Source organism: Pezoporus occidentalis, unplaced genomic scaffold (assembly GCF_034315485.1).
Source record: "Pezoporus occidentalis ecotype Australia unplaced genomic scaffold, CSIRO_AGI_Poc_V1 ctg31, whole genome shotgun sequence".
Classification (NCBI taxonomy): Eukaryota; Metazoa; Chordata; class Aves; order Psittaciformes; family Psittacidae; genus Pezoporus; species Pezoporus occidentalis.
Genome location: NW_026915052.1, coordinates 3,702,495 through 3,818,471, shown reverse-complemented (window position 1 = coordinate 3,818,471; position 115,977 = coordinate 3,702,495). Strand labels below are relative to the sequence as shown.

At 40.6% G+C, this 115,977-nt stretch overlaps 1 protein-coding gene and 1 long non-coding RNA gene across 11 annotated transcripts; both read right to left on the bottom strand.

Moving 5' to 3' along the window:
- Positions 1-2,125: 2,125 nt before the first annotated feature.
- On the bottom strand, positions 2,126-73,075 carry TRAF3 (TNF receptor associated factor 3). Of its 10 annotated transcripts, XM_062627986.1 has the most exons (13): positions 72,798-73,075; positions 71,649-71,704; positions 50,601-50,742; positions 36,159-36,415; positions 33,121-33,172; positions 30,091-30,195; positions 29,021-29,188; positions 24,060-24,140; positions 21,299-21,373; positions 19,406-19,498; positions 15,005-15,145; positions 10,243-10,417; positions 2,126-9,144 (listed from the first exon to the last, which is right to left on the bottom strand). In XM_062627986.1, exons 4-13 carry the CDS (start codon positions 36,398-36,400, stop codon positions 8,573-8,575), a joined length of 1,704 nt encoding a protein of 567 aa, XP_062483970.1. In that variant the 5' UTR covers positions 36,401-36,415; positions 50,601-50,742; positions 71,649-71,704; positions 72,798-73,075; the 3' UTR covers positions 2,126-8,572. The 10 variants fall into 10 exon arrangements, with proteins under 10 accessions (XP_062483970.1, XP_062483967.1, XP_062483966.1 ...); XM_062627983.1 differs by lacking the exon at positions 50,601-50,742; XM_062627982.1 differs by lacking the exons at positions 50,601-50,742; positions 72,798-73,075 and adding an exon at positions 72,383-72,505.
- A 1,128-nt stretch (positions 73,076-74,203) lies between these two features.
- On the bottom strand, positions 74,204-85,225 carry LOC134168378 (uncharacterized). Its single transcript, XR_009966527.1, has 2 exons — positions 83,850-85,225; positions 74,204-74,817 (listed from the first exon to the last, which is right to left on the bottom strand). It is a non-coding gene; the product is annotated as an uncharacterized LOC134168378 (long non-coding RNA).
- Positions 85,226-115,977: the final 30,752 nt, after the last annotated feature.

Sequence of the window (115,977 nt, the reverse complement as noted above, 5' to 3'; positions counted from 1 at the left end):
TATCATTGCAATTACCATTCATTTCTGGGGGAAGGAGGAACAGGGAGGAAAGAACTGGTGTTTGTCTTCACGTTTAAAACAATTTGTTTCCTCTCCCCCTACCCTGCTGCACTGTAATGACACAGGTATCATGCCTGAGCAGCACCAAGCAAAAAAATCTGGCAGGAGGAGCAGTGTGGGCGATAGCAAAGGTTATCCTCCTCTTCCTTAGGAGGGCTCTACTTGAGGATAACCCACTTCATTAAGGAAACAAGGAAGTTCACCATCTCTTCACGCTCCACAGTGAGGAGACGTGAAGAGCTTTAAGCGCAGTCTCGAGTGCCGGATGTGGGAGTGGAAAGTGTGACGAACAGGGCAGGGGGTGCCAGAGCATCCAGAGAGTCACTTACCAGTGACTGCTGTCAGCAGCAGAAAGGAACATCCACCTCAGCACATCCCGCACGTGGCGATGATGGCTTTTCATAGCCACCCTTCCCTCTCACCACACCAGCCCTCCTGCATTTGCTGTTTCTCTGGCGTCCCCATTTTATCAAAAGGCAGTTGGCCACCCAGCACTTCTCCACTACCTGCTGCAAACATCAGTATCGGCTGGCCGGGTCACACTTGGACTGGGGTGCCAGCAGTGGGGCTGTGGCTTTGCCAAGACTCTGTGGTTTTGCCTCTGAGCACAAGCAAGATGTTCCCACATTGCTAAGCCCAGAATTACTCCTGCAGTGACGTGAAAAGAGGGGAAATAGGAATTTCAGTAAGAAAGGGGTCGGACAGGCTTCATACAGCAGCCCTGGGGATCAGGGTTTTCATCACAAGGCTAAATCTGAGTTGTGGTAGAAATACTGCTGCTGCACTTATTTCACAACAGCATGCTGCTTTCACAGACTGCACTGTGCTCCACGATTTCAAACATACACCTGAAACACATTTCTGAGTGGATAAAAGAGTCACTAACGACACTGGAGAAGGAAGAAAAAAATAAATTTCCACTTCCAGACATTCAGGCCATGTCCTGCCTCACCTTTCCCAGACCTCTTTGAGGAAATGGTGCACCACAAACGCATGAAAAGCCATTTCAATTATTTCTACTCTATTTGCACAAGGACTCCTGACACTGATGTTAGGATGAACACCATCACCTAGTTTATTCTAGCAAAGTTATCACATGGAAAATAGGACTCTGATAAAAGTTATGGCAAGTTTGCTGTGAGGAGGAAGGGAAATGCCACAATAAAGGTCTATCGGGTGCACAAGCATAAAGCACTGAACAGCCAATGTACAGTGGGTTCAGAGAAGAAGAAGGCTGCACCCTGCCCATCTGCAAGTCAACAGCAGTCATTCAAATTCAACACACCACGTTTTTTTAAAAAATATGATTTCCTACTTAGATTTATTTTTCCTTTAATAACACATTTTAGCATTTCAGAGTTTGGCATTCTACACTCGCACACACCGTCCTTGTTTATTAGCATTTAAACACAAAAAAGACATCGCAAGACCTCCAAACACAAATAAATACAAAAACACAATATACAAGAAACTGAAATACAACATATAATAATGCTATTGGGAAATTAAGACATGTTGCTAATTCCTTTTTTTTTTTTAATCATTATTTTAACAACATGGTTATTGCTGAGCAATAAATTATACATTTTAAAGTTGTTTTTCCCCCCTAAAAGAAAAGGACGAAAACCACTGGTTACCAGATCACTTGCACTGTATCCTTACAGCTACTGATAATTAAGACAGGCAGAATATACACAATCAAATGAGGCTGGCCTTCTTTGGTCTTTGTTTTTGATCATAAAACTGAACACAAGTGTACCGTTCACTGAAGAGTATGAGATTAAAGAAATGGATACACATGTTTCAAACACATTAATTTGTACATTATTCTCAGTCACTGATGTTTTTTTTTTTATAGATAGTTCTCACAGAATTTCTTGGAAACAAATGTCAGCTTTAGTTTTACCAATTATTATGTTGTTTCATGCATTTTAAAGGTTATCCTACTTGTCTAAGAGAAATGGACCTACCTTCAGCCCATCATCTCCTAATGGAGTATTTTTCACAGTCACCAATAGATCACTGGAGTTTTATACCTTGTAGAAAAAATCCTGAACTTCCCCTGTTTATTATAAAATAAAAATTAAAAAAATAAACCAAACAATAGCTATAAGGAAAACAAAGGTGGATCACATGATGCATCAGCAACAATGGAAGCTTGTACCTTCCCATTCCACAAGTACAGATTATACAACTCTCTGCCAGTGATGCAGGTCATAGTTGGTAGATGTGTCCTTTCTGACATGAGCTATATTCAAATCCAAAGCTCAGAACACTATGCAAGAAAATGACCTTTACAAATGATAATGCTGGTTTATCTCGGTAACCCTTAGACAGAGTCAAATTTTATCACTACGCATCGCACTGCCAGCAATGGAGCGTGTGAACACCGGCATTGCTAAGAAGTTAAAAAGTCCTTGCAGAACTGGCAACCAAATTAAAAGCTTAGTTCCAGAGGACCAAAAAACACAGACGCCACATAGAGACAACAAACCCTTCCCTAAATGGGTAGGTTAGTAAGCCACAGAGCTGGGATCCAGATTTGAATTTCACATCAATTCTGGGATTTCTGGATCCAGGATTTTGGTTCAGGTGCTTCTCTGTGAAATTTAGAACTTATTTGAACCCTAAGGAACTAATCCTAACTTGGAGAGAAAAAAACTAAACAAACACAGTCTAGTATCTACACTAAGATCATGAAATGGAAGACAAAAGCTGCAGTTTTGACCATAAATTAGAAGAGAAATAGGAATAGTCAGATCCCTTACATGTTGTATATCTCTACTCTTCTAAATCTTAAGAGGATGTCCCTGAATCAGCAGTCCAAAGTTTTCCACAACTTCCTACCTGGTGCTTCTCACCAAAGGCCTGAATTAGGAGGCAGGAAAGAATTAAGCCCTCCGTATTTTGGTTTAAAGGAAAAAAGGAGAAAGCCCCACAAGAAAGAAATGGCCAGTCACACTACAGGCTGGTAGAACAAAGATGAACCCACTTCACTTTAACTGAAAGACAATACCGTTTTAAAAGGAGCATCAAATGAGACTTAACTTTGTTGGGTGATTCTAAACAAATAAAGCAGGACATCTGCTGCTATTAGACACATTGCACTGGCTTTCCACTCTGCAGGCTGCGCAAAGCACCGCCAAGTAGTGAGCAACGTCTGGGCTACCATACATGTACAACCCCAAATCACGACAGCTTGTATGTTTAATTCTAGCCCTTTCTGTCCTGATGTGGGTCTTTAAGGTATGTAAACTTGTTTTTCAGTTCCTTTAAGGGACAAACATATTAGAAGAGTAAAACCTACTGATCTGAAGATAACACTAGGGAACTGGAACCTCTCATTCAGTCCCAGCTCCAGAAGATTCCTTTTGTGACTCTGGGCATGTCACTTCACAACTCATCCTTGATTTCCTTTTTCCAGAGAACACAAATAGCACTTGCTGTAAGAAGAACATCTTTGCAAATGCAAAGTGCTTCCTATGCTGTACATAGCACTAAAACCAACTCTCCGACTCAGTTCTCAAACCAACTGTCTTTATTGCAGTAGCTATGGTTTCTAGGTCAACCAGAATATAGAGGTATTGACTGAACAGGATAGGAATTCCAGAAAGAGGTCTAGCTGCATTTTGTATCTTTTGTTCCCAAATTAAAGAAAAGAATTTGCAATTAACAAGTTGCCCATCGCTACGTTTAAAATACAGGAAGCTCCAAATTAGAGGAGTATGAGGAAGGACATGTGCCCTAGATTACATTCCAAGGTCTTCAGAAAGGCTAAACAAACTGTTTGTTTGCTATTATACAGGTCTTCAAACCTGGAAGATGCAAATCCAAAGTATGCCCTTAGCCAAGATCCTCCCTTAGCAGCAGCAAGTTATATTTGCACCAATCAATCAAGTATAACATGGAGAAAAGGGTTTTGTTTCATCACTTCTACATGAAAAACAAACACAACTTTGCATATATATGTGCATGCATTGTCTGTGTATTATGTATGTACCTACACACGTACGAGTAATTTCCAGAGCAAAAACTAAGAGATTAGATATGCAACCCAAGAATTTTTCCCCTTCACCTATTTGTATATTTGCATAGTTAAATCATATCAAGGCATCAATTCTGCAGTCACATTTTTCACTCTTATGTGGTGCAGGCAACTCTTCTTGTCACTTTCTACACTTTTCTGTCTTGGACAAAGCAGCACCAGTGTTTCAAAAATGAAAGGAAACAGAAGCCCTGCATTGTTGGTGAAATGCCTATCCCATGTGATGGAATACAGATACAAATAGGTGGTAGCTATTAAACTCCATCTCAACAGCTGTAATTGCGGCACGCTGAGAAACACGAGCGATATAATCACAACCTAACATTCATGGGTTCAACACTTAAATTACAACTAACACAAATCTCTATTACCTTTGCATTCGAGAAATTCACCAGGCACAGAATCAGGCACGGATCTTCAACTTTCCTTTTCCAAGTAGGAAAACCCAATGGAAAGGAAATAAACTGTATTTCATAAGAAAGCTAGCATGTTACCCACATTTTTTTTTTTTGTCAAAATTATGCCACCAATCATCCCGTTTTCCTATTGCACATTCTCTTTGTGAAGAACATTTACAGTACAAGGCTGAAATTAACATTGCATATTGTAAGTCAGCAGCTGAAGGTGTACCACGTAGATAGTAACTGAAACAAGACCCCTTTAATTAGATCAGAGAAGTAATGCAGACATGGTCATGCACCATAATCGCAGGTTGGTCTTTAAACACCCAAATAGTTTCATCCTCTTTAGAATTCAAGACTTTCTGGGTAACAGACACACTCATCCTGTACTGAAGAGCGTACAACAAGGGCAACATCCAGACTGTCACACACTGGAATCTCCCTAGAAAAGGCTGAAAACGGAAGAGGCTTGTATGTAACTCAGAATGTCGTTGTTAAGAAACAATACCAGCGAGAGATTTCAGTTGTGTGTTGCTAAGAATTACTAAGTAGAAGAAAAAAAGGTTCTGTTGAAGAAACTCTGTTCAAAGTAATGCAAATACTCTTGGACCCCCTTGCAATCAAACACACTGCGGAGTTAGCTGGGATTCAAGAGTACATGTGTGGGCAGACTGTCACCCCATGAATCACTTTGAACAGACAGACCCTAGAAAACTCTGGATCTCTCAGTCAGGAACATACAGGAAGAAAAAGGGCATTTCAATGGTGAGAGTTAAATAATTTAAAGTGTTGAGTAAAGCACCAGGTAATCTTTTTGTGGCCTTGTTTTCACAAAATGCTACATACTCCTTGCTGGAAAGCAGAGGAAACCGATTTCTATGTACACAGTAAGAACTCTATAGAGATGGCCCACGAGTTCTGCGGAGAAAGGAGTGTTACAGTCAAGGCTTCAGGTATTCCACAGCAGGCGGTGTCTACATTTGTGTAGCAAGATCCTGGATTTCACAGTACGCAGGGCTGGCAAACTGGAAATTCTCTGGCAGCTTCATGTAGTTTAAAAAATAAGTGCAGTAGGCCTCCATTTTATTAACTGTGATAAAAAGCACATATGCAAAAATATTTTTATATTGATAGCACATTACTGCATTATAAAAGCTGCCCAAGTGAAGCTGAAGATTCTGGCAGCTGGTGCTTTTGGCACTTGGGAGATGTGGAAAGCAGCATAGAGATCTGTGAAATACAACAGTGACTGATGTTTCTGCTACAGTGATCGGCATTAATATAGTTAGGAGTGTTCATATTTAAACTTCTCTATGAAGTTTCTGAGTCAATATCCCATTAAGAAGAGATATTCAGATCTCTTAAAGCTACTAGTTTAGGCTGTGTGCAGACTCAGGAAGACTTCCCTAATAGTTTACACTTTCATATGTTTCAAAGTCCACTTTCAATCACAAAGGCTGGAAACACCTTTTTCCTCCTCTTTTAAAGATCCTGGATTTAGAAGCGCAATTCTGTCACAGGAGTTGGAAACTGTAGTCACAAATCTGCAGAATATGCTGGCCCTGCTTATTCTAGAAATCTCCTCCAAGTCCCAGATTGAAACAGGATATAAACTGTTTTGAGATGGCCAAACGGTTTCATTTAAGTTTACAAGACATGCATTAGCAATGGGAGGAGAGTCCTTTGGACATTTCCACTTGGGAATCCTGTTTTCAGTAAAATTCTGTGATGCACAAACACAAAAGCTCAGCTGCCTACATTCACAATTATTAAAATGACACGAGTTGGACGAACCTTGGCCCTAAAGCGCAAGTGATGGGTTTGCTTATGCAGCCTGCATAAAACTGCAAGTGCCATACAATTATATCTAGAGATATAGATGCGGGTATATCTATAGATATTTATGTCTTGTGCAGAACATCCTCCTTCTGTGCTAGAAATTAAATGCTAGCACATGCCTCCACATTTGAGCTTGCACCTGTTGACAGCAATGTACCATAAAGGGAGTACAGTACCTGGACAATGGAAGGCAAGAAAAGGAAGACAAGTTGCTGCTGACAGTTGTGACAGTCAGCAGCAGGCAGTATTCTAGCAGGTGCCTGGAAAACCCATGAAGACCACTTAGCATGCATTGTATATTCAGAAATACTTCTTGCAGGCACTGTTGTGTGAAGGCACAGCCAAAAAAGACAACAGCAAAACCAAGCTGAAATACAAAGGCATGAATTCAACTGCAAAAATTGTGACTATGCCTCAAAAAGCAGAAAACTGACAAATCCTGACATTAAAGGCTGAGATGCAACGTTTTAAGCCCACATAGGCTAAAAACACAATGGTGCAAGTCTGCTCTGCTTAAGCAGTTCTTAGATTTTAAAGAGCACCACAGTCAGGCTGTATCTCTAGACTTGCTTGTCACACAGGCTATTAAATAGAAGCAGATGAACACAGCAGGTTGCAATCAGCATGTTTCAGGGCTAGCAAATGCCTTCTACTACAGTTCAGGCTGTTTTTAAGAATGAAACCCATGCATTCCCTGTTAGGATGCTTGTCTGCTATGAAAGCTGTAATGAGCATATATATTCACAGCCCCCCAGAGTTCTTAGATGGTCCGTTTCAAGTGATGCCACCTTACAAGCACAGGCATTAGAGGAAAAATGTCGCCTGACTTCACAGGGGCCATGGAGACTGTCTAGTCCAAGCTCCATAGGAGCACTGAGCATAATGTTTTGGCACCTAAATAAAATGGATTCCACCATGGCCAAGTCATAGAAGCTCCAGAAGCCAAAGAAATGGGCTTTGGCTTCTATTTTGTACATTGCAAGGTACCTAAAGGCTCTGAAGACATGGTTAAACATTATGCCTGATGTCCAATTAAACTACCATTTCATACATCAGAATTAATCTGAATAAAAAGCTATGGTTTATAAGCAGCACAGCACATCTAAGGCACATATATGCATGCAAGCCACCATCACTGTATTAAGACATTGCTGGTTTGTCCTTAAAGAAGCAATGGCTGCTAGTACAGAACAAACATACAGGCTTTTTTCAGCACTAATCCTCCTCCCCAATACTGAAAATACTATATACTGCTGACAGCATAATGTGCAACATATATAGCTTGATTGGAAAGCATGGGGCAGAACTTTAAAAAATGTACAGGATTCCGTTTAGAACTCCAAAGTTCAACAAATGCCCTATTTTAGGGTGAAAACAATTATAAGTCTGATAATGATGCACAGCATCCATGAGTGATTTTTCCTTAATTTTGAAATAGTGTCATTAACTACGACATATATTGTAGGTTTACATTTCTAAAGAGAAATAACAGAATTGAATAGTTTTTTTCCTATCACAAGTGATAACCAGTGTTTGGCATCTTCTATTTTTCTTCCAAGAAATATCAGTCTATCAACAGTTTTAAAATAAAATGTTTTCTGTAACAATATAACTTTAAATAAAAATATGATTTTGATTCAGGTACTTTTGAGAAGACATGGATACTTTTCCAACATCTTCTGACAAAGTAAGTATTAAAACAGAGACCAGATGAGGCCTTAAAAAGACAATATACTATATTTCAGACAAGATTGCACCTCAGTTTTTCAAATAATATCATAACTGCAACATTACTTCATTTCTTCTTTTAACATGCTGACAATTTCCAGCTAGCCCACATGTGAAGTTTCTGTTTTTGTATTCTAGCTTAACAAAACAAAAGTCAGTAATTTAATCAGCACATACTGTATATGTCTTTTTACCTCCAATTGACTAGATCATTAATAAGTTAAAAAAAATCCTCTCTGACCATAATCATTATCCTCATGAGGGATAAGTGATTCTTCAGAGCTTAAGTGTTGCTAGTTCTATTAAAAAATATATCATGGTATGATTTCTTAATGTGTTGCTACTTTCGCAATTGGACCCTACGCAGTTATGCCTTCAAACTCTTCCATCTGTTCCACAAGGTGGTTCTGTGAGCTTTAGGACCTCTGATTGAAGACAAACTGATATAAAACCCCCAAACGGAGTTGTCTTCTGTTTAATCTGCCTCCCCTATTGTATGTCAGGGGTCTGGTAGATCCGATGTATCCACTATGACTTTAATAAAAATAGTATCATCTTTAATATACGTTCCATTCTCTAGAACAGTTTGAGCCACAAAGACTGGGCAGCCAGATGCAATGTTCATTTCTCCAGTTGGCTTCTTGAAACTGCTGCTGTTTGGATCTGGCTTGAAAGCATCTCCTAAGTGGCGTCGAGACGGTCCCTGATCCATCAGCATGAGAGTCACTTTCTGTTTAAACGGCCAAGGAAGCAATGCATCGTATTCTCCACGCATTATGACAAAAAACAGCGATAGGTGCGTCCCCTTTCCCATGCCATCTCCATTAAGGTAAACTCTGGCACACATCTTGTAGCCAAAGTATCCAGTATAAAAGGGTTGGCTGTACAAGGACAGGGTCTTCCCCATGACTGCCTCTTGCTTCCGACGTTTATAATCTCGAATTTTCCAAATTAATACTCCATTGTAACTGGCAGTTTCCAAAACTTGGAATCGGAGATCCATGTCAGCCAAACGGATATCATGAACACTCAGCATCTGATCATGTCTGCTCAGCTGTGTCTCTAGCAGGCCTGTAAGAAAACGGAAGGGACTATGGTAAGAAAAAGCGGGTTTGGTTTTTTTTCAGAAGACTGTGAAAATCAATCATACGTTGTATATCATAAATTTTGTCTGGCAATGTAACTACAGAGGCTTCCCTTTTTTGAGAGATGACTTGGTAGCATTATCTGCAGATTGCTATTAGCAGCGAAGTCTCTGGAAATGGTCACACATCCTACATAATCCCTTTGAAATTCAGAAGCACTGCTGATCACTAAAATTATCCTTCTCAGACACTACTTGTTTCAGAAGTGCAGTGCTGTTACCATGTCTGAATTTCATCATAAAACCCCACAAAAATCAAGCTTAGATCTGTATTTTATGGTCATTTAGTTAGTTTGGAGGAAGGTCTGTTTTTAATTTCCCCTTTCCCCCACATGAGAAGGCTACTCCCTGTCTTTGCACACTGGCAAAACTGGCCAACATAGAACACTGAGATGCAGACGAGTTCTTAAGAAATGTTTGTTTTATACAGATCTAATTAAACATTAATTATTTAATTACTTATTTTTAATGATTTAAATGATTTACCAATCATTTAAACACTTACATATGCCCTACACTATCTTGCTAAATCCAAGTTTTCATTTCATTCAGCAAGCATGACAATAACTTCATTCTGAAGCAGATCTCATACTCTTCTTTGGATCAAATATACCTCTAACAGATATCAGTACAGGTGGTTTCAGGCGGATAACCGTACTGTTGATCCATTCATGTGGTAGAAGAGTAATAAAAGAATACTAATCAATATACCAATACTGTATTTAAAGAAGCTGCTGAGCTACTAGATGTCAAAGATTGACTGGGAAACTACTTATAATGAACTAAAACGGTAATCAAGATACAGGTCAAGAAAACAAAAGAGACAAGGGGCAAGCCTAAGAAACAGTGTGGAAGCAATGCTTCAGAGGGACTGTAGTTTTATTAAAAAAATAAATAAATAAAACCAGAAGAATCAACAGTATTGATGCTTCCACAAAAATCACAATGGGAGTGCCACTCAAAGGACACCATTCTTCTCTTGACAGCACTGCTTGAGTACTTCAGGCCATTGTGCTAACACTTACTTGTATTTCGAGCTCCTTGCCCTGCAGTTTTATCAACACTTTCCAGCTCAGTCACTCTGTTTTGGAGGGATTCTACACTGCTCTTCATGCTGTCAGCCTCCTCCCAGTTCTGTCGGAAGGGACGGATTTCTTTGTCCAGTTCTTTGAGTTTTTCTGCTTGACTGTCTATCACTCGCTTTATAAAACAGATATGAGTTAAAATAAGAAAAATACATTATCTTATGCAAATTAAACAGGGATTATAGATCAACAAGATGCATTTTCAATATAAACAAGTTTCACTGATGTCAACTGTTTTAGTAACAAAAACCTTGAAAATTTAGAGGACTAGCCCAAGTATTTATAAAACGCTTCTATTTATTGCTGCATAAGTATTAATATTAGAGCACTATCAGAATTATCAACACAATTATTTAAAAGAAAAGGAATTGTGCTCATCTAAATTTAAATAAAAAAACAACCAAACAACAAACCTTCAATGGAAGAACAGTATTCTGAATGTCTCTATACTGATGTTATGGGCTGATACTTGTTGGGTTTTGTCAGAGTACTCAAGCAACAAAGCATGGGCACAAGAACTTACCATGGTGTGAATCAAATGGCTGCTTATGTGCTCGTGTTTATCCTTGGATAACAGCAAAATAACTTACCCTTGCAGACATGGAGCAGCAGTATGTATATGTGAGGATACATAAGCATTAGCAAGCTCTAAGTTTACATAAGTCAACTATCAAAGCCTAAGTTATTACGTGCCCATAACCATAGCAGAAGCCCTCAAGAGTGTAAGCAAAACTACCACTTCTGTCCACTTAAGCACTTTTAAAATACCCACCATTATTTCCTAAAATGAATAAGCCATGCATGCTGAAGGGGCTTGTTGGCTGATTCATGTTAAGAAAAACAAACAAATACCATACAATTGGTTTTTGGAAAGGCATAAAACATAATACTCAAGAAAAAAAAATATGAAGAGGAACCCTGCAAGCACCTCAGTATAGTACAAATATAAAGGAGAACATATTTCCTAGTCTGCCCCAAATCTGATGGAAGAAATACATAGCACTCACATTATCACAGCTAATTTGGACTAGCAGGAATTTTAGCCAGAACCCCATAATCAATTGTGAAGTTCACGTGATAGAAATATTTAAGACAAGAAACTACTTTTGCTACCACCTACAGTTAAATTTCAAGTCTAACTTTACATTTTATCATCATATAGTGCCAACATGTGTAAAAATGATTTTCCACTTCTTTCTTAAAAAAAAGTAGCAGTTGAGTACAAAACAAGAAAATAAAGTTATTTTGCACTGGCCTTCTGGCTAGCCATGTGGATTTGATGCTCCCCACCGATGGGGAAAACCCTTCTGCATCATGCAACCTTCATTTCCCCTTTTAGGCATTTGCTTTCAATCATGTGGTTTCAGATATACTGAAAGTCTGTAACGATTAACTGAAGGCCATCTTTGATAAGCCAGCTAGTCAAATCATGTTCTAGGAGTGTTTTATTTTGTTGTGTATCAAAACCACGGAGTAATCTAACACATTTCAAGATTAACTATTTCTGTATTAGTGTTTTAAAACAAGCGCATTGCAAAATTACAGCTTTGTGAATGAAAGTTGTGTACTGAATCATAAATACAGGGGTATGATCCTATTAAGTAGATAAAGCAACTTGCTTGGATGTATAAACTATCCACTACCAACACAGTTATTTACTTTCATCACTTTGACTGATGGTAATCATAAGATAGGGAAGGGCTGTTAGCTATACATATAAAAGGAAACACACCATAGAATGGCCTCAATGAACATTGTAAGAGCCAAGCCACAAGATTCGTACATTAGCTCACAGTTAACATGCTGCAGTAAACTTAAGCTGTGCCCAGGTCTGGTCTTTTTCCTCTACTCACACAAAATACGAACTTTGCAAGGCAAGAACAGTAACATAGTTATGGGTTTGTTCAGTGCCTCAGCACAGAGATGCTCTAATTTCCAATTGGGACCTCCTGGAGCTAATACAGTATTACACAAAATGAATAAATACATTTTTAGATGAACTGGGAAAGTGGTACAGATGCAGAAGAATTGTAAGCTATTCTTTTGGGATAAGTTTACTAAAAGTTGTTACTACGCACCAGCTTCTCTTCACCAACCTGTGTGCAATATTCTACCTTTCTACATGCAGAAACAATTCTGGTTTTAGCTGCTTCTACTACACATTGGCAAGCATGTAGTATTTTATCTCCTCTACCTCTTAATAAGAATTCAAAAGATACAGAATAATCAGAAATAAGACCTGAACTCATTTTTAAAAAGCATTGGGATCTTTATCTTTTTACCCTACAGGGAGTCAACATCCCTCATGCTTGGAGATACTATGTGGAAAAAAACAAAAAGCTAAAGAACACACTGGAAAAAGGAATCAAAGGCAGTACTTGACTAGGAAAACAAATCATGTATCCTCCTCCTTTGAAGGAATGTACTAGCAATCCAATCATTCTATATTGATATGGTCACTGCTTCTTTTGTCTTTTAAGTACCTCATGCCCACACTCGGCTTCAGACTTTGCTCACTACTATCATTCCACGTTCTACCCACACTAGATGCTGGATGTCAAATTTCCTTTCCAGAAGGCAGCAGTTGAAAAAGTATCATGCAAACTCTTAGTAAAAATACTTTCCCCTCGAGAGCAGTGGATAGAACATGAATCTGAATCAAAACATCTCAAGGCTGAGGTTGCCAACAGTGCCCAGACCCCTTTGATGCACCAGTTGTGTTAAATGTCCCACAGTATGGATGATGCCAGTTGTGTTCAGTGAAACAGCTGTTCCCAAGCCAAAGAAGGTTACGTGACAAGTAATACCAAAAAGGTACGAGAAATTATTAGCATGCTATAGGACTTGGGGGAGTAGGCAAGCATTGCTTGCCCAGACCTGAAATGGCTAGTTCTACACTGGAAATATCTGTGGCTCTTACAAAGCCATGGCTGTTTAACACAACCCAGAAAAAGAATGGCTCAGAACAGGTAACCAGTTCCTTCAGCACCTAGTAGGTAACAGAGGCTAACTATATTGAGGTGTGTTTCCAGGATGCCCTTAGCAACCTGACTGAACCAGAAGTTACAGTAAGTGGAAGGAATCAGGTTGAAACACGTGTAAAACACAGTTTGGCTTAAAATAACTAAACTAAAATAGCTGGTGAGAAGAAGTAAAAAGGGTAGGGGAAGAAGAAAGAGAAAAGAAAAAAAAAAACAAAACAAATCCAACAAAACCCATCCTCTCTAGTATTTATTACCAACAAAAAGCTACCTGTTGGAATCTGACTACCATATTGTTCTGTGGAGTTTTTTCTAAACATACACCATTTGAAAATTGATTTTGCTTACACATACAGCTTGAGGAAATCAAAGATACTGCAATCTGTCATCAAGGCAATCATGAAAAACTCTGTTCTATGTGTTTGCCATTTCCCCTCTCATCACTGGTTATTGAGACAGCATGTGTAAAAACCCCAGGGTTACAAATTAACTTACCTCCTGGTAGATTCAATCAGCAATATCAATACATACAAGGATTAGCTTTCCAGTGTCAGAATGCAATATTGTAAGTATGCAGCCATATCCCAGACTATCATCAGACCAAATAACAATGACTAAGGCAGGCTAAACTGGATACTACGTGGGCACAACATGGAAAACAGTAAGTACTATAAAGAGAAACGCTGCTGTTGCCAAACCTAAAGGTTTCCTTATAAATCAACATTGAGGGCCTCAAGACACTGAGCTCTTGAACGTGCTATCCTTTGAATTTAGCCTTACTCTAGGTTGGGTAACTATATCTTGCTTGAGTATCAACATTTGTATTTTCATATGAAGTGAATAGTAAGTGACAAAAGATCATTTTATTTACATTCATTTAAGCTAAATGCTGAAACAGCTGATAGTCTAGCAGGAGGCATACCAAAATAACATGTAAAGGATACTTGCACAATAGCTTGTTAAATATCTCCTGAGGTTTCCCTAATTGTGGTAACTATTATGCAAACTAGCACAAAATTCCCTGCATCCACATTTCAGGCCAGCTCTGAATGCAAGGTAAAGAACTTCAGCTTGGGTGAAGCACCACACTACAGCATCCAGCGAATTTCTAGTTTGATGCTGGCTTGTAGCCAGGTGATTCAGACCACAAAATAAGAAACTGAGACCTACTAGCAAAGGAATAATTAGATACATTTTCCTCAGATGAAGGACAACAAACATGGATTCAAATGCATTGTACTACATTTGGATTAATTCCACACTAGACTGATCTCAGTCATGATTAATAGTTTTTAAAATAGCAGCAAGTAGAAAAGAAACACACATGATATATATGACAGTTTTAAGGTGCTAATCTTTTTCTCCAGTTCTCCAGTCTGACAGTAGCTCCTCAAGCAGTTATTTTTTTGGAGAAAAGACAAAATAGTTACGATTATTCCTCTGATAAGATTTTTTATTTTAATTTCAATCTTTCCCCTTTTTAAACAGGGTGTTTTGTTTTAACATAGGCTAGGCAGCTGCAGTGTTTTAGTGAAGTATCTTACTCCAACAGACCAACCAGCTACTGACCAGGGGCAGGGGGAATAATCACAGTAGCTTTATAATAGGGTAAACTCTGTCCCCCCCCTTTTTAATTGGAACACCTAACTTCACAAGTGTAAAGGCACAGAACAGAAGCTACTACCATTTCTGCTTCAATGGGGAGATTCTGAATTTCTTACCTGTAAGTGAAGTATTTTAGATTCATTATTCCGCAGCATTTCCTTCTGTCTTTCAATTTCTATTTCAAAGCTACAAATCTGATTATGTAAAGTTTGTATACTCTTGTTCTTTTCCAAACTTTCATTCTGGAGCAAGGCCACCTGGAAAAAATTCTACAATTACTCCTGCCAAAGTTTATTACAAATACCTATAACTTTGTTAGTTTTAAACTACCTTACACATATGAAAGGGATGAGATCCTAGTAAAATCTCTCTCATATCTTGCAAATAAATAAATAAATAAACAAACCCAAACTTTCTGATAGCTACTTTTTCACTTCCACAGTGTGGTATTGGTACAACTTTGGCTAATGAAACTGCAGATGGGATACACAAGCAGCAAAATAACTTGTCTCTAAGCATATTATTTTCTTTATTCAGTTTGTTATTTAATGTCTTGGTTTCCTGGTTTCCACTGACTGACTTGGGAGTTGCTTGGAGTTTGGAAGAATCAACCTATTTAGCTCTAGACCAGTGTAAAGAACTCAAGCCCAGCATAGAAGGGATACCAGAGGAGAATCTGACCAAATGAAAAGCTGGTCGGGAAGGGGAATATTAATCTTCCCCACCTATCACAATCTATCCTGAGTGATAGCAAATTTAAGGAAAAACATCATCTGCATGGGATTGGCTTGGCTTCACAAAATATGGTGATGAAAACTCCTGAAATGAGTGAATACAGAAGGGATCCATGTATTTGAAGGAAAATCCAATGGTGCCTACTAGTACTAAAGACTAAAGAGCTACAGGCAGAGGATTATATTCTCTCTCTGTATTGACATTTTATGAATTCATTCACTAGTGACTCATTCTGATTTTAAAACATGAGCCTTGTTAGAAGAGTATAATATAATACCTATTCCTTGGGGATGAAAGTAATACAGTAAATATTCTGTTACAGTATTTTGTGCTCTGCTCATTAATGTGGTTTGAGGAAGGGGGTCACTTGGTGGTGGCTTGCTTTTTTTTCATTAAAAAAAAAAAAATCTTTTTTTTTTTTTTTTCCCCAGGTAAGATAATTCAGTGGCAAAAACACAGAGAAAATACACTTGACACAAAATTACATTGGAAATGCCCTGACTAGTTCCACACATAGATCTTTATATGGATAAGAAGCAGCACCATTTCTGACCCCGGAAAATCTTGGTAAATGCTCCACATTAAGACCACTTAGGATGTGTCATGTTCCCCCTAAAAATATACACCACCACTACCAATACAAGTGCTACCTTGAGGTCATGCCACTTATACTACTTCTGATGTAGATACCACTGTAGAATTCCACCACCTTAACTGCCCTCTAATGTCACAGTAGAATCACTATTATTGAGTCATATTCCTAGACTCAAGAAGCAAGCCTGTTCAAAAGGGCAAGTAATTTCAATCTCTATACTAGCCTAAACTAGACAAGACCTGTGAAGTCCACAGGCATTCAGCAGGTTCATCACAGGCCCAAAAATACATAGGCCCATAACACATAGGTATCTAGTTTTCAATATACCATAGCATGTGTGCATATATGCATATACATTAGTTCCCCATTTTATATATGGAAAAACTGGCAGAAGAGGCTCAACAGAAATGAGACAAACCTATTTTTTGCCACTGCAGAGAGAGAAACAATCTTGAGGCTGAAGGAATGCATGCCTAGGTACTTGAGAAAATTTTCAAGAACAAGTTTAAATTTAAATCAGCATCCTTGCCTTCCACATACTTCAGATCTGCTGGGTAGCCACTTTTAATTTTCTGCATCCTCCTTTTCCTTAATGAATCAGAGTTCTTTAGTTAACTGTGATCTTTACATTCCCCTTTTCTCATTGTTTCCTCCCCAGGCCTCCCAGTCATAAGGCAGTTACACTCTGTGTCACTAGCATTACATTTCCATTTCTGTACTGAGTTATAAAACATGGGCCTGTCTTGTACTGAGATTTTCACGCAGTTTTACAGAACACAAGAAAAACAGAATTATGTCCTGCAGCCCTTAGTCATCTGTCATTGCTAAGTTAGTAGCTGTAGTTAGGTGGTAATTTGTGAATAAGAAATCTTTAAATATAATCTCTTAATTGCATCTGACACAAGTCTTTGGAACTCTAGTTAAAAAAAACATAGTAAAGGAAACAGCATCTGTTTACAAACTGCAACATTCAACTTCCCTTACTTCCTTGTCCTATTTTAAATATTGCTAGGACAGAGCATGCTCTATTCTGCAGTTTTTCAGATTAGCTATTCCTTATTATTGCTTACTAAAAAAGAACGGAAGAAACTTCACACCACAAAGAAATGGATTAAAAAGGCCCCGTGTTTAAGTCGTGTATTAAAAAAAGAGAAAACAGTTTATACCACATTTCTTTAAGAATGTGACAAAGTCACATGAAGAGAGACTTATGTTCAACTCATTACTTCCAAGATCACAAAACCCACGGGAGTTCAGTCTGTCCCATCACAGAGTGAACAAAGCATGAAATTTTAACTTTACCCACAAGGTTTTGATTCAAGATTTTACATTTGACCTTCTCTTACTGTTCTTTGCCAACAGCACCATTAAAATACTAAACTGGTAACACAAGCTTTGCAGCTCTGAAGACTTTCAGTTTGCATAATCCACAAGCACTGTTAAAGAGCGTGGTGACTGGGAGCAGGCAACTTCTCCTTTCTCTTCCATACACATCACAGTGAGTACCCCAAATGAAATCTTGACACTACAGAAAAAACCAACCTGACTTCCACTGACTTCAGCAAGGCCAAGATTTCTGTGATATTCATCAGCTAAACTAACTTTGCACTGTTATTGATTCATTATTTCTCAAAGAAAAGAACAACAAAGTTACAATCATTTTGTTACCCCTCTCTAAAATAAAGTCACTGACATATGATATGTGGTTAGCTATTCTGGTAACTTGGCACAGTCTTGGGATTTCCAGTGATTCAACTCTTTATTATGAATAGGAAGAAGTCTACAAAGCAGGAAGTGAAAAGGAAAAAAAAATAAATATATATATATAAATGGACAAACAATGATAAGAAGTTATGTCCTAAATGAAAGTTAAAGCAAAAATTGAACATAACAGTAGTAAAGTGTATATTCTGTTAGCTCTATTAAGAGACAAACATAGAACTGCTAGGCACTTTTTAAATGACAAAGAACCTCTCAGGACACTGACTAAAGGCAGAACAATCTATATGGAAGTCACAGGGAACTTGTGTTTTTTTTTTTTCCTAGGATGTAAAATAAATTGTATTGTTTTAATCAAGACTAATGAAAAAAGAACTAAGGATATGAATTTGTATCTGTCAAAATCAAAAAGTGTATAGTTCCTACATTAACAAAGAGATTCAAGTGCAAAAGCAAACTTAAGTATTGTTATTGATCATCAAAATTAAGACCTACACATGTAGTAAAATTCTACCCAAAAAAAACAAAACTACACTAGACCATTCCCAGGTTCAGTGGTTTCCTCATGGGACCTTAAGTTCAAAAACAAGCAGTCCAGGGACAAACTGTGCTGGGGACAAAAACCAGAATCGTATTTTGCTGTTGCTGTTTAACTTCTGTTTTAAAACTGTACTTTCTGTAGCTGTAGTAACTTGCTGGAAACCCATGCACATGGGATCACTGCAGGTCAAGAAAAGAATACGCTTATTAGGTAGAGTTTGCTAACCTCAAAACAGTGATTTGTTCTGAAGTTTTGCATTTGTATATCAAATGCCTTAAATTTTATTTGCAGACAGATGGCTAAGTCATCTACATGATAGATCATAGCCGATACTGATACGATTTCCAGCACCTCCCAAACTGCAAACAGTCTAAAACCAGGAGCCCCAAGGAAGCACTGCAACGTGAACTTCACTGTGGTCTACCACAAAACTAGAAATCGTCATGCCCAGGAGTTATAGTATGTTTAATTTCATTAACCTTTGCAGGTCACTAAGTTTGGAGAGCAAGAAAGAACAAAAATAAATAAAATTACTGATTTATTACATGCTATTTCTAATAATGTTATCTCTGGAAAAATACTGAGGTAGCAAAAATACAGCTCATAGCTGCCACAGCTTTTTGAAACCTCCCCTTTTGTGAGAAGGCAGCTCAGAGAGGAAATTTAATACTGGACTTTTTATCTACATGAAGATAGTGTTTTAATTAAATTACCAATGAGGAAAATTGTATATGGAGTTGTGAAGCCAAGTTTCTCACAGCATTTTGTTTAACAAAGGTACCAGATATGCTAAATGGCTTTTGGAGCCTACCGGTGCTTTAGCTGTACCGCTGAACAGCTGTTATACACACAAAAAAAGTGCTTCTTCCAGTACTTTTATATGATGTAAAGAAATCAATGAAAATTAGAAGTGAGTAGAAGATATACCTTATTTTCTAGAGCATTGCTCCACTCTTTCAATAAGTTAACATGCTGCACTGCTGAGCTGGCTTCATGTGCTTTAATTTGTTGGTTTGTTCCCTGTGACAACAAAGAATTTATACATTTTAGCCAATTCCACTCCTTTTAAACCTATAAAGAAAGAGTATATCAAGACATAGAGCCAACACTACATATTTTGGTTCACAGATGCACGTTGCAGAACTGTAGAGAGAAGGGAAATCTACTCAGGAATTTGCAAGTCAGGAACACATTTAATACTGCATGTGTTTTATACAATTGCCATATATCTCCATCCACTGTGCCTGATACATCAGAGACAATAAAGATGAAAAAGATTTACAAAATGAATTGTATTTTAGAGTCTTCTGTGTAGCTTTACACTAAATAAAGCACACTAAAACTCTTGAGTCATACAAAACCTAGAAAGTCCAATTCCCCAAACTGTAATTTAAAACTTCTGCTGTATTTCATGAACAGCTTCATAAGCATTGAATTTTCCCTCAGTTGAGTATTAAAGACAAATATTTAAGATAAATTTATCATCACTGGAAGCTGCCAGCTTTATAAACTATTTTGAGATATTACAATGCCTAGTTTGTCATCTTAAGATGTTACCATGATTGCTCTATGATATTCGGATATGCTGCCTCTGCACAACCTAGAAATGCTGTTACAAATAACCACTATATAAAAAGTTTACAGAACACACATAGATCATATACAGAGTACATAAGATGCAGACCATATTACTTTAATTGTATGTTGCTGCATTACACCTACTTCTATTAGTGTTTTGCAATGCAGAGTATATTAGCTTTGATGGTAGATATGCTGCAGAACAACTGAAAGGGTTTCAATGATCCTCAAGGTATGTACTCTATATAAATTACTAAAAATATATATGTGGATATATGTACATATATGCACACATATACATACATAAAATGAATGGCAATACATACGACATAACAGTGGGCAGGGTTACAGCATTGATCAGTTCTACCATGAAGAGCATTACTGTTAACTCTTAAAATGATGAATGCTCGTATTTAAGAACCTGGAAATACCTGCAGGAAGTAATTTATTGAGAAGTGTTGCTGCTTACAGTTTTTGTCTCTCAAAGTTGTCATGGGCTAACAAATGAATCACACTGTCAGATAAACTCCATATTTTCCTGTCAGCAGTTTCTGAAGGTTCCTAATCTCTTCATTATATAAGCATCCAAATTCCCCAAGATATATGACAAGGGAAGGAGAATATTGGAAGAGACTGAAATAAAAATACTGAAACTAAACTCTGAGGTCTGGTTTTCTTACTTTTTTTTTTTTTTTAATATTGCAGGGATTGCCAGGATTAAAACCTACAACTTCTTTTTTTAAATGTCAAGCTATGCTTTGATTATACACCTATGTGCACAGAGACATACGAATGCACATAAAAATACATGTTAAGTGTGTTAACCTATGCTTAACCTTAATAAAAATACTAAGACACACAAATGAGAGAAAATATAAACATACTTAGCTCAAGAAAATTATATATTTTCATAGAAACAACTGAAGTTACTAGTCTATTTTCTGAAGAACAAAAGTAACTTCCCTTTTATTCTAAGTTTAAAAGTTCTTCAAATGTATCATCTTCCTATTTCAACATGATGCACATAATAACTGAACTCCCAAACCACTGCAGGAATGTGTGGGCTTTTTTATATTGTTTATTTTTAAAATGCAAAACCAAACATCTGCTGCATAATCACTTGGTGCAACTGGATCACTTTTTCTTAACCAAGACTACAGAAGTCCAGAACTTTCATGTCAAAGAGTTAGGTTCTATTTGCAGACTTTCATCAATTGGGAAGTATAATTGTTATATACTGACCTGAAAAGTGCAGCCATAACGCTTAAAACTACAGGTACTTGGGGCATTAATACATTCTGACAAATGTGCATTCAACTGCAATAGGAAAAAAATGTGAGTTTTGGCAAAAGACGTTTGCATGATAATGCTTAAAACATAAAGGGCACAGGTTATCAGGTTTGTATTGTGTGCCATTTGCAGAACATACAATACACGTGTGTATATTTTCTCCAGTCTGAAGTGCAAATACTATATATACACATATGTAAACCACACGCACATGCCAATACAGTATACAGTGTGATACATTTAATATACAGTGAAACTTTTACTAAAGACTATTTCAGTAGGCAACCCAATTAAAAAAAAAAAAGCAAACAGAAAGAACACACTACTATTATTTATATGATTTCATTTGACTTTAGAGAATGGCTAATCTCTTCTCAACAAGTGATTTTTTACTGCTGCTCTGAGCAAGTCTGAAGATCAGTTTCACTGTAGTACATTTTTTCTAATTCTAATTTCATGAGGAATCGATTTTTCAAAACATAACATGCAATTCTCTCCATGCCTGAATTTAACAGTTAAGTTACACAAAAAAGACTAAACAAGTACTGTATGAAACAGACAGAGTTTTAGAATAGGTACAGTTCAGTAATTTTAAAGAAAATGCAGTACACCGGAGTAAAACTGATTAGTAAAATGCCTGCATTTTTCACAGATTGAGATTTATTCCAGTATCTTGGATTATTATAAGCACAGACCTCTTTTCATTTAAAAATGAACCAATTCACAGAAGCATATACACATATACAGACAGAAGCCATTGCAGCACAGAGGGCAGCAGCTGGATGCGAACTGCCCGAAAGTTGGAGCAAGAGCCATTTCTGGAAGGGGTAGTGCAATAAACACTCCCTGTTCAAAAACATGATCTGCAGTTCATATTTCCCTCAAAGCAGACAGGAGCTAGAGTGCAGCTCCTCAGTTGCATCACTCTTTAGGGTTTCAAAAACTCATTTGAAATTCCCACACCATAAGCCCCCACATGACTCAGCTCATCCACCTCCATGGGAAGAAGTAGTGAACCAATGCTGCTTTGGACACATAGCTGTGGTAAAGACAGGTCTGTCTCTAAAATCTGATACAGAGATGAAATGGGTCACTCATCTCTGATATACACCTATTATGTTCTAAACACTACCTGCAGAAATTCAGAGTGTAGTTTCAAGACAGGTGGTTCAGAAAAAAAGTAAGACCAAATAAGAGAGAAACATGTAGTACAACAGGCTTCACAAGAATGCCACATTTTCAACTTCTTAAACTAGAAGTCTGCCAAAGAGTTATGAATTAAACGTTAAAAATTGCCTTTTATTCTACAGTAAGATAGTCATTTGTTGCACGCTACAGAATTTTCTCAAACTGTTAGGCAGGCATTTTCCCATTTTCCACATTAGTCATTGTCCCTAGCCATGCAGCTAAGTAATATCACATTTTCACAGTATCAGAAAAAAATTAAGCAGCAAACAGCAACAGATGATGCAGGGCAAGATGACTGTTTAAAGTTCTGTTGCTAATGGTCGTTTCAGAATCCACTTCTGACTATATGTGTAACAACCCAGCCTTTAATGGGTCAATTCCTACTAGCACTCAGATATACCTCAAAGTAACCACTGAGGATGTAAGAATATGCCCAAGTGTTCCAGAACCAGGATCTAAACTTGGAAGAAAGCACTCATAGAATTGGCTCAATGTACGTATTTTCTCTTTTCTTAACTGCTCAATTTCTCCTAATAGGTACAGTATCTATCATGTATTTCATTATCATGGGGGAAAAGACTACCCCCGTGTTTGGCAGGTGCCTTATATCCCTTGAGCACTACAACTCGATTAATAGTTTACAAGTGTAACTGAAAAATCTTATAAATCCAACTAAGGAAGTAAGTATCAGAGAAAAGAGAAAAGCTTATCCTCAGATCAGAAACTTAACTTTCTTTAAATGAGGCTTACAGAGAGCTGAAGACTTAAATAAGCTCTTCCCCATCCTTGGAGAATAAGTTCTATTTTAGGAAAAAAAAAAAAATAAACACATCAACTCTGACAGATGCTACTTAAATTGTTTAATGCACAAGAACATACATCTGCTCAAACAAGAAAAGATTTAATTTTTTTACTCTGGTCTTTATAATATTCCTACAAGCTTCTCTACATTAAGAGACATTTTTATGCATTGTTGCATCTGGCTGTTGGAACTTTGCACTGATATTACTTTGTATCTTACACTAATTATGTGTGTCAGTTATTTTTTCTCAAATTTAACAGACTTAATAATAACTTAAGTTTTCCCACTGAATGATTCTACACATTTATATGATTTTTCCAGTCTTTACTAACTCCTGTCCATGTGCACTAAATATTAAATCCCTCTTTTTATTTTAAGATAAGCTAACTACCCAAGATCCTGCTCTATTACACTCAACAAATGCTTCAAATGGGGGAAGTGCAGGGGAAGAGCTAGTAAAAATGGAAGCAGGAAAGACATGCGCTAATCTTGGGCAAGCAAAGTGTAATAATAACACAAATCTCAGAAATTACATCTTTTTAAATAGTTTTTCAAGAAATCATTAAAAATATTTGGGTGTTATCACACTTAACTGTGTGGTAGAAAAAGCTTTTCTTTAGATCTCACATTTTAATAAAAAATGGCTTCTGGCAAAATTCTTGCGAGATCTTACTAAAAAGATATATTTAATTTTTCAGCACAACACTAAGCATGACTTCTTACCTCGCTCCTCATGAGTGTTTTAACACTACATTTATGAGGACATGAAACCATGACACACGGGCAGTCTGTATCTTCATGTTTCTACAGAGGGGAAAAAAAAAAAAAAAAAAGGCAAACAAACCACAAATCAACTCTCACTCTGAAATTAAACAGAGCACTTACCTGCAAAGAAAAGCATCCCACAGTAATTAAAAACACACACACAACCTTTTTCAGTGTTTACCCCAACTGTGCAGTTACAGAACTGTAATTGCTTAAACGTCAGTTTATGCTTTCAATAGATATGCTTGCATTCTGAAGCAAAAATTAAGGGGTGGTTGTATCTTCTCATGCAGGGTAGGAAGTTATTTGCTTCCCATTTTATTGTTTTCACTTAGAGCAATGAAACAACAAGAAGTCTAGTTTTCTTGCCAAAGGAACACTGACAAAAATGGGCATCCTTAAGAGTGAGCAGCACCACTGCAGATACCCTTTCTAGTAAGGGTATATCACGCAGCTTTAGGAGCCTACTGCCCTACAAACTTTAATGGTTTACCAACTACAACTAGAAAAATAGAAAAATAATACTCCCTTCTATCATCTATTCCTTAATTTTTATTTCCCTTCCTCTCTTCTCTAACCTACTCAAAGTATCTGGCAAAGGCTGGAACACTGACTCTCAGTTCATGATAAAAAGACAACATGCTACTTCTCAGCCCTCTCTCCAGTTCTCTTCACTCCACATTCCAGGGCCCATCCACTGAAACCATGGGGAGCCTTTCCAATGACTTCAAGATATACCAGAGTAATCCCATTCCAGTGGCAGAATCCTCTTCCTACTGACCACAATAATACTACCCAAGTACAAATTTTAAAGGAGAAGCACTTTTAAGTAGTTTTTTGAATTATCCAGAGAAAACCTGTCCAAGTCCATCTACCTGGACTCATGTGAAAGCATTTGATGCTGTCCTGAATGACATCCGTGTTTCTAAATTGAAGAGACATGGATTTGAGGGATGGACCACTTGGTGGATAAGGAATTGCCTAAATGGTTGCACTCAAATAGTTGCAGTCAATGCCTTAAGGTCCAGATGGACACCAAAGGTAATGCTCCTCAAGGGTCACTATTGGGACTGGAGCTGTTTAACAGCAGCCCAGAAAGCCAACTGTATCCTGGGCTGCAAAGGGAGCGTGACCAGCAGGTCAAAGGAGGTGATCCTGCCCCTCTACTCTGCTCTTGTGAGACCTCACCTGGAGTACTGCGTGCAGTTCTGGTGTCCTCAACATAAAAAGGACACGGAACTGTTGGAACAAGTCCAGAGGAGGGCCAAGAGGATGATCAGGGGACTGGAGCACCTCCCGTATGAAGACGGGCTGAGAAAGTTGGGGCTGTTCAGCCTGGAGAAGAGAAGGCTGTGTGGACACCTCATAGCAGCCTTCCAGTATCTGAAGGGGGCCTATAAAGATGCTGGGGATAGTCTATTCATTAGGAACTGCAGTGATAGGAGAAGGGGTAACAGGTTAAAACTTAAAGAGGGGAAGTTTAGATTAGATATAAGGAAGAAGTTCTTTACTTTGAGGGTGGTGAGGCTCTGGAATGGGTTGCCCAGGGAAGCTGTGAATGCTCCACCCCTGGTGGTGTTCAAGGCCAGACTGGACAGAGCCATGGGTGGCATGGTTTAGTGTGAGGTGTCCTGCCCATGGCAGGGGGGTTGGAACTAGATGATCTTGAGGTCCTTTCCAACCCTAACTATTCTATGAAAGCCAACCATGTCCTGGGCTGCAACAAAAGGAGCACGAGCAGCAGGTTGAGAGAGGTGATTCTCCCCCTCTACTTGCTCTCATTAGACCCCATCTGGAGTACTATATTCAGCTCTGGAGCCCCAGAAATAAGGACATGGACCTATTGCAGCAAGTCCAGACAAGGACCACCAGGATGATCAGAGGATCTTGGAGCACCCCTCCTGTGCAGAGAGGCTGAGAGAGTCGGGCTTGTTCAGTGTGGAGAAGAGAAGGCTCAGCGGAAAGCTTCTAGCAGCCTTTCAGTAACAGAGGAGGGATACAGTAAATCTGGACAGACACTTTTACAAGTGCATGTAGCAACAGGACAAGGAGGAATGGCTTTAATCTGTAAAAGGGTAGATTTAGATTAGTTATTAGAAAGAAATTCTAATTGAGACACTGGAACAGATTCCCGAGAAGTTATGACTGCCCTCTCCCTACAAGTGTTCAAGGCCAGGCTGGATGGGACTTTGAGCAACCTGGTCTAGTGGAAGGTGTCCCTGCCCATGGCAGAGAAGTTGGAACCTGATGATTTTAAAGGTCCCTTCCAACCCAAACCATGGTATGATTCTATGAAAAATAGAGTAATTCAGAAGCATTTCAGGCTGATTTCTGATTTAAAAACACACCATCTTTATCTGCCAGAAGTATAGGATGAAAAAAGAAAACCCAACTTTTGAGATGATGCAAACAAAAGAAAAGAAATTGAGAAGTTATCCCACGTTGTGGCAGTGCAGGCAAGACAAATGCAGTCTAAGAACCAGTGTACTAATTCTAACTAAAGAGTCTGCCTCCAATGATGGGGATTTCCTACCCCATGGGTCATGGGATTCTATGAAGATAGGAACCATACATACTCTGGTAAAATTATTTTTGTTTCCATTTGCATACCGTTTTCCTCAGTACGCTTCCTTTATCTCCATTTTCAGTTCAAGTCACTGAGACCTGATTTAGTCATTATTACATTAGAGAAAATTTTAGGCTAGAAATGAACTTAAGCTCTGCATGACAAAACTCAAATGAGAATTCAATAGGAGCCTTTCTTACAAATGTACAGTCTCACTCAGCTTTTCATTCTCATTACCAAAGTAGGAGGTAACATTTTATCAGGCCACAACAAGAAAAATCTGTATTTCTATGGTAACTGAAATTTTTAAAATCTAGGAAAAAAACTAAAAACAGCAGCCAATTGCTAATTTTCTAATTGCAGAGCTTTCTACACCCTTAAAGCAGCATGGAAGCAAAACTGTCCTTTTTCTTCGTACTGAAACATATTGATTGATTGATTGATTGATGGCCTGGCTTTGCGAACGAAGATTTGGGAAAGGCTTTACCCATGCTTACTACAAACACAATGAGGACTAAAAGGGCAATGTGGGATAGGCAAATCCGGTTGGAAAAAAGGCTGCTTGGTCATTCAGGATGTTTCTGAACATGACTGTCATCATAAGCCAATGATAACATGAAAACACATAATACTGCTTGGAAATGTTCTGATTTACAAATGTGGATTTGTTAAGAACTCTTAAGGGCAGGTGTACAGCGGTACCAACTTTAATACAATCAGTGACATCTCAACATAAAACTACATTTTAACCAACCTCTTTGGCTCTCTGGATAAGCCATTTCTATTACCTCTTAAAGCAACTCAAAATTCCATCACCTGGGATTTTGGAGAGCAGTTACTTTATTTACACACATTCTGTTCTCTACTTCAGAGTAATATGCCATTCTTGTTTCCAACGTGTATGACTAAATTAGGCTTTGCTGTGAACTAAAAATCTGATAGACTAAAGCTGTCTCAGCTTCTAAGTATCTTGAAAGGTACCACTAGTTCAAAGATTTCATAAATGTTAAACCCATCAACATCTTACAAAAGAGAAACCTCTTAAACTAAACCAGAATGCTATGTTCCTCACAACCTAAGAAGGATTTCAAGACTCTGACAAGTTTAACTACATTGCTCCTATAAAAAGAAATTGCCAAAGAACCTATGAGCATGTTGCTTAGATATGGAAATCCAGTTTGTGTAACAAGACATATTTAGTACTCAGTGATTTTGTCTGTTAAGATACTACACTTTCTTTAATGTCACTCTTTTGCCTCACATCGGTTCCCAGCCTAAAGAAAACCCTGGGAGAACAGCATTCACAACCTAACTAAACGCAGTTTCACCTCTGTATCAGAGTAAGAATAAACACAGTATAAGCTTGATTTTCACATCTCATACCTTATGCTAGGTAAATGCACAATAATTAAAGTACCAGCCCTTGCAAGTATACACTCAAATAACTGAAAGCCAGATCTAAATCAGAACTTGGTGTGATTCTACCTACACTTTTTTGTAACAACATCTCTGAGCAAAGAATGCTTTTTTATTGTTGTGAAACTTCACCTAACAAACAATACACAAGAACACAAATGAAAATTAAATTCTCATCACTCTTACTATACTGAAAATCCAAGACTGTCAAACTATGGAAACTATACAAACAGAATTTCTTTCAAAGTGTTAAAATTACAGCAGGAGAGGTTCAGCATAACTCGGTTCAATGTGAAATAACACAAACACAGTCAAGTTACAATTCTATATGTAAAGTAGGTATGACTTTCTCAACCTCTGCCTTATACTTCTAACTCACAATATGCTACTTGTCTGACAACCTACTTATATGCCAAGAACAGCAGTAACTCTGCCTAGGCCTGTCAGGTATCATTGCTGGTTATGCCACAACACAATTTGTTTTTACACTATTTCCTCCTTTCGTCTCATAACAGACCACCCAAAAAGGATTATACAGAAAGATACTATTTTTCCAGGCAATTGTTACACTTATGCTTGTCCTGCACAATATTTAATTGTCATCATGGTAGTTGCATTTATTATATCTATTTAAGCAAAATAAAAAAAACACAGCAAAAATTACTTTAATATCAATATAATGCAGTGGATCTGATTTATTTTTTTAAAATGCAATATCTGAACAGAAGAGAACAAAAAAAAGAAAGTGCTTCCCACTCAATACAGCAACTCTTTTCACAGAAAAATGCATGTTTTGAGTGTCAGCCTACTTTTTTGGCTTACTAACTGTGGCTGAGAGGCCAAGGCTCTATGGGCAGCTACACAGAAGCACAGGAAGAGTTACTATTCCACATTAATATACGGAATTTTGGTCTATATACACACGAAAATACCGCACCTGCAACATTATCATTGGGACTTGGCTTTTACAGTATTTACAAGTTGTCTCCCGGTATTTACAGGTCTTCTCTACATGGTCTGGCAAATCTTTTCTCAGTATTTTTTCTTTGCAATCAGCACGAGGACACAAGAGCTCTTCAAACTGACAATCAGTTTTCAAATGCATCTGAAAAAATTAAAATATTAGTCAAGCCAACTAAGTTTTGTGTATGTCTTCTATCCTGTGAAGACATCCCACATTAAATAACTTCAGAAACAATGAAAGCGAAGTTATTCTGTGCGCTATATTGTGCAAGAACAAATACTAACAAACCTACTCAGGAATGCATTTCTGGTTTTACACTCCCTTTGCTTAGACAGCAGATTTCACTGTATTACAGATGTACACAAACTACTCTTATACCAAAAGCATTTTAACACAGTCCAAAATTCCACACAAGATATTTGAACAAAAGGTAAACATTCTTCTTCAAGGTGTATTATTGCACATAAACATAGATGCTGTTTTCAGTTGTTTAAGTACCTGAGCTTGCTCATTTAATGCAAGTACCTACACATCTCATTGCAAACTGCTGTGGAATCATACCTTGCAACAGTTAAATTACTGGATTTCTGCTATAGTAAGCCTTCATGAAATAAAGCTACAGGTTATTTTGTGGAAGTCTGGAGAAGTCAAAGGTTTAACTCCACACATAAACTGCCACTTATGTGACAGGATTAAGACTAGTAAATAAAACCACATAAAAAAGGAATTAAAATTTCTCACATTTGTGAAGCACACATTTTTTCCCAATTTTAGTTCTCCCTCCAGTTCTGACTTGCTTCAGACATTTACACTGTCATGCTTTAACGCTGCACAAGCACATGATTTCTTTTTTTTACTACAACTCCTTACAGCTGATAAAAAGTTAAGTTTCAAAATAGTTTAACTATTCTGACATTTATAAATTCTGACACTTATAAACAACTAGTATGAGCAACTCATGAAAAGGACTGTGGTTTTAATTTGCAAGATTTCTTCTCATTCTTTAACTGACAACGCAGTTATGACTATGTTAGATTACTCACCAGTAACTGACCCAAAGATAGCTGTTCCTTACAGCCCTTGTTTTCATTTCTGCAATATATTTGAAGGGCAAGTAGTTCTCTCCTGCAACAATTATCTTTAAACACCTGAAAAATTAAAAATCACTTCATTTTAGACATTTAAAACCACTCAAGAATATGCAACTTGAAATAAAGTAGAAGCCATACGATTTGGCCTACAGCAGCATCATTTAATTCTAGCTTTATGTGCCAGAAATAAAATCCTACTTTCAATTTTTCTTGAACATGAACATCACAGATTCCTCCATCATGAAGCAGCCCAGTGAAAGAGAATATTTGGACAATTACTGTTTTACTACAAATACAATAAAGGGAAAGGTAGAAAAAAGGACTAATGTTTTTGCTATTTGCTTGCCAAGAAAAGGCCTGCATAAACTGGAACTCTACATTGTTTGGGAAGCTGGTGTATTAGGCACAATACTGTAAGACAAAGAAGAGCCAAAGCATAACGGTGCAGGGAGAAAAGACTTTATGGAAGGCAGTCCTACAGTGACTAGACTGGTTACTTGGAACTCAAACTTGCATTTCGGTGGTAATGTAGCTCAATTAGTTCACATAATGAAAAGCACTTTTCAAGGTCTTGAGCCTCCTCCAGTCTATTATGTCACATAGGCTTCACCTATTTCCCAATTTTACTGTCTATAAGGATTTTTTGGGTAGGGGTTTCTTTCGTTTGTTTGGTTTTTGTTTGTTTTAGGGTTGTTTTGTTGTTGTTTTGGTTTGGGTTGTTTTGGTTTTTTTTTACGTAATAGAACTGCAAGAAGTTGGAAATAACTTGGAGTTCCGATTTTTCACTTTTTACGGATAATAGCCCATAAAAGATAGAGACATCACAACTACACTCTCAAGTCCCGCTGCTAAGGGCAGGAATTAGCAGATAAAGACTGAAGAGCATTACTACTATTTTGAAGTCCAAAACAAAGGGATAGAAACTTCCAGTTATTTTGCAATCGCTTTCATGACCATTAAGAAACACCAAAGAACCAAGCCCAGCCTCTAACAAACGGAGTTACGTGATACTGCATACACTGCAGGGTTGCTGTAATTACAGAACAGTTCTGCAGGCTAACTTTCAACAGCAACAAAGAATTATGGTGACCAGATCTGTCTACAGTGACTATGAATCTATCCCCAGTATCAATGACAAAGGAAACTCTGCAACCATCTGCAAACATCTGACACAGGTCATTGATTTGTTTACTTTCCAGATGCACATGTGAAGTTTAATGAATCGACAAGTCCCATTTGAATAATCAGTTGCCAGTACTGTAGTATTTTTTGCAAATTCACAGGGTTACCAGGCACAGTTTTGCTGACTGAAGTTAAGGTAAGGGGACAATTTTAAACTTTTTTTCCAAGACCATCTGAAAGCTCTTCAGCATTCTCTGGGAAGAGAGGGGTTTCCAGTTTTCTGAAAATAACTTGCATAATTAGTTAACAGATTTTTAATGTTGGTTTAGAGAGATCTGAAGTTTCATAACAAATGTATGTATTTAGGTATACTAGGAGCCAGAAAGAGTTAAAAGGACAAAAATGTGGACATGATTAGTGGTCTGAGCTCCTGGAGACCTGTCCTGGTTTCACCTGTAACAGTTATTTTTAATCCTGGTGCAGTAGCTGGTAGCTGGTGCAGTGCTGTGTTTTTGCTTTAGGATGAGAACAATTCTGATAGCACACCAATGTTTCAGCTGTTGCTTACCCTGATAGAGGGCTTTTCAGTCTCTCATGCTCTGACAGTGAAGAGGGGCACAAGAAGCCAAGAAGGAGCCAAGACAGGACACCTGACCCAAACTAGCCAAAGGGGTATTACATACCACAGCACATCATGCCCAGTATATAAACTGAGGGTGAGTTACCTGGAAGGACAGATCACTGCTCAGGTCAGGCTGCGTATCTGTCAGTTGGTGGTGAGCAATTGTATTGTGCATGACTTGTGCGTACTGGTTTGGTTTGTTGGGTTTTGGTTTTTTTTTCCCCTTTTAGTTTTATATTCGCTCCCCTTGTTATTTTCCTTATCATCAGTATTAGTAGTAGTTTTATAGTATACTTTAGTTATTGGATTGTTCTTACCTCAACCCATAGGGTTTACATTCTTTTGATTCACCTCCTCATCCCACCCAGAAGGGCGGAGGGAAGAAAGAAGGGTGAGCGAGTGGCTGCGTGGTGCTGAGTTACCAGCTGATCTTAAACCATAACAAGACCCCATGCCAAAACTGAATTATGCTGAGTACTGTTCATAAAACTATTCTGAGTTAAAAAAAGCAGAGATTAATGTACCTACTAATCTTCTATCAAAAACTGTTACTATTACAAGTATTTACTTAGGCAGGAAAGACTACCAACACACAGAATTTACTACACATTTCAGAAAAATCTAATGTAAAAACTGCATAAACCATGTACTATGTCAAAAATAATTTTCTCAGCCCTTAACCTTTCAAAGGCTAAGGCTTTCAAAGGCAACACAAGTTTTGCTGTGAAAAACACTGAAGAGGGTATCAGCAAGGTAACTTATCCATATAAGCATCTGATTCTATTACAGCTACTGTAATTCTATACTGTTGTTCCAGTGTGGTTCACAAAACAACACACTGTAAAAACAAATAAGTTTAACAGTAGACAGTGGAGCCGAGGAGTAAGGTTTGCCTAGATCTGTCACATCTCTTCCTCTACAGGAGATGCAATATTTCTTACCATCCTCCCAGCTGATGGGGAAACAACTGCAATGTGTTCCTGCAACTCCCAGCTATGAAAACAAGTTGTGACACCTGGCTGGACCATTAGGATTGAAGCTGACATGTTTTCTACCATGTGATTAACAGTAAAAGTGAGCTGTCTTCCTACATAAAATACATGGTTTATGTTTTATAACATAATTGTCTTGTTCAGATAGCTTATCAGGCTTACAAAATAATTGCCACAAAGCAGTAGCACATCTTATGCATACCACACAATTCAGTACACTTGAATAAGAAACAATTTTAACAATACCTTATCTTTTACTATGCTTTCTTGACACGCTGTACATTTTGGACTAGAAGAACTAGAGAGAAAAGAAAACAGAAAAGCTATTGTCACTCATCTGAATTGCTGTAGTACAAAAATTTCTCTTTATGAGGCACTTACGATTATTAAATATATTTTATAACCATTAATAGTAGATATAGTTCAGTATAAGGAGATAATATGATGTTATTTAAAAAATTAAACACTGAGTTTTCAGTGGGCAGTATCTGACATTCTTCAGGAAATAAGACTACCACAATGTCTCCAGCCAACTGTGCAGCAGTTTTCTTCAAGGCTGCACAATTAATTCCCTATTTTACAGTCTGTGCCCCACCTGCAATTTTAAACACTTCTCAATCTATCTGTGCAAACAGGCAAAATATTGTCTTTTCAATTATCTAGTCCTTTTTCAAACAACATCTCATTAAACTTTACTCTCTCTGACAATCAATTATACATTTCTTTTCAGGGTAAAAAAGAAAAAAAAAAAGTATTTATATCCATATCCTTAGAGTCTGTTCTGGTTTTAGCAACTGTTACAGATCCTTGATCCCTCTTTTATCTGAACTATCGCACCACAGCTGTCTTGGTAATCTAATTACTAAACTTGTGATCTCTTAGAGAGCATGTAGGTTGAAAACAGAGCAGTCTATGAATAGAAAGTGGAGTATAGGAAACCTGGGCTCCTACAGCTGTTTCTGTCTCTGACCTGCTAGGTGTCATAGTGTAAAACTCTCAATTCCTTTTTAGCTGCTTTTCTCCACGTAAAATGGGAGCAGCCACACTGATCTCCCCTGTAAAGCACCAAGATGTATGGATGAAAAGCACTAGGTAAAAGCCAGGTAAGTTCTTTCAAAAGTGACTCACTGACAGGCTACACCAGTTGAGGCTGCTAGCAGCAGTGCAAATCAGTGTCAAAGGCTGAACAAGTTTGATTATGTTATATAATCTGTGCGGTTATTTCAAATCATCTCAGTGGTTTCTGCTCCTTGCACTGACCATTCCATGTCTTGTCAGATTTCTGAGCATATGAACTACCTTGCAGCATCCATATTTTGCAATATTTTTATTTTTAAAAAAAGGGGGGGAGGGGATAACTAATCTACTTGAGGGCATAGAGTGTTTAGTAGAATGTCACTCTTTCCTGCCTCTTACTGAATTTAGTCAAGCATACCTTTTGCTTTTTTAAACTACTGCTGCATACTGAGCAGACATCTTTACCGAGTTATCTACACTAACTCCCAATTCTTTATCCTCAAATAATCCTGTAACAGAAGCTGCTAGCATATAATCAGTGAGTATGTGTGCAGCAATGTATCAACACTGAATGAAAAATTTTGTGCCAAATACAGAAGCAACGTAAACTTACTTTGCTTCCACTTTTATGGCACACTTTTAATTTCTAAAAAAAAGGAGCTGCAAATTTTCATAAAGGATTTGTCTGCAACAAGCACTTAAATACCATGAAATAACTGGTCTCACCAATGCATTCTTTTCAATACCACACAGGTTGGAAAGTCAGGAAGGTAAAATTACACATACTTCAGCTGCACTATAATAAGCACATGCACACATCTCACAGCAAGGAAGAAAAATTGCCCAGATTGCAGCAATGCCAGAATTGTTACTGCTCAGATTGTTAAGGATCTGCTCTGTCCATCCACACATACCCGGGCATGGCAGGTGTTTGCTTTTCTGCAGTCACTGTTATTAACCACATAAGAGTCTTTCAAAAACATATATTCAGAAACAAATAACTGCATTTCTTAAATTTAAATTATACCTCACCTGAAAGGATGTATTGAAAGCAAACTTGGTAAGGTTTTTTTGTTGTTGTTTTGACATGCTGTAGCACAAAACCTACAGGAGTAGATTAGTGAGCTCTAGACCCTTGTAATTGCCCAGTATAGAGGTTACTCTTTATCATGAGACAGAGTAACATAATATCCTTCAATCTCTTTTGCCATGCTGCATGTAGTCTTGACTTACATCTACCTGAAAATACAGTATTCCTAAGTTAAATATAAACTAATACCTAGAGTCAGGATGGTTATGAAAAGTAAACAGGAGATCACCAAGACCTTCTGAAGTCAAATCCTCTCTGCTAGCAGTGCAGAGTGCAACGTCCAGTGAGCTCAATCTCTTCTATACCTCTGCTTTCCAAGTAGCAGATGGAAGTACTGTTTATTTACCCCAGCTTGCAGAATGGTCTTCAAACATTAGACCAAGTTTTGAAATCACACTGCCAAATGCTATCAGCAGCAATGCATCAAAGTTGAGATGCAAAGAAATACGCTTTAATTGATGCACAGATACTTCTTAAAAACTAGAAACTCCTTGAATGACTGCACTTTTTTTTCTTACCTAGACCAGGAAAGACTGCATCCCTCTGTGTTCACCATACATCTCTAACACCCAATCACCCACTTTACACTCTGGCCCAAACATTCCAGGAATAGAGAAGCAAGCCTTCCAGACCCCGCTGGACTCCACAAAATATACAAGCCCCAGCACACAGAACTAGAAGGGTTTTGGGGAAAGGAAGCTCAGTTACACTTATCCAAGGGTCCCACCACTCAACTGTAAGGCTGGGTCCACAGGTAGGTTATGCACTCCAAGGAGCCTCTGCAGGCTCACTTCCTCACACAGACACAATTTACTAAGTATATTCTACACCAAACAAGCCATGTCAGCAGTCAGGTGAAATTGCTACTCAGTCTAGGCTCCACAGGCAATGAAATTATTACACAATACATTACTACATGTTATTAATCCACTCTAACAACCATTGCAACAACACTGATGGAAGGCTTAGTTGTCTCATCCTGACCCAGAGCAGAACGGCAATGTTCACACCAGCATATGGATAACAAAAAAAATCAAGCAGAAAAAAAACAAGCAGAAGGCTGCTTCAAGCCAGGGCATTAGCTTAATGTATTCCTAAGACAATGCCGTTCACACTATTTTCAGCAGTTCACAAGATTTAAAGGTATCAACATGTTCGATCGCAACAAAAAACATACCTTAGCAAAGCATTCATGCAGGTCTCACAAAATCTGTGCCCACATTCAGTCTGCTTAGGATTGCATAAGATGAGGTGACATTTTTCACATTTATACTTATCTTCCACAGCATTTACAAATTTCTCTTTGTAGCCACCTTGCTCTGGAACATAAATCGATGCTGAAGGACTGCGGTCAGGATTGGCTCTTTGTTGTACCATTTCTACAGATAAAGGCGGTTCTGTCTTCTTACTGGTGTCCATGCTCTAAGGTAGTTGCTGCGAAGCAAAAATGAGAAAACTTCTGAGAAATTAAGAGTTCTTTTTCCATTCAAATAAACCAAATACAGCATCTCTGAGAGACTACATAAAAACAGAAAGCACCAAGAAAAGACATTATGTGAACATAATGCATTCATAACTGCCTAAGTATATTAAGTATAGCAAGTCTATAAAATATTCTACATTTTTCAAAGCCTCTACAAGGTCAAGGATTAAAACCCATTTCTGAAAGCAAAGTGTTAGTTAAGTATGGGCATCACTCAGAAAAAATAAGAATGCAGCTTGCATTCTTCCTTATCTTTCTCTCCAAAACATATCCTTAATATTGAAGTTGTATCATTAGAGGAAGCAGCAAGGAGTGTGGTGGAGAAGCTGCACTGGTAAAGGACCACACATTACGAAATTTAGATGGTACTGTAAAAACAAACAAACAAACAACTAACAAACACAACCACCAGTGTCTTATATAGGGTATCTGGAGTCTACACAGCTCCACTGTTACCTTTTCCTGTCTATTCCACGCAACAGAAAAGGGTAAGACATGCTGCTTTAAGTCTACTTTAGAACAACACAACAGGTTTTTACCTATTAAACACTTTCCAACTTTCTCATTATACATCCCCACCTGAAGACAAGAGGTGATACAAGACTAGCTGGCAGAGCAGAAAAGCCTACATAACATGGCTACTTGACAAATTCACCAGGACTAAGAACAACTGACAGGCAGCTGAGAAAATAACGCAGTTGAAGACTGAATTACAGTACCTATTAACTTGGACTACAATTCTTCTAGGTCAGCATGCAAAGCATGAGCAGAGCAGCAGAGGACTAATACCTCAGGCTAAATTTTAAAACATGTTTTCAATAATTTCCTTGCTTATCTTGTATCCAAACAAGTGTAAATGGTAATAAAAAACCTCAGCACATGCAAGAGAAAGCACAGTTGGAGGATACAACACTTACTACTGGATATTTACAAGAGAAAGGCATACTTCAATTCTCCCTCCGTTAACTGACACTTGAAATATAAAGCTATTCCTACAGTTGCCTCAAGTGTTACTGTTAAAATTCAGTTTTAAGAAGATGAATGAAGAAACGAGGCCCAGTTCACTTATAAAAGTATGTCCACCAATGCCACAAGGGAAGTCAAATGCCTCACATACCAAATTCTCAAACCTTCTCGTACGCAGTTCCTGTGATCTCGTCTTCCCTTGCTAAGCCCAAAACAAGTACTTGTAATTAAAAGTATTTTCTTGTAGACCATTTTTGCATCTATACTTCTGGTATAGAGTTCTCCATGGAGACTAAACAGAGAAGGGAATTTTTTTCATTTCTGCTGCCAACTACTATTTCTAGAAACAAAAAGACAAAATCATTGAGACTTATCTCTGATTCCATTTTATGTCTTTATCAACACCAGCTGAGCAAGGGTAGAGGTGTTCAGCGAAGGATCCCCACTTCATTGCCCCCTTACCCCAGGGGAAAATGTCTATCACTGTCAATCACAAAGGCCACAGAAGCCATCCTCGTATCTTGCTACACAGATTTGATGACTTTTTTTAAAAAAAGAGGAAAAAAAAAGCCCCACAGAAAAGAAAACCAAGCATCCCAACCACTGCACCCCCCAAAATCCCAAAACAGTTTCTACAATAACTGAAAGGGAAATAAAAATTCTGGCCTATAATTTGAATTAATGTCTGCCTGTTCCTTGTCTACTCTTCAAACACTGCAGGGTCTAATGCCTTGGCTGGAGGGGAGGAGAGGGGAAATGGGGGAAGAAACAAAACAAGCCCAAAACAAACAAACAAACAAAAAAACACAAACAAAAAACCAAAACAAAAAAAAACAAGACAAAAACAACAAAAAAAGCCACACACACACACACACAAGAAAAAAAAAAGAAAATCTGCTGAACCAACCAAAAGCAACCAAAAGTCCAGGGAAGTAAGTAAAGCCTCAACTTAGAGCTTCAGCAGCAAGCATACAAAAACCCAAACCCAAACAAACCAACAAAAACCAGGTAATGATGACACTGAAGAGGCAATTCAAGAGAATGCAATCAGCACACAAGAAGTGAGATGTGATGCTGAGAATTAGAGTCTGAGAGACAGGAGGTTAAGAGAAGTGCCCTGGGTGAGAAAGGAAAGCAGCTGATGAAAGCAGACTAGCTTTAGAGACTACCTAAGGCATGACTGCCACTGCTGAACACCTGTGGCCAGATAAGGGGAAACCCAGTCAGGAGCTTAGGCACAACCACTGCAGTTGTAAGAGAAAAGGGTATTAGCAAGACAGGAAAAAAGTGCAACTCCATAAACATCCAGACTGGTGAAACTTATTTACCTATGGATCTGTTTCTTGTGGGTAACTATGGGAAAAGTTTCACTTACAGCTTGCTGTTTAGAAATCTGTTTTTTCAGTTCTCCAATTTATAATTTGTATATAGATACTAATGGCTCTTTTCCCTCTTCAACTGTGATTTTGTTTCATATTCAATACCTCTACCATTCTGTCAACTCTTGAAGTCAAAAGCCAGCTTCACTCATGCTGACTAGTAAGAACAACACAGGGACATGATTTTCCTTACAGTGCCAGAATAAAACAAGGCATGGCCTGATTCTAACCCACAGAAGAAATTAAGAAAAAGAGACACTAAAAGAGATGCTGACAGAACTGGCAGGTCAACAGAGCACAAAGTTCCTCAACTTGGAAGCCAAAAGCACAATTTCTTTATGGAAACTGAGTAATTAGTCACAAGGAGGCAGGCAGTGCTGAGAAAGAATATCCAAGATTTAACTAAGGAAGAGTACCAAATGCCAAATGAGCAGCAGGTGAGAGTTTCAGAGAGATAGGAAACTGCTCAGGGACTGGACTGTCAGCTGTCAAGAGAGATTTCATAACAAAATAAAACACACAGGGCTCCATAGGACACCACTTTGGGAATTAATGTGTTGGATATCTTGTCACAGGAAACAACCAGAAAGCTATGATAAATGGTAAACAAACATTTCCACTGCCACCCATTTGCAAACAGCTTTCTATTATGGTTTTCATCCCACTGCAGGGTGTCATCTGCAATGTCTTCTTTTCCTTTTCAGGAACCTTTAACAGCAGGACTCAGATTATACTCCCACAACCATGTTTCAAACTGCCAACAAGAAGCAGTTCTGAAGTCACACCTCAGTAAGACGCTATGCACTTACTGCAGTGAAGATAACACACTTCCAGAAAGCAGGAAGAGGAGCCTGGCTAGAACATTCAAGATAGACTGGTTCTGGTGGGGCCCTCCAATTCCTAAAGGCACAGCAAGCTGCCATCAAGTCAAAGACTGATTCTTGTTCAGCAACCTAAATCTTTACTCCTAATTCACCACTCTCTGTTTCTTAAGCTCAAGTTTCTTATCCCTGAGGAAAATAATCACAATAAAATGACTTTTAGACGTTTTTTAAAACTGTTAAATCTTGGACAGTCACCTTTGAGGACATACAAGCACATAAAAAGCATCAGTCACCAATGTCAGTTCTGTCCACTGTTGATTACATTCTTTCAGGCACCTTTCCTGCAGCCAGCATATGCTGATATTCATGCTTCTGCAGAGTAAAAGATACTCTTCTGGTCATCAGACTGGTGACAATACCTTCCCCAGTCTGTCAAGTCTCATCAAGCTCCATTTTTATCAGTACTCTTTTCCAGCACCAGAGGAACTCATGTATCTGAGGCTAGACTTCATAATATTTCAACCTGTACATGTTGTAGTAATTTTTTGGTTACTTAACTCATACTAACATTAGTACAGAGGGTTAGAAACTGGAGGCAAAAGTGAATTTACTTAAACAGGTGTTCCAAGAATTAGAAAGCATGTGAGTTCCCAAACAAAAAAGCATCTTGCTCTGTCCTCATTTAAGCAAGGATGCTGTTCTCACCACAGGAGGCAAATATCACTTTCTTTTGTTATTATTTGCTCTTTGGGAATAAAACCAATTTGCAACATAGAAATACAATAAAGCTGCTATAAAAAACAAACAAACAAACAAACCCCCAAATAAATGTGCATCTTAAAAGGGAAAAAAAAAACAAAACAAACAAACAAAAAAATTAACTCTTACATAATCTAAAGCGCCCCCCAAAATTGGTAGAAATAAGGACCACAGGATTTGGAATGTAGTAAGCTCTGCATGAAGACAGTTTCAATATACTGACAATACAAAAAAAATAAGCTTCTGTCAAGCTTTAAAATTCAAAAAGATCAAGAAGTTATTTAAGTAAATGCTTTTGTAACATTACCAGAGGATAACAGAAGACTCAATTAATTTGGTTATTACTTAGAAAATCTTTATTGATCAAATTACAATTTGCACTAAGAGCAGAAGTTACTCAAACAGAACAGCACTGCATGCATAATATCTAAATTAAGCTCTCAATAAGAAACCTGAAGTTGGACAGGGACCTAAAGACTGCAGCAGCAAAGAGACCAACAACATTCAAAAAAGTTGGTATTTTTTTATCTTAAAAGCTTAAAACCAAACTTCAGCATCTTATCCTAATCAGATCATTTTGCTTATTGGTAGCAAGTAGTATGTTATATTAGTCTAGTTTTTAATGAGATACAGCTTGTGATTGTGCCATCTCTCCTCCCAGCCTCCCAAACACATATGGGAACCAACTAGACAGACAGGTTTCATGAAAACGAGCAGCTATGTGAGGAACAGAAACTTAGTGTAGCACTCCAGTGAGTAAAAGGCTGTTAAAGTGCAACCTCAATCATCACCACTCCTGCGTGGTCTATCAGTTGGCCAGTCAATACACAATTACATTTAAACCAGCCAAGACCACCTGATCCCTCTCACCCAGGCAAACTTCATGGTCTTAGTCTCCTCCAGTATTACAATGACAGAGAGTGGGCTGGAGGTATTTTTTCTTTCTTTTTTTTTATTAAGTACAGGGGAGTATGGGTACAAAAAGGAATGTAGAGCACAGATTAGTCTGAAAACAAACTTCATCAGTTTCACTCTTCACAGAATTCTCCTCTGTGTTTTACAGGATACCCTCAGAGAACCAGGTGACCAGGTACCTGGGCTGGCATTTCCAGCTTTTCAGTCTTCCCAGCCAACGTGCTTTCTATTGCCAAGAGTTACTGCTTCAGGTTATCACACTGAAATCTCTTATCTTAAAATTAAATTTTTATAACAATCTGAACTTTTCCTTTGTCTTATATTTCAGCAATTCACAGTGTCTAATAAACTCCTAGCACATACTTACATCTGTCTTTCACCATCTTTTAGACAAGTCTCCTGACTTGGTTCTGCTTCTACTTCTGAATGAAATTATAACACGCAACGTATACTGTCATACCTTGGTGCCTGGTTAAAACAGTAATGCAGGCTGAAAGCAGTATATTGGTGACAATGTATTATCAATTTACTCAGTGCACACATGTAAAAAAAAATTAAAACTGAGCAGGGAATCTTCACTCTGAAGCTCTTAAGCATGAAGGTGTCTACTACAAGGAGCCATTCTCTCAACATCCAGCTGTCCCTCAGCCTGGCATTCTGGTAAAAGCCGCAGTGTTGAGTCTGGACAGGGGCACCCAAGAACAACTGAGAAATAAAATGCAAATACTCCACAAAAATACCTAGGCAGTGAATGAGGCAATACTGGGTGGCAGGTCTGAAAGCAGAGCACTATCCATCCATTTTGCCGTGTGTGAGCTCAGAAGTCTTTGCACTTCCACCCTTCTTTTTTGCATATGGGAACTACTTTTATTCCTCCCCCCCCTCCCTGTCCCTCCATGCACTAGTCATGCTTGAAGCACAATTCACTGTTTCTGTACAGCATATACAGGACCAGCTAACCAGCGCTGAAGTATTTCCAGCTTTAAGATAAAATCCTGACAGAGGGCAGGGGAGGACAGGGAAGGGTTGCTGATCACTAACACTGGATATAACTTTACAAAGTGAAAGAAATGAAACCATTCCTTATCTTCTTTTATGAAAAACATTCAATTGCTAAGTCTAATTCCTGTTGGAAATAAAAGCAGCATTGATATTTAAAACTTATTTTTCCTTGTATTAAAATAAATTGGGTATTTTAGCTACTTTAAAGTTTGCCCTATACTTCCATAAGCATCCATCTTTCTTGCATAAACTAATGCAAGCCAATTGTGAAGAAGACCTTGAGATCATACACATAAAAACAGAAGATCAATAAGAAAAACTACTACTTGGATACAACCAAATAGGATGGAAGCATTTGAAAACACACAGATGACATGGAGCATTCTCCACAAAGAAGCTTCTGCCATTTGAAAGCTCTTCACAGCCACTTATAAGTGCAGTATCCTAAAGACACTGAGGTTGGAAGGCACCTCTGGAGGTCATCTAGCCCAACCTCCTCTTCAGAGCAAGGCCAACTTCAAAATTAGACCAGGTTATCCAAGGCTGAATTTTCAAAAACTCCAAGGATGAAGATACCACAACCTCTCCATGCAACCTGTTCCAGTGTTTAACACTCCTCTGTGGGGAGTTCTTACTATAGCAATTATGGCATGATACTGTTATGCAGAAAAAAAGCCTGTTCTGATACACAAACTGCTATGTTCTAAAGCAACTAAACCAGATTTCACCATCGTCTTCATGGCTGTATTCTGTAAAAGTTCTTGAACAAATAGCAAAACTATTTCTGCCTTGGATAGTACAGGCCATTTCTTCTTTTCCTATCTCAACTACAAAACCGGAAGTATAACCAAAAGCTGTATCTTGATATTCTGGCAAATGAACAACCATGCAAGTCACCTGAATCACAAACATTGTGTATTTCCCATGTTCTAGTTTACAAGATGACCAAATAGAAGAAAACGAATGGTAAGCTAAATCTTACATTGTTTTATGCTTTTAACCTTTTTATCACTTTTTCTCTATTTTCTCCAAAAATGAGTCTTCACATTAATGTGAAGTGTCTTACAGGATTAAATAAAACAGCATGTCAGTGCAGGGAACTCAATTTAGCAAGCCTGTTAAACCATGCTTTCATGACAACAGTTCTAATATATACTCTGCCCTGCTCAGTGTAACAAATTTCTAGATACTAAATAGAAATTAAAACATTGGATAGATGTGCAAAGCAATTATACCAGCTTTAAGAGATGAGAATAGGAATGTTTATAAATAATAATGTAGTATTAATATAGTCTGGAGTATCCAAGAGCCCAGGGACTGGCACTTTTAGTACCTACCCAATAGTATGTTGAATAGAATTAACATGCAGTCTAATACATACTGCACTGATGTGAGGAAAAAAAAACACCAACTTTAAAAGGGATTACATTTTAACTATCAAAAAGAGACAGGAGAAAACTAATTCAGTGCAATTTAGGAAAGCTGTTTTTTACTTGACACTGCGTTCAACCATCATTTTTTGAAGGTTAACAACATTCTTTTGAATCATGACGTAAGGGCTGGCAAAACAGCTTTAAGATTCAGCCTGAGGCTAGTAAAACCAAAGTGTTTGTATTTTGACTTACACTTACTGTCTACAGCTCTCAATAATTACTTTGTAACCTCAATGGGATATCAAAATACAGTATAAAGTCATTTGAAGTGCAAGAAATCAAAAGCCTCTTTTAGAAATCAAAAGACCTCTTAAGCTTTGAAAGCCTGGGTCACAAGACAACAGATAAGAGGCATGTTATCCAAGTGCACCATGAGCACTTTCTGATGCATTCTGAATTCCAATTTGGGTCCTTGCCTATGGGTACAGGAGAGAAAAGATAAAACACAAGGTTACTGCATTTCACCTATAAAGCTAATCCCCAGTTGGGATCCATATTTCTATATAAGGTTTTTAGTAGAAGCATTAAGTAATAGGAGAGAACAGAGGATGATCAGATGATGACAAGACAAAGTGTACTTTAATCTCTTCCTTTGCTGCTCAGAAGTCCACGATTGAGATATATACATGAGTCCCTTGTGGAAGAAGTGAATCAACACTCTATTTTTTTGTAACTTCTGTCTCTTTTTACAAACAAAAAGTTTTATCTACCATAGAAGAAAAATATTCAGATCAAATATTCTGGGAAATACCATGATAATCATAGTATTTCAAATTAAAAGGTAGTTTCCTTTTACAAAAATATTTTATATATACTTTGAAAAGACAACTAGCAAAACCAGTTTACATTTGCATTCTGAATACTCTGGTTTTATGGAAAGTTATTTCCATCAGTCCAGATTTCCTCTACTTCTCACTTTACAGCAAACCTAGTATTTCCTTTACTTTTGTTGCACAGCATAGAAGTCATCGGTTCACATGTTACAAGTGGTAATTTCAATCATACACAGCTCAAAAGAGAAGTCGCTCACTCTGTTTCCCACTTATACCTGCTATGACTGAGAAATATTAAATTTGAACTACCGTAACAAGGATCAACAAGGGTTCACGCAGATGGCATGTCCAAATCATTTTGGACAATGCATATACTGCTAGAAAAAATGTCTCATCCTCTAGAGACCCAAAAAAGTCCCCTTTTCCTGCCTTCAAGAAAAATCTGTCACATAATTTACCAGAAACAACTTGCTTTTAAATTGTAAGACACCAACGTCTCTCCATTTCTGAAATCACCAAGCAGGAATCAAACAATCTTGCTGCCTTTTAAAATTATTGTCAGTCTTTCTGTCTTTTTTTTTTTTTAATTATTTTCTTATTTTTTTAACAAGACCCATTGATGGCTGCTGGTCTTTTCCATTCTGTTAATCAAACAGATCCTCCGCTTCAAAACTAATGACATTTCAAACGTCTAGCAGAATAGCAACAGATATTCTTCAAATTACAGTCTACCTATCTACTCTGGTATCTGGCAAGTGCACAAAGAATACTATCTGCATTGCCAATTTCTGGCTGAGTGCATCTGTGCTGTCTCTTAATGAATCCAGCCTTGAACTCTAAGCAAAGCAGAGGTACTACCTCTCCCAAAATTCTTTACCTTAGCTTCTACAATTTTTAGAAGGTATTTGAAAGTGTCAGAGACCAACAAAATAAAAATAAAATAAAGGCACTTCAAGAGGTTTACTATAAATAATTACAGGAAAACTGCCTTCTCAAGAACCCCCGAAATATGAGTTAATCTAATTGTAAAATGCAGCTCATCTTTAATAAAATAATTCTCCCAGGAAATTTCGAATACAGCAGAGTATAGGGGAAGCTGTAAATGAACAGAATGCAACTTCAATATGGCTCTGCACTTCACGTGTCCAACGATGAAATAAAACACTGTGGAACTAGAAATAGCCATCCCAGGAAACTGAGATCATAGTATCTATCTCACTTCCACAAGAAGGGCTTTCCACTCTAAGTACGTTTTCTAAGCCTACATCCAAAGCTAAATCAATCAGTCAATCTCTCTACCCTGTCTCCTATGGAAACTAACCCTCATCAAGCACATCCTGCTCAGCCATTTTATCCAGTTGAACACTGCATACTATAAACACAGATGAGAAAGAACTACTTTTTCACACTGCCCTAAATACTAATCAAATTCTAGAAACTAACACCAGCAAGTGACATCATAAAAAAATTTTATTCAACACTGAAGTGCCTGGAAGACATTCATTCACACACAGATCTCAATTCTCAATAATCTTAAAAGGATTTTTCCACCATTCTAGAGGATGTCTTCAGCTTTGTCTAAAATCTTCACGAAAAAAGGACCTACAGGCAACTCTCTTGTCATTTGCCTGTATTTTATTATTTATCAAAATGTGAAAGAAGACAAAAACATTATCCATTTATTTAACCAAGTGATAGCAGGTTTAACTTCAGCAGGTTCAGTGTTTATACTGTATGCTTCACTGTTTTATGTGCATTTTCTATGACCAACATCTTGAATTTTAGGAAAAGTGAGGGAGGGTATTTTGTTGTTAAGGTTTTTCTATTAGAGAGGGGGAAAAAAACCCTCCACACAAAACCAAACTAGAACAATGAAACACATTTGTAAATGAAATCTGGAAGAGAAAATAAACACGGGAAGCAGGGGGAATTAAAAAAGAACAACCCACCAAAATATTTCTCCTGATATTTCTAGTTATATTAGGGTGCTTTCCAGTTTCTTATAGCAGCCTTCCAATAGCTTAAAGGGGCCTAGAAGAAATCTGGAGAGTTACTTTTTACAAGGGCATATAGTGATAGGACAAAGGGGAATGGCTTTACACTGGATGAGTACATTTAGATTAGTTGTTAGAAAGAAATTCTTTACTGTGAGGGTGGTGAGACACTGAAGAGATTGCCCAGAGAAGTTTTGGCTGCTCTGTCTCTAGAAGTGTTCAAGGCCAGGCTGGATGGGGCTTTGAGCAACCTGGTCTACTGGAAGGTGTCCCTGCCCATGGCAGGCAGTTTGGAACTAGATGATCTTTAAGGTCCCTTCCAACCCAAACCATTCTATGATACTATGATTCTACTTCTCTAGTAAATATATGTATGTTGAGAAGGAAAAAAACAAGGTTTGGAAGAAGTCACAGACCCTGACTTGTCAGAATATTCAGAACAAGAACTTCACATTCACTGCTATCTAAAGCATTTTTTACCTTTATAAAGATGTTCACAGGTGAAGCTGGGGTTTTTGTAACTGAAGATTCAGATTCACAAAACGTGTTTCCCAGGAATGCAAGAAAGAAAAGAACTTGTTGCTTCCTCTTGCAGTAAACATAGGCTTTGTGAATATGCTATTGAAGGCCAAATCTATATAAAACACAAATTCCTTCTGATATATGATGCTATTTGTTCTTCCAGCTAAGTCTCATTAAAAGAGTCTTTTACCTGGAACCTGCATTCAGTTTCCTAGTTTCTCTCTCAGAGTGTGATTACTTCTCCATGTATCAAGCAATTTTATTATTTTGCCTTGGGAACCATAAGTCTTGTGTTTGCTGCTGCCTACAGGTTTAGATCAACTGTTATTCTGGAGGTTTCAGATCAAAAGATACCGCTGACATCTTGAGAACAAGCCATCTCTACAGCACCAATTCAGACAGGATACTTATAAGGAATATAAAGTTGGCAGTTTAACCTGGAAGTTCTTTTTGCATGCTTAAAGCCAGAGGGCTCCTCTAGTTAATATTAATGAAATCGTGTTAACCTCTACCAAATAAATACTGAATAATTTTGTTTCATGCATTAATGGCAATCTAACATTTAAATATGCATTTTTGCTTTTGAAAATTCAAACCTGAAAACCTCCAGGTGCTGCACTAGAAACTAAATGAGAATACTCAGAGATTCCTTGGAGAATTTATGCTGATAAAGACTATATGCTTGCATCATAAAGATCCATGTAGGCAGAGCCTACGTATGCAGAATTCAAAGGACAACTTCCAACTGGAAAAAATGACAGATTTAAAAGTATGCAGAGGGCGTTCACTGTTAGATCAAGGGGATTATGTGCCAAGATTAAAGTTTCTTGCTCCACTGACTATTCAGAGGACAAGACAGTGCAGATTCCTCACTTTTTGCAAATAACTTGTACATAGGCAATGAAGCCTACAATATTACAGCTGTGGTTTGGAATTTTTTCCCCACCAATTCTATTGAATGGCTACAAGATTTTAAGACTTCATATTTGCCCTCCCCTCCCCCACCAACTGTATATTAAGCACAATACTGCTTACATTTTATAACATTCCTGGACTCAAGTGATCTGTATCAGTACGAAGTAGTATTTTTAGGCTTCTCTTCTAGTAAGATTTGTCCCCAGTCTAAATCCTTCTAGAAGTATTGGTAAGAAATCACCTGCCTGCCCTTCTCAGTCTTGTAAGAGATTTCTTACTGCACAATGCAGCCCAATGCTTTATGATCTATATGAAGCAATTTCAGGATCTGAAAACACTAGGTATAATATTACACACAAACAACCAGAGAGATCAGGGTACCCTCACCTTTATACATAAGGAGAACTACCACCTTAACATTATAGATGCTTCTATGAGGAGGCCTTCCTTCTGCTTCACATTGTTCTGGGGGGTTGGAACTAGATGATCTTTAAGGTCTCTTCCAACCCAAACCACTCTATGATTCTATGATCTTATACTACTGCCTTCAAAATATCACAAGAAAGTGTCAAACTGAATCCAATTAAGATATATAAATGTACTTCATTCAGTATAGCATAAAGTTCCAAAATACATCAAAAATGCTGTAATATACATCCATGAAGGCAAGCACAATCTAGTTCCTGGGATTCTTTTTCCACCATTAAACAGCCTCTAAAACACACTTGTGGATAAGCTCATTGGCTACAGCACAGACATCATGTTGTCATTTAATTCAAGCCTGAGTACATGCTTTCAGTAGACATAGTTAAAAGTTTTCTAGCAACATACAACAGTTGGAGGAAAAAGAAAAAAGAAAAAAAATAAGGAAAAAGGTAATTCCAAAGTATCTGTTAAGCATGATTCCTATTTCCTCTATACCTCTGCTAACCATAGAAGTAGTTATTTTGAGGCCAAAAGCAGAAAATTCTTAGTGTTATCTCAGATCGGTGAGTTCTGTAGGTTAATCATATACTGTCAAAAATTGTTTTTAATTTTTTTTTGTAATCTCCCACTTTTCAAGAGAGGTATTCAAGAAAAAAAATTAAATTAGGTATATGTAAACTCACACTATTTATTTTTCTTTATATAGTTCTAGTAATTTATTCTCCTGGGAACTGACAGCACCAGAGTTTTGCTAATCAAAGCTATCACCAGCATAGCTATCAGCATATAAGGGAAGGCTATTCCATTTTGGAACAAGGATACATTTTTGTTATCAGTCCAAACAGCTTCTGTTTTTCATTGAAATAAGGGATTTCATTAGTGCACTTCAGAGGACAGAGACAGCTGTAATTATGGAAAATCCACAGTATCTTAAATTCAGCTGAATGAGGACAACCCCCAATTTTCTCTCTCTTCCCACATGAAAATCTGAAATCTCTAATGACACGACATCACAGAATTTCTTCCAAATCCCCTCCAGAAACATTTTTTTTAAGTGGGCTGAATCTAATAGGCAACTAACAGCTCATCTCTACTAATCCAGACTTTCTGTACTCATATACTACCTTTTATAGCCCCCTTTTTTCTCTCTCATCTGCTGAGTTTTGACTAGTAATTTCAGTTGATGCCTCCACTACCACATTCAAGTTTTACATTGAAGCACAACATAAAAATCAACAACACAGGTTTTTGCAATATATATTCCTGGTGTCTCCCTCTCTCAGCAGCACTGCAAAGGAAACAAAGCATTGCACATGGAAATTCAGACCAAAGTCACCAAAGTAAATGCTCATCCTCACAAAAAGTTGCAATACATTTTCATTGCGAGGAGGAAATATTACATATATGATTAGATGCTGGATTAAAAACAAAGCAAAAAGGAGTTTTCCAGTAAAGTTCGAGATGGCAGGTAAGTAGAAAAATATTCCATACGAGTCCTAACCACCCACTTCAATGCAGTAAGAAGACTGCTCAGGTAAAACATTCTCCTCTATACAAATACTCATGTTTTGGTAGGGGGAAAGAAACAAAAATTTGGAAAAAAATAGAAAAAAAATAATCACAAACTCCTTAATTAATGTAGTAACAATTTGTCTCCTAGCCATTAACTAGCAAGCTCATAAAGGTTGGATTGAGTACAGCCCAGTTCAAACTCAAACAGGCAAAAGAAACCTATGAGAAAAAGTACATCTATCTGTAATTCCAAATAATTTTTTCTTCCCCAAAGTTTACCCAATGGTACAAGAACTTTTCCCTTTAGAACAGGTTCACCTTAAGAACAGGTTACAAGACCCTTGTCTATTTAAATACCTCACCAGTATCACAGCTGCTGCCAGAATGGCATACAGGTTGAAATCCTCCACAGTTTCCATCTTCTTCCCAGCCCAACCTTTGTTCTTCTTCACTGCCTCTTCTAACCTCTTCCCTAGCTATCTGCTACCAGGTAAACTACATCAGTCTGGAAATTATATACTCCTCCTCACATAACTGCTCTTCTTGACAAAAAACAGAAGAGGCTACAACATTAAAAGGGGAACTCTTAGTTTAAAAAAGCTCTTGATTTCCAAAGCTTGTGCAACAGTTTTCTTGATCAAATCTGTATACTATTTTTCCTCACACACTAACACCTCTCCCTGCAACCAGATTTGGAAGACACTTTCATTGTTTACATCTCCTTTGTTTTATGTGAACCTCATTTGATCTGCAGTTTGAGGAAAAAGGAGAACAGACTTTCTCAATGCTCTGTTAGGGTTCTCTTGACTTGCCAATAAGGGGAGCTTTGCTATAGTCTGTCTGGTTTCTCTTTTCGCCCTAAAAAAGAAAAAATTAAGTTACACTACTTTCATTCAAAAAACTCTGTAACGTGCTTCTCAGCATCTCTGAAGTTAGTCTAATGCAATCGAGGAAGCATCAAACTATTTTTAATTATCAACTTTTAAAATAACATAAACAACATTACAGGTAACGTAACAATACATGATTTTTAAACCACTGTTTTCCTATCCTCCACTACGGTTCACAACTCTCAACAAAACAAATTATAGAAAGACATGCACAAAGTAAAAGTAACAGCTAGTTTTTCCTGCCCTTACACACACACACACACACACATGAACTTCTCCACCCGGATACATTACATGCCATTACAGACTGCCCAAAATCTTCACAGTAGTGCCGTTTTCTTGGTAAAAGTCTGTTAGAATCCACTTGGAAACATCAGCCCAATTCTGAAAAGTAATTAATAGTTCTGCAGAGCATTTCTTACAAAAAGCCAAACACCTTATGAAAATACTAAAACAGATCATTAGAAGAAAGCCACCTGGTTTGGGGAAGAAGAGTCTGAAAGCATAATTAATACTAATCTTAATCACTATCTACATGCATTCCTAAATGTGATACTAAAGTTTAGATGCAACAAATGCTACAACAATGACCAGGCCACCAGTGCGCTACATCTTAAATCCCCATGGTCTCTCTCATATTTACACTTCAAGGACAACATTTTGTGACCATGTTGCAGTAACCTCACCATATATACAGTCAGAAAGCATTTTTGCAAGAATTTTAGTTTTTCTACTCTTGCCAATGAAGTTTGCATCCACCTACCACAGAGTCCAACTGTGTCAGTGAACTCTGAGAAATCTGAGCAGCTATTCCATAGTGCCAGAGCAGCAATGCTCCAGATGACACTAAGCTATGCGGCAGCAAGCATAAGCCCAACTTATGAGCATGTTCCCAGCTATCATCCTGCACAGAATGCTGTGAAGATGGATCAGCTTCAGCAGTTGCACAGAGGTGGTTAATTAAGTTCAGCCACAGAACCCCATACCTGCCACTAAATGTGCTTGGCTCCCATTCCCATGTCTAAAAAAAGTGACTTTGTAACAAATGACCCAGATAACATTTATCTAGTCAGAAAAACTGCCACATACTTCCACAGCTATAGATGAGTCTCCTTTGTGGTGTTCTGTTTTTTTAATATTTGTCAGGTGCTACAATTCACCTTTGGTTCTCAGATAGTGAAAAGGCTACTGCTACTAACAAAGTAGCAGCCATGCTACTCTGCATCCTATTAATCAACAGGCTAACTGGTGATTACAGACTGTAGCAAAAGAAACACATTGGCCAAGGAAAAGTCCAATCTGGCTCATTCTAGAAACATGGCAAAAAATAGTGTGGAAAAATAGCTCAGCACTGAGATTTATAGAAAACTAGAGGAATAAACCCTTAGTCATATGAAAAGGGAATCCGCAAGCATACAACACTTTCCCTGCCAAAACAGCATATGAATTCTAAATCAGGCTGTAATTCTTACAGATGTCATGAATGAAGCATGAATTTCTGTGCTAAACATTCATATAGTAACTCAGCAAGAAACTTACATTCTAAAGCTCTTATAAGCTCCCATCCCAAGTTTAGGCACCAGTTACAATTGGTTACTGTCCATGCATATCCTTAACTGTAAAGCTGAATTTAGCATGGGGAGTATTGCACTTCCAGCCTCTCCTTTCTATCCCAACACCACGCCTTCCAATTTACAGAAAATTCAGGCACTTCCAAGGTTTCATTCTTACTAACAAGTGCACTCCACTGCTAAAGAGCAGCATTAGAACAGCGCTATACCCTTAATATTCTGCATGAAAAAAAACATCCAAAGACATGTATAAGAGGCAGAAAGGACTGGGTTATTAGCTCTTGAGATGAACATAAAAAGAGGAACATTTCCAGAACACTGTTCTTGAAAACAATTCCTTATTATATTAGATAACCAAAGTGAAAACTGACTCCAAAACCATATTTTAATACATACGAAGTACAACTTTAATATACTAGATTATTCAGGGAATGTATTACAATGAATTTCAATGAGTTACAAGCAATAAAAAAGGTAATCAAAACTTTTATTTGCCAACAGAACACAGTTGGCAAATTTCTGCTACAACATGCAGAAATTATTTCGATTATCCTTCGTGTTAGGCAACAAAAAGTACCTTACCTTATCCTCCACTCTGAGCACAGAGGATTAAAACCAAAGTATCAGAGAGAAACTGCAAGCATTTCCCATCAAGAAAAAAACCAAACCACTGCATCTATAAATTTCATGGCTGTCCACCATGCCATGCACACACTAAAAACACTTAATGAAAACTTATCCACATCTTTTTTTGAAAGCAGTCAGATCTCTGAATTGGAAACTGGAAAGCAGCCGTTCACTACCTCTTGCTTCAAAATGCAGATCTCAGCAACACAACCCTGCCAGAGGCTCCACTACAGCTTGATTTCCTCTCCTTTACAATTCCCTCCTTGCCAGTTACTGCACTGTTGGGGGGAGGGAGGATGGAACTATTTTCTTCCTTCTTTTTTTTTTTTTAAGTTGATTCTTATATTTAGTGACTTCACTGCTTGTAAGTTATATTAAAGCTACCTTTTATTCTCATAACCCCTAATATTTTAAGGGATTAAAGATAATAAAAATAAAAAAGTATTTTAAGGTTTGTGGGGTTTGGGGATTTCTGGATTTGGCAGAGGGAGATACAGTGCATTTTTTGGCTTTAATGCTTAAATTAGGGAGTTTAGTCAATTAACTGTTTTAACACTTGGATGCTTTCCCCATACAATTAAAACTGCCATGATTACACAGCAGCAGGATTTGCGAGACAAATGCCCCCAACAGGGCATTTGTAATTATTTCCCAAGTGTTCCACAGCAGCAGCTGAAGAATACATTCGAGTATTAAAGAAGCTTTCACAGGAGGGCTGAAGTTGGAAGGGACATCTGGATATCATCTAATCCACCCCCTTGCTCAAGCAGGGTCAGCTAGAGCCAGCTGCCCAGAATGGTGCCCCATCAGGCTTTGAATATTGGCAGCAAGTGACTCTGTTACCACTCCAGGCAGCCTGCTGCAGTGTCTGAGCACCCCAAAAGTTTTCCTTGTCTTCAAATGGAATTTTATGGGGTGTTTTTTGTTTATTGTTTGGATTTGGGTTGCATTTTTTTTGGTTGGTTGGGTTTTTTTTGTTATGCCCATTGCCTCTCTGGACACTTACATTCTAATTTATACTTGGTTAGTATAAATCTCCCCCTTGCTTTTTCATCCTCCACAGCTGCATTTAAGAGCAAAGAGAGCAACAATGAGCCTTCAGTGTCAATCAGCCAGTTGTTGGATTATTTGCAACAATGGGCTCATCACTTCTTTCTCCCCTCCTTCCCTCTGCATTCTGCAGAGCCAGGCTCAAGGCCAGGTCTCTAAGCCCATAGAAGCTCAGCTGCCTACCATCAGCAACCTATTATTCCTTGAAATCCATGTCCTTCATGGGGGAGGATCCTGTCTAGCATTTTCTGGTTTGGCCTCACTGGAACATTAAGCAGGTCTGAACACATGCTGACAATGGCATGGAAAGCTCAGAAGCCCCCAGCAGCTCTTCAGCACTTCCCTTCTGCTGCAGCCCCCTAGAAAAGGGGCAGTAGCCAGCATTCAGAGAAGGGATAAGCAGAAAGGGGGGAGAGTTTGGAGGCAGATGCATCCTTTTGGGGTTTGGCTCACAGCAGTGAAAAGACTGGTTGTTTCAACAAGGCTTACACTGGCCTTTTAAAGAAAAGGTAATGGGCAAAATAGGTACAGACTCACACGATAAACATACCTAATACCCACTCTCCCACCCATAAAAAGGAGAAAAATTAATTTCTCACAGCTGTGCACAAGTCCTTTGCTTACTCTTCACAGGGGCTCCTGAGCTTTAGCTGCACTGTAACAGGGTTTTCTTGCATCTGTTTTTTTATTTTTTTATTTTCTAGCATGGCTTAGTTAAAATTGAAATTCCTGTAATGGACAACATACAGTCAGTTCAGGCTCCCAAAGTTTAGTTCATTTTATTTTAAGCTTATCCCTACTAAAAATAATTTATTTAACACTAAAGGTCACCTTCAGTTTTAAATCTCTTCCCTCATTTGTAGACCAAACATCACCTACCACATTTAAAAACTATGATACGGAATTTGAGAAAGGGAAAGGCTGTGTGGGCTTTGAAACAGAAATAACCCCAAAGAAAAGAGCTATCAGAGGCTTTCAGCACAGCTTAGAGCACTTCTGTACATTATGTACATATTCTCCTTCGTTGAGGAACAAATATAATGCCTCCTTTCCCTGATCTTACCTGGACACCTATCAAGTTCCCATTCTCTTCACATACTCGTACATGTATTACCTTGTATAACATGATTTCAGTCTTAAGCTGGGAATTGCCAAAAGTGAAAAAATAACTAGATATAAGGAACACAAAACCATATCTTAATAAAGCTGGGGGAAACAGGATTAAAAATATTAATTTCCCCTAAAACCATAATGTAAATGGCAAAATACATTTTCAAATATTTTTTAGTTTCACAGTTAGTCTAAAGCTAGCACCTTAACAACATTTTAAGCTGTTTTGCTTTAGGACACAGAGAATGACTTGAAGACATCTGTGTTCAGCCTACTTGCTGCTTTCTGGCTGGGATTTTTCAAGAATGCACACAGCATTTCCAGGGAAAAATCCACCTAGCACTAAGTTAAAAGGTGGCTCCAAGGAAGAAAATATTACAAAAAGACAGCAACTCTGCTTCATAAATTGTCTGAGGTCCTGTGTATTCTTAGTGGGAGGGCAAGACAGAGAAAAGGCCAAAATAGTATGTAGTCATTCCAGCAGAGTATTTCCTCCTCCTGCACTCTTCAGGTGCTACATCCAAATCACAACCTAGAAAGGATTTGTTAAACTGTTACATGAACCTACAAAAAGAACTTACTGTGACAAGAACATGAACTTGTGTATAAACAGCATCATTAATTCACATAATTACTTGCAACAACTTCTTCAGTGTTTAACATATTGTCTAGCATTACTGTAGCTAAAAGCTTATGTTTACCCCTTCTCCACAAAAAATTTTGAAAGAGCCTCTTTACCTCTCAGCTTTATAAAGGTGCACTTGCTCTGAGTAACAGGCCACAGAGTAGTCCCAGAGCATCACCTGCCACTACTCTCCAAAGATACAAACAACCCCTATCACTCTCCTGAAGGACTGAAGAATTTACTACGCTCATGTCAAGAAGTTCAAAGGAGCATGTTTCACCTTTTTTATCTGTTCCTAATTTACAGCTTATTAACCGAAGGCAAACAGGACTACCATCTTTATTGCAGAAGCATCCTTTCTTTTCAAACTTCAGTAAGAGTGGAAGGAGGAAGGAAAGTACAACCTCAAACCCATTTAATGTACTGTTCTGACGATTCAAAATAGTTTCTACCCTTACAACTAAGGTAAAACAGTTTCCCAGATTAGGCTGTGGCTGACTGAGGAAGCTGACTATCAGCAATGAATTCTAATCACATTTTCAAGATACTTAAAATAAAAAATTTAAAATATTTTCCTCAGATGTGAAACAAAATGAGGACAATTTGCTTATCTTCTTTGCAAATACAATAGAACTGATAAAATGAACCAAAAATTTATGAACAAGCCTCCACCTACTATCAGACAACTTAACTGCATCAGGCAAACAGTGCAGAAGAACTTCTAAACAGTCCATGATGACTGTGTGGAAGACATGGTACAAAAAAAGAGTAAGGGTATAAGAGGGTTTACTTACAAAATTAAGAGTGAAACTTACTTGACTTTTTAGATACCATCCTCATTCATAACTAAAGGAAATCCAGGCACTGAATATGGTTTGTAAAATTGATACCATCAACTTAAAGATGTGAAAACACAAAGGAGAACAAGGTACTTCACAGTTTCATGCAATGATACAACTACTGCTAAAAAAAAAAAATAAAACCCCAAGAAAAAAACCCTACTCACACAACTGTCATGAGGTTTCTAAATGTGCACATCACAAAATTATACAGCAGAATTGTTGCTATCTACCTGCTTACAAGAAAATAATAATAATCACAACACAAACCACAGTGACACTGAAGAGTGCAGTCTGTGCTTCCAATGGATTAATACACTGTCTCTCACTGCTGACAGACAGTCTTGATTCAGTTAAAGCCTAAGCACTCAGGCTTTCCTGCTGGGAAACAAACAAGTAAATCAGTTTCAAGCATCTCCTATTAATATACAGAAACAATTCTCACAAGCCTGAAGGCAGGAGAGAGAAATAGCAGGTTAAGGTTGCATGAAACCGTAACAAATTATAGCAAATCAAAAAGCTGCACCGAGATTCATTAGTTTATTAGAAAATTCATTGCAAAAGTCTACTTCACAGAGGAAGTCACCACTGCCACCACGTAGTGAGTCAAGCTAATCTGCAAGAATGTTTCACATAATGGGAAAATTTTTATTGGCCGGAGGTTCACAGTGTTCTTAAATTTCCAGAAACTGCAGATGTAAAGATACTTCTGCTAACCTAAACCAAAATCAAGAAAAGAAACTATCTGAGATGCATGCTCCATTTCACAACACAGGTCTATTTCTACTAGCTACTGTACTTCAACCTATTCAGCATAGGACAGATTTACACTCTGATCAAAGGATGGAAATATGAACATTGAAAACAAAGGTAGTTTGAATACTACCACCAAACCATATTAGAAGATATTGGCTAGCACGTCATCCCCATTTCTGAACTGTGATACTGAGAACTGAAGTAGTCTTTTTAGCTACCAGTTTTATCCTTGTAGGAACTAAGTACTAGTGAAACAGATGGAATGGAGTTACAAGAAAGCACGACACCATCTTATTTCATCCATTTTCACTTTACCATGGGAGCCAAAAAAAAAAAAAACCCAACAAAAAAAAAAAGCAAACTAACAAGAGCCAACAGTCCCTACACAAAATCAGTAATAAAATGAAAGATGTTGTTCCCTTCCCTTGGCAATGAAAATATGCTGCAATACAACTGCAGCATAAAATCCAGTTCACTCAAACAAAGTCAAGTAGTTTGAATGAAGGAATCGTTCCTGTTTCAGAGGGTTGAAAAGAGTTTAAGGATTCCATTTAAAATCAAAGAGTAAATTCAAAACATTTCACAGCTCAAATATTATTCCCCTTTTCTCTGATAAAAATTATCAATTTAAAAGTACAGATTGTTCAGATTATATTTTAGTTGCTGCCTGTAAAATCTTTTTAATGACACTTAAGAGTAAGTCTAATTTTTTAATTATATAACTTTATGAAAGTTAAAAATTATGCTGTGGATCACAAATGCACAAGTATTGGGATTTGAGCTCTAAAACAGACTTTTAAATTACAAAACTGATCATAAACTAAACCCTACTACCTAAAGCCTCAAAAGCTCAAAGACCACATTTGTTTTAGTATTTAAGTACAAATCTGTTACCATGACAGTGTAGTACAACTTTCCTAATAGGCCACAAAGCATTTGGGGGAGGGGGAAGCAGAGAAGTTTAGAAGCCCAAATTCAGAGTTGAATTCATCTTTTGCCAAACACTGGTTTTAGGGCTCCATAATGCAATATATGAACAACTGTTTCTGTGGTCCTTATTTTTTATTTTACTTTGGTGATGCAGATTCTTTATAAAGCATTCTGCCCTATTGAAACATTCTTTCCACCCCACAATACGTTATGAAAAGTGAGATAGGATGTTTTAGACAATTTACCTATGTATTTCCCAGCAAAAGCCACATCTGTGATTATGCAAGTTTTATCTTAGTTGACAATAACAAAAGGACGAATGAAAAAGGCCTTCTGACTGCAGTAACTGCATGTTCCTTTTGAAACTAGAAACCTAGTTAAGGGGACTGTCTCCACAGCACAACAGAACCAACTTGTAATTATGGAGAAGGGTGGGGGTGGGAGAAAGAAAACAGCAATCAAAACAGAAACTAAAAAGCACATTTCCTTGTTACCTGGTGATGCACTCAATCATTTGAAGGCCTAAATTCTACCCCTGGAACATACCAGCCATACAGCTGCATTGTCCGAGTAAAAAGCAACATCTCAGTGTTGTAATGACCAAAGCGATCTCTGGGAACCATCCTGAGGACCCAAAGGTGTCCACAAGTTCACACAGAAAGCACAGCTTTTTATGTTTCCCAGGATAACTAAACAGTTCTCCTCACCTGCAGCTATACTTTTCAGTCTCTTTATCCACATACTGAACACCAGTCCTCACCCTCCAAGAACTGGCAGGCTGACCTCCCTGTACGCCTTATCAAAAAAACACAGTATCGGTTTTGTGGTCTGCCTTAGGTTTTCTACCTAAGGCAATGCTACACTTCAAATCACCAGAGAAAGCGTAGGTCTTCCTACAGCACTAGACATCTGGAAATCATACTGGAACAAGCTCAATCTGCTGTTTTACAAGATAGTCCTACAGAGATCAGAACCCTTGGAGCTACTGTCATATGCTAAGGTCACATCATGAAAGCAATTTCCCCAATTCAGATAGGAATATAATGCTATGGAAGGTTCAGTAGTTCTTGTCTAACACTGTATCTCCATGTGGTTCAGGGAAGGACCTCAGACCAAAACACAAAACATACAAAGCAAGTAATAAAAAAAAAACAAAAAAAAAACAAAACAAAACACCACCACCAAACAGCAACAAAAAAAAAACCAAACCCTAGACCAGAGGCAAAGGATGGACTGAAAAAGGAAATCCTTGTAGCAGCAGCAAACAGCTGTGTTCTGGCCTGTTGTCAAGCCCTGATCTAGTCCTGCAGTGAACAGAAAAAGGAGAGGATGAAGGCAGACAGAAAAACACTGTATACCTGAAAGACTCTTTTTTTCCTGTAATGGAGACTTCTGCCCTACTGTAACAGCCAAAGATCCATTTCCCCTAAACAGTTCTGCTTTATTCAGTATTGGTACTCGATCAGTTTTATCAGTTAACAAACCTGAAAAGTCATAAGCCTGATATCAATTCTCATTCTGCCTGCTTTCCCAAAGTTCGTTAATTTGGACTGTCTAAATAGTTCTGCCACAATCACAGCAAAACTGTGATACAGTCTCAACTGACCACTTTGAGTATCTGCTGAGAGAATGACCCAATCACCATCTCATCCTAGTTACTGAAAACAGATTAATAGCCCACATTAGCTTAAAACAATGGAAGATGAACTCCTCTGCACTAATTTACAGACATTATACGCTGGCCTCCTTATTCTTGCAGTGAATATCTGGATATGTGGTATAGTTTCATCAGAGGCCACATAAGGGAACAGCATCTTGGAAGTCACTTGTATGCAAACATTAAAGGTTTCTTAAAAAAATCAGAGATCAGAACAAAGAGACAACAACAATTTAAGGAAAGTATTACATGGGCTCAGGGAGCTCTAACACGGAATAAAGCCATATAGAAACATGTATATACAGAAACTCTCTGAACACTCTTGTTTCTACTTTATTGTATTAAATACCAGGCAATAAGCTCTCATGCTTAAGCCCTGGTGAGTAACTACAGCCATTAAGATATTGGTACATCTTCATCTGGTCTTCCCACCTCTTCTTTGGAATTTACCATGCTAGTAGTAGTACTTAAAAAAAAAAATCTTTTAAAAAGCCACCAACACACAATTGTGGTACCTTCATTTCTACAGTTCACTTCACTTGGGCAACAAACAGGCCAAGCTCGAAGGCGCTGCGCAGCAGGAAAACCATGACATAGTTGCCGTCACAGAAACATGGCGGGACAATTCACAAGACTGAAGTGCTGCAATGGATGGCTACAGGCTCTTCAGAATAGATGAGCAAGAAAAGAGAGGGGGTGGTGTTGCATTGCATGTTAGGGAGTGCATTGACTGCCGGGACCTTAATGTCATAAGTGAGAAGGCTGAATGTGTGTGAAGATCAGGGGGACAGCCAACCAAGTAGATACCCTGGTGAAGCATTCTTCAAGCAACTGGGAGAAATTTCACAATTACGCCCCAAAGAGTGCTGAAGGAGCTATCAGAGGGGCTTGCCAAGCCACTCTCCATCATTTGGTCTCCTTCTATGACAAGGTAACCCTCCTGGTTGATGAGGGGAAGGCTGTAGACATTGTCTACTTGGATTTTAGTAAAGCATTTGACACCGTCTCCCACAGCATTCCCCTGGAGAAACTGGCTCCTCTTGGCCTGTACAGGTATAGTCTTCACTGGCTTAAAAACTGGCTGGTGTCAGCATAGGCAGCATGTAGGCAATATTACCCAAGGTGATGACAGTTAACCTGCATCTTCCTACTCGCTTTTCCAATCTATTGCATGCTACCCTTGCAGCTACGTCCTTTAAACCAGGCTGTTTCTCTTCAGCCCCCCTATCAAGGGGGGGGTCCCTCAATCAAGGGTCTTGTGGTAAGAAGAATTGTGATAAAATATAACAGAAAAACTTCTAATTCTCTTACCATCATTCTTTTACTTTACAGATGTTTATAATCAAAACATTTACTCAGAATTTCCTGGAAAATAAATTTTACTGAGTTTCACATCACTCACCAAGAAAACAATCGCAAGATGAAATACAAAACTCTTTTGATTTGCATTTAACCTCAACCAAAAGAGTTAACAGCTAACTGGGTTATGCATTATATCGGCTCTTCTGAAGAAGATAGAAGAAAGAAGAATTAATTATTTCATTTCTCTTGGCATGAATTTCTGTTGCTTTTCCCTCCATACTGGCTTCTGGAAGAATATGCTCTTACTGCTCAGACGATATGAAAAACATTTCCTCATTATAAGTTTATTACCCATGTTAGTTTGCTACTGATTTGTGGCTTGAACACTCCAATCTTTTCCCTACACACTCATGTCATTCCTTCTTATTCATTTTTAACACCATCACCTAAATTTCTTATCAAATTTCAGATCATTAGCAATGTACTGATTCAGCCAAAGAAGGCTGTTGCTATGTGTCAGTGCAAAAGAAAGTAAAAATCGCCAATTCAAGCTTGTTTCCTAAAAAGAAAATAATTTTACTCAATTCCTCTTAGACTGTAACATGCTTCCTATGGCATCTTACCTACAAATTTTCTGAATTCTTCCTGTTGTCTTTATTTTGCCATTCTTCTCTATTTTTCCTTTAATTCCTAGGAATACTGAATTTTATCAATTCATCTTTCATAAGCTGCCTCCTTTTGTCTTTTTAACCAGATCTTAGTCAACATTAACTCAAGATGAGCATCTATATTTATTATCAAGAGCTTTCCCATACATCAATATAGAAGTGCACGTCCCACACGCCATTCTCAAAAGATACCTGTGCAGATAAACTCCTTCATTTACCCCAAATCTCTTGTTTGAACATTTGTTCATTTAGGTTTTTTTTGTTTGGTAGGTTGATTGATTTTTTTAACAGAAACAAGCTTCACCACTCCAAACATTTTTGGTGGGTCTATGACAATACTGCTCCCTCCCCTTCTTGCCTTCTTCACCTAAAAATAAACATACACATCCTTAATACATTACAATACATTATTAATTCTTCCCTGACTATCCCTACTATGCCCTCCCTGATCAACATTCCTGTGGGATATGCCGTTAATGTCATTTTGACCATAGAAACCACAGGTATTTCTTGATCTGGAGTCTAAGCACAGCAAAATAAAATAACAAACCCTGTTAATAGCCTGTAAACACAAAGGTAGTCTCCTAATCAGTTGAAAGTCAAGGTAGGAGAGAAGAAGAAAGGCTAGATGTTGCTGATATTTAAAAGTCTATTAACAGAGCTCAAAACACTATCACACTTCTGTCTATACACTATCCCGTGACAGCATTAAAATCAAGGCTTTCTATTCAAGGTGACCAAGCACAACTGACTTTCTGCCCAATTCATGCCCCTCTTCAGTTTTGGCCTCACTTAGCAAGCCAATCACGTAATTGAGGAATAGCAAGATCATATTTGATGTGAAGTCATATGGCTGGATGACATCACAACTGCTAACTTTTAATTGCCCCTTTAAGGTTTATTATTAGCAAGCTTTAAGTTATTATTAGCAAACTGATAAAACATTAATGGCCAAGTTCTCTCAACAGCTTGTCTATTTCTGCAGATTTCACACAACTGATAACTTTTCCTATTTGAGTTATTCCAAAATGGATGATTAAGACCAAGGAGAATCATTCCTCTGCCTATTACTTTATCCTGATAAACTCTGGGGAACTGATAGCACTTGCTAATCTTCCATTTTAACGCTGGCCAAGGTTAGAAAGCCAACAAAGATTTTTGCAAACTTTTCATTTTTTTTTTTTTTTTTTTCCTTAAAACAGAATATTACATGCGAAGTCCACTGGCTGCTGCACAGTATTAACAGCCATTAAATTCAGGCCAAGCCTCTTAAGGCAGGCTTCCCGCTGCTGGTTCTGAAATTATTTAAAAACTTTCCAATCCCAAGAAGTGGATTTTTGCTAATCTACTTCTTATTCAGAAGAAAAAAATAAAATCACAGTTTCTTAAGAAAGATTTTGTCTCTTACACTTTTTGCTCAGTGCTATTTATTGCTACTATTTTTTTTTATTTATATTTTTTTTTGCTAGCTGGTCACAATTATATTGATTCTTTATGTCACACTAAAAATACTTGCAATAAGAAGAGGACTGTGGCCCTCTAACCCCACTTAACTCTATTGCTCCTAAACAACATCATTTCTAGAAACAAGAGGGTTTTTTTCCTACTTACAGCCCTGGGATGCCAGAGAGTTCAAAGATCTTGGCAATGTTGTCTTGCCATCTTTGAAGAAATCCTAACAGCAAGGAGTACTCAAAGACAGATGCTAATGCACTATTTTTTTTTTATTTAATATGTATCTCAACTCTCACTATTGCAGAGCAAGTCAGGTGTCCAGTAGTGGGCATTTAGTACAATTTTACATGTCCGAAAATATCCAAGATGTGCAGGACTGACAGGTAAGACTTCGGCCATATGCAAGACTGCATACTTTTGGAACATCAACTTCTGACCACCTGGGATCAATTACATCATTTAAAATAGTACTCAGTGCCTCTGTGTGTAGGCACCATCTCTGTTCCCTTAATTTTTTACAAAATCACTAGTCAGTCAGGGCTCAGGCAAAGAAACACTATCATGTGTTTAAGTTGAAACAGTACTCTTTAAAAAGAAATTTGAATGGACAGGGGTCAACAAGAAGACAGGACCTTGAATACTAGATTCATGAGGGTATTATTGCTGTAATGGGCAGTCTAATCAACTTCTGCATTTTGAAATGAAGTATTTCTTGACACTGAATTTCTTTAATACTGCAGTATTCCCATCTACAGGATAGCAGATAGTGTTAACACAATGTCAACACCTAAAAGATGAGGGCTACCACAGAGGCTGCTAAAATCTACACCACCCATGCAAAAAGCATATGATTTATTTCTTCCATACTCCTTCCCATGCAAACAGCCTGTCATTTTAGTATCTTATATATCCCTGCCTTTGGAGAGTATTCTGATATGGAGTCCTTAAAAAACAAAACAAAACAGACATGAAAACAGTTCTATGCGGATGCCTGCTCCACTAGATATATAAATATTTCAATCCCAGCAGCACCATCTAATGGAGAGCTCACCAATTTTTCCCCTTTAGCATGACAAACATTTTATTTTGGAGGTGTTAACAACTGATACTTTTAACACATGGCCTATTTAATACTCTATAAAATCTGATCAGCTACAAGAGAAGCCAAATCATTTCCCCGTAGACAACAATCAGACAGATCTTTTTTTCCTACAGATACTACATACAAATTTATTAAGTACAACAGGACATTTGTTTAACCAGGAGATAATATTTTACTTAGAAGTACTTTTTTTTTTCCTTAATTTAAACAGTAACTGAGAAGCATCAATGAAAGCTTAAAAATACAGCTACCACAAGCATGTTTAAACTTTCCTTCTGAAAGCAGAACAGAAATGTCAGCACCTCTAACGTGTAAGGAATATTGGCAAACCTGGACCTTAAACACAGCAACAGAAGTTACAACTTATGCCTGCTTCAGATGAAGTATTTCCAGACATCTTCAGGTTGTGCTTCTGCTATAAAGCATGCTATAGGAGATGGGTAGCAAATCATCGTAAGAATCAATAACGCATATAGCATGATGACTGTTTTCAGCTTCCACTGTTTTTCTCATTAACATTTTCTCATGCAAACAAACATGACAGAACTTAGGTATGAAATGGGTCTATAAAAAGCAGTATTTTTTCCTCACTGCATTTTGTCCTCCTTGTTCTTTTTATAAATCACAACATTGCAAGTAAAGGTTCAACAACTTTTCCAATTAACTCAGCATATAGACACTCTTGATCTGGAATAACTGCCTTTTTATTTATAGCTCAGAGGACTTTCAAAGTCTGTCTGCCCTATCTCATCTCAGAACAGTCAATACATAAATACACCAAAAAGTCTTGGTAAATAATTCTGAAAAAACACAGCATTGTATTTTGGCTATATGTACTAACAGCTTTATTTACACTAACAAAAGTTACTGTAAATAAAGCTTCTTCCTCATTTATTTTGAGAGAATCTCCTCAGCAAAAATCTACAGAATATAGTGGGTAGATATTTATCTACTTGTCCTAAATCTTTATTTAAAAACCAAACACAACCAAACTAAAAACAAAAACACAAAAAAAAAAAACAAACAAAAAAACCCACAAAACTCTCTCAAAATCTCACTTGCCAAAAAACTGTAACCTGCATGTCTAAATAATCCTTTTCAAAATGAAAGTGACTTTTTCAGCCACTTGTAAAGAGAGAGAAGGGAAACTTACGGTCCCAGGTACTAAAAAGCAGCTGATGAAGTACAACACACTAACAATATCCCCCTAGGTTTATCTCCCTAGAAATTGCCAACAGCATTCTTCTGCACATGCTCCAAAAAAGTGTCAAAATACCTTGCTATAACACAGATACAAAAAACCCTGCCAAACAGTATGAGCAACACACCACCAATATCTACTAGCTGATCTACAGCGTAGCATCCATTGGTATTTCCACTATGTATTGACACCATGGGTGCATAGCGAGACATATTTGCTAATCTTAAATGCAGCATGCTCATGTTCTGTTGACAGAAACACAATTCAATTACTGCAGGAGAACAGAGCAGATACTGCTGACTTCAAGTGATACTACATATTATTAACTTCAGATAAAGTTAGCTCAAATACTTTCTTTTTTTCCCCAAGAAATGCTGAGTTTTAGAAGGCAATGAAAACACTACTGTATCAAAGGGTTCACATCAAAGAGATGCACATATGCAAATCAGCAACCTTCATTTATTTAGGTATACAAAACTTCCTTCTATTCAAACTGTCAGACAAATGGTAGCATTTTGAGAACATGTCATTTTACAGCCACAGGCACTTTACCTTTGGCACCTGTTGAATGTAGAACTGGTATCCTAATCAGGTTCAACCACTGCAGTCATAACAATAAAAACATTCCAGGGCAAAAGCACAATGCTTCTCTCTCAAGGCTGCTGTGCTGAACAGAAAAGAGGAAAGTAAAAAGGATGGAATAAGAGAGCAAGAGTAGATTTAAAGACGTGTAATTCAGACAATAGTAGGGTACATTGTAGACTATTGTTAGTGACCTAGAAGAGCTGCTTTCAACTGACCTGGAGTGGAAGGTGAGGTGGGGAGGGAATCAAAGAAGTAGGTAGCTATAGAGAGGTCAAAGTGGATTTGCAGATAAAAATTATTAGCCAGAACTGTGAAAGCAAGTACAAGACTGGAAACAATCATTTAAAGAGAAAAGTGATGTAAATGGAAGTAAAGGGCAAAACGCAGTCACTTTATCAAGTGCAATGATGAAACCACATGGGTATAAAAATAATCCCTTAAACAACTGTAAAATTACAAGAGATCTGACCGAAAGCAGTTCAAAATAAGCCACTTTAAGAATCAGAGGAACCAACTTGAGAAATTAAAGAGCATTTATACTGTTTGGCCAAACACTTAAGATGGAAGAGAAGCACAGCATGGACAAGAGCATTCCACTAGTAGCTGAAGAGCATAAAAATGCACAAAGGGGAATCATTTGGGATGGTTTAAAGGAAATTAAAACAAGTTGAATCAAAATTGTAAGGCTATAATGCCTATGCAAAAATCAAGACTCACATCTGCAAGTTATAAGATAGAAGCCACAAAACTCAAGGCAACCTACTCTCATTAGGTTCCTCCCTGTGCAAAGACAGAAAGAGGGCATAGTCAAACTAGTGCAGTATCCAAGATCTCCACTATAAAAACCTCTAATAATTCTTTTAATTATCTCCCTTCCTCAAGTACATGGATGAGCTTACAAAACAAAATCCATTCACACTGCCAAAATTTGGTTTATGAGTTGAGCTTTTCTGTTACATCCAAAGCAGAAAAGTTGGTAACAAGTACAAGCACCAGAACATCTACCACTGACAAATGCTGTCATGTACACTCAGCTTCATATAGCACTGCATGTTTGCTGTACACAACAATGGAAGAGAGTGAAGCAAATACTGTTTCCTGTGCCATGATGCTGATGGTGCAGAAGGTACAGCGCTGCAGAGGTGGCAATAAAAAATGCCTCTAACAAAACACTTGCAGTTTATTTCATTTATCAACAAATGACACTTGTACTGCCCTGCTGGGTCTCAGTACCTCATCATTTTTGTCCTCAGACTGTGGAAAAGCACCACTATTCCCATGTTATTACCAGGAAAATGGTCTGTAATCAAAGCTGCATCAAAGTCATTTTCAGAACTCCCACTCAGCTACCACCTAACCCAAGTGGCACCCAAGTATCAGTACTCTTTTTTTCCCCAGCACATTTTCTATGCTGAAGGAAATGTTTGTCTTGACAAGGCTGATCACCTCTGCAAGCATCTCAACATCAACTTCAAATGCATCAGAAAACAATAAAGAAAACAGCAGTGGAAGAAGCATCAGCAGATTCTGTGCCCTTCTTCATCCTGGTAATTGTCTTAACTACTTGACTGAAACATCATGCTTCCTCTTGCTATGTTTCTTAGGCACACTGAGTTTGGATTTTTCCTGGTATAGCAGAAGAGTTTCAAGAGAAGGAAGTGACATAACTCTCTACTGGCCTATGGCTTGATGAAGACAATACACCCCAGGGAAGCAGGAAACTTGGACTGGAATCCCCCTTCTGCCCCTGGGACTCAGGCATGATGTCAGATCACTCTGCACTGCAACATCAAAGCCCCTTGTTGGTTTGGCCCTAACTGAATGACTTGCAGTACACATATCTACAGGAACAAAGGAAAACCAGCTTCCAGGTCTCCTAGATTTTACACTGGTATCTTCAATGGACCATCTTCTCTTTCTTGATAGATGTCAAAGCTTGTGGGAATGAAGTGGCAGTAAGGAAGGCACGTATCTTACAGTAGCATCTACAACATGTTTTTCAAGACAGTCCAAATTCAAGTAGCTCTTTTTGCTCAATGCCCAGGAAAGCTGTAGAGACTCACAGCATTTTGAGCTTCTCTTGAGTGGCCATATCTTAATTTCTTTTCAAAAGGAAACCACTAAATCAAACAGAAACTCAGCATTACTCCAAATGTTAATTTTTTCTAATTCCAAGCTCACATACAGTCATCATTATAGCATGTAAAATAGAAGTTTTAGGACTTCTTTCACTACTGCTTTTGACTGAAGCATTTGCTATGTATGTGAAAGGATATATTCACTTCAGAACATTTAAATTAGACTACAGAATTATTTGAAATTTTTATCATTGTAAATAATCTACAGAATGTTTCTATACATCAAAGAAATCTATTTCATAAATAATCATTTTATGACACTATATAAAACAATACTGGAACTATGAAACATTCCAACTTTAAGCATTCCTGCTTATCCCCATTTCAGTTTCAATGCCTGCTATTTGCAAAAATCCAGTCTTAATGTCAAAGTACACAACACCTCAATTTTCAGTACAAGGAGGGAGCCAAGGATGGAAGCAGTCAACATGTCCAATACGGAACCTCTGTCTCCATGAACATGTTGAGACTTCACTTCCCATGCTGCCCTTGGACTAGATGAACTGCAGAACTTGGAATTCTACTGAAATCACACTTTACACATGGAGAGTAAAAAACAGAGAGCAACAGCATGGAAATCAAAGGCTTAACACTTTTTGGGGGTGAAGAGGATTAGTGAACTACAGTTGTTGTATATAATTTTAGAGACACTCACTCTGTTAACCTAGTTACAAAGCCAATGGTCAGTAGCAACTGAAGACACAGTGGCAATGATATTTTGATGTCAGTGCTCCAGTGGAAAAGATCTCCAGGAAGAAAACAAAAACACCATCAAAGACTATATAAATATGTATCCTCACAATTTCCAATACCAAATAATCTTTTGCCTTATTTTCTCCCTAAGCTCTTTCTGTTGTATGCTTTTCTCACTGATTTTCTAGGGGCAGTTTTGTTTTTATTTCCTTCTCTTCACTATTAGAAGAGAGCACCTCTTCCTACTTGGAAGACACATAATAATCTTTTATTGTCATTTACTCCCCCTTTCCTCCCAATTCTCTAGTCCTTTATCTTAAAAAAAACATAGAAAAAGAAAAAAGAAAAAAAAAAGGGAAATGTATTTGTGATTTGTCAAAACAAAATATACTGACTTCCCATTTATGACAGTGTGGGAATCTAGCAGGCAGAGCTAGGAGATCAGTTATATTCTTTTACCAGCCCTTCACTGCTGTAGTTTTTTTGCCACCACTTCATCACCACAGGTTAAGAAGAGAAAACCTAGTATGACTAGAGTGCTACCTCCTGTGCTACAATCACATCTTTATTCTGTCGCACAAACATACACAACTCTTTCTCCCTTGGTTTCTTTTCCCCATACCACATCTTGAAATCTCAGATCTCAGTCTCTCTCACCACTTTTGGTGTTCTTGAGCCATACACCAAAAATGCCAGGAGGTTTCAAACACAAGCATTGCATTCAGAAAGTATCCACCCACAAGCATAAAAAAATAAAAAAATACAAATTATGCCTTGGCAATTCTTTAAAGGAACTGTGCACAAGAGCACAGACATCTGAAACCAGTGTGTAACGAGCAGTCTTCAGACATCATAAGATTCGGCACCTTCAATTAAGAAACACTATTATAATAAAAAAAGTTAATGAAATCCAGTTATTGCATCATCTAACATATCAGAGATCAAAATGCGTTTTTCTTGCAATACCTTTATGCAAAGCCAGTTCAGGATATTGAAGCAGATTTAAGTAATTTCTGTTTTTAAACTGCCTTTTCATCCATAGAAGAAATATGGTACGGACTGTGACATAGACTGTAAGAATTATGGTTAGTCTACTTATCAACACATTTATGTTCCAGTGGTTTAACAACAAAAGTTAAAAATTAAGTTTTCTGGCTTTGTGAATTTTCAGCATTGCCATATCCACTAACAGAACAGCTAGACTTCAGGACTGATAAAACACATTGCTCTTCTCTCACTTAAACTTCTCATTATGGACAAGAACAATGCAAAGGTCTACAGTACAAGATCCTGAAAACATTTATAAGACAAACTGTACTAGCATGGACTGGTAAGACTTCATAAAGAATTTTTTGTCACTGGTGCTAACTAACTACTGCCACCTTACACAGTTTTCCAAGGCACCAACAGTAAATATGCTTACACAAATGATCTAATTCTCTGAAAGAGAAAGAACGGCTTCTCAAAATTGGTATCATCAAGCTTAACTGCAGAAGGACTTCAAGAAAGCCTGAAGAGCAAGTCATTTAGTACCCTCTTGTGATAAGAATTAATTTACATTGCTACTGACTGCATTTACCTTTCTGTACTCTAGGTCCAGCTATTATTGGGAGCTTTGCACCAAGTCGTACTTCAGTAAAACACCTACCATTTTCATTTCGGAACAAAGCAACTTTTATAACCTCATGGTACCGTCTGCTTGCAATGCCCAAACTCATGATGCATCAGCGTTTCCATTATCAAGCTTTATGAAAAGGGGTTTCCCCATTCAGCCATAAAAATCTCTGATTCGTCCAAATGTTCAAAATATTTTTTGTCTTAAAACAAAAGACTTCTCTCTGATCAAAAGAAATAACATTTCCATCTACATTAATCCATGCGCGGTGTGCATGGATTGCCATTTACAGACACTTTAAACCAAATGTCTCATTTTAAGGGACACCATATGGTGTGTGCTATGATCTCTTTAGTTCTAACTCTCACAGTCAGTGTAGCCTTTGAATCTAGGTCTATGCAAGTCAGTAGCCAATTTAAATATGGATTTTTACTAGCTATTTCAAATTATACTATTTCATTTGTCTAAGCAAAATACTGCTAGCACACGTTCACATCACACAGTAAACTCCTTTTCAGTCTATGAATGCAAGTTCAGATCAGTGCACAATAATGCTACGTGTGTTCTACGGTACAAACCTGAAAGGAAAAATACACAGCTCTACTGAAGAAGTAAGAGATGCACGAATTACAATATACAAGGCTTGGTTAGATCTCAACAAGCTAGATAAGTCACTGGCCCAAGGAGACTGACTGCAAATTTCAAATTGTATCATTGGAACTTCCCACATATTACTACTACAGAAAGAGAAAAACACGAAAAATGTCCTAATGCATGGTAGAGAGCCACACACAGGTGCACATACAGCCTTTCACGTCAAACACAAGCTCAGGTCAGCAGAACGTGAGATTATGCCTCTTAGCATTAATGCCATTTCTCTTGGTTTTCTGCAGATAATTCAGATCATAAACACATGAAGATACAAATAAATCAAGATGTAAATGCCTTACCTTCCTATTTTACAAGCCACTGCAGTTCTCAGATTATGAGTCAGTCATATGTTCATCTGCAGAGGAATGACTCAGTATAAACTTTCAAACACTCGTTATTTTTTCTAACATATAACACGGTAATTAATGAAACGTATTAAAACGCAGTACTGAGAATCAGCGCACAAAACGAATGGCGTGAAAACAAAACACTTTTCTTTCTGCGCACGCCAAGCAGATGGTCTTATACCGCAGGACCGTTGGAGGCAAACAGACTTTATAAAAATATAACTCCTTCCACACCAGTCAGAGACAGCTCCGTAACAACGGCAAAGGATTTTCCCCGGAGGAGACAGCCTTAGTGCCTATCGCCCGGGCGCCGAGCGGCGCCGAGCAGAGCAGGAGCTGAGCCGCCGCAGAGGGCAGCCGCGGGAGGTATGAAGTTGCGCGGACCCCGCGCTCGGCTCCCAGGCGCGGCGGCTGCCGGCAGTGCCCCTTTAAAGGCCGTCGGCCCGCCCCCAGGACTGCATATGGAGGGAGCCAGGAGCTGAGAGAGGCTTCTGCATTCAAACGACACATCAAACGCCGCAAGCGTCGCCTGCCGCCGCACAGCTCCGCTCCGGCCTGTGGCCGGGCTCCCCTCTCCTCCCCTTCTCTCCCCGGCACGCACGCACACACACATCGGGGGGCGGAGGGGGAAACAAGAGGAGAAGGACTAGAGGGGAGGCAGAAATAAGTAAGTGAGAAGGGGGCACCTGCAAAGCGCTGGAGTGTCGTCCGGGCAGCAAGGGCCCACGCCGACCCCGCCGGAGGCTGATCTATCCCCGGGCACCAGCCGCCACCAAGGTCCCAGCAACAGGCTGCGGGTGAAGCACGCTTGGCCCCTGCGTGTATCAGATACCTCGTATCAGCGCCGCGCCGCCGCGTTGCCCCCGCCGGCGCCGTGGGAGCACACCCCAGCTCCCGCCGCCCGCCCAGCCCCGTCCCTCCGTCTAGGGAACCCGAGCGCTGGGGGGCCAAGCCCGGGCGATGCCCCAGCCCTGAGCGGGAGTCGCCACCAGGGCGGCAGTGAAGCGCTGTCCCCGCCGTGTCTGTGTGTGCCTTCCCCCCTCCCGTTCACCGCCTCACGGAGCCGCTCCCCGGGGCGGCGGAGCCCCGCGGACGCCCTACCTGCGAGCGTGTGAGGGGAGCGGGACAGCGGGCAGCAGCTGGAGCCTAGTGAAGGAGAATGCCAGTCCGACGGAAAGTCCCTACCACTCTGCGCCGTCTACCCCCGCCCCGCACTTCCTCTCCCGCCCGCTCAGGCTGGAAATCCCCGGCGAAGCCCGCTGCTCTCCCGGCTCCTCCTCACACACCGAGGGGCGGGCCCGGCCGAGCCGCTCAGCGCGCGCGCAGCCGGGGGTCGGGCCTGTTGTGCCCGCCTGCACCTGATGCCATCGCTAGCCCCCAGCCCCCGGCAATGGGCACAACGGGGGGTGCGGGGGGGGGCTCTGCGCTTCCCGCCCGGGCACTCGCAGCCAGTCCCGCCCGGCGCCTACCGGCGCCCCGCAAGCAGCGAAGGGGGCGCGGGGTGGGATGTGAGGAGAAAGCGTGTCCCGCTCGGGGCAGGAGGGGGGGGAGCGCCGGGGCAGCCGTGCCGAGGCTCGCACCGCTGCCCTGGGTGCTCGGCCTGGGGGCGGGCGCTGCTGCGTCGGCCCGACCGTTGGGCACTGGGGGAAGGGCGGGAGCGCTGAGGAGGGGATGGCGCCAGTACGCGGGCGCCGGAGAGAGGGATCGGCGCAGAGGAGAGCCGCTGGTTTCTCGTCTTCGCGCCGAGGAAGGTGCGAGCAGCCCCTCACAAACGGTCGCCTCGAACACAATAGCCTTTATTGAAATAAAGAAAAAAGACACTGGGGAAAAGGGGAGGGAGGAGGAGGAAAAGAGAAGCAGGGAGGGGAGGGGGAGAAGAGTCTGGAAAAGCTCTGGAAAGAGCAGCGAGCCAGAGCTGTTCGCCCTCCCGGAGAGGCCGATCGTCTCATGGAGCAGGCGGGGAGCAGCCGACCGCAGATGGCAACCCCGAGTTGCCTGAGAGTATGGGGGTGTGCCTTTACCCGGCGTCCCGGGGCGAGAGGCAGCCGTCCCCTTCCTCGGGAGACTCTCCCGGCAGCGGGGAATGGGGGGCGACGCTGACACACGGTGGAACTTATCGGTCCGGGGGTCCACGTTAAATAAATGCCGGTTTCGGGCTCTGCTTGTACCGCGGTGTTCTGATCACGGCAGATGCCTAGCCGGTACCGGCGTCCCCTGTTCAATGCGGGGCGGCTTGTGTCACCGCAGCTTGTGTCACCGCGGTCTCACCGGCTGCTGGAGGCGGGGGGGCTCGGCTGGAACGGGAATGTGGGGTTCAGACGGAGCCAGCGGCAGCGAGGGCTGGATCGGCTGTAGGAACTGCCGCACAAGGGCTCTTGGAGCTCCGGGTGTAGCGATGGTGCCGGGGAGGCCAGGGAGCCGGGAAAGCTGAAGTCGTGAGGAATGTGCAGAGCTGAACACGGAGAAATGAGTGGTGTTTGGCTAATTTCAGTGAGATGAGGTCACCATCCTTTTTGGACGTTGTTTATTGAGGGATCACTAGGGAGGAACAGTTGGATGCGTGATCCTGAACGGACAAGCTTTGCGTCATAGTTGCCGCTTACAGCATCTCCCCGCATCCCGACATCCATCCTGACCCTCTTCGGTCTTCATCCCCCGGATCTCTGTACCGCCCACTACAACCTGCCCTGCACGACCAAACACCTCCAGCTCTGGCTGTGTCCTCACCGGGCCCCGAAACGTGAAGCCTGGCCCGCACTGCTAATTCCCTGCTCGTGTGCTGGCTTTTTCCTCTTTCCACCTTCCCGCTTTCTCTCTCCCCCCACCCTCTCCTGCCTTTTGCTGCTGTCCCCAGTAAAAGGCTGGCTCAGCTGTCAAGACAGCTGCGCTTTTTGAAATGATGCTGTGAACCTGCTATCAGAAAGACAATCTAAGACCGATGTCTCAAACGTTCCCATCACTTGTGCGAGATTGCTTAGCTCTGGACCGGCTGATAGGACTGTGCACCAAGCCTGGATCTCTCCATCAGCATGGCAGCAAATAAGTTTCTAGCAGAGACAAACCTGCAATTTCCTTCTTTGCCACTCTTTTTGCTGTTGTATATGTGTCCTCTTGCTTTTCCCTAAAAAAAATAAAATAAAATAAAAGATAACAGGATTCCAGTGCCCGTAGCTCTGGCAGCTGTATTAATGTATTCTTTCCCAAAAAGAGAAAACAAATTCCTATACTGTCTAAAATATGTCAGAAGTTTTTTGACATTCACAAATGACTGTAACCAAAGGGGATGCATTGATCTAATGCAGTATCCCGTATCATGACTACAAGATCTGAAAGATTTTCTAATACTATTATTTATAGTGAGCTGTGTCACTGATTATCTTGTCCTTAACTGGTTTGGAATCTAACATTTTAAGCAATGTTTTCACTGGACCCAGAACACTGTCCCAGTGCTGTTGCTGCATGCTGTACACGTTTGCATAGCAATACTGTTTAGAATATACTGTGTTCAGAACAATAGAATAACAGAAATAATGGTAAGGACCATGGGGCAACTCTGTACTTTAGTAAAATGGTTTGAAGAAATAAAATAATAGGGCATTACACTGGAAAATTACATGAAAGAAAATAATTTTTTAAATAAATAAAATCCACTAAGGGAAGAGTGGTAATCTGTTACAGACTTGAACAGGGATAGTTATCTCCAAAAACTATGGGGAAGATATATATATATCTCCATAAATATATATGGAGACCAAATATCATGTGATTATGGAAACTATAATTTCCCAGATACAGCCTGGAAGACACCACTGGGAAATGGTGGGGCTTAAACATTCTCAAGTGTCATAGAAACTCAATTTCTCAAGCAAACAGTCCATGATGCAATTTTAGGCCTCTATTAATAAGCAGCAAGGACCTTGTAGAAGGCCATAGTACTGAAACCAATCTTGAACTGAGTGATCAAGGACTAATCCAGCTTATGTTAAACTGCAAGAGGGACAAATTCAGATCTTTGTTTAAGACTTGGGATCATAGAGCAGCAGACTTCAAGAAATGGAGGAAATTCCTGAGACTGACAGGACAAAGGAACCCAAAGATGTTGTTTACTCAGAGAAAGAAGCTGGCAAAGGAAATAACAATTGCCAAAGCAAGGATTTGTTCAAGGTTAGAAGTAGTATCCTGCGCCTAAAACACTCTGTAGTGAGAGGAGAAAGGCGGTGGTGCTGGTAGCCTTGGGCCTGCTTTGCCTGACCTGACTATGTGGGTGAATTCCTCCATGAGAAAATGACTGTGATCTGCCAGTGAGGATAGCTGTGGAAAAGGCTTATGTGAGTCTATGATGCATGAAGTGGAGTATTTTTAGTAGAAAGAGGGAAGTATTGTAGAGCTTTACACAGCACAGCTAAGGACCCTTGTTTGGAAAATTATGTCCAGCTCTGGTGAATTACCATCACAGAAGGTTGACTTAGGTCACCAGAGATGCAGAAGATGAATACTGGAGTTGCTGGGCTGCAGAGTAGCTGTATTCTTGAATGGGAGCTGCAAGCAATCTTGGCTTCCTTAACTAGCCAAATAAAGCCAAAACAGTATGATGATTCACTGTGAATACATTCAAACAGTAAATATCAAGGAAGGAGAACTATTTAAATTAGAGAATTATACTAGCACAAGGATGTATAGATATAAATTGGTAATGAGTACACAGAGTGAAAAGCTTTCTAGCCATTCCAGGAGCAAACAGTACTTTAAGCATAAGTGTCTAAATGATTTTAAATCAGGGCATGATACTTTTGTATGTCTAAGAGGAATTTAAAGGGGGGCTGAGCTCCTAACATTATACTTTGACCATTCTCAAACTTCAGGGCTTCTTCTGGTCCTCTACCCCACCTGCATTTGGGTTGTGAGTTTTTTCAACTACCTCTGAAGCGCTGGAAATTAGCCAGTGATACCATGTAGAGAGGACACTGGTGGTACTAAATCATCAGGTGGTTTGTTGTATATCTTGCTTACAGGCATTACCATTGAACTGATTCCAGATTTGGGTCACAACAAAACGTTTTCCCTCAGGTGAGCCTGGCAAAGGACTGTTTTGTCTGTTTGGGTTTTTTTTCTCTCTGCCACTTAGAATCTTCTGAGAGATTCTGTGCTAAATATCTTGTTGCTGGGGTACTGGTTATAGTCTTCTGTGATAATCCTGCTTAAGAGATTTGGTCCTTTACTGCATCTCTTAAGTTTATTACCTGATACTAAAAGGTGTTTAGTGACCCTCAATGAGTGGGGGCTGCAAAAAATATATTCTGTGAGACTTCCTAAACAAAATGGCCATTGAGTGGTTGTAGAGAAGGATCATTTCCAGACTTACCTTCCCAAAAGTAGCATCAACAGGTTATTTTTAATGCTGGAAGTAAATCTGAGGGGGATGGAGGGAAGAGAGGGCAGCAAACCATTGTTTCTTGTGTGAATTAACTTACTGCAATTAACAATCATTCAGCTAAACGTTTGTAACAAGTAATGATACAGTACATCCTTACTAACCATGCTGTTTCAGGTGCAGTTTAGCACTGCTTTTGTACATAATGCTAACTGTAAGCATTGTGATTTGTGTCCATTGTGCATGCCCTCTCCACAGTTTCTGTGGAAGGTGGTTATGTTTTGCTCCTAATTGATACCTATTGCAGATCTCAGCAAGACTTAGCAGGACTCAGTTTCTGCATTTCTGGCACTGAGGCAGTTTCCTGACTCGCAGCTTCCTCATCTTATGTTTTGGATTGAAGATGCTTATTAACCGAATAATAAAAACATTAAATTTACATTCCTTTTTATTGCTGAAGCACAGCCCAAGAGGACCTGTATCGTGGGAATACGCATTTATTTACTGCATCCTATACATGAGATAAAGATTTCCTGGAGTTTATTTCAACTGCTACTAAGCAATAATGTCTAATGTGATAGCCCACTTGCTTAAGGAAAAAAAAAAATACTTCCCCTGCCCAAGTGATGATTTTCTAATTTAAATTCCTAGAAAGTGATGGCTTTCTAAAATGACAAGCATTTGAGGTGAAACATTTCCCAAGTCTTACAGAAGTTAGTTATATATGCCTTCATGAGTATGCTGTGACATTTTTCCTTTCTTTCAAGCTAATTGTCATTCCCAAGTCAGCTTATAAATCTGCTTCACAATTGACAAAGAATACTAGTATGGCATATCACAGCTGCATCTCAATTATTTGAAGGCCTTCTTACTCTCCTGTTGAGACTATTAAAAATATATTGAGGTTCCCAGGCTCCTCTACCATCAAGACTGCCATTGTGTCCATGCTAAATTGACTTTGGAGTCAAACGAAAATTTTGAGTGCTTGTCAGTGGATTTCCAAAGAGGCCTGTAGGGTAGTTCATGTGAGCTCTAAGCTGTACCTGGAAAAAGAGACAAGATACAGTCCCACAGCAGGGAATTACTAGAGCACAGATGTGCTTCAGCTGTACGTCTGTCTTTCAGTATGGATGCAAAATCAGAGCTGTGATGGTAATAGTACAGAATCAGCAAGACCAGCTCTCCACCATATGGAGATTTCCCTGTGACAGCTGAATCTGAATATAACTGGTAAAAGCATCTTAAAGGCTGCTTTGTGCCTTTTGAACAGCACAAAGCAGCTTTATCAGGAGCAAGGATTTGGTCCAAAAGTTTTCCCTAGACATAAGATGTCAGTTGTTATACTAGTTTGTAACTAACAACTGCAAGGATTCTGTTGAGTAACTGGCAAAGTAAAAAGCTGACATGAATATAATAGCTGTATTGATTTTTTCAGATGCCTTCATTTTCTGAATGATACATCTATTTCTTAAAAGATCCCTAGGATCTTTTCTCCATAAAGAATCTCAGAATCTAATCTTATAAGAGGAAAAAGCCTTACTTAATATTGGCAGGAAGACCAGATGAGTGTATTTGCAATGCTGAGAATTGTTCGTTATTCTAGAAACTGTAATGGCTGATTGCAGTAATCGATAAAAGCTGTTTCTTCAGAGTGACGTAACTGTTTTTACTTTCACCTTTTCTGCATGTAGTCATGGGAACACAAACCAACCTGTGAGAAGAGGGCTTAGAAACAACTGAAGCATTTGAGGATGTCTGGGAGGTGGTCATTGAGTCTCATCACTTTCCTGGTTTCCAGCTTAGCAGTGTGTCTTACATCAGAATAGATTTTTTTCCATTTGTGCCAGCCTTTCCCCCTTTTCCTGCCTCCCTCTCCCTCTCCCCCATCCCCCTCCCCCCTTTTTAATGGCACTGCTCTAGTAAGTTCTAAAAGGAGATTCCAGAGTATTCTTGAAGGTTGTTTGAGCCCCTGGGTGTTCTTTTGTTAAAAGTAAACTCTCTGCAAAAGGTGCATTTCCAAACCCTGAAATATTCTGTCCTGACTTCACATGCAGCCTGATCCAGGCAAACTTACCAGGCTTGAGTACTAAAGAGATTACCGCGAGATGGAACCTCTGTGTTTGCTATGCAGTAATGCCAGCAGACTCCTGGAGAAAATCCAGTCAAGAGCAATCATTATCTAAAGAATAGTTGTTCTGGAAGCCTAGAGGAGAACAACACTTCTCTTGTCAACACTGTTCCCTTGGGAGCTATAGCTGATACAGCTAACCCTCATTCCCTTTGTTAAATTGCATGGATCATGCCCTGCGTGTATGACAGAGATACTGTTGTGCTTGTAAGGATGTTCCATTCCAGATCTAGTTCTTACAGATGCAGTGTTGGGCCTTCTTTCATGGCATTAACTGTTCCCTGTCTTAACATATATCCAGCCTTCTAATGGACCACAACTGTTGGATTCAAGACATATGCACACTGACACGACGGTATAATGTCTTTCTATCTCTCTGACTTTGTCATAAAGCTTGTAGTACCTTGTTGATCTGCCTCTTGTTACTCAACAGTTTTTTCTCTATTCTTAGCAATTTTCTCACCTTGTATAGTAAAATGGTAATTCAGATTTACAGGTATCATTCCTTCTGCCGCATGATAGTCTGCATAAAATGTGGTAACTCTAGAGAAAAAATAATTACCCAGCTGTTTGTCTGAAGATATTTCTTAGCTGGATTCTACTTATCCACCTGAGTCTTCAGAGTTAGGAGAGGAAAGAAGATCAGCATACTCGCTGACTGGTACTTGGAATAATATCACTTTTGCCTCTATTTTTTTTTTTATCACAGGGTTTGGGAAGGTTTCTGCCCTGTGCATATGAAGAAAGTGACAAAAAGTGCTCCAGATGGTGTGAGGACAAGAATGGCTGTCTTGGGATCCAGACAATTCACTGTCTTAGCAAGCCCCATGTACTGCATAGGTGAGACCCAAGAATAGGTATCTAGCTTAAATATATCTTCAGGGAAGCATAATTATATTCAAATATTTTCCTTGCTGAGTTTCAGTATTCTCTGTATCTAATATGTTCATTTTTCAAGTAAAAAAAGTAAAATCTAAATGATCTCAGGACAACTTTAGCCTAGCCCCTATGAATCAAACTTCTTTCCTTCTTCCTCACCAGTTACGATGAATGCTCTGCAAGCCACATTACACCCTAATCAGCATATGCATAATCTTTACTGTCTTTGTTATTACAGTATGACAGGGTTATATATAAGCTAGAGAGTAATTAGAGGTAGAAAGAACTCAGCTCCAATGATTAGAATAAAGGAGTAAAGACTCAAGAGCACATAGACTGGGGAAAAAAAGCTGAGAAGAAAGGTGAGTTGGCTACCCATGGTAAGACTTCTAATGAACCTGAGAGATGTAGGATGGCAGAACCGCTAGTGCAGGGATGAGGAAGGAGACCTTTGAGTCTGAGGAAGGCCAGTGCCAGTCAGTTGCCAGGTAGCTGTGGTGAGCTGTGACTCTTCCATGTACGGCATTTGGAAGAGAGCTACCCCAGTAGGGTAACTACCTTGAGTTTCTTAATCATGTGGGACTATTCAGACTTCTGGTACAGACCCACATCAAGGCCTGAACAGCAAGAGGAAGCCAAACAGACCTGTTGGACACTGGACCTTCAACTACTGGATGTAGTCTTCAACTATTTCACTGTAGAGGCTGCTGGTTTGATACTGGGGGGACAGTTGACAAGTTCTGTTGGCACCAACATACAGAAAAGCCATGTCCACTGAAGAAGCGTCTTCCAGATGCTGAAAGACCTGTTGTGGAAAAGGTGAAATATTAACTCACATCCTGCAAAGGTCTGAGCTAGAAGTATTAGAAAAATTCCTTTGGAGCCTTCCAATGATTGGAAAGCAGATGCTTAACAAAGCTGGCTTGAAGATTTTCTGCAAGAAATGTGTGAGCTACTGCTGTCGGTGGTCATCTGCTGCAGCCATGGATGGTGTATCACCCATAGGCATCTCCCTGTAGAAAAAGTGAACAACTTTACTGTAGCTGCCCTCACGAAAAAAAAAAAAAACAAAAAAAAAACACCCTCCCTTGAAAATCAGGCAGATATTAGGCTGCTGCTCCATAAAGATATATAGAAGATATATGGAGAGATCATCTGATCAGCTTATAGAACACACCTAGTGATCTGCTGCCACTATGGAAAACAAGGACTCCTTGCACAGCAGAAAGAGATGGGCATGTATTTGTTCACAAAAACAGATAATGGTAGAACAGAACCAGTTTAACAGATGTAGCCAAAACAGCTCCGATATATTCTGAGTGCAACCCTCTCACTTTAATAATAGCAGACAAATGTTATTGCTGAGTTTGAGGACAAGGGGCTGCCATGTACAACCTCAAATGGAATAGCTGAATTCTCAGGATCCTTCGGGAGGTGGTACAATGGGACTTCACTATTCACTAGGTCATGTGACAGCAGTTCCCAGGTTCTTCACTTTTTTCTTCTTCCTAGATTATATCCTAGAGACATAAGAGCCCATATGTGATCCTGTACCACTTTCCTAAGTTCAGTCTTCATTGTCTGCTTTACCCATTGAGAAATGTGCTTCCATGTCCTGAATTAAATGCTCCCTGTTGAAGACATGTGAGTTAAAATGCACAAAATGTAAAATCATCTTTCTACTGAAGTAAAAGTTGCAAGAAGTTGAATTCTTCTTTGGCCTCAGTCTTATCTGCAGTACGCTGATTTGTCTTTGTGCAAACACTGCAGAATTAAACCAATGTAATGTAATTCAGAGCAGAACAAGGCCCCAGACCTCTCCTGGGCTGTTTGAGGTAATATACAACCATAAAACCAAAACCCAGTATCCCTTCCTCCTCCAGTTCCCTTGATGTGTCAGGAAACATTCAGATTTTAGATCCAAAGTGGAAAGCTGTGGTATTTGCTCTAACTTTCCTGGAGTTACTCCCAATCCATACTGTGGTAACAGACTGTCGACTCAGCTGAGATCAGAACATTTTTTCTTCTCTTTAGCTGGGCCCCCCATTTCAGTTCTTGTGGAGAGAAGGTGACAATCTCTGTCTTTCCCTGCAGAAAAAGCTATTTCTAATGGCATTACAGCCAAAGTACAGCTTTGCATCTTTCATACACTTCAGGAAGCTCTTTACTTGTAAAAAGGGCATATATAAACCTCAGACATTTGAGGCAATACAAACTGCAAATTCTCACAGTTTTATCTTAAGTTTTGTGATAATTGAGGCTTTTTTCCTTAAAGCACCAGCTTTTGGGATGATGTGATTATGTAAGAAATTTCTGTGTCTTTTTTCTTTCATTAGACAAAAAGGCAGTAATTTTCTTTCTCCCATGGTTGTAGATAGAAAGCTTAAAAATACAACCTGAGCACTCTGCAAAGGCTTAGGAATCAGAAAGCAAAGCAAAATAGGTTGAATATATATCCACTCCTAAACATAATTAGAAGTCCATGTCATAATGGGATTTGGTTTTTTTGAGATCTGACTGATGATTTTTAAATTCTTTTATTTGGCAATACCATATAGAATGGATAAAACTCTTTGTCAAGCCAAAGGCTAAAATGAGGCAAGAGTAAGTTCACTATAAACAATTACATGCATTGTCTATTCTTGTCTTTTTAAAAAACACCATCTTCTCATTACAAAAGCTCTATAACACAATGAAGACTAAAGCTTTCATGCAGCCAAGTCCCAGGATATGACAAAAATAAAAATTGAAAGGCAGTGCAGAAACAGAAGCTAATAAAACTTGAAGTAGGTGAGACTTACTTCTTTAAAGTGTAACTTTTCCCATACCCACTCATCCACAGTCTATTCTGGGTTATACTAGGGTAAACTGAGAGTCAAACCAGTGAAATAATCTGACTTTATTGGTCATAACTAATGTATTTTGCAATGAACTGATATCAGTTCTGTTAAGTTTATTTTCATTCCATTTCTTGTTCCAGCGTGTATATAAAAATCTAGCAAGAACAATGTGACAGGGGAATTGGGGAAGTACTAAAATTAAGCCTGTGTGCACAGCTTCAGTTTAACTGATACCTCTTCTGCCCTGCTTCTGAATATTAACTCTGAAGCCTTTAATGATATAATCATGTTTTTTTTTCACAAGGATCCGCTACCTCTCTAGGTAAAGGATCACTCTGTTGGGGTTTAGATGTGACGAGTGCAGCAAGAGAGACTCCTGCCTTCTAGATCTCTGTTTCACTTTAACCTTTAAAGAGGTACTTAGAGCTGCACAAACCAAGTCCTATAGAAATTAGGTGAAAATGGGGTGTTTCTGCAATCAGCTGGTAAGGAATCCAAGATTGCAAAGAGTTTCCCATTCTGTGCTTCAAACACCTTGAATAAGAAAGGAAGAGCATATGGCCTGCAAAAGAAAAACTATCCACGAGTCATACTTACAGTCTTCTGATCTATAATCACAGAGTGTTATCCATTATACTACTAGCATGCTGTGGGCAAGGTCTTTGCTTGGACAGATGCACCTTATAATCAAAGAGATGGATAATGAAATTTATTTCTAAAACCCCACCTAACTTTTCCCTAAAGTAACAGAGCAAAATGAAACCCTTGCCAGGCCAATATGAGGATGAATTAAGTATTTGTGAAGCCCTTAATAACAGCAGTGATGAGCACTAGAGAAAACTTTAGGGCTCAAGCTTCCCTATCACACTGACAAAAAGAAAGAGTAGAGGTCTTACATGGGAACTCTCAAATCCTCCAAAACCAAGAGCACCTACATTTCAAACTCTCGTTTAAAATCCTGTTTACTGCCTTAAAGGATCATCCAGATGAGATTCAGAGGGCAGAAATGAAGGACATACCAGAGAAAAACAAATATATGGCATCCTTACTTCGGAGGAAACAGATGGCTTTTAAAACAAGCCTGAATAACACACAGTAAAATAAGTAAGGGACCACATATTAAATACCACAGATAAAACAAAATGACTAAGGAATCCTCTGTCGGCCTTGTGTTCCAAATAAATTCAAGTCCTTTGGAAAGAATAGCATCCCATTAAGAACTGTATCATAATGTAGTTTTTATTCTGACATTTTTCTGAGTCATCTGAATTTCTGAATCACCTGAACTTCAACCTCATTGTTACTTGTACATGTAGGTTTCTAGTTTGGGTGAGGGAAAGGAGAAATATGACTTTTTTTTTTTTTTTTCAATGTATCATTTGGAATCATTCACATTCTTATACTCAGAAGGAGACTCTTAAGATCTACTCCACAGACTTCTATCGCTTGACCTACTGGAGTATCTTCTGATGGTACTACAATGCCATGTAGTCTGTGGGGGAGAGCAGCTCTCCTGCCATCACAGCTTCACTGCTATATATTGACAGCACTATCAGGAGGCTCAGCAGTCTGAAAGTTTTTCCATGCACTTATGGGAGGTATTGCACATCTTGATGGGCGTTCCCCTGTAATGGACCTTTCTGCATCTCAGTCTTTTCTACATCTCTGCTTCCCCTCATGCTAATCACTTTTCCTGTTGTTTTAACTTCACATTCCACCACTCAGGGATCTCATCCTCATCCCAGTCTCTCTGATAGCTTTGCAAATCTAAACCTGGCCTAATTTTTGAAGAGAGAAAAAACAAGCCCATAGGTGAATTTACCATAAAGCATTAAGGAGACATACTTGCAAGTAAAAGGATCAGAGTAAATACAGCATATCCTGAAGCCTCCAAAGTGATAATAATAGCACACTTAATTTACCAGTGTCAAATTTTTATGCCCTTGGTGTGTTCCAGTAATAACTTGAATAAGTCTGATTTTTGTCTCTAAGCTTGTATGTCTCCTTTCCCACAGTTCAGAGAAACCTTGATGTCTGGAATAAAGTGCTGAGAGGACAAAGACAGAATAGGAGTAGGTATGACAATCTATATTACTAGGGATGGCCTGGGATGCTGAGATAGATGCTGTTAAATCTGAAACAGAGTTACTCTCCCCCTTTCTCCTCCCTCAAGAATCTCTAATTGTTTCATGCAGCAGAGAAAAGCTTCAAAAGGTCTACACGGGCTTCTCTTCCAGCATGGTTCCAACTATGCCTGGATGCTCTGCTGATAGACAGGAGGTGAATAGATCTCGTTGTCAAGTTCTCTAACCCCTGCCCCTTGTGTCATCTCCAGCAGCTGACACAGAAACAACAACAACAAACGGACTAACACAATAAGGCAAAGTTTCAGACATCTAGCTCCAGTTTGAATGTTGAAAGGAGAAAGGCACTGCCTGGTGGAGAGCAGTAAGATTTCTATGCCATGGGGAGGGATGGATTTAAAGCCCTGGTCAGATGGCCTCTGGCAAATATAACTGTGACAGTGTAAGGAATTAGCTCGTTGTCCTTCAGCTACAACTCCTGAGCAGAAAACTGTTGCTTCCCCTTAGCAGGGCTGGTAGAGTTGTTTGCGACATAACTCAAGCTGCTTCAGTGCAAGAACTACCTGGTCAGACATTGCACTGGAGCAGATGAGGAGCGCTCAGGTGAACCGTTCTGCTGTGACAATGGTAACCTCAGGCAGACATGTGATGAACTCAAACAGCTGAAAGGATGTTTGTGTTTTAAATTGTTGCAGCCTCTTCTAACATGGAAGCGTATATCCAAGGATGTATCCTCTTTTCAGTGCCCCCTTTGGACTATTTTCAATAACTGGCATTTCAGCGTTTGTGGATCCCCTTCTGATGTTACCTTACCCTCTCCGTACACTGAGGGACCAAGAGGTCTACTGCAGATCTGCAGCTCCGTATGTGGGTGGTTTGTAGCTGTGGTCTGATTACCACATCAGTAAAGAAATTCTCCCTTAAATAAATGCACTATCAATTCAAAGACATTAGTAAAAGATGGTAAGGAGGCCACATGGGGCTTTTGCCATATAAATCTTACCACAGAGCTACTCAAGCTTAGCAAAGAGTCACTTCTATAGAAAGAGAATATCCTTTAGCTAAAATATTGTTGTTACTGTTACATGATGATCCAAATAATAACTTTAAATGTACCTTTAGCAAAATACAATCAATAACAGCCGAAAAGCATGCATATGCCAGGTGGTGCCTGCCTGATCTCCAGGATCCCGAACTATGCACAAAGCTGGCAGGCTGCCTTTTTGAACATTGAATGTTTGTACTATTGACTGACTTTGGTTTTGCCTTGTCTTCTGTCCCCCACCCCACCATCATCACTATGGTGACTACTGTATCATAGCCTGTCTCCTTGCCTTTGAAATTCTGTCTCTCCCTTATTCATCCTTTCTTCCTTAACATCCTTCTTCCTTTCAACCCAATTCTGCCCTTTAAATGATAGGATCAGATCTGGACTGTGGCTGAAGTCATCCCAGCTGTCCAGCCTGTCCCTGTTACGTGTTTGTCTCATTGCTCATCAATCACCTCCTGAACTACCTTGGTTTGCCAAGCAACATTTTAAGGCAAACTGAAATAAGCAACAGTTCACCTTGAAACACACACTCCCAACTGTGGCAGCCAAAGAGCCTACTGATGAGCATATATACAACAAAAGGGAGGGGAAGACATGTCCTAAGGTAAACTTTCCATTCTCTTAAAACAGTCTCGATAAATACAGGTAATGAATGCTCATCCATCTTCCTCTTATTGATTTAATCTTATGTCAAACCTCCCTTTTCACATATTCTGGAAGACATCCTGTTTTCCTCCACGTGTCAGTTAGCATCACGTAGCACAGCAACTGATAGGAGCAGAGTTCAGGGATGATAATGAGCTCTGTTGTTTCTGATGCAAGAGACAGCCCCAGAGGCTCAGAGGTTCTAACTCAACTTCAACTCAGTAAATGAAGCCCGAGGCTTCAGACAGAGCATCTCAGCCTTGCATATCCCCCTTAACTTATTGAAAGAGAGAGAAAATATTAAAAGCATCAGATATGCAAAGGATCAAGTAAGGCTGGGGTTTTAATATTCCTTATTCCATTTCCCATTTTATCCCAATTTCCTATAGAAATAAGGCTTATGAGATCAGCTGGGCAATGTACATCTCTCTTTTCCCCAACCCCCATATCTTCTTTCCACCATTAGCCAGTCTCAACAGAATTTGATATAGAAAGTAAAGTTCTTCAGAGTTAATTAAATGCTTACATGATATAAAAAAAGTGGCCAGGAAGCAGAGAGTGTGGTTTGGACCTTCCCAAGTTGACCTCAGATCATTTTGCACCTGTCACCCAATTTCTAGAATATCACTTGGCTTTCAAATACTCAAGGTGGGGGAAAAAGTTGTAAGGGTAAAGAAAGGGGAAGCATAGTGCTTTGTTGAGTACGTGTGGGGCCACAATTCTCATTATATGCAACAGCCACTGTGTGTCATTGTGGGAAAGGCAGGAGCCCTCTTGGCCACACTTGGATAGCATGCTGAGGGCAGGCAGTAAAGGGAAGAGGGCAGGGTTATGCAGTGGCAAAAAAGAGTGAAAAAAAAAACAGGAAACCTCATGTAGCTATGTAACTGCAGCCACACCAGTGGGATCATCCTCCTCCTGAGCAGCACAGCTTATGGGCCAGACAAGGACTCACCAAATGCTAGTCTAAAGAACTGAAGCCTGACTTAACATGAGCTGCAAAAGGACATTAGACATTAGGGATACATCATCCAGGAAATGTCTAAATATAACTTTACATGAAATGAACGCAGGGTGCTGACAATAACTGTCACAAATGTGTGATCTTAGGATAAGGATGAAAAATTAATCAATTAAAAATGTATAATAGGAGATAGCAGCCACTGAGGAAGTGCACAGCACAGTGCAAAGTGCTAAGTGAGTACCAGGAAGGAGTAGCTGTAGCTCAGTTCTTCCACCATTACTTGTTGTACCACACAGGCCCTGGTACCTGCTACTGCCCCCCCCCAAGAGCTGTAATGAGCCCTGTGCTGTCTAGAGCTCCTTAAAAGAGCTGTAGTCCCTGCAGTAAAATGGCAGACAGCAGGAAAAAGAGATTCCATAGCTGGATTATGGCCAGTGGATAAATGGTCAACAGTGGAGGAGGACAACTGGTGGGTCCCATCTGTGGAGCACCACTAGCTCTGGAGGGTCTGTTGTAGTTAATGGAGATGTGAGAGACCTTGAGAGAGACCAGTTGTGGGGGAGTGGGGGTGAGGTACCAGCCTGCTTCCCCTGGTGTTCCCCATGTACTGGGAGTTGTTACTGCATGACCTCAGCCCTCCCATTATTTACGGTTACAACAGCAGCTCGCATGGCCCTGCAAAGAGAAGAACAGTGACATCAAGGGTAAGAGATGGGTTAAAAAAGAGGAGGAAATGACAAGATGATCTCAAGAGAAACCTGGAGCAGCAGAAAAACACAGAAGCTGTAATGTGCAAGGATGGAAAGGAGAAGGAAAGCCAGTCAGCTAAAGGCAGTGGATCAGCCGTGGAGAGGCAAGGGAGGCAATGTGACTGCAGAACATGGAAGTCAGAGCACGATATCATTTATGCTTTATGCAGAGATAACAGTAGATTTGAGTATAATTAACTTAAAAGTCAATACTGCCCTTTATGTGATAGGAACATAGATCTGCAGAGAAACAGGCTTCATTATTTTTTCTGCTTACAGAATGACCTACTATCAGGGAAAGCCACTCTTCGGCTGGCTCTTGTAAGGTACTGGAGGTGACAACAACTGTCCTTTTTGGCGAAAAGGGAAAAGGTTATTTTAAATGGGCTGGAGCAGATGTTGTTTTCTTTTCTTCCTCCAGAGGAAAAAAAGATGAGCACACAAATGGAGAGTGAGAGGGAAGAGCTGTAGAGACAGAAAACAGTGGCTGTTGTGGTGCTGACTCTTCCTTGCCATCTCATTGTGAAAGGAAGGGCACAGCACACGCTCGTATCATTTCCTCTGAGATGATTTGTAACAGCATTTGGCTGTTCAGGGCACAGCTCAGCCTTTCTGAGCACCCTCACAGTGCTCTAACAAAAATGCACTCTTGGCTGCCTAATCCACACAGGAGCACAAGCAGACAGGGAGAGGGAAGAAAGAAAATAAGAGGCCAAACCAGGCTGAATAAATATTTCGACTGAATCCTTTACTTCAGTTTTCCTGACTGCATAATTTTTCCCAGATAAGTAGAAGACACCCATCTGAGTAACTGACCTGAATGTGTCCTCCTCACCTTGTGCCACTACAGACCACAAATGGGCAGAAACCCCACACATTCATCATTTTATCCTTTATAATGACCTCCTAGTTTGCCACATGAATTTAACTGAACTCTGAGCCTGTGACAATAAGCCTTTTTCTCCAACCAATTCCATGGATTTTTAATACTTCAATTACTTCTATTTTTCAAAAAAAACCCTCGTGTGACGGATGAGTTCAACCCTGTGTAACCCCAAATACCTTAAAGGTGTTGATTTCCACATTTTCACCCTGCTTTGATAAACCAGAATCAATCCTACTTTAATTTAATGTAACAACTGTCACAACTGCCACAACTGCTGCAGTTCGGAAGCTTCTGCACATCCTCAGCTCCTGTTCCTGATGTAGGGATGCTGGGAAGGGTGGGCATGGCGCTGCTGAGAAGCTGATTCAGCCATCACACTCTAATCCACTGCAGTGTGCAAGCTCCCTAAGAGCGGTCACCTCCTGTAGGACAAGCTCTCCTTGACTTGGACGGCAGCAGAACCCCCATGGCAGGTGCTGGGAGGGGAGCAAGAATCACACATACAGAGATATTGCTCTGGCTGGCACCACAGCCATCCCTAGCTACCACAGTTCTCCCCCATGAGTGGAGGGATGAGCACCATGCTCGGTGCATGGGCGAATGAACTATGAGAGTAACCCTGAAACGCTGAGGAAGAGGTTGCAAGGCCTCAGGCTAAAAAACAGGCTGCTACTGCCAGCTGCCCGAGGCAGAAAGCAAACAGGGAGACCCTCCCTGTGTCAGTATGGCAGCAGTGGCCCCTCTGCAGCGCAGCTCCCCTCTGTGTCCTGCAGCACAGCTGTCTAGGCACTAGGGCAGGAGAGAAATCAGCCCTGGCTCTTCCAGCCCCTGGAGAGGATCCGAGCCACAGGGCTGCTCACAAGGCTATTGGGCTGTGCTGGATCAGAGCCTTTGGCCCAGCACAAGGGGAGACAGGAAAGACATGGCAGAGCAAGGGGGTCCCCTTATGGTTGATTTGCAAGAGAGCACAGCTATGGGTACATTGAAGGTGGGTTGCATCCCATCACCTGCTGCCTCTGTGGAGAGATGCATAGGCATAGTCTTAACATCATGCTAAGATGCTAAGGTTTTAGAGCTGGAGTGCCTCTACACAAATACACAAACTTCAGCTATTGAATGAATTTTCGTTTTGAAACCCAAGATGCTTCGTTGGGTTAGGTTTTAGCTACAGAGGGATTTTCAAGATTGTTTTCCACTTACCTGGGTACGGATCTGTCCCTTGCTGCACAGTGGTTCTATCATCACCAAAGCAAGCTCCCACTTTCCATGCCTGGTGTGTATGTTTATGGCATTTTGTTCACTGTGTCGCACAACAGGCTGAGGGTCCCAGCTGTTAATTCCTGTCTCTCTGCATTTTAATGGACTCTCTCAGTCCCATCTCAGCTGTGGCAGCAGAAATACTGTAAAAGTACAAATACAAGTACAAAATAAGTTGTTAAAATATTGACCCTGAAATACAGAGTGAAGTAAAGAGAGTCTCCTGAGAAAGCCTCCTCTGCTGCATTTTATTAAAGAAAAATAACTTGGAGACACCAGAGAGTCAAGTATTTGCTCAGGCCCCAGTGAAAAGATTTGATTTTTATTCTTCTCTTGCTGCTGCTCCCTTTATTTTCCTGTGAAGGAAGGAGGACAAAAATACCTCCCTGGATTGGCTGTAGAGTCCTGTTCAGACCTTGGCTCAAGGTCCAGGTGAAGGAGCTGACACCTGAGGGTGCTGCAGGGTTGGGGAGAAAGGACAGGAGCAAAGCAAGCTGGACAAGCTTTTCACATCATGCAATGACCCACCGGCATGAAGTGATCTGAAAGACTGACAACCCCAAGACATTTTATGCACCTTAACTTTATGCCAACAAAACTGTAACAGAGCTAAACAGATATTTGCCCCCACTCCCTGTAAGCTGTCATGAGCTAAATTGGTTTGGTCTTTGCTTTGGGACCATCTCTTTTTATTTTTTAATAACCCAGGTGTTGCTTCAAGAGAAACATTGGGAGCTGAAGGACTGTAAAGCTGAGGAATACAAGTAGCCAAAGAGCACACTGGTCCAAGAACGAAACCAACAGTCCTTGACAAAAATAAATCTGAAATCTTACTGAAATAGAGCCTAATCTTAATTGGGGGTTTTTAAATGCAGTTTTTTAAGGCTATCAAGCCTAAGAATTAACTGTTATTTAGAGCCTGAAGTGTACTGGTCTCTAGATTCTCACCAAGCCCCCAGAGATGACGTGTGTGATACTCGGAGTTTAACTACAAACACTCACAGAAGGACACCACTCTTTTTCAGTCCTCAGGGCAATTTCTTGCCCTTCTGTAGAAATGCCTATTTTAAGTCTCCTTGCTTCCAACCCCTCTGGCAGCCCTTAGTCCCATTCCTAGCACTTGGAGATTCTCTTTGATGAGTCCAATGACAGGAGAAAGGGGTCCTTTGAGAAGTCATCTAATCCAACTGGTTATCTGATTCAATTCATGAGGATCAGCTCTACCTTACAGATGTAAAAACCTCAGGAATCTTCCAGACTGAAAGCTATTTAGTTGCTAAGCCAAGGTGAGCGGATTGTCAAGTGTTCCTGGAGGATGACTTCAGCAGAGAAAATCTGTCCCTGGAAGACAGCTGCTAGAGCCAGATGTATAGAGAGTAAGGAGCAAAACCACACACAATGAGGCACCCTGTAATTTCCCTGCCACTGCAACAGTCACTGGGGATACAGCACCCATGCAGCTTAAGGCAGCTTTCCAGAGCTGCTGCATGCGAAATGAACCCTCAGGTTCTCAGCTGTAAGTCTCTCACCTTGCACCAGCATTTCTACCAGCACACCAACAAATATGGACATACAGCAGCATGATAGCTCCTCAGGACCCAATAGATGAGCATGAAATGTGGGCAGCGCAACAACCTGCATGAAAGCTTCCAAGCCTGTTCAGAAATGCATGGCAGACCAAAGAGAACAAAAATCGGGCAACTCTGAGAACTTCAGGTATGTTAGCGTGCTGACACAAAGGATGGATAGTCTGCAGTTTAACTTTGGAAGGCTACTTTGGAGGAATTATATTATATTGTGCTGCATTAGGGATGTTCAGGATGGTGAAGTGAGCTTTGTTCTGTTGCTTTATGAAATAAGGGGTCATTAGCATGTTTATAAAATATACAAACATTAACATAAACAAGAGACCTGAAGTGGGAGGTTGGTCTTCCTTCTTCACACATCAGCCAGCCTAACCCAGCCCTTATCTGCAGTTGTCTAGGTGGAAAGCAGGGCAGCTGCCTACTTCTTGGTCATTAGCTTAAAGTAACAGATTTCAAGACAAAGCCCAGGCATGATTTGTGCCACTGCTTTTCAGAATGGACAGCTGCTTCTGGGTCAGTAAAAGCATTTCTTTTTCTCTATCCAAATTACTTATTTCCTAGGTTCTTACTAAATTTTTTTAGCCTTCATACACAAGAAATGCAAGAGTTATTTTTATTGAGGTGACATCCCCAGGAGAGCTGGGGAGCCCATGCTCCTATGAACATTGGAACATTGGTTTCCATGGGCCAGTGTTGTCTGAGACTTTGCAAACAATGTCTGGAGAATCTGAGACACATGCTGCAAAAGAGCAGCTTTCCTCCTGGACATGTAGTGTTTCCAAGAAAAGGATGTTCTGTTCTCTGCCATCTCTAAAACCAAAACTGATTCTGTCATCTCCATTTTTGTTTTGCTACATCTGATATTTTTAAATTGTTTATTAAATACAGTGGTGATTTCACTAAGTGTTCGTAATAGCATGAGATCTGTGCCATTGGCTGGAGCCAAGAGCCAGAAGGCATGCAGAAAAACTTCCCCCATCATGCTGCTGTTGCCAGGCCTCCATGGCTTGGAGAAAATCCCTTTCCCATCACCCAGTGCTAAATCTTTTTAGTGTGATTCCTCCACCACCCACTGGGATGAAACTGTTGTGAGAAGTTGTCTCAGAGTCTGACCTCAAGCACAAAGGACCTCACTTTAATTTCACCGTAATTGTCAAAATTTGTTTTCCAAAATGTATTGTAACCATAGTATAGAAAGAGTTCATGTAAAAATCTCCTCTCCTTGCTGCATTGACCACAATCATAGGGCTCTTGCTGCAGTACTATTGCACTGGAAACTATTATAAGGAAAACTCATTAAATTTCAGTGCAGAAGTCAGGAAACATGAAATGTATACAGCAAAACAATTTCAATTTTAAGAAAAATCTTAAAAGATCCCATGTCAGGAAAATGAAAATGCAGGGAATGCCATCTGGAAAATTAAGGGAAGACTGTGCTTATGCAGTTACAGTGCTAAAGCAGATACCAGAAAATACAGAAATTATCTTTGCAATAATGAAATAAAATCATTGCAAATTAAGTGACTGCTTACACAAAATACACTACACAAAACCAATTACAATATGAAGAAACAAACAGGGAATTCTAAATTAAGTCAATTCTTTGCTTAACGCAATTCTTATAAAAAGGACACTTCTCCAGAAAGATACTTTATTCACAGCTTGGTTTTTTTCTATGTATTAAGCCATAGAATAAGAATGAAAAGATTATTTACACAGTTCAAGTAATGCTCCATCTATTACATTCACTGCTAAATGTGTGGGACTTAAGGAATCCAGCAATACGATCAAGCTATCAAGATGCATTTTATTATGACTGTCCCTTTCCATCACCCTCCACAGTCCAAAGTCACTTCTGTAGTGAAGTCAGTGACATTTATGCCCCACTACCCCATTGTCCCCCCAGACCAAAGGCAAACAGCAAGCAGTGGAAACTGTGGCATCTTTCTCTCTGCTGCTACCCTCCTACAGAGAGGACAGGTGGTTGCCTTACCCAGGGGTGCAGTGGGGTTCATCTCTCAGCCCACTATCTCAGATGCTCCTCATTGCTCACTCACAGCAAAGGTTCTTGACTGAGCTGGAAAGCCACATGGACACTGATCCCTTTGCAAGGCTTGGGGCCACCAATGTGAGATGCTCCATGACAGGGCTAGGGGAGACCAAGAAGGGGTGAGCCAAGGACCACAAGCATGATGGTTTCACTGAAAAGGAGTTGAAGAGCCACATCTTGCCCCTGTACTGAGGGTTAAGTTCTAGCCTGAGCTATCAGGACTAGAAGTCCTCAACCACCACCATAAAGCTGTGCCTGGCCCGTTATGGAACAGTGCCTGGCTAGGAGGCAAGGGAGACCAACCAGGGCTGGAAAGGGAACCTGAACCACCGTGGGGAAGAAACTGGTCTCCAGGAGGCCTGGGCATCAAAGTGGTGGTGGAGAGGAAAGGGAGCAAATGGGGACAGAAGTGACAGGGAACGCATGTGCCAGGTGCCACAGGAAACAAAACAGCAGTCCAGCAGGAGAAACATGTGATAGAGGAAAGGATGGAGGATGCAAAACTTGAGGAAAGGAAGGGTAAATGAAGAAAAGTACTTACTCCACTTGAGGTGGAGTCACTGGCCCCTGGAAGACTCCCAGTTGGACAAAGCCCTCCTTCTGTTTCCAAATTCCCCATACAAGAAATGTGCACAAGAAAATTTTCCTTCTTCTCCTAACAAAACAAATCGGGTCTTGGCCTGACCATGGGCCATGGTCAAAAGCTACTGAAGCAAAGTCAGCATTGGCACAAGAACAAATAGGTCTGAGCTGGCCACAAATGTGTTTAAGGTGGCAGTGAGAAATGTGGCTCTGGGGTGTAAAGGGCAGGAGCTTTATTCAGTATGAAGTGGAGCTTGATGCATTCATTAAAGGGATTATATAGTGCCATCACCTGTGAAGACAGGCAACTTGTTTCAACAGTTCCAAAGACCCCCAGCTTTGTTCCCAAATCCCACTGTGCTTTCTGCATCTCACTTTTGCCAACCTCTTCCACTTTCATGAACTCAGGATCACCACACTTCAAGAATAAGGGATAAAGGCACAAAACAAATTTGGAAGCTATTAATGTAATTGCATATATATTTATACCCCTAGACAGATAAGACCAACTTTTTCGCCCAATGAAGGGTTGCAAGAGCACATACAGATCCATCCCAAAATAACGCTTTCTGTATATTTCAGGAATGACCCTTAACTATACTTAGGATGAGGAATTTGTCTTCATATGATGAGCCTGACCTCATCATCTACAAAGGGAGAGGTTGTGGGCAACCAGATGCTCCTCTCATCTGCAAGGTCCGAATCACCAGTATATTTCATATATTTAAAGTACTGATCTGGGACCCATTGCCATAACGTCTGCATGCCTTGTAGTCTGCCTAAAAATAAACAAATATCAGTTACCCAAGTGGGTGACTCATAATCATACATGAGCCCCTTTGAGTGTGAGCAGGTTGGCTGGTTAATTAGTGTGAAGGCTGACTAACAGACAGTCCTAATGCTATCCTCAAACTACCACCAAACCACTATGTGGTATGTGTAAAATGGCCAAAGCGCATAAAGCTAGTAACTAACCCCCCCTTCCCTCTTATATCATATGCTAGAAAAAATTCCCTGTTCTCAGATCAGAATTCATGCCTATTGACAAGAAAGACAGAGCTCTTTCTGTCCCACATTCATAATGAGGGCAGAGGAGCAGATTTTAATCATAGCACCAGCAAAACCCCTTCACCAAACCATGAACCCATCATAAAATTCAATCCACTCTTAGATATTTGCTGTGATGCTCATGTAGCCTGTTGTTGATATTTCTGGTACCTTAACCTCACACTCCTTCCTGAGCTCATGAGAAATATTATTTTAAACAACAAATATTTCAAAATAAAAGTATTTCTGAAAAAGCAGAACTCTTTGGGATCTGACAAGTGGTGTATTTCTGAGATTAGTCCTTTGTTTTCAAAAACTACACATGACAATAAATATATATATATATATATATATATACACATATGGACTGTAAGGGACCATATGGAACTCTTTCTGCCAAGCCAGACTCAGCAGGAGCTTTGCTGGCAAGCACAAGAACATTTGCCGTCCTTAGACTCTGTAGCAGCCCTCTCACTGTCAGCAACATTAGTTTAGTTATCACCCAAAAACACAGAAAAAAAATCTGGGCTCAAATTCCTTAAGAAAGCCACCATACTCAATCATTCCAAGAACAATAAAGTTCACCTTCTAAAAATTAAAATAAATAAAGAGACCAGATCTTGTGGCATCTCTCTATGAAGTGTTAAGACTGACCACCTTTAATAGACATTTGGAGTTTAAGCCCATGTTACATTCCACATGCTGGGTGCATTCCAGTCCAAGCAATTCCTCTGGGCTGGAGAGGGAAGGAAGGGGGATCCCGACAGACACTCCTCATCTATAATCAGCAGCTATAATTGCACTTTCCTTTAGCTGGCTCTAGCATTTTCCAGACTAAGCCCCGCTGTTCTCATGCAGGGAAAATTCTTTGGAAGTCAATACAGAACTGCTGCTCCCAAGTCAGTGAGAATTGACTTTTTCAGTCTGTCTGCAGGTGCTGGCCACAGTTGCTTTTTGACATCCCTGCATTACACTGGCTCTGTGTGTACAAATGAGTGAAGTTGCTCCCTAGTAACTGACTTGAAGAGACTTATTACTACCGACAGCTGCGTGAACTGTCTTTTTGCTCAGGAGATAAAAATGTGTGGTTTGGAGCCAAAGAATCAGAGAGTCAGAGTAAAACACATTGAAGCTGATGTGGAAACTCCTACCAACTTCAATGGGATCAGAAATTCATCCCTTCTCCTGGTGGCTAATGGGTATATGTGGTCATGCCTCTTGGCTTTGTGGCTTCTCTACAGCTCGTACCCCAGCGATCTGCTCTGCAGCCCTGCAGCACATGCACAGCAACATCAGGTATAAGATCAGAGCACATAGCACAAAGTGGTCTCATGTCTACATCAGCCCCTATGTTCTTCTGTACAGAAATATATGCTGGCCAATGCCATCTAATGAATGAGAAAAACATCTGCTCTCTTAACCACTTTCACCAGCTCCATGGAGCTGAACTGAGATGACTCTAGGGCTAAATGCACACACACAATACTCCTCTTGGTGCTGTTACTCGAGCTTTCTATCAGCATTCCAAAATGTGTGAAAACAAAGATGATTCAGGTTTTCACCTTACTTTATTGACTATTTCAAACTGCTGCTCACCAGAGCCTATGTAATTATCTAAGTGAGATAATACAGCACACTTCGAGCCACAGGACTGAATCAGTGAATGAGCTGTGCTTACTGTAGCATGAAAAACAGTGTTAAATTAAGCAGGGTTTTCTTCTAAGTTATCCCTCAAAAGTTGAGGGTTTTTTTTTGTAGGAGTTACGAATGTACATGAAAACAAATTGAAAAATGTGCTGTAGAGGCAAACATAATGCTCACCACAAAAGCCAGCCTGAAGGAAGAAAAAGATTCCCAGCATTGTTTTATGTGGGTTTTGTTTCAGGGAAAATAATTAACATGAATGGCACAAATAGGCAGTTCTCTGACCTGACCGGAGTCGGAATAAAAGCAAGAAAACCTTCATGTCGTGGGGTTTTTTTCCTTTTTTTTTAAGATGCTTGTGAATTTCATGGGATATTTTCCGCATGATGTTGGGAAAGTGGCAAAAAAATACAAAAACTTTCACAAGCTACACCTGACCCTTTTCTCTCCATTGAATGTTTTTCTGGATATATAATTGCAATTTCTGTTTGAGCTTCCTTCTCACTCTAGAAAAAAGCTACCCAGAGCTACAAGGGGAAACAAAATAGCTGATTTTACAGAAAGCAGCAGCAAAACTCATTATTTTAAGTATACCCTCAACTTTATCCAGTGAACATGCTAGAAAAATTGAGGCATTTTAATTATTTTGAGTAAAAATAGAGTGATGCTGTAACTGGTAGTTTTGTTTCAGCATTAGCAAAGACTACCAGTTTGCACTGGGGGTCTGAGCACTCTTTACCTCTATGTAATGGGGTTTTCCCATTTGATGAAGGTACATGTAGCTCCCCCTGCCATCAAGCTGGGGCTTTTTCTACTTCTGTTAAGGAAAGGAGGGGAAAAAAAATCAGAAAACCCCTGGCACAGAAATAAAGGATGGCTTTAAAAGACATTCAAACTACAAGTTTTATTTCTGGCTGAAATATGTCATTCCTGGCGATGTACTGTGCACTGTGACATTACCCTGTAGCAAAGTGAATTCTGCCATGAATCTTATGAAAGGAAAATAGCTTCTATTGTAACTCCCACCTCAGGGCTTGTGTCTAGATTTGTTTTTTGAATTGAGGGGTTTTTTTGTTACTTTAATATTCCTATGTGAAAAATACCTGGAGGTTTTGTGTTGGTTTGTTGGCTTGGGTTTTGGTGTTTTGGGTTTTGTTGTTTTTTTTCTTTTCCCTTAATTTCAGCATCTAAAAAGGAATTAATCCTTTTGCTTGGCTGAGACCCTGTGATGAGGTAAGAAGCCATACAGCATCCTGAGGGTGATCCCTTCCTTTTGGTTCCCTAAGACCATGGGGGAAGAGCTCCCTCCCCTTCTCTCTGTTACCAGAAGCTCAGAGGTAGTGCTCCCATGTGAGTACCTCATCCGTTCCTGCAGGATCCTGAGGACATGGACGTGGTCACTCTCTCCTTTGTCTGTATCCTGCAGCAAGCACAGAAACAAGTTGTATCTTCAAAGTCTGCAGAAGTGCACACAAGTCTGCAAAAGGTACCTATGGTTACACTACACCCATGTAGTGAATACATGCTCTAGACTGGTCTAGCTCACAGAGATCAGACTTTGCTCCAAACAGAAGTACTCCCTGGTGCTACATATTGATGGTTTAACCAGATCAGAAGCAGGATCTGAAGTCCATGAAGAGCTCAGAATCCAGAGCGCTTGGCACAGATTTCTTTCATGGTTCCAGTAAGAGGAGCTTGGAACATCCTGTGAATGGCTCAATGTCCAGTTGGAAAACACTAACGAATGCTGTCCCTCAGGGATCAGTGTTGGGACTGGTCTTGTTCAATATCTTTGTTGGTGACATGGACAGTGGGATTGAGTGCGCCCTCAGCAAGTTTCCCGATGACACCAAGCTGTGTGGTTCAGTTGATACGCTGGAGGGAAGGAATGCCATCCAGAGGGACCTTGACACGCTTGTGAGGTGGGCTGATGCCAACCTCATGAAGTTTAACCATGCCAAGTGCAAGGTCCTACACCTGGGTCAGAGCAATCCCAGGCACAGCTACAGGTTGGGCAGAGAAGAGATTCAGAGCAGCCCTGCAGAGAAGGACTTGGGGGTGTTGGTTGATGAGAAAATGAACATGAGCCGGCTTCAGTGTGTGCTCACAGCCCAGAAAGCCAACTGTATCCTGGGCTGCATCAAAAGGAGCGTGACCAGGAGGTCGAAGGAGGTGATCCTGCCCCTCTACTCGGCTCTTGTGAGACCTCACCTGGAGTATTGTGTGCAGTTCTGGTGTCCTCAACATAAAAAGGACATGGAACTGTTGGAACAAGTCCAGAGGAGGGCCACGAGGATGATCAGGGGGCTGGAGCACCTCCCATATGAAGACAGGCTGAGGAAGTTGGGGCTGTTCAGCCTGGAGAAGAGAAGGCTGCGTGGAGACCTCATAGCAGCCTTCCAGTATCTGAAGGGGGCCTATAGGGATGCTGGGGATGGACTTTTCATTAGGAGCTGTAGTGATAGGAAAGGGGTAACAGGTTAAAACTTAAAGAGGGGAAGTTTAGATTGGATATAAGGAGGAAATTCTTTCCTGTTAGGGTGGTGAGGCACTGGAATGGGTTGCCCAAGGAAGTTTTGAATTGCCATCTCCGCAGTGTTCAAGGCCAGGTTGGACAGAGCCTTGGGTGAGATGGTTTAGTGTGAGGTGTCCCTGCCCATGGCAGGGGGGTTGGAACTAGGTGATCTTAAGGTCCTTTCCGACCCTAACTATTCTATGACATGTGCCACCTGGAATTTCTTACTGCAGGAACTTTTCCTGTGTGCTGAACAAGAGCACAGGACAGCAAAATGTGTTGTCACACACCTTGAATGGGACAGCTCCATGTGGGCACAGAACCATCTCTATTTTTTCCCTGCTAGCCCACTAATGCCAGGGAAACAGTTCACAACTGAGATAGGGACTCCCATTCATTGTTGTGCAGGTGGTAATGTCCAGCAAAGGCTGGAGTGGTCAGATAGAGACAATCAGGCTCCAAACCACCACCACAGGACATGCTGGAGCTTCTCTAACATAACCCTTGGTCTCTGTGGCTTAGCCATTCTCATGAAGATAAAACTACTCCTTTCCTGCTTGCACTTGTCTGGTTCTTGCAGTGACTGCAGAGGTTCAAAAAGCATGCAGGGGAGCAGGAGCACCCCAAAAAAACAAGCTTTGGGGTTTGTTGTTTTTTTTTTGAGGGGGAAGAGGGGGGATTGGTAACAGAAATGCAGATAAGTTTGCAAGTGATTGAGTCACATTTTTAAAAGGATATCTTTTCTTTCCTGAGCATCCCCACCTTACCCAGCTGCAGATCGCATCTCCCTGCAAACACCCTTACAGAAATGCAGCTTATTGCAATGTCCTTTGGTTGGAATATCACAGACTGGCTCTTGAGAGAGAGCAAATAATGCCAGCAAAGTCCTTTTCAAGTGATACAACCGCATCAGAACTGGGACATTTGCCAGCACAGCTATTTTTTTGCGAGAGAAGGGTAAAAAGCCACTGCTCTGACCAACATAACGAAGATGGCAAAACAGAAGCATGGGCCATGGCATCTCTGATAGCATCTGTCTCCTCTGTCTCCTTTGCCAGCTGCACTTTCTCCCACCACCACCACTTACACACACAGTTTCAGATCTGACCAGGAAGGGAAGGGATGTGCTGCTATCTCCTAATGAGGATTAAACCAAAATGTCACATACACAAGTCCAAAGGACTTGTGGGAGATGCAGTCTGCATGCTGCATGTCACTTCAGCCACTCATCATCTCACCGAGCCAATAACCTGACAGCGTCTCCTCAGATCTCCTCACTAACTATAAAGCTTTTATTCCAAAGGAAAATGCTTTGAATGATCTTTGTGCAGAAAAAGATACCATGTCGGTGATGAGAGCTGCAGTGCTGCTGTTTGGTCTGTGGGGCACTGCTGAAAGGAGCAAAGAGCCAAAAGCATAGCTGCAGCCTGTTCACTTTAATGAGCAATGAACTTCATGGGGGAGTTGGGACTAGTTTCATCAGTAGGGTTATTAAGCACAGCTCATTTGCCCTCCCACCTTCCAACTATAAAAAAAGGAGAGAAGTTCAATACCCAGCTCTGCTCTAGTACAACTGCAAAACTACAGTTTAAAAAGAGCTCAAAAGGGGGAAGCTGGAGGCTGGTTTAGCAGCAGCCTAGTCCAGCCTTGCTGCAGTGACCCAGGCGGGTTCCCCTGGGCAGGGGCACGCTGGCAGCGTTACAGCTTTGATCACGATGCTTTGGCGCAGCAGAGAGCTGAGGGAGACTTGGCACAGCCCAGGTGCAACTGCCAGTGCCTCTGCAGGCTCGCACCTTGGCTTTCCTTTTAGCAAACAGCGCGTGGTGCAGTCTGACAGTGCCTGGAAGGAGGCTGTGCTGTAGCTACACATGCACACAAGCAAACTGAGGAACTGGTAGGAAAAACAAAGTCTATGCAGCCACATCTCCGCTGACAAGCAGGTAAATCCTGATGACAGACTCTAATCCTTCTTGTTAACATACCTAAATTTCTTCCTTTAGCAAGTTGATGCAATTTGGGCAAAATACCACAGTCAAAATGTAAGCTGGCAGGCATGGTAAATTGAAAAGCCTTTAAATAATGTTGAACCAATTCCTAGCTTGAAAGCTTATAGCTTACAAACAACATAACACAGAACAACCCTGTGTATTGATTTCATTAAAGAATAGCACTGGGTGGGGGGAGATTGCTCTGAATAGCAGCTTTTAGGAGAATCACTTTATAGTCCATGGTATCTGATAAAAATGTAGTGCTGGCAATCAAGACCAAAGGGAGAAAGAGCTGAATCAGAGGCCCCTGAGATGCAGTGCCAGTCTCTGCTGCAAGGGTGTGGGAATCCTGCAGCAAATTTTACTAATTCTCCTCCAGCCCTGCAGTAGCAGTATGTGACTGCAATCCCCTCACCCAGGCTGCCCTGAGTCCCCAGGAGCCACCGCTCACATCTTTCATGGCAAGACACAGCATCAGTCCCTCCAAGCAGCTTTTCTGCTCCAACTGGTCCGGTTCTGCTGCAGAATAAAACGTTGCTAGGGCAGGCAGGAACATTTTGGGCAGGGGCTAGAGCTGCACTGGCAGTATTTCCAGGACAAGTAGACCAGGCTATCCCCTGGCAAAGTGGGCTGAGTGCAGGTCATCTGCAAAAGTGAATTTCTGCCAGATAAACATACCCACCCTCTCCTCTACTCCCCATGCCCTGAACAAGCCCTAGGAGGCAAAAGGCTGCTCAGGGCACATCCAAGGCACTTATTCCATTACAATTCTCTCAAGCACCTACTGTATCTCATCACCCCTCCAGCCAGTGCAGCTCTGCAGGGTGGGACCAGAGCCTGGCTTCCAGCAAGATACGAGGGAAAAACCTCAGATTTGTCAAACTACCTCCCGCTGAGAGCAGCATGGACTGCATCAGGATCTGGCAGGGCAGCCATTTAACCTTGCCATTAAGTTTTCACCAGGCAATGCTACTGCCCCTGCCAGGGTGGAGCCCAGTTAATTGGGCTTGTGACCTCCTCCTTCCCACTCCTCTCATTCAGAGCAGGCTCGCTTGTAGGAGCGCAGACGTTGCCAGCCAGAAGCACGCTATTAGTAGTAATAGTAGTGGCGCTGTTATTATTAGCTAGTCTTTTATTTATTCTTTAGGAAGTTACACTGCTAGACTGCAGACCTGCCTGTAATGCTTTTCTAAGGGGGGGTGGGAGGATGGGAAGGGCAGACTCCCCGGCACCAAACCCATCATTAATCTATTTTGAAAACAAGATTGTGTTTTCCAAATATCGTTGCATGAGCTGCTCCTGTTCTGCCAACACATTTTTATGGTGGTTTGGGATTTTTAGGGGGTTTCTTGTGGTGGGAGGAGGAGTTTAACAACTGATAAGCATACTAGTGTGCTTCACAGCAAGCCAGAAGAGTCTGTGCCCTCACTGGGGAGGGCTTAGCAAGTAAAGTCCTTCAGCATCAGGTAGGGGTTGAGTCCACGGGAAGCCCTCTCCAAGGGTGCTGGTAATCCATTCCAGCTGAAGTATGTGCACATTTCAATACCAACAATATCTGAAGGCAACAGCGTCACCAGCCATGCATGCAGGATGTTTGCTTGGGTGCGTGCCCTAGGAGCACGGTTAATCCCCCCTCAAAAGCCAGCGTGACCATAGCCCAGCAAAGTGTGAGACCAGATTCTATGCTGATGCTCTGCGAAGCTGAGCTCTAACTGCCCCATACCTGGCGAACCCTGGGCAAAGGTAAACAAATTAAAAGTGACGTGAGAAGTGAGGTAGCTGGTAAAGTCACACAGCTGAGGAAACTGAGGCAGAAACAAGCTTCAGTTGGGAATCAATTCACTGACACCAAGACACTTACTCTGCAGGTCTCATCCACTCCTGCAACTGGGGCAATCCTGGCAGTAAGAAATGCATGTGCTACTTCTGAATATTGCAGAAGGTCCCAGTTACTGCAGGGAAAGGAGTCTTCCACCAGGATAGAGCCAGGCCAGCTCAGGGGAACGTGAGCGTGCTGCAAAACGCATTTCATGGAGAGGCTATTGGGTGCCTTGCTCATTTAAAACAACATTGTGCTTATTCATCTTTGTGCAACGTCCCCTGTGATTTCACATGGCTACACGCAATACTGGGGAAGTTAGGAAAAATTCAATTATATTGATTTACAGAAGAAAGAGACAATAACAAATGTAATGGGTAGTTGCTATTCCATATTTTATAGTAAGCCATTAAGACTTTGGTTTCTAATATCCTCTACCTTTAGAATGAAATTAAAACAATCATTTTCAGGATGAGGCACTTCTCCACACAAAGCCTGGAGCTGCCAGCTAACCTAGTGTCGACACACATAAATCAAGACCTCCTCAAACCTGGGTGCATTCAGATACTTGCTGGAAATCAACTGAAGAAGGATCCTCTCAGAAAAGGTTCTCTTGGTGCAAAATATGCCAAGCGGGCATCCCACTCATTGTGCAAATCTAGTTCTTGACTGGATAAACAGACAGTAGGAAACTGAATCTGAGGAGGCTTTTGTTTAGCATCCATGCTTTGAAGATCCACCTTCTAATTACTATGTAGGGGATCACAGTCTACAGCAAGGAAATAAAAAACTTGAAGTATTAAGCTAAAGCAAGCAGTGAATTGTACTGGTCTGTAGCATGTTCCAGGTACCAGTGACCAAAACCTGACTGATTCAGGAGACACTTAGAGGGAAAAAAAAAAAAAAAAGAAAAAGAAAAGGACAGATCTTTGACTGGGGGAACAAAATCAACCATCCAGACTTGAGATTACCAGTAAGAAACCCCTGCCATCTCCCACTGCTGGGTACACATATCACAAGTAACAGCTTAATGTGCTGCTGCTCTGCGGCTAGGTGTACGGCTCCACTTCCACAAGGAATAAAGCCCTGAGCCTCTCCTAACCAGGCTTCCCTCCTCTGGCTCACTCTTCATTAGTGGTCAAAGTATCACGATGGCCCAGATGGAAAACAAACTGCACCCAATTCCCCAAATCTTTTCCTTTCAGCAAGTAAAATGTGAAACCTCCTTGTTTATAATTATGCTGCTAGTGGAGGAGTTTGCCTCCCCCAGTATTCAGATTCTGCTGGGCACAACACAACCAGGCAGCCACTCTTTCTAACACAGATTGAAAATGCCTACTCTTTATTATGCACAAGGGCTAAAAAGCTGCTGAGACACATTTCAGCATCTTAATATTGCTCTGAAAAAAAAACAAACAAAACACAATAGGCTAAAACTCTGGTTTCTCGAGGTAGAGCATTTTTATGTTAACTGTGGTTTAGGAGCCCTGCTCAGTAGTTGAATGAATGACCATTTGTTTGCAGCATCTTATGCTACCACTGCATGCATTTTATGGCAATTTAACAGAGTATTTATAGCTGAGGTTAATAATTTCCCTGCAGTTTTTCTTAGCTCCTTGCCATTATTTGACACCTCGAATGGCTCCTCCCCACCCACTGCCTTGACCAAGCAGCAATGTGCTGCCAGAACAGCAGAGATACCTCTTTCAGCACACTCCTTTCTCAGCTGAGTGATGGGAGCAACTTTTGCCTTCCTAAATTATGGCCCCCTGTTCCCAGAAATCAGTCTCAGCCATACATCTCTTTTTCTAACTCCATCAATGATGAAGGCTTCCCAAAAGTTCCCCCCTCCACCCTGAAACACCAGGGCAGCCTGTGTTCCCCCTGCACAGAGGCTGGTGTGACCCTGGTGCAGCTCCCACAGGGCATGAGGAAGACAGCCTTCCTCTGGTGAGCAGGCCAGGGTGCTGCCTGGCACCCCTCCAGGTGATGGTTGCTTGCTTTTTAAAGCAAGCCACCCACAGCCCAGTCCCAACAGCAGTGGTTTCCCCAGCCCTGGCTTTCTGCATGAAGGCTGGAGGCACATTGTGGTTCAAAAGCACTGGTGGCAGAAAGTGGCTACCTGAGCCCTGCACATAGACCTTCCCCAGAGCATCACCCCTGCAGGATGGATGGATGGATGGATGGATGGATGGATGGATGGATGGATGGATGGATGGATGGATGGATGCTTTAGTGCCTCCACCTCCTCAAGGATGTATTTGCTCAGCTCCTGCAGGGCAGCTCACTGAGGGCTGGCTCTGCCCCTGGCCTGAGCCTGGAGCTCATCCAACAGGTTAATCCAATGCTTTCAGATCATCTTCAGGGACAGAGGGCCTGAGGTTTGGGTGGAGGCCAAGCAGGTGGGATGGGGCTGTGGGGCATCCCCAGGGTGCAGGACTGGGGTGTGAGGGGAAGCAGCAGCTGCGTGCCTTCTCTAGGGAGCAGATAGCTGAGAGATGAGTTTCAGTGCTAGTTTCAAAGGCACGTGCTTCTCACAATTAACCCTCTGACCTCTCAGCGTGCCCTAGGCCAGCCTGTTGCCACTCTTCTTGGTGTTTGGGAGGCTCAGGGCATCCTCCTCAAGCTTTACAGCAGGACTACAATGCACAAGCTGTGTCGCAAAGCAGGAAGAGGGAGGAAAAGGACCAATGGAACTGGATGATCTACAGTATCAGATGGGTGAGGCTGGCCTCTGGAGACCGCCCGCCCCTGCCCAGGGCAGGGTCAGCCAGAGCAGCTTGCTTGGCTGGGTTTTCTATGTCCCTGCAGGTGAAGATGCTGCATCGGTTCTGTGTGCCCTGTTCCTATGTTTGATCACTGGTAACATCCAGGAAGGCTGGGATTTAATCTGGCAACATCTGAAAATATCATCAAAGCTGGGGCAAAACTGGTCACCTTCACTCAGGTCTCCTCCATTTCTGGTACCCTCTGCAGGGCCCCTGGTCCAGCTCTGTTCCTTGGGAGCTTTCACCACCTCAGAACTATGATCAGCACAGGAGACTCAGGCTCCCAGCTAGACCTACTCCCTTCTCTTTCTTGATCCACACATTTTATAATTCACAGGTTTGAATATTCTACCTTTTTGCCATTTAACCTTTGTCAGTAAAGTTAATTTGCAGAGGCAGATTGTGAGCTCTGTGGGACAGAAAACATGTTTTTCTACTGTGTTGTACATAGTAACAGTTTCTATGTAATATTCCATAGAAATAAGAGTCTCTATAGGAAGGGCTAAATATAACAGCTCTAATGAAGTTACCTCTGGTCTTAAACATAACATGCTGCCTTCCATCCTGCAGGGCTTCAGCACATGCATTGTTCCCCTTCATCAAGAGGAGGGGAGTAAGATGGCTGTTTTGCTGTCCTCAGGCAGATTTACCTACCTCCATTTTGGCCTGAGAGCAATTTCAATACATCCTTCTCTTTCTAAATATCACACAGTGACCCCCAGGAAATGTCACAGCCCTCTTTTCTACCTTCTCCTGCCCAGGCTGCTTCCCAGATCTGTCCCACCACTCCATGACCTCCTCACTCTTGCCATTGCAAAGGTTTCTTCCTGCCTTTCTTGCCATTGCTGTTCCTCACTGATCACCAGCACTACCCAAACCTCAGCAGAACACGAGTCTGCCACTGTTACTATTTCTAAAAATGAGGAGATAACGCTTATGTGAAAGAAAACAAAATCATCCCCCAACATCAGGATGAGCAAAACTGATCGTTGCCTGATTAGGTGGAGCAGAATTGAAACTTCCCTCTAAAAACTCACAACATAGGAGACCCAAAACTGAGGAAACTTTAATGACCTCAGCCAGTCATGTCTATGAATTAGGCTGCTCAGGTGAGTCATATAACTTGTGGGTTATATGGTATCAAACACAGCGCAGCAGCACAGCCATCCCAGTTAAAAACATGCACAATCACTTCCAGGATTGCAGACAGCAATGGCAGAAAAGGGATTTCCCCCTGGCCCGAAGATCCAGCCCCTTGGATCCCTGCACCCTAACGTGTACAATTATTAAATGCCTTTGTTAGGGCCATCTGCTCTGAGAGCTGCAGCACAAGGGCAGGGGAAGCTGCCTGCAATAGCTTGTTGTCTCTAGCTGCTTATCTGGAACTGTAGTCACAGTTGGCTGGTGGTCCAGAACTGAGAAGCAGAAGACACCCAAATGAAATGTACTTAGCTCGAGCACTGCTTTAGCATTTCACTAGCAGGCTGTCTCGCTTAAAATCACTTAAACCTTCTGTTACACATGCAGAGGGAAAGAACACTCCAGAAAGTTACAGATTCTCTACAGATGCACAAAAATAAGGAGAGGTTTAGCTAAATTGTAATTGGGGGGGGGGGGGGACACACACGACAACACAACGACATGACACAGTATCCCTATTATGCATTTCAGGCTCACACACAGTAAGAATCTGATTTTCCTTCCCCACTTACTATTTGCATTCTCTTCCACTGCAGGCAGCGTTTAGAGAACCCAAGTAAGCAAAGAGCACCTGATGACGTGCCACTGCAGATGCAGTGGTGGCACTTGCTATTTGCACAGAATTATCTTTACTGTGTAAAACAGACATCATGCTCTTATAAAAACAAGCCAGACTCCATCCCACACTCCTTCACTACAGTAGGTACACCTACTACAGTTGTACCTATAGAACTCTACCTATTCTGTAGGTAGAATAGGTACACTCATTCACTGTACCCGAAGGATGTGCTGGATAAACAAGGGGAGAAGTTGCTTTAAAATACCCATTTTGCACTCCTTGTGAAGGGCAGATCCAGCCAATAGCACTCTGTACCACATGCAATGCAATAAGCTGTAGATCATGATTTGACAGCAGTCAAATCACAGGCTGCCAAGCTGCACAGGAGCTGGTAACCAGAGACTTCGCTGCCTCCAGCTAACCTTTATGTGCTCAGGACCTGTGGACCACTGTGTACCACTCTTTCCCATGAAGCAACCATTGCTCCATCCGGGTCATGAAGTCACTCTCATTGACAGCAGTGACCAACACATCCAGCTGCATCTCAAGTCACTGCCGAAAGCCTCTTGGCTGGGGTGGTTCTGTGCAGCCCCTGTGGGCTGCAGCCAGGCAGGGTGGAGGCTAATGTCTCTGGTCAGCTGGCTGGCTCCTGGCCAGCACTCCAGGTAGTTGGAGGGTTATCTGCCTCAGGGGATCTCAACTTTTGATGTTCCAGTTCTGAGTAACAGATCAATTTACTGAGCTCTGGAGTCCAAGATGCTCTTTTGAGCACCATGCTGTCACCAGGAGCTGGCCACCTGCCAGCCCCAAGGTCTCCAGGTTGGGGCTACTACTTGACTCCAAAAAACCCAACCCCAAACCCCTGTTTTACCACTCTAAAATGCTGTGTTTGCTCAAGTGTCTGACTATGCTCAGCCTTCACCACCAAGCAGACAGCTCAGCAGCTGTGTCCACCCTGGCACTCATGGCAAGCTGAGCTGGACAGCACAGCCATGCACCAGAGGGACTGCAGGGGAGGTGGGGGAGAGGATCTTCCTTCTGCTTTACTCTCTGTTCTGTCTTTTCTCCTTTTACCACTTTATCACTGCTTTATGTTTTTCTGCTCTTTTATTCCTCCTCTTTCCTTGATCATGAACCTTCCTTTCATTCCCATCAAAGCCAGGTAGGTCCAACCCTCAGCACTGAACTGATTGTGCTTTATCTCAGGGAAGGAACACCAGTTCCCCCACGAGGATTTGTCCCTAATCTTTGCACTTTCATTTCCCTCCAGAGCTTTTTCCCCACCAGCCGCAGAAAGCGTGAAGTGTCTGGGTGAGGTTACCTTTGGAAGCTGCAGGCCAGTGCCCACAGTGGTAGAAGAAACAGCCTTCAGCTGGTTTGCTGGAGCAGAGCACTGTGGGTGCCTGAGCTTCAACGCTAAACCCACGAGTCCTCTGTTGGTTCCACAAGGGCAGTGTGCATCCCTCTGTTCAGCTGTCTGGGCCCACAGCTCTCCCCTCCCAAACTGGCATCTCGAGTCACATCATCACTATGTGCTCTGCCCTCCAGCGCTTGCTCAAAATCAAACGGTATTCACAAGGATTCTATTGTAGCACCTATATTCTTCATTCCCACCATCATGCAACAGTGAGCTGAAACTCTTCAGATCCAGTTTATCACAAGATTTTCTTTCACTAAATCCATGCTAGAAACCCCTCACATTACCCTGAGACTTGGCATTAATCCAGCATGCAGCCACCAACAAATTCAGATTTGTTGCTAACAAAAATGAGGAAATGCTTGGCCACTGAAGCATCCACAACCTTGTCTCAGGCATCACGAGGAATTACTGTTTTCCCCTTACCTGCTGCTTTCTCTTCCATTCCCCATGATGTGAAACAATTAATCATAGAAGGGGGGAAAGTGCTCCTCTTCACTCCCAGAGACGGGAAGAAAGGAGCTGCAGGACATTTCTAGCCCAAGTAAAAGGCATCAGGATAACAGTCTGGCACCAAGTCATTCTACAGAAAAATTAGCAATGATCTCCACTGCAACATGAACTGGAGCTGGCTGGATATCTGTCAGGGTTTTGGCATGGGTGGGTTGGGGTTGGTTGGGGTTTTTTGCTTTTATATAAATTAATTTAGAAATGGAATGCAGAGGTGCCTCTTGCATAGTGGCTCAGCTCAGAAAGTGTTGATTTGCAGTTTTTGTGAGGGTTTAATGCTCCTCTTGCTTTCACTGTAGCAGCCTGTTTCTAGACGACGGACACACCAGTTTGCTTCCTTTTTGCTAGTTTGTGAGGAATATGTATCAGATTATATATATATGCCTCTGTTTGTTTATTTTCCATGTTTGTATTTCAGACCTTCTTTTCATCCTCTCCAGGCATCCTTATTGACAGACTGATAAATACCACAGGATCTCTTTCCCGTGGATTAAGAGGGCTGCAACTAGCTGTTCAGATGTTCAGACTAATCCATTTTTTCACTGCACATAATAGCAGAGGGTAGGAAAAAGCACTGTAAACCACAATGGGTGATCAGGCAGGGGAACAGCATGTACACAGAATGCTCTGTAGTGGCTCTGGAATGACACTGTACCTGTTTCTGAAAGCTTAATTTGTCATTTCAGGATTTTGTATAACAGAAGATCCAGCTGCAAGCTTGAATCATTGTGTTCCCATCAGGGCAGCTCACAGAATTCTTGTAGGAGGTAAACCATATACCAGCCCTGCAAGGTGTATTGCTTTCAGTAAGCCAGGTAAGAAGGGGCTTCCAAAAAAGAGGGGTTTTAAAACAAGAGTGTGCCTGTGGTTCTGGAAACACATGATCAGGGCTGAGGTTCTTAAGTCAATAGTAATCTGCTGGTCTTCTCAAGCATCTAAATATCTCAGGATGCCACAAGTTCATCGTCTCTCCCAGAGGCAGCGATGCCTTAGTTACTCCTGTGCTGTAGTTTGGGGCCAAAGGAAAGCCACACTGGATTTGCAGGCAGGATTTGCATCAGTGATGTATTACAGCTGTAAAGCTCAATGCTCTGGGCAAGACCAAGGCAATGACACTTACTAAAATCACTGCTTTTCCTCAAAGAATAAAAGTAATCGCTTACCTTTATCACAGGAAAGTTACCCACTGACACATGGAGCTTTGAGAGCACAGGGCACCAAGTGGATAGAACTGACAGGGGTAAAGGAGAAACGAGATATGAAATTAAATCATGTATTGTAACACTTGCTTCTTGCCTGTGAGAATTTGGAATTAAGAGACAGGAAGGTGCCTAGCACCAGAAATACCATCAAAAAAGGCTTATGGAAGATTTTATTTTTATGAAGACATGCTCAAAAGGAAGACAAGCAAAGCATGGCCCTAAAACAAATATAATTTTTCACAGTCAAAAAGATTAGTCGTGCTCAATAGTCTACAGCTAAGTGAGAAGAACTGGTTATTAGGTGACACTGGAAAAGAAATAAAACAGTGCAATCTTACCCCCCAAAAAATGGAAGGATATCACTTTCATATAAAGACAGAAGCTTCTGAGGCTTGAGATGGGAGATTGACTTTTGAAACTCACAACCTAATGACATGCCTAGTTTAAGGCTAGATTGCAAGGGCTGTCAAAGACACAAAGCTGGAAAAAAGCCTGCTAAAAGAGCCCAGTAAGAATTCACCATTGCTGTAGATCACAACCGCAAATCCTGGCCAAAAAGACATGTAGGACAAAACAATAAAATCCCAGCCCCAGGGATGAGGGATGCAGAGCCAGATTTGCAAGACCTGAGAAGAGATTTGCAAAGCCTGGCATATTTGCACAAAGGAGTTTCCATCCAGTGTGGAAGCATGTGTGGGCTTCTGCAACTCTGCTGCATTTACAAGAACACAATGAGGACCAACAGAAACATACCTCGAAAGAAATCCCAAAGGTCCATCCCTGCAGGGAGCAGATGGCCTCAGTAAAAAGATGAGATGCGGGTGATTTCTAAAGCCAAGGCACCAGTGGGTGAAACGTCAGCCTGAGCATGAAGGTCTGTTATAAATGGAACACTTGTGTGAGTGGGTAGATGGAGTTTCAGTAAAAGGGTTGAAAAGGAAATATAATTGTGCTCATTGCTGCGCTTGGCTATTGCAGTAGGAAAACAATTTCTGTCATAGGCAGAAGCAAGCTGGATGTCAGAGGAAAACAAAACACTGAGAAGTTTGTTTAAAGTAACAAATTCATATATTAAGCTTCAACATTTGGACTCATCTGCCCCAACCAGCAGGATGTCCCGTATGGAAGCCTGCATCTGCACTGCCTGTCCAGGGCCCTTAAGGGAGGAAAACAGGCACCTCTGGGATGCAGTTCATCTCACCCAGTTTAGAGATCTAGCTTAGCTCCAGCTTGTAAGGAGATGAATTGCATCCTAGATGTGGGTATTTTTCTCCAACAGATAAAAAGGGAGGCTTTACAATGCAGGTATCTACATGAGCTGGATGGCTGCCATCCTCTGAGACCAGGGTGGGATTCATCTTACCTTCCTGAAAATTCATAAAATTGGTATCATAGGACAGGAGCTTGTGGAGAAAAAAAGTAAATAGAGAAGCAGAACTAAAGAAAAGGGGGGAAAAAACCCCAATAGACAGACAAAAGAACCCCAACCCAAAATAAAAGCCCAATTCCCTGCAGTAGGTGAAGGCAATGCAGAAAGTGATCCTTCTAAAGTAAAATGAAAAAGAGACAGAATTAAAAACCCCCTAAGCTAATGTTTCCAAACATACTGAAGGAAGCCAGATTCCCAGGCCAAGGCTGGCACAGGCCTTCTTCTGCTGGGAAAATATATATTGATTTTGGATCATTGTTCTTAGAATCCAAAAATAGCAGTACTAAAGATTACAAACCAGTAACCATGTGGTCTCTAAAAGTGTATCTGCCAGTCACAGCACAACAACTATGGAAACAACAGATAACAAACCACAGCTTGAGCATTACAATTGAAGTGTTTCAGGGGGAAAAAAATGTGAAGAAACTCCTCTGAGCCCAAAGCAATTTGGCTCAGTCTGGGTTTTCCAGCTTATCTACCTCATGGAAAGCAATGCCTACAGTCCAATCCAGTCCCGACCCAGTTTACAAATGTATAATGAGGTGTTACTCTGGATGCTGGGAGGTAATTCCACCCTCTAGAGGGGACCAGACCTCTAACAGAAACAGAAAACCTTTCATCAGGTTCATTCAGAAAATGGGAAGATGGCAGCTCTGGTTCTACAGGTAGCAGAGCAAGGCTGACTGGACTTACTGCACCAGGGACAGGACTAATGGGGTCAGTGCAGGGACACCTGGGGGACCAGAAGCAAGAAGGCCAGCTCTGAGCACAACCAAGTCCCACAGAACTGTTTTTTCGATGTTATGCAGGTCCTTCCTTCCTTCCTTAAGACAGTGTGGCTGAACTGCAGTGTCCCGGAGCAACCCAATCACAGCAGTTTTGGGAACAGTAAGAGCCTGCAGCCAGAGCCAAGCAGATGGTGCCTTTCTTCAGCTGGCAGGAATGACTTTTAATTTATCTCTTATATTAAGATGCATCCAAGTCATTACCCCAGCCAGGAAACTGCCCCCCCCTCACCTACCACCATCACATATACTGCCTGCATAAAGAAGCTGTTGCCAGTACCTTGACATCTCCACCCAATGCTGTGGCTGTACTTCCCTGATCGAGCTACCTGGGGGTAAGCGGTCTGGTCCCATAGGGGACAGTTCTGCCGGTTGAGCGAGCAGGCGCTGCTGGAACTGCAGTCCCTGCTGGCTCTTCAGTGGCTCCTCCATGTCCAGAGCACTGCAGCCTCTGGGGTTTGCTGCAAGCTTGATGCTCACTTTCAGAAACTGGGGATTTTTAGCCCCTGGCTTAGGCACAAGAGACGATGGAGGAGAGAGAAGAGAAGAACTAAAATCTGATGCTGTTCTGAGTGCACTGAAACTATAGAAAGAAAAATAATACTGCAGAGTTAGAAAAGCTGATTTACAGCCGAGCTCAGTTTTAGAGTGGCAGCCACCAATATCTGCTAATGAGAGTAAAAGCCCTCCCACCTTGGCTACAGATCAGCTCCTGTATAAACTCATCCGCAGGCTGACAGGCATTCTGCATTGGCTGTTTCAGTGCACTTTATTGCTCCAGCACTTGTGAAGGGAGCCCTGACGGCTAAAAGCCATGTGTAACCTGCAGCCTCACCTCTCACCACAGTGTAAAACCTCCTGTATCCTCCTTCCCCTGCCAAGCCCCTGATCTGCCCCAGGGCGCCAACTCCCAGCCCTGCTACCACCTTCACAGCATCTTCACCAAGCCCCTGCTTCCCAGCAGAGGACAATGCTGCTACAGACAACTTACCTCTTACCTGACCTGGGGTCCCTTTAGAAGGAATGCTCCAGATAAGCAAGCCCAGGGCAGGCATTGCCCAGAGCTTGCAGCACAGGGCAACCCACCCAGGATGCTTCCAGTAGGGCAGGGGAGCTGGAACCACAACTTTTGTTAAAACTCCTCTGCAAAGTGCTCTGGATGCTAATGGGTTTTAATTTTCCATGGATTTGTAAAAGCAGTATCCTGCAAGGCTGCAGACAATTGTTCATGCTTCCTCACCCAGTCCAACATTCATTACATTTTTCAAACAGACATTAGTATTAATTTAATTTTGATTTTTTTTCCTGAAGCAGGCTATAATTAAATGTCCTTTTCCAGTGACATTTGCTGGGATACAGTGTGCCAGGGCTTTTTTAGACTCATTCAATATAACTTGCATTTCAATTAGTGTAAGTGCATGAAGTAAACATTAAAAAAAACAACAACAGCCCAGTCACTTGGGCTCGTACTCATGGGACAGTTTGATTTTTAATTGACTGCTATTTTTTATGTTTCCAAAGGAGAGGAAGCCTGACTGAGAGGTGGGAGCCCTAACAGACGTGCATGTTGAAGTATGCTGAATTCATTTGCATTTTCTCCTCAGAACATATATTTTCCTTGCCACAGCTGAAGCTTCATGTTGACACTTCACCTCTGTGCTGCTGCCCTTACTCAAGGAGATTTTCATATAGGAAATTTCCTACTGAGTGACACTCTTTCCTTGAACAAAGCTTCCTCTTTTATGGTCCATCACATCAACATGCCTGAGCATGGATTAGCAAAGGCATGTGTACTACTTCCAATAGCTTACACTTCCTCTTTAAAAGAAATCACAGAGAAATACTGTATCCTTTTCACTCCTACTTTTCAGGGAACATCTTCCCAAAAAAGCAGCCCCCTTTGGGGGTTCACAGATCCCAGCTGCCTACTGAGAAGGAGATCATCAAAGAAAGAGTCACATCTTGCTGCATATTAAGTGCAGCATCTCACACAACAGACCCCTAACTTTGCTGGGGGTGCTGGGAAGGAGGCAGTGCTATGCAGCAACAATAGTCATTGAGCCTTCAATAAGTTGTCTCAAATTACCATAGGAGACATTAAAGAAAGGAATATTTAATTACACTTCTTTGTTAGAGGAAGAAAAAAAACAATTGGTTTAATCCATCTCCCACAGGTGTGGAAACTGAAGAGCATCTTCCTCCTGCCATTTAAATCTCCTTTCTGAACCGCTGGTGACCAAAGCCAATGGGCCACAGAAGACACCACCAGTCCATGGGCTGACAGCAACTCCTAGAGAAGCAAGCTGGAGGGCTTGGCTTTTCCAAC

Bases quoted from the DNA above. Each gene is read 5' to 3' on its own strand.
- TRAF3 (XM_062627986.1), bottom strand. From the start codon at position 36,400: ATGGACACCAGTAAGAAGACAGAACCGCCTTTATCTGTAGAAATGGTA. The intron at 30,196-33,120 runs GTATTGTTAAAA...TTAATTTTTCAG, and splicing joins AAAGCATAGTAAAAGATAAG to GTGTTTAAAGATAATTGTTG. The intron at 21,374-24,059 runs GTAAGAAGTCAT...TTCCTATTGCAG, and splicing joins AAACACTCATGAGGAGCGAG to TTGAATGCACATTTGTCAGA.